The following is a 144,179-nucleotide window of genomic DNA, read 5'->3' on the forward strand; positions in this document are numbered from 1 at the left end:
GTGCCTTATGCTGGATTACAAATTCATAAAAACGTGTGCACCACAAAGTTTCTGGGAATGCAAATTGACCAAGATTTAAACTGGAATGAACACAGTGTATATCTTACTCAGAAACTTAGCTCAGCATGTTTTGCCTTAAGAATAATATCCAAGTTATGTAGCAAGGAATGTATTAGAGCGGTGTACTTTAGTTATTTCCAATCAGTTGCAAGCTATGGCATAAGTTTTTGGGCGAAAACCAGGTCAAGACTAAATGACATTTTTATTATGCAAAAAAGGGCTATTCGTATCATGACACACAGCCCACCACAAACTCACTGTAGACCCTTATTCAGACAAGTAAAGATACAGACAATACCATTGATATATATTTTTAAATGCCTGGAAATGATCAGTAAAAATAACAACGATCTCCAAACCAACTCAAGCTACCATGATCACAATACAAGGCATTGTAAAGACTTCCACATTCCCTATGTAGCAAAAAGTAGAAGTTGGAAATATGTTAGTCACTTAGGAATAAAACTTTTAAATGCACTTCCATCTCAAATTAAAGAATTGAAAGGCAAAAATAATTTCAAGCATGAAGTAAAAAAATACTTGATGGAAAAATGCTACTACAGTGTAAATGAATACCTGTCTCAGGCTGTGGATTGAAACATGTACTTATTTTTTTTTAAAATTTAAACTAATTTAATTATGTTTTCAACTTCGTAATTATGGTACTTATGAAAAATCTGTTAAATATCCGTAATAAGTTTTGTGTATAAGGCGTAGTTCATGATCTATAATTGTTTATCACGAGCACATACTTTTGTTTTTATGTAATAAGTTCTTGTACACTACTTATGTACTATGTGCATGTAATTTGTTTTGCTGTTTGTATATCTTTGTCCATTTATTATGTGTATGTGTTATTATGTGTTACCTGTAATCAAATGACAAATCCTATATCACATGTGTGATCTATTGGATGCTAAATAAATAAATAAATAAAATTAAGATATCTGGAGGTACTCGTAGAAATCTGGGTTGGCATTCAAAGTTAATGCAGTGTTAATGCCATATCTAAGATGCTACAGAAAAGTCTACAGAAAAAGTTATTCATGCAGCAAAAAAACTGAACAATGTCTTATCAGAAAAGGCAGCAGTAAAACCAAATCAGTTTGGAAGGTCATAAACCATAATATTGGTAAATCAAAAATGACAAACAGTAATCTTATAATAAAAAAGGGAGGAAAAGTTGTTGAAGACCCTCTATGTGTTGCCAATATGTTCAATGACAGGTTCCCACAAATGAAAAACCAATGTTTTTGTACCCTGTTATGTGTTCAGAAGTAAGAAATGCACTTGATAAGCTGAAAAATGAAATATCCTGTACATGTGATGGTATTCCTGATAAGGTCATAAAACATAGAGCAAACAAAATAATAATTGAACTAGTTGATTTTATTAATACATCATTTAAAATGGTGAATTCCCTTTTGCACTTAAAAAAATCAATAATAAAGGCACTTTATAAAAAAGACTGTCAATATACCATACAAAATTATAGACCATTGTCACAACTATCAGGTTTTGCTGAAGTAATTGAGAGGATTATGTATGAGAGACTGTTGAGTTTCCTAAACAAATGCAAAATTCTAACCAATGCACAGAATGGGTTCAGGAAAAACAGGTCTACAGAAACAGGTGTATATCACTTCTTGGAACAGGTTTTAACTGTAATGTATAATGAGGACTTAAACTGTGGAATATTTATGGATCTACCCAAGGCATTTTACCTCATCAGCCATGATATTTTGCTAGAGAAACTGTATTGCTATGGACTATGTGGAAAAGCACACAGTTTGTTTCAATTGTATATGTGCAATAGATATCAATGTGTTGAAATAATACATAATGGCACAATATATTACTCAACATATCTGAAACCAACTGTGTTTTACAGCAGGGTCCTAGGCCCCCTGCTCTTCCTAGTTTTTATTAATGATTTTTCTGAGCATCTAACAACAGCAGAATCCGTACTTTTTGCAGACGATATGAGCCTTTTTATTGAGTTAGTGAAGCTGACCTACAAGAAAAATTAACTTCAATAGTGTATGAGGCAGCTGAATGGTTCAAGGACAATTACTTAATTATAAATGACAAAAACCACTTGGATGAATTTTAGACACATAAAAAACAAAGTAAAAAATAACATAAGAGTAAAGATTGGGAAATGTCTGATAGAACAAACTGACAAACTACTTTTACAAAATGTTTAGGTGTATGACTGGACAATAACTTGAGATGGGGAAAACATGTTGATCTATCGAATACAAAACTTAGTAAATACTGTTATATATTAAGAAAACGTAAAGAAAACTGCAATTTTGAAACAGTACTATGTGTCTACTACTCCTACATACATAGTAATCTAAGCTATGGTATTATATTTTGGGGGGAATACAGGTTTCACAAAAAGTTGTTTCAAGCTCCAAAAGAGAGCTAATCGTATTCTGAAGGGTGTTGCCTGTAGAGATCCATGTAGAGGACTCTTTAAGGAGTTGAAAATTTTGACCCTCCCTAGTTTATTAATCTATGAATCAGTATGTTTCATGAACTCAGAACAGGACTTCTCTTTTCTGAACAATGATTTCCATAGAAACATATATTCAAAGGCCCTGTTCCAAAATAGTGTGATATATCTACCCAAAAGAAATAAAAAGCATACAAAAATTACATATATTTAAAAAAAGAATTAAAGAAGCTACTATTAGGTCAAAGTTTCTATAATGTTGATGAATTTCTTTACTATCTAAACCGATAGTGCTAATCTTTTGGTTTTTCTACATAAACCTTCCTTTTTCCAACTTTCATGTAAAAAGAATACAACATATGTAAAGAGTATGTAAGAAAATGTTATTTCCTTTAATGGATTTTTTTTATAAATGTTGTAAATTTTTTCCATCTTGCATGTAAAAAGAAGACAAAATATGTAAAGTGTAATTAAGAAAATGTCAAAGTGTAATTAAGAAAATTTCCCTTAATTGTAAAAAAATATAAATCTCTCTCTCTCTCTCTCTCTCTCTCTCTCTCTCTCTCTCTCTCTCTCTCTCTCTCTCTCTCTCCCTCTCCCCCCCACTCCCCCCCCCTCTCCTTTTAAGGGAGAGGGTAAGGAGTCATTCCAGTCCCAGGAATGGAAAGACTTACCTTAGGGGAAAAAATTGCAGGTTTACACTCGCGTGCACACACACACACACACACACACACACACACACACACACACACACACACACACACACACACATTTTTTTCGATGCCTCCTTGGATTTAAGGTATGCCTGCCGCCCTTCCTCTCTACTATCACCGGGAGTCCGCTTCCATCAACTGCTACGTTCACTTTCCTTCCACTTTCCCAAAACTTTCTTGACAACTTGGGGTGCAGCACCACTTTGGCTCCGGCCCCTGACCTGCCCGCTCCGTGACCTTTGCCAGTTTCCCACAGATGGTACCCCTTCTCTTGTTATCGTCGGGCATTTGCTGCTCTATTCTCACAAATGAAGGATACCACATTTATTTACACCGATGACTCAAAAACATCATTTGGTGTTTGGAGTGGCTATATTGTTGGTGACACTCCTAATCGATTTCGGCTCCCCGACCAGTGTTCGGGTTTTACTGCGGAGCTTAACGCTGTTCTCCAGGCTGTCCAATACATCCGTCACCATCAGCGGATGCAGTATGTTATATGCTCCGATTCGCTCAGCTCTCTCCTCAGTCTCCTAGCTCTCTGCCCTGTCCACCCTCTGGCCCACCGGATTTAGGACTGCCTCCACTTGGGGAGCGTCTCCGTGGCGTTCCTTCTGGATGCCAGGACATGTTGGTATCTGTGGGAATGAGGCGGCCGATATAGCGGCCAGGGCTGCAGTCTCTCTTCTTCAGTCTGCTGTTCGCATGGTTCCCTTTGCTGATCTACAGAGTGTTTTATGTCGTCGTGTTGCTCTTTTATAGCACGCACATTGGTCGACACTTCCCAGTAATAAATTGCGGGACGTGAAATCTCTTGCCTGTGCTTGGCCCTCTTCCTCCCGAACTCGGGAGGAGGTAATTTTAACAAGACTCCGGGTAGGGCACTGTCTTTTTAGCCATCGACATCTTTTAAGTGGCGATCCTCCCCCGCTTAGTACCCACTGCTCTCAACTGTGGACAGTGACACACCTTTTACTTGAGTGTCCCTATTTTACTCCGTTACGGGCCCGTCTGCAGCTGTCGCCTGATATATCTTCCATTTTAGCAGATGACACGCGCTCAGCCGATCGCGCTCTCGAGTTTATTAGTGTCAATGAGATGACGTCAGTCATTTGAAGCTCTTTTTGGGGACAAACAACCCCCCTTTTATAGTGTTTTTTAAGCTTTCCTTCTGTTTTCAGTTTCCCCACTTTCTCCATTGCTGGTGGTTTCCAGTTTGCTATCTTTAACCTTTTCCTAAGTCACAGACCGGGCGCTAATGACCGTAGGAGTTTTTCGCCCGAAAACCATTCAAAAAACTGATCTTGTAGCTCAGGAAAAAGTAAGTAATGAACAGACGCAGGACAACCAGGAGATCCGGGAAAAACCCGGGAATTTTTTCATCCAGGAGAAAACTGGGGAAATCCGGGAATTTTTTAGAATTCCGGGAATTTTTCATTGTTTTATTTTTTAGTTAAATTTTTGTGATTTTGACAGGTAAGAACCGTTACTCTAACAAAGGATATTACTGTATCCCGTGTGGTGTAACGACGTCTTAGGTTTTCGTTTGATATATGTATGACCATGTGCAGACTTCGTCACCTACGTCAGTTACAACCCACTTCAAAAATGATTTATATTCTTTTTAAATTGTCATAGAATGGTTCTTGAACGAAACTGTAAAACATCAGTTGAGTCGTGTGCAGAGAATTACATCACTTGGGCCAATTGGTTTTTTCGTAAATTTTCCGATTTTAAATTTCGTTTGTTTCTCCTCAGAAAATTATATCGACACACGTTATCTTGATCTAATCGATATCAGAATCACACATTAAATAAACTTTTTAGATTCAAAGTTTCGGCCAACGCTGTCTGAATCAATAATCTTGTCAAATATATTATTAACCCGTTCACATAACTCTTCATAAATAAATCTTCAAGACACGTGTTTCAACTTTAGTAGCATACACTATTTTATTAGCTTCCTACACATACAGATGTGAACTTGAGCGTTGAGACAGTGACTAACATTTCAATAAGACTAAGATCTATTTGATGTCATTGTTGTACAAAAAGAGTATAAAAATTCATTTTCAATTTTTTAGAAACACGACGCAACAACTCGGTTCCAGGATCTTCTGTTGCTCCTTGGCTGTCGACCCGCGACGTATAGCGGCCAGCAATTTCCTCTCTGGTCGCGGCAACGAAGATGCTGTCCCCGTTCGTTGCGCCGATCTCTCCGTACATGAAACACATAAAAAAAAATACAAAACTTTTAGATAATTCACATCTTATTACAAATAATAAGAAAACACATAAACAAAACTAAATTAAACTTATAGTCACCTGCAAACTGGGCTGACTTTGGTGGATGGGTGACGTTTAATTTCGTCCCACTACATACCCCACCCACAAGCTCAGTTTGTCAGGTTTTAACCGAAATTAAAACTGTTCAATATACAATATTTAACTGTTAATACATTTTCCTCACATTTTACGTAACCTAGAGTCCTTGCTCTTAGATAGATTTAATCCTTTTAATACGATATTGTTGTGACTATTTGTCATTTACTCTTAATTGTGCTATTATGGTAATTCGTAACCGAATATAGGGAGATTGCTCCTCTTCAGTTAATAGTTGCTAATAAATACTAATTTAGTACGTTCTTTAACGTTGTACATTAGGACAGAGCGTTCAAATTGTGATAGATTAGTTCCAGTTTCATTTATTTACTAGAGTTATTCTTTTCAAGAATGTATATTACTAATAAGTTTCTCACAATAACTAATAGTACTATTTACTTTACGTCATCCTCTTCCCTAATGCCTTATTTATGCGTGAGGTCAAGAAGAAATCATGCAAAACTTTCTTTAGAATCTCGGCACGGCTTTCTTTACCTTCGGACACCTTGTTGGGTAATGGCCATTTATTTAGGAGAAACAAGCGAGAGAGCCCCGTTTGGTGTGTTCTATATTAACACTATTACAAACCTCTATTAAAGGCACTCTGCTATGTTCTCGTGAGCCATATAGCTCTGGACGCCCATGGTCCCTAAAACTATTAACCATCCCCTTTGGTTCCTACTATCCGAGTAAATTTAAAATATGCAAAAATTCCTTTTGACCTAAGAGCAAAATTTCTTCCATATAAATCCCCCTTTGGGTTATCTTTCTCTTTTTGAAGTACCAGTAGATTATTGTAGAACACTTGTTTAAGCTTTCTGTTCTATTCTTTAAAATAATACGTAACTATCACGAAAACTTCACATGAATAAACTATGAACGCTCTTCCGTATGTAACATATACTAAATATTAACTTATTTAGGAATGAAGAGTTTCATTTGATCAACACTATATAATCCTTTAATTACACCTGATGAAGGTTCCATAAGAAGTAATGCTTTGGGATGTACAATCTTATGTACAACATATGGACCTTCAAAGATAAAGAAGAATTTTCTACATTCCTTATCGATCTTAGAGCTTTTAGGATGAGATCGTACTAACACAAGATCTCCTACCTGAAATGAGGGTTCTACAGCCTGTTGATTATAACTTTTAATTCTCCGTTCGGCATTTTTTACAATCTGTTCGCAAACTTTTTCGTCTGGGATACATTGTTGTATCTCATTTACTGGTGGCCAAGGTAAAGCAGCTAGTAAAGGCTCACCTATAATTCGTTTGCCTAAAATTTCTATAGGTGATAATCCCGTCGTTAGGTGAGGCAATTCATTTAATATCTTTTCGAATTCAGGCATTAGTTTGGCCCACCGAGTATGTTTATGCGCACAATAAGTTCTACATAATCGTCCTAATTCTTTCATGACTCTTTCTACTAAATTACTTTGAGGGTGATATTTCGAAATTAAGATATGTTTGATTCCATATTGTCTTATCATGTCTTGAAATCTTTGACTAATAAAGGCACTACCGTTGTCAGACATAAGTCGTTTAGGAATGCCCCAGTTAACAAAGTAATTTCGGGTGAGGCAGCGTATAACACTTGCTGTATTCGCTCGTTTCAAAGTATACAGTTTCACATGTTTGGACCAACATTCCATTTCAACAAACACATATGTTAATCCTCCTGAACTCCGAGGCAGAGGGCCGAAAAAATCTAATGACAGTAGATCCCACAAACCTCGAGGAATTACAGCATATAATTTATAACGCTTGGATTTGTTATTAACTTTAACCTTTTGACAGGTTTCACAAGCCCTAATAATACTTCTCACAATACGTGACATATTTTTGAAATAATAATACTTCATTAGATGTTTAATACATTTATGAATTCCGAAATGCCCGTAACCTTCATGAATATAAGTAATTAACTCGTCCACAACAGTTTCCGGAATGCAGATTTTCCATCTCTGGTGTTCCCTCTGTGCTTTCCAATACAACAAGTCGTTAAAATATAACCACACACCCCGGGTGTTAACTGTTTCGTCCCCATTATTAAGGTTTTGTATAATTCGTAGAATAACATTTTTCTTTCCTTTATGTAATACGGTAACCTACTACTTAGGACTCGTATTAGATGACTTTCAATAATTGGTTCTTCAATTAATTGAGCACGATTTAAATTCCATTCAAAATAATTCCTATAACCTCTCCACCGTTTAGAATATGGAGGAGGGGCTAACAACTTTAAAGTTAAGTGTTGTTGTTTTCGTCTTGACCAATAATTTTGTTTAAACTGCTTAACAAAATCATCCCAATCCCTGAATTCATTTCTATGCAGTACTGCCCATTCCGCAGCTTCTGCTTCTAAATGTCCTATTACACATTGAATGCGTTTTTCATTACTCCATTTAGAAGATAATGATGTTTCAAAAGCTTTTATAAAGATTATAGGATGAAGTTCGCCTCCTGGTTTGAATACAGGAAATCGACTTGCTACATTTGAATTTGTCGTTATGTCATCCAGACATTCTGCGAGAGAAATAGTCGGATTTTGTTTAGCTGGCAGAGACGGAGTTGCATCGGATTGGCTTGCCGTGACTGCCTTATTCATATTGTTGCCATCCGTGCTAGCAAATTCGATGCGACTGTTGTCTCTGATTATGTTATTACCTCTGCTACCTGAAATGTTCTCGTTATTATCTAATTCCGATAACCGTTTCGTAATTTCCTGTATCCGCATTTCTGTATTGGATACGCGATTAGCTAATATCGATTCTTCACTGTGTTCACGATGTGAACGCTCTGTACCTTCGTCAATATTATTATCTTTGGCAGTCTCAAGATTACTGCATATCTCAGTAATTAAAAATTTCATGTTTTCGATTTCGGTATGGTCCTTTTCTACTTGATGAGTTAATGTTTCTAATTCTACATTATCTATTGAAGAAATCTCTACAGGTTTGGTAGAGACCTCTTTAATAGATTTCAATAATTCTCTGCGAACAGTTTCTGTTTGCATAGAAAATTCATCTCGTAACATATCGTTATTTTTCTGTATTTCATTTACAACTAAGATATTGACACTATCTAGTCTCTCGGATAAGTCAGTAATATCGTGTCGCATGCGAGCTTTTTCCTCGCGCGATTCCTGGATATGTTCTTCTAACCTTTTACAATTATCAGCAATCTTATTACTAAGTCCTACTAATTTTTCCTGCATTTCAACTTTAGAAGACTCTATTTTATCACTTAATTCTCGACTGGTTTCATTAAGATATTCCTGCAACCTGTCTGTTGATTTTATTAGCTCCCCTTTAAGTCTAGCAGTAGATTCCTCGTTAGACTGTTTTAATCTAGCCATAGATTCTTCGTTAGACTGTTTTAGTTCCTGTTTCAATCTAGCAGTAGATTCCTCGTTAGCCTGTTTTAATTCCTCTTTTAATCTAGCAGTAGATTCTTCGTTAGACTGTTTCAATTTAGCGATCGCCCTAAAAAGGGATCTCATGCTCCTATCGGACATAGATTGCTCTTCGTCTGACATTTCACTTCCCGACATTATTGTAAAATATTAACTATTTACACACGCAGACTTGGAATCAACAATCCTATAAAAGCACACTTCCTATATACAACACTCCACTTCCAACTTGAAACAAACTCACCGGACACTAATATTGTAATTTGTAGTTCTCGATGACCAGTGTGCTGCTATGGACTGCAGATGTAACAGCCGTCGATGCAGCCGCTGAGATGCTGCGACCCCGCTTCCGCAACCGGCAGGACGCTGAGTCGAACACCGGAAACATCGCTGGCTGCAACCACGCCCGGCACCGCCGTAGACAGGCGAAGCCCTCAGCAACACCTCTAATACCAGCCGGAGGAACGCCCCGCAGCTGACGTACTGGGCCTATTAGTTTAGGGAGAAAAAAGGTTGTCGGGGTTTTGCAGCGTTCAGCTGCTGCCCAACAGACGCGCCTTCTCGTGGAACAACTGCGTGACCGTACTGCTTGGCTGCACTCCGTCAGATGCCCACACCCGCGAAGTCGCCGCTGGCTGGTGAAGGCTCCACGAAAACTCGCGTTGACTTCCGAAGGACTCTTGATGTTTTGTTTCGTACCTGTGTGCCTTAGTTGCACACAAGTCCTGTTTCTAAGGTCGCCACAGTGTGGTGTAACGACGTCTTAGGTTTTCGTTTGATATATGTATGACCATGTGCAGACTTCGTCACCTACGTCAGTTACAACCCACTTCAAAAATGATTTATATTCTTTTTAAATTGTCATAGAATGGTTCTTGAACGAAACTGTAAAACATCAGTTGAGTCGTGTGCAGAGAATTACATCACTTGGGCCAATTGGTTTTTTCGTAAATTTTCCGATTTTAAATTTCGTTTGTTTCTCCTCAGAAAATTATATCGACACACGTTATCTTGATCTAATCGATATCAGAATCACACATTAAATAAACTTTTTAGATTCAAAGTTTCGGCCAACGCTGTCTGAATCAATAATCTTGTCAAATATATTATTAACCCGTTCACATAACTCTTCATAAATAAATCTTCAAGACACGTGTTTCAACTTTAGTAGCATACACTATTTTATTAGCTTCCTACACATACAGATGTGAACTTGAGCGTTGACAGACAGTGACTAACATTTCAATAAGACTAAGATCTATTTGATGTCATTGTTGTACAAAAAGAGTATAAAAATTCATTTTTAATTTTTTAGAAACACGACGCAACAACTCGGTTCCAGGATCTTCTGTTGCTCCTTGGCTGTCGACCCGCGACGTATAGCGGCCAGCAATTTCCTCTCTGGTCGCGGCAACGAAGATGCTGTCCCCGTTCGTTGCGCCGATCTCTCCGTACATGAAACACATAAAAAAAAATACAAAACTTTTAGATAATTCACATCTTATTACAAATAATAAGAAAACACATAAACAAAACTAAATTAAACTTATAGTCACCTGCAAACTGGGCTGACTTTGGTGGATGGGTGACGTTTAATTTCGTCCCACTACACCCGCTATTGCAGAATAATACTTCAACAATAAAACATAAACGAGAGAAAGAAAGGAAAATAACTTAAATTGTCAAGAAAATGCGTCATATACAACATCGACACACAGTCCTCATGCAAGCGTCTGCCAACACCAAAATGTGTCAAACGCTATGGAGCTTCGAAACAAATTGCCACTGATGAGCGTGAAGTCGGAACTGTTTACATTGGATTCGTGTTAGCAGTTACGAGCAGGCTCATGCGCAGTTGAGTCGCGTTTGAGTAGTAGATTCTCCCGCTTCTGGCTACAGGAATGAGGTTGTTGGCTGTGCAAGCAGTCGCAACAAGCGGCTAGATGCTACCGGGAAAAGGGGACGTCACATTCATATTCTTGAGGGAAAAAAAACTTGGTTCATAAAGTGCCCTGCATCCAGCGCATGTTGATCCATCGATCATTCATATGATTTTGAAACGCATCCCTGTTGGTTTTTTAACATTTTTGAACTCATTTTAAGTTGATTTCTGAATGAATTATGGAAGAATGAGACGATTCCAAATTTATATAAGAATTTCGTAATGCTACTTTTCGATCTCGTGCTGGAGAACTGGTGCGTATGAATGAAATGTGAAACTGTTTCCTAACATAAAGCTTTTTGCCTGTAGTAGGCCTAATAGCGATTTGATATTGGTACTTCGTGAATTATATTCTGTCGTGTTATAAAAATGACAATTTGTGCCGAAACAGTCTCGCTTATTTGGTGTGTGATACAAAATTGCTGCAATATTAGAAAGGCCTATTTTGTTTTATCTAGCAGACAGTGACAAAATAGACGTGATCAGATCGAGAAACCACACCAGTCTTGGGTGTTATTCGTATTAACAGCTTTTTCAGTATTAGATAACGAAATTCCGATTTTTCATGTAGCAAAATGTTTGCCGATCTTTGATGAGGTGGTGGATTCTTTCCCAGAAAGGAAAGCACGCCATGTAAAGCTGTAGCAATATCAGAGAGAAAAAAATTCTAGGAGCTCAGGATTGAAGAAATGTGTACTTTCTTGCTTGTCTCGTGTCTATATTGGTTTTATGTATCCTATATTTAATTTTATGTCACACAAAACTGCAAGTTATTAGCTAATAGGCAAATTTTCTTGTTCTCCCGATTACAAATAATAGCACCCGCTGTTAATGACGAGATATTAAAAAAAAAAAAAAAAAAAAAAAAAAAAAAAAAAAAAAAAAAAAAAAAAAAAAAGAAAGAGTGGCAGGCTGTCAAACCGGCCGACTGGGAGCGGGAGAGGCACAACAGGACATTTCAATTTCCACTGTTCCCCAATGTCCTGAATATAGTTTGATGGCATCGTTTACAAAATATACACGTTTCAATTCCACAGAGCGAATTATTGTGACGTGCGATAGAAGAATGCTGTATGAAGAGGTGTGGAACTGCACTTTGGCACACTTAAGACCAAATAACATGCCTTGCATTTTCTCGAAAACATGTTTTATGTTTCAGACTTTTCAGAAATATATGCGCTACAAGATGCACATATTTTTGAAAATTCGATTTTTTTTAGCATTGACCCGGTTCGCAAATATCGTAGATCCGGGGCTGATGCGCAGAGCAGCCTGAGTTATAGTGGGTAGTCTCCACGTGACCTGTGTTTACGTTCGGTGATTTTGCTGTTTCCCCTTCGTTTACTCTCACGCCAAATTAAAACAAAACGGATATCTGTGGCCGGGAGTTATCAAGTGAATTAAAATACATTCATATTATTACGGAAGGCTAAAATACGTTATTTGTTTCAGGTTTTATCATGTTTTCACCTTTCTGGCAGTGAAGCATTAATCGCCTTGCAGAACAATGAAGTTATTTTTGTCTGTTTGCTAAAGAAATTTGGCTTTTACTAACCTTTTCCGCAGAGGCAGTCAATGTATTTTAAACGAAATGTTTAATTCCACTGTACTGTTCGCTGCATTTCAAGTGCACGTTTTCATCTTCAAGCACATATGGCATTATGCCATAATAAAGAACCAAAAATCATATATTACAGTACTGGTGCTCCAAGAAAATTTACACACCGAAAATCACACTGAAAAGCTTAATATCAGGTCGAATTTGTACACATGAATGTGCACTTTAAGTTGCAGTTTAAATGTGGACATTTTAGTATGGTTCACGAAATTCTGATGTTCATGGAGTATCCTGTGATGTCTTGCTGCTTTTACGACATACTGTAAGATCTTTTAATGTTTTACTTGTATGTATATACGGGCTACCTACGTCATGGTAGCTGCGCAAGCAGGGTGTCGCCTGTTACCTGGCGCTCTCTGGTAACTGCTGAAACGAACCTATTTCTAACAGGTCGCGGAAAAATGTTGCGAATGCTGGTTTGAAAAGCGTTACTTTCAAAGTAAATAACCTTTTACGTAAGTTGAACTGTGCGCGAGAATGTATCATGAATTTCTTAAATCACAGAGCGTTTGACTCACATTTAAAAATCAACTCTTTCATGGCGAGCCATTTAGATGAATTCCGAACCCTTAAGTCCAGACATTTATGTCATTATTATAAATTTTACTATCACATTTGTGTGATATATCTTAAAGTGTAACACGCACAAAAACATTATATGCAAAATATTAGCTTCTCTTGCAGCTTATTAACCTTAGAGACGAATATTATACATGAAAGCTTTGCTTTTCTTGTAGCAACACTGTGTATATTAATTTAAACTATTGACTTGTGTGTTACCGCTACGTAACAATGATGTTGCTGTTGGCAGACTACACCACGCATCCTATGCTCTGAATATTCGCTGTCATCGGCTGATGAGATGACGTGACAGGAGCTATGACTGGCTTAAGAAAGCGCATCGCAATTTCGATTTCAATGATTCGGAAAGTAACATGCGGTTTTTGGTGGAATTCCAATGTATACTTTCGTAATACGAAAATACTCAGCGTACATGTCTAAAGTGCCGGGAAATTCTACGCCCATGTCTAAAACCATAACCATTCAAAGGATTGATAAGTTTTGCAGTTGCGAGGGAAAATATACTGTCACTTAAGACGGAAAAAGTGTTTTCAACCGGGAGAAAGTGTATTTTTAACCGGGAAATCTGGGAATTTTTTTCCTTGTCCGCGTATACACCTCGTATGCGCCGTAATTCAGTATCTCCACGTTCTTTGCCATGAAATTTCATCAGTTCCTTAAAGTTACGTTTAAAGCTGATATTAACCAAACGATCGAGCGTACACTGGGCAATGTTGGAAGATATTCCAGCGGCAAATCTTTCCACCACCAGAACACATCTGATAGGTTTTTTTCAAAACCAGCCCTTACAGTAATTTCCACCAATATAGAAGTTTTTATATTGTTTGTAAATTGCCGAATATGGACACGAGTAAATGAATAAAAAAGCTGGTATTCTGGGATCTTTTGAGAAAACAGAGCCATCATCTCGATGCCCTAGTGTACATGAAGGCAATAATAGATGAAGTAAAATTTAAGACTGAACTTAAAATTTATTACCTTTTAAGCAAAACTTTGTATGACGTAGATGAGTACTTTGATTGTGTGTAAATTTATTGCCAAAAATTTTAATTTGTATGTCTAAACTTGTACTTTTAAAAAATGCCTTGAAAGTGATATTCTATTATTATGTCTGTAGTACTTGTACTAGTGTGATAACTTTGTTGTGACAATTCCTACATCATGTAAATGATATACAGGAAGATAATAAAATGAAATAAAAAAATGAAAATGAAATGTTCTGTCTCACAAAAAATATAATGATTTGCTAAGAAAATAACAACTTTTTTTCGGTTTCGTTTTGATCTTTTTATTGTGCAGGCTTTCAAAAAATGCCATGGAAAATCTTTTCAGCACAGTCTGAGCAAATAATAAAGTTCCAAATTCCCTGCATCACTAAATAATTAAACTTTGCAGAAAACATACAGAAAAAACACTAGTAACTTCAGCTAAAATTCTTGTAACACATGTATAGCTTTGTCTTACTCCTAGTGTGTGACATCACCGGAGCTTCAGCAAATAACAGAGCATTTTCGATCGTGTGACCAAGTCTTGAAACTACACATTTTATGAGCATGACTGAAATTGTATTTGAATGTTGTAATCATTCAAAATAACAATGAAAATCATTTTTTTAACAAAGGAAAATTACATAATTAAGGTGATGTATCATAGGGGGTACAAAGTTGGCCATGAAAGTTCTCTCACGTGTTATGAAGAAGAAAGGCGCATTGGCAAATACTAGTGACTGATTACACTGTTTTATTGAACACGTGTGATGATCATTAATTAAAAACCATTTAAATCTAGCACTTATAACACTTACCGCTTATCTGAGTGAAAGGTAAATATATTGTGCAGAAAATTACATTACTGGCTATGCCCATGCGCACAAACATATTTACATCTGACTGTCTCTGAAAAGTAGCACCTGTAGTATTCATGGCCATGAAGAATTATACACATTTATGCATTGGTACTTCAGTTTCACAGTTAAATCTATCTCTAGCCATCAATGTAAACAAGTCTGCAACCAAGTTGGCATCCCCGGATCTTCGGTGCATTCTGTTCTGAGTGGAAACATTTGATCGTTTTGGCATTATTATTTTTAGCTACATTTTATTATCGTCTGTCAGCACTGCTACCGTCATTCCAATATTTGAATTTTATTGAGGACAATAAGTAGATTTTAGTTTAGCTTTCCATCCATTTTAATGTTTTAAGTTTGTTTATGGAACAAAGTGTCAAAACACTCAATGGCACAGTAACAGAAGAAATCGGATGACTGGATGAAAAGTGAACCCCAAATAAATGCAATGTAATATATCATATCTAAAAAGATACTTCATATTCTGAGACTACAATGAAGAAATTCAAAGGAATTTAATGGCCGGTGACAAATATTCCTTTGTAATATTAGTAATTTTCGCCTCATAAACATTAATATACGCTCAATAGTAAACGCCTGATGGCCTAAAGTTATCGGACAATTGTAAAGTAAAAGAAATGAACCATCGCATAGCAGCGACAGAGTCTATTATTCTTTATCTTTGCTGTTCTTGCGCGTTGCCTGTATCGATTAATGGTATAAAAAGAATTCTGTTGTTTCAAGACAAATGAGACTTTTGGCGCCTCACCTTTTACTGTTTGTATCCCATGAAAGGCGGACGAGGACTTTATAGTATAATAAAATAATGGAATAGATGATGATAAAATGTGTGGCTTTTTAAAATGTATTGAATTAATGAGATTAATTTTCGGCGTGAATGACAAGCACAATAAGCTGAGCTATGCCTGGAAATAAGTCCGTATTAGTTCATATTATTTTGCAGGGCGGAGTAGTTTCTTTCTCCGCTGTAGATTTGTGCTTACCATTCTTTATAATACTACGTTTGGTCGCCGCGTTTACCTTTGAAGTCTTGACCGTGTTCCTATTAAGCTTATCGGATCTTCGTAATTTTCCAAAGTACACAGGTGGGCTTCAGTTATTGTAATTATTGTACTATTTGAAATAACAACTCACACGACCTTTCTGTTAATAAAACAATACTGTATTTTTCTAAACGGTGCACATATGAAATCCACACTCCTCACTTATTCATAGCGACCCCAAAATGGCGGTCTACAATTACTCGCTAAAAAATTGATGTGCTTCTCACTCTTTCACTAGCTGAGCGCGAATCCCTCCTTCCTCCTACCGGTACCAGAAAAAATCCTCTGTTTATTAACAACTGAAAGTCAAAAAATACATGACGGTAGGCATAGGCTCTATGATGGGCTACCGCTTCATCTTGTCTCTTTGCCTTTAAGGAAGACGAAAACATAAAGGAAATGCAAAAGGTTTATCACAACTTGCTGCGTTCCGCAACTGTATTTTATATTTTATGTGAAAATATTGAGTGAATTTTTTTTTCAATCAGAAAACATGTAGTTTCTTGTAACTGATTACGAACAGACAGCATCAAGAGGACATTTTGACTGTTATGTATAAAGTATTTAACCACAATGGTCACGTATTGTAATTTAATATGAAAAGGTACGTAGCATTAAAAAAAGTGTGTTACAGATAAGTGTGCTTATTTTAGTAAATTAACCTTGATGATTTCCATCTCCTCATTCACTCAATTGATAATTATTTTGTGTCCATAAATCTTCTGGTCCCTTAGTGTTGTTCCGGATATGACTACATCGTGACTATAAAAATGCACAGAAATGATAATGTTTCTCTTATTCAGGTATATAATGCTCAACGTACGTTATTATAATAGCGTAATCAATCCCTGATTCTGTTGCCAAGTGGCCCACCAAAATATCCACTTTTTCCACAATTTAAAGAAAAAAAATAACAATTCTTTTTCTTTTTGCCCCCCAAGAGCAACACTACACCTTGCAAAAGATTAAAAAAAAACAGCTGTAGATTATCAGCATGTAGTTATATTTACATGTGTAATGGGAATGTAAAATGACATTCCACATCATTTCAATTAATTGTGTAAATGACCAAATGACCCACAGAACATGAAACTAACTATATCCAATACGGCCACAGAGATCAGTTTCATGGATTGGCCAGTCAGCTATTAAAACCAGTCAGTTGTCCCATCAGTACTAGAAGAACCACTACTAGGTGGTGAGTTCAAGAAGTCATCTGTCAAACATACTCGAGGTTCAACATGGAGTGCCACAGGGATCTAAATTTGGACCACTTCTTTTCCTTGTACACATAAATGACTTACCAGGAAATACAGATGTAAAGACATATATGTATATGCAGATGATACAACTTTTCTATCTGTAAACCATGTACTCGATAACCTTGTAAAGAGACATGAAATTGGCAAAAGAAAATGCAACATCATGGTTTAATCCAAATAGCCTACTATTTAATGAGGAAAAGACTCAGAATATGTGGTTCAGTCTATTAAAGACTACAAAAATAGAAAAACAAAAGTCAAAGTTTTTAGCTATCATACTTGACAACAGTCTAACATGGAACTCTCATGTTTATCACATTAGTGGTTAGGTTGTCAAGAGTTATATATTTGTTGAAGAGACTGATGTGTTGTGTGTCACTTGAGTACATAAGGACAGCATACTTTGCTTTTTTCAGTCTGTTTTAAGGTATGGGTTAATACCCTGGAGAAACAGCAGAAAAATAAATGAAATTATGGTGATCCAGAAGAAGGCAATCAGAGTAATGGCTAAGGTAGATAATAGAACACATTGTAAACCATTGTTCAATAAACATAGAATTTTAACAATTATTAATTTATGTATTCTTGACAGCATTAACTACATACTTGCTGAACTACCTAATTTAAGTGTAACAAATCAAAGGCATGACTACTAACAAGAACCTGTACTACTCTGCTGTTGCCACAAAATAGATTAACTAAAACTAACAATAGTCATAAGTATACGGCAATTAAAATATATAACAAACTGTCTAAAAATGCGTCAATTAAGCCTAACAAATTATTTCAAGAAAATGTACATAACTTCTTGTTAACTAATCCATTCTATTCATTAGAAGAATTTTTAGAAATGCCCAATATCAACTTAAATATGTAAAAATTTATTTTGTAAAATTAATAGGGTAAGTGAATTGACAAAGTATATTGCATGTAATAATGCTGAATGACCAATAAAGAATCTGAATCTGAACTAGAAGAATGCAACTTCGTGTTCTATTTTTGCCATGCTGACAGCTCCAACCAAACCCAAACTTGATATATCAGATTCTCCACTTGCAATTTTCTGACCTACAAAACAAAAATTTTTGCCATGTAGGAGTAATTTGTCATCCCTTCATATTACAGGTTAAAATGGATCATCAGGCAAAAGTAACAATAAAATAATAATGAATTAATTTATCATTTTTTGGTATATTTATTTAATCAAAACTCATATATACATATCAAAAGGAGATTTATATGAATATATGATATTTTAGGTTTGTAGCAAAAGTACATAGGCCATGCGACAATGGAAATCACTCATCTTCAACCAATCCTGCATCTGCTTCTGCCTCATCATCTTCATCAAATTCTGCATCCTCCTCTACTGTTGCCTCTTGGTACTGCTGATACTCGCTGATGAGGTCATTCATATTTGATTCAGCCTCTGAAAACTCCATCTCATCCATTCCTTCACCTGTGTACCAGTGGAGGAAAGCCTTCCGTTTGAACATAGTTGAAAACTGCTCTCCCACACGTTTGAAAAGTTCCTGAATGGCAGTAGAATTTCCAATAAATGTTGCAGACATTTTTAGTCCCCGAGGTGGTATATCACAAACTGCAGTTTTAACATTGTTAGGGATCCACTCGGCAAAATAGCTGCTATTCTTATTCTGAATGTTCAACATTTGCTCATCCACCTGAAACATAAATGATATGAATGAGTTACTATGCATTGCTTGTCCTAAGTACTATGAATTTGTTCTCAACAACTGGAAGAGTACTCAAAATATCATCACATCCCTCTGAACTTATTATCAACATCCCCAGAATCCAAAGAAACCAAAACACTTTGTTAACTGATTCACCAAGAGACTTAATCACAGAAAAGTTTGTCCTTTCCAAAGGCTTCACGTTCAGCTCCAAACAAATTTTTAAATGTGTTGGATGTGTCCACAATTTACCAAGACAGATGAAGATCTAGCATGGAACATTTCCTCTTCCAGTTCATACCTCCACCCACCAATGACTGCCTTCCACCCAACCACTCCCTGTTGCCTTTCAGGAATTCCTTACCACCAACCTGGCCTTACCTTCCCTCCCTACGTTCCTTCGTAATACCCCACATCTGTAAGCAGAGAAAACCATTACCATCCCCATTCTTGAAACAGTCGTTTATTAAAACATCCTTCCTGCAAATAAATGCTCATCAATGAATCACAGTGGGTACTGACAAAACCTCTGCCATCTGTCTGACTACAACCTATAAGCCTGGCCACAGTGATACCATCTCAGAAGCCAACACAACTTCCACTTTCTATGCAAATGTCTAGGCTCTTCCCAGAATCTACCCCACCTAATTCATCTCCCTCCTCACTTCAGCCACCACCATCATACATAACCTCTTTTTAACCACCATAGCTGCCCCATTGTACTTTGTTAATGTGTCCCTTAGAAAGAATTGCTGCTCTCATTAAACCAATACCTCCACAAAACCATTTCCTGCAGCTTAACTTCCTGTATCTTGGATGTGAGCCACTTTCATCATCACCTCTCTACCATCCACACCCCATATACACATGATTCGTTACTTTTCATAGTTGACGCCACGCAATGTGGCAGACCAAGAGACACTATATTGAAGTGACTGATACCACATATAGTAAATCACCTGATCCATTCTCTTTTGTTTAGATATATGCAATTCATGTTATTTGTTACTTCATTTATGTTAACTACTTGTTGAAATATCATCATTAATTGCAAATATATCGTGTTAGGTACACAAGAACTAGTTGATAGCTATGTAAACGCTACTGTATTTACTAAATCATGCCTAACTTGTGATGAAGCCATACTTGCCACTCAAAAGTAAATAATGCTGTAACGTAAATGTTAGCAAAGCTAAAAGTCCAGTAATTATTTCATCAATTAAGAAGTAAAATGTGAGTATTGTTAAAGTCATTAATATTTTAAGTTTCAGTTGTAAATATAATATGTTCTATTATTATGAGTAATCAGTTTTGTCTCCCACTGTACTCGACTTATGTACACCCACTCCCTGTTCTGTTATTATCCCCTTCCTTTCTAATCCAACACCTGTAGTTCCTTAGTTTGAAATGTAATAACAATACTGCCATGTCTGGATGTTAACTGTTGTATATAAGGTAACTATGTAACCATTTTTGACTGTTAAAATTTATTTTCTTAATTAATATTGTTGTGCTCATAGTTCAACAGTTTTATATGACAGGACAGGCACAATATTTCTCTAACTAAAAAGAAAAATTTAGTCTTCACCAATGAAAGGGAAAGTAACCAGAAAATCAACAACAAACCTTGAAATTTCGTGTATTTTTGGTACAAATTTCAAACTCATGGTTATCCATTGTCTGAAGAATACATCTAACAGAGAAGCTGTCAAAAAGTATGGTTTGGATTAATTTAATGTGTAACATTGGACAGAATTAGAGAACAAGCTGCAAACTGCTGTTGAACAAGTAAATCCTACAGAAGGACAAAAGCTGGGAAATGACCTGAGTTTGAAGTTAAGGTTCTATTCTTCATACATGCTAAAAGAAAGATGAAATAGCTATCTCCTGATAAATAATCCAGTTAAAGACCTTGAAAACTGTGAAAACCTTACACATTCCAGAAACAGGATTCCATGGGAGTATTGTTAGTTTTATGTTCCATGGATAATTTGACTAATCATAAAGATGTGCAACAAGTTGTTTTATATTCATATTATACAATCATATGTAAAGATGGCTGCATTTAAAAGCTCATAAACTGGTGTTGCAGATTAACACATAGAAGTAAACTCTCTATCCAATTAAATACTTCACTAACATAGAGATTGTCAAAAGGCTTTACCAAAAAACTGATCAACTTCCAGGGGCACAAAATCTAAATGTGGAAGCATTCTTATCACTTTTACCAGTCAGGAAACACTGAAAAGACATTACCGTTAATCCTCATACTCTGATCAGCTGTTGTCCCACTCTCCATCTGAGACTGAAGATAGATGTTGCCCAGGGTTAGTGATTCACTGCCAGGAAACTGGCTGGATGATAAAAGAGTTAATGATGGGCTAGCTAGTTACTGTTTGGAATCACAGACCTAGTGAACTGCTCACTAAGAGAGTTATGCAAGTGTTAGATGCGTTTAAAATTCACCACAAACTGAAGTAAAGAATACAGTTACTGTACTAAAGACAGACCTAGGCATTATAATTGTATATATGACTTCAAAACTGCAGGTATTTGAAGTTGTCGTAACCAAACCATTTAAACCTTCACCAAAAAATTTATTCCAACTGGCTTTTAGGAGATCATGCTGTCACTCCATCTGACACGATTAAAAAGCCAAGAGTCAGCTTTGTATGTGAGTGGATTCTCTCTCTGTGGTGCACATCACCAGGTTCAGTCATCAAAGGGTTCAAGAAGTGATGCATGTCCAACTTCTTGGTTGGTAATGAGGCTGACATACTTTGGGAAAAGAATGACAAAATTACTGGCAGTGATGAAATAAATACAAATAACATTAATAGTGACATCAATAAAGACTGTGATTAGAAGTGCGATTTATCTACATAATAACATTAAAAAATGTGATTCTGAGTATTCGTATTGTGAACAGTTAATAAATGGGTAATGTGGAAAATTTTCCTCCACTGAGTTTCTCATTTTACCTCCTTCAAATTTAGAGTGCAGATTATATTCGAATGCAGCTTACTTTGCTGGCTCCAAGGGGGAACATTTTCTGAAAGCTTAGCAGTAATTTCAATCCGTAATGGAGAATGCATCAAATGTAGATCAGCGAGAAAATTCTGGAGTGCTGTAGTTCATCAGTGAAAGTGGCATGGTAAAACAAACTTGAGTTTATTTAGATCTGTGTGAATTTGGAACAATTGAGGTACTGAACCATGTGGTGAGCCATTACCTTCACCCCTCACATGATTTATTACCCACTAGTTTCAGTAATGAGATAATTATACAAGACAAAATACATAGATAAAAGCTAAACAAAAATCTGAATTGATTCCTTCTCAGGGAATATTTCAATTAAGTTATGCCCATAATTGCATTAAGATCACTTTGTCTTCTGCCATAAATTAAGCATGTTTTATGAAAGATTAGCATTTCATTTTCTTGTTCTGGAATACTGCATAACACCTAAGGACATTTTTGCAAATGCTAGGAAGACTTAAGTAAATGTACATTTTCTATTGATCGAGACCATCAAACAAAAAACTATCAAAACTTAATACAGAATGATGAATAATCCAAGCCAAAATAACAAAAAATCCAGGATTGAATAACAATTATATACAAAGGCCTGAGCCTTAGTACCCAGGGACACTGGCCATGTGTGTGTGAGTTGTTGTGTGAATGTGTATGAGTTTTCTACTTCTGAAGGAGAGTTTTGAAAGTAGAAATATTCCTAGTATTCTTCTTAATTGTACCTGTCTGCAACTCAACACCTTCTCTATGTGGTGAGCAGCAATCTGTCCTTAGCTATTGTTGTTTTCCAAGTTAGTAACATTTATCCAATGTCTTTAGTTGGTAATTCGTATAAGTACAGAATTAGCCTAAATGATTCATCGGGTTTCAAAGTACTGTTTGTCTACAAGTATACAATGTGCAAAGATGGGTGATACATGAAAACATATATACAGTTGCCAAGTTTCTGATGCATACTACAAATGTTCACTGTGTGTGTGTGCGCCCTTATTTGTCTGGTGCACTTCCAGACGGTTATCCAGCTCTACCGATACATTTACTAGATTGTTTTCATCAATGTGCAGGGAGACAGGTGGGTGCATGTGAGTGAGTGTGTGTGTTAACACTTGTTGGGAGACAGGCTATTATCCATCAGCAGCAGTGATGCATTCCTGCAGTTCTCACAGTGAGCATTGGTAGTGGGGGAGTACATAAATTTTGTCCTTAAAGTAAACACATATGAAGAAATCACATCGCATGTGGTATGGCAACATTCCTGCTGTTTTCTGTGGAATGCTCAATTCACGGCTTGCACAAACAGTCCGTTTTTGTGAACTGCACACAAAGCTCTTTCTCACACACTCCACTGTTTTCTCTAAGACACTTCGGTCCCCTGTGCTTTTACCTTTACGTGGACAGCCAGTATCACAAAACTGGCGAAACCAACGCGAAATGGTCTGGTGGCCAGGTGCAGCATATGAAAGCACGCTGAACACTCATAAGCAACAAACTCTTCACATATTCTAACACACACAAACTCTTCTCCTGCATTGCCGCCATCCTGTACAAGGCCATCACAGGCCTGGCATCTAGTGTACGCGTGAGCCATGAGCCAAGCTTTTTAAAACTGGTGAGCATCTCTATCTTTATGTGTATCACCTGTCTTTGTGTGTTGTACACTGTCAATACACAGTGCTTTGAACCCAATGAATCATTTAAGCTAAATCTGTATATGATACTACAACTATACAGATTTTGTAATGGGGAGTATAAGTGTCAAAAGTGGGATCAGAGAAAATTCTGATGTGTTATCAGTGAAAGTGACAATCTACAAAAACTTAGCTTATTCATTTTAAATCCATCTATAGTTGTCTGCAAAGGGGGGTGGGGGGCAAGAGCGGCACTTGCAACCACCTACCCCAGTGGAATCTGGTGTGCAAAGTTTTTATTATGTTAACAGAATCTTTCGTTGGTACTTGGTAGAACAACATTATAATAAATGAAAAGCACCAGTTTGCTTTTGATCCACAATATTACTTTTATTGTGTAACTGGTTTTTGGCTTACACGACCATCCTCAGACATTTACCGAGTATTGTTACCAAAGAAGTTACAATATTTGCAGACAACATTGGAAGATAAGTAATACGTTTAGATGGAAGCTGAAACATATAGTAATATCTTTGACAGTGTGGTGGTACTGCAGTCAAGAAGAAAAAAATTGAAGTAAATAAATACACTACTGGCCATTAAAATTGCTACCAAGAAGAAATGCAGGTGATAAACTGGTATTCATTGGACAAATATATTATACTACAACTGACATGTAATTACATTTTCTCGCAATTTGGGTGCATTGATCCTGAGAAACCAGTACCCAGAACAATCACCTCTGGCCGTAAAACGGCCTTGATACGCCTGGGCACTGAGTCAAACTGAGCTTGGATGGCGTGTACAGGTACAGATGCCCATGCATCTTCAACAAGACACCACAGTTCATCAAGAGTAGTGACTGGCGCATTGTGATGAGTCAGTTGTTTGGCCACCATTGACCAGACGTTTTCAATTGGTGAGAGATCTGGAGAATGTGCTGGCCAGGGCAGCAGTCAAACATTTTCTGTATCCATAAAGGCCCGTGCAGGACCTGCAACATGCAGGTGTGCATTACCCTGCTGAAATGTAGGGTTTCACAGGGATCGAATGAAGGGTAGAGCCACGGGTCACAACACATCTGAAATATAACATCCACTGTTCATAGTGCTGTCAATGATAACAAGAGGTGACCGATACGTGTAACCAATGGCACCCCGTATCATCACGCCAGGTGATAAGCCAGTATGGCGATGATGAATACACGCTTCCAATGTGAGTTCACTGCGATGTCACCAAACACAGATGCGACCATCATGATGCCGTAAACAGAACCTGGATTCATCCGAAAAAATGACATTTTGCCATTCGTGCACCCAGGTTCGTCGTTGAGTACACCATCGCAGGCACTCCTGTCTGTGATGCAGCGTCAAAGGTAACTGCAGCCACGGTCTCCGAGCTTATAGTCCATGCTGCTGCAAACGTCGTTGAACTGTTCGTGCAGATAGTTGTTGTCTTGCAAACGTCCCCATCTGTTGACTCAGGGATCAGGACACGGCTGCACGATCCGTTACAGCCATGCGGATAAGATGTCTGTCATCTCGGCTGCTAGTGATACGAGGCCATTGGGATCCAGCACGGCGTTCCGTATTACCCTCCTGAACCCACCGATTCCATATTCTGCTAACAGTCATTGGATCTCGACCAATGCGAGCAGCAATGTCACAATATGATAAACCGCAGTCGCGATAGGCTACAATCCGACATTTATCAAAGTCGGAAATGTGACGGTACGCATTTCTCCTCCTTACACGAGGCATCACAACAACTTTTCACCAGGCAACGCCGGTCAACTGCTGTTTGTGTATGAGAAATCGGTTGGAAACTTTCCTCATGTTAGCACATTGTAGGTGTCGCCATCAGTGCCAACCTTGTGTGAATGCTCTGAAAAGCTAATCATTTTGCATATCACAGCATCTTTTTCCTGTTGGTTAAATTTCGTGTCTGTAGCATGTCATCTTTGTGGTGTAGCAATTTTAATGGCCAGTAGTATAAAAATGGAGTAGACGGGAAAAACTTTAACACAAAATAGGAACAATATGCCTACATAACAGTTTCTATTAATAAACAAAACTAATAAAATAAAATCAGTAATTGACAAGGCTACAGCAGGATATGTAAAAAGCTGAGGAGGTATAAAACGCTGAGTGTGATACACAAACCAATTAAAAGAAGAAACAATTACCAGTGTAACTACAGAATACATAAGGAACTTAAGCAATATCAGTAAGATAAGCAGAAATAAATAAATGCAGGCATTTTAAGGAACAGACAGTAAATGCAATCTTTGAGAGTGTGGTGGTACTGAACTTTAACATTAACATTGTATTCTAAATTGTGGCTATGTAACAGTTTGCATTAAATAAAAGAACCAAGTAAAATATAAACAATATTTGATGAGACAACTACAAGAGGTGTTAAACATGGACAGTAATACGAGTACCAGTTAAAAGAAAGCCTTAATAATTGAAACTACAGTCTATATGGAATACATAGACAACTTCAATAAAACAAAATAACTTAATGAATACAGGAAAATCGAAATACGTAGGAACAAACAGTGTGAGAAGTAACAAACAACAGAGATGATTACATGAAGTTTAAGAGAGGGGGGTGTTTTTATTCATTATACCACTCTAATATACACTCCTGGAAATGGAAAAAAGAACACATTGACACCGGTGTGTCAGACCCACCATACTTGCTCCGGACACTGCGAGAGGGCTGTACAAGCAATGATCACACGCACGGCACAGCGGACACACCAGGAACCGCGGTGTTGGCCATCGAATGGCGCTAGCTGCGCAGCATTTGTGCACCGCCGCCGTCAGTGTCAGCCAGTTTGCCGTGGCATACGGAGCTCCATCGCAGTCTTTAACACTGGTACCATGCCGCGACAGCGTGGACGTGAACCGTATGTGCAGTTGACGGACTTTGAGCGAGGGCGTATAGTGGGCATGCAGGAGGCCGGGTGGACGTACCGCCGAATTGCTCAACCCGTGGGGCGTGAGGCCTCCACAGTACATCGATGTTGTCGCCAGTGGTCGGCGGAAGGTGCACGTGCCCGTCGACCTGGGACCGGACCGCACCGACGCACGGATGCACGCCAAGACCGTAGGATCCTACGCAGTGCCGTAGGGGACCGCACCGCCACTTCCCAGCAAATTAGGGACACTGTTGCTCCTGGGGTATCGGCGAGGACCATTCGCAACCGTCTCCATGAAGCTGGGCTACGGTCCCGCACACCGTTAGGCCGTCTTCCGCTTACGCCCCAACATCGTGCAGCCCGCCTCCAGTGGTGTCGCGACAGGCGTGAATGGAGGGATGAATGGAGACGTGTCGTCTTCAGCAATGAGAGTCGCTTCTGCCTTGGTGTCAATGATGGTCGTATGCGTGTTTGGCGCCGTGCAGGTGAGCGCCACAATCAGGACTGCATACGACCGAGGCACACAGGGCCAACACCCGGCATCATGGTGTTGGGAGCGATCTCCTACACTGGCCGTACACCACTGGTGATCGTCGAGGGGACACTGAATAGTGCACGGTACATCCAAACCGTCATCGAACCCATCGTTCTACCATTCCTAAACCGCCAAGGGAACTTGCTGTTCCAACAGGACAATGCACGTCCGCATGTATCCCGTGCCACCCAACGTGCTCTAGAAGGTGTAAGTCAACTACCCTGGCCAGCAAGATCTCCAGATCTGTCCCCCATTGAGCATGTTTGGGACTAGATGAAGCGTCGTCTCACGCTGTCTGCACGTCCAGCACGAACGCTGGTCCAACTGAGGCGCCAGGTGGAAATGGCATGGCAAGCCGTTCCACAGGACTACATCCAGCATCTCTACGATCGTCTCCATGGGAGAATAGCAGCCTGCATTGCTGCGAAAGGTGGATATACACTGTACTAGTGCCGACATTGTGCATGCTCTGTTGCCTGTGTCTATGTGCCTGTGGTTCTGTCAGTGTGATCATGTGATGTATCTGACCCTAGGAATGTGTCAATAAAGTTTCCCCTTCCTGGGACAATGAATTCACGGTGTTCTTATTTCAGTTTCCAGGAGTGTACTTCTGAAAGTGATTTCCTGTGAATCCACCACACCTCTCATTCAGCCAACTGAAGGCATTTTGTGGCCTGTGGTATTATATGACATCTTGCAATGACCAACTGCTTTATATAAAATATGGCAATTTTAGAATTTTACCTCCTCCCTCCCCCAGATTTTTGCAGATGCTTATTAATCCACCTGAAGTTGGAATGACTCAGATACTGAAAAATGTTCAAAGGAAAACTGTCCAATTTGAAAAGTTTCTTTGACCTCTAGAAAAGCTTTATAGTAATGCTTAATAAATTACAGTAGAAGATACCTTGAGGATGGCATCATACATCAGGAGAAGGAATATTTTTAACATTCTGATGACCCGTCTTCACAGAAGATCAGACAAATTAGGGGACACATGGCTACTGTTACTGCTGCTCTTTGGATTGGGGCACATAACACTGTCATTGGTGTCCAAAAGTTAATAAATAGAACTAAATTAGAAATTAATAACTAATATTATTATACCAAAGAATAGTTATTCCAAAACAAGGAAATGTTGAAAACTATAAAGTTTATAAGAAAGTAAGCAGTATTATAGAAAATTTGAAAAAGATACATAAACAAAAGCCACAATAAATTCCAAAAACTTTAAATATGAGCAACAGGTTGGTTGAAAGTAGATTGATGACAAAGCTCAGAGTTTGTGCCAAACAATTTGTGTAAAAGTTTAGCAGTCAAGCAAATATTAACTACACAAATGACATACTGCAGATCACCACATAAAATGAAGAGAAATTTCCTCGAGAACTCTCTCCAAAATATGATGCATCGGAAAGAGGTACACCACAACTAGGTAGCAGATTTTACCAGTCATAGTTTGTTAGTTCTCACTTCCAGCAAGTCCTTCTCCCAGAGACAGAATTCTGTGCCCCGACAGCAAGGTTATAGCATGGGGGAGGGCATTTAGATGTTGCAACAGTAGGAAGTGTGCAGACAACTTTGGCTGCTACTCCTGCAGTTTTCTTGTCCCAAATCCCCACATGCTTTAGTACCCATCAGAGTATCTTCTCCTTCACTAGGAAATGTTAAGTGAAGGAACATGTCCTGGATGGACTGGATTGGCTGTTATGCCTGTTACATGCAGTGTGCAGCTTGGTGTGCACTCAGGCAATCAGAGCGCGTGAAGAATTTCATGGTCTTGACACACCTCACCTATTCCAGTGGTGTCAAGATAGCATGTACCTCCATATCATGAAAACTGAATTTGTTTGGCAAGTGGATCTTGAGGACACTATCAAGATGAACCACAAAGCAGCCACTTATTGGAAGACAGGCTATTATCCATCAATGTCTGTCACAGCAGCAGAGACACATTCCTGCAGTTCTCACAGTGAGCATTGGCAGCATAAATTTTGTCCTTAAAGTAACACATGTGAAGAAATCATGTCACATGTGGTATGGTAACATTCCACACTGTTTTCTGTGGAATGCTCAATTCACGGCTTGCACAAACATTATAAGTAGCATATATTTGTGATGCTCATATCCAGAGCCTGTTCAACTTCTAGGATGGTTCTTGGTTCCATTCCTGGTTCACTCTATGCATTGTATCATTAGAACTTTTTTTCAGATAGCTGCCAAATGGCTTTGTCATTTTTTATGACTGGAGAATGCTATTTCCATGTGTCAGTACTTGTTCATACAAAATATGAATGACAATTATAACAAAAATCTATGCACCAGTCACAGTTTGAGGAGTTGCCCCAGGGTGAACAGTGGGGGCTCACCTGCCTCAGAATGGAGGCTGACTGTAGGGCTGGTCCTCTATGCAACTTTGGCCTGTCTTACACTTGCATCATGGCTAGTGGTTCACTTGAAAGGGGAGGCAGTCTAAGCTCAATTGCAACTACAGAAACACCACAAAAATTACTGTCAGATGAAATGGAACCTGTGAGTGATATTTCTTTATCTGTAGTACACAGCCAAAACCATTACATAAAGTCACTACACAATGCACTGACATTCCTTACACAACACTAAATTATCATTTTTATTTACGAGTAAACAGATACTGATAGTAAAATATCATTATGTTTGTATTCAATTATAAAAGCATACAATGAAAAGTTGTTTCAGACTGTAAATTGAAAGACTAAAAAATGTGTTAAAAGTATTTTTATAGTTTTGAAAAGTTGTATATAATAATTATTTACTTTTTCTCATAAATATTTGTTATGTAAATTATCAAATGTTAATTACACACGAATTTGTCTTTGCTTGTATTGGTCAATGTTAAACTGCATCTTTGGACAGCGGTATACATCACTGATCTTGGTCCATTTTTGTACATTTTAAACAGTCCTAATGACTTTTTGTGAAATGTTGGTTGTTGGTTGCCAACGCGCATAGTTTTATAGAAAAAGTTTTGTATTTACACATTTATGTGTGATGAAGTGTTCTTTTAACCATAGTAATAGGTAATAGAAATCAGGAAGACAAAAGGCTGTGGTGACCTCAAAAGTTGACACATTGTTTGTGAACAAATATGATTCACTGTGTGATATCTTTACTTTTTCAGTTTATTGTTTTGTTGTGTTAAGTGTGGAACTCTGTGTTATGTGTTGTAAAGTCTAATTACAAAGTGAGAAAAATGTGCGATGAGCAGACTACTCTTGAATCATTCAGAGTATAGTCACACCATACCAAGCACACAAAATCCTGTATTGGTGAACCCGTAAGTGAGCACAACACTAATTTGGAACATGCAGCAGTGTCGCATGAATGACTCCAACAACGACTGCTGCAGGAAACAACTACAAGCAGATGCAACCACCATCAAATGGTGAGCAAACTGAGGAAAATTCAAGTCTCAGTTGTTCCACGATGTCTGATGTCAATGTGGCTGCAGTCGTATCAGACCTAGTGAGCTATGGTCTGCAAATTCCACAGACCCTTAAAAGTGGCTCTACTGTGCAGTGGGAGCCATTGGAATGAATCATTGCCACTAGTGCCACTAGGGTTAAGAACACTGGTTAAAGATGAACTGCACTGCCCCGCACCACAACTGCTGTATGAGGAACAACTGTCACTTCACGCCGAGCCCATCTCTACTAAGCCATGGAATCTTCAAACTACAGAGCGCACAACAGAGTTCAATCAGCAACTACAAAGAAGTATTACACAATTACATTCCATGCTACTGAAGAATAATGCAGATAAAACAGTCTTTAGACAACATTGCAAGCCTGACTGAGTGATGACAGTGTAAGCGCAGAGTAGGGAATCAGTGATCATAAGGCCATTGCAGCATCCCTGAATATGGAAGTAAATAGGAATACAAAAGGGAGGAAGGTTTATCTGTTTAGCAAGAGTAATAAAAGACAGATTTCAGACTACCTAACAGATCAAAACGAAAATTTCTGTTCCGACACTGACAATGTTGAGTGTTTATAGAAAAAGTGCAAGGCAATCATAAAATGCATTTTAGACAGGTACGAGCCGAATCAAACTGTGAGGGATGGGAAAAACCCAACGTGGTTCAACAACAAAGTTAGGAAACTACTGCGAAAGCAAAGAGAGCTTCACTGCAAGTTTAAACGCAGTCAAAACCTCTCAGACAAACAGAAGCTAAATGATGTCAAAGTTAGCGTAAGGAGGGCTATGCGTGAAGCGTTCAGTGAATTTGAAAGTAAAATTCTATGTACCAACTTGACAGAAAATCCTAGGAAGTTCTGGTCTTATGTTAAATCAGTTAAGTGGCTCGAAACAGCATATCCAGACACTCCGGGATGATGATGGCACTGAAACAGAGGATAACACGCGTAAAGCTGAAATACTAAACACATTTTTCCAAAGCTGTTTCACAGAGGAAGACCGCACTCCAGTTCCTTCTCTAAATCCTCGCATGAACGAAAAAATGGCTGACATCGAAATAAGTGTCCATGGTATAGAAAATCAACTGAAATCACTCAACAGAGGAAAGCCCACTGGACGTGATGGGATACCAATTTGATTCTACACAGAGTACGTGAAAGAACTTGCCCCCTTCTAACAGCCGTGTACCGCAAGTCTCTAGAGGAACGGAAGGTTCCAAATGATTGGAAAAGAGCACAGGTAGTCCCAGTCTTCAAGAAGGATCGTCGAGCAGATGTGCAAAACTATAGACCTATATCTCTGACGTCGATCTGTTGTAGAATTTTAGAACATGTTTTTTGCTCGTGTGTCATGTCGTTTCTGGAAACCCAGAATCTACTCTGTAGGAATCAACATGAATTCCGGAAACGGCGATCATGTGAGACCCAACTCACTTTATTTGATCATGAGACCCAGAAAATATTAGATACTGGCTCCCAGGTAGATGCTATTTTCCTTGACTTCCGGAAGGCGTTCGATACAGTTCCGCACTGTCGCCTGATAAACAAAGTAAGAGCCTACGGAATATCAGACCAGCTGTGTGGCTGGATTGAAGAGCTTTTAGCAAACAGAACACAGCATGTTGTTCTCAATGGAGAGACGTCTACAGACATTAAAAGTAACCTCTGGCGTGCCACAGGGGAGTGTTATGGGACCACTGCTTTTCACAATATATATAAATGACCTAGTAGATAGTGTCGGAAGTTCCATGCGGCTTTTCGCGGATGATGCTGTAGTATACAGAGAAGTTGCAACATTAGAAAATTGTAGTGAAATGCAGGAAGATCTGCAGCGGATAGGCACTTGGTGCAGGGAGTGGCAACTGACCCTTAACATAGACAAATGTAATGTATTGCGAGTACATAGAAAAGAGGATCCTTTATTGTGTGATTATATGATAGCAGAACAAACACTGGTAGCAGTTACTTTTGCAAAATATCTGGGAGTATGCGTGCGGAATTATTTGAAGTGGAATGATCATATAAAATTATTTGTTGGTAAGGCGGGTACCAGTTTGAGATTCATTGGGAGAGTCCTTAGAAAATGTAGTCCATCAACAAAGGAGGTGGCTTACAAAACACTCGTATTGCTCATCAGTGTGGGATCCGTACCAGATCGGGTTGACGGAGGAGATAGAGAAGATCCAAAGAAGAGCAGCGCGTTTCATCACAGGGTTATTTGGTAAGCGTGATAGCGTTACGGAAATGTTTAGCAAACTCAAGTGGCAGACTCTGCAAGAGAGGCGCTCTGCATCGCGGTGTAGCTTCCTGTCCAGGTTTCGAGAGGGTGCGTTTCTGGATGAGATATTTAATATATTGCTTCCTCCTACTTACACCTCCCGAGGAAATCATGAATGTAAAATTAGAGAGATTTGAGCGCGCACGGAGGCTTTCTGGCAGTCATTCTTCCCGCAAACCATACGCGACTGGAACAGGAAAGGGAGGTAATGACAGTGGCACGTAAAGTGCCCTCCGCCACACACCGTTTGGTGGCTTGCAGAGTATAAATGTAGATGTAGATGTATAGACTCCCTCAAGGACACTGTACACCAAACTCTCCAATGTTCTCTCGAGAGTTACACGCACCTTCAAAACAGAATAGAACAGCAAAGAGACAGCATCAATTGAAGGCCTCAAACTGGCACACATAGAGGAGTCAAATACGGTTCAGCTACCCACAGTCACAGTGTCAATGTCCACCAGCATGGAGAGTACACATCATTCTCCCTCTTACACACTATCAGACTGCGAACAAGAGGAAGATGGTTTGGCCACTCCACTGAACTGGTGGAGGCTGCAGACAAAATCACAACCGTCACCAGTGGTGGTCACACAAGCTGAACAAATGGTAAAACACCGGTTCCCTTGCAACCCTAGTGCTTCTGGGTTAAAAAAGAAAGCAGAGGGGGGGTTCTGGTGTTGACATCTCAACAATCAAAACATTGGTTGTGGACAGTGAAATCTGATTCAGTGAGTGATATCTTTAGTTTTCAGTTCTTTGTCTTATTGTGCTAAACACAGAATTCTGGGTCACATGTTGTAAAGTGTAAATTCAAAGTGCAATAAATGTGTGATTTTCAAAGTACTCTTGAATTGTTCAGTGAAGAGTAACACCATACCAAGCAAACAAAATCGTATAAGGCTTCGTTAGAAAGTTAATGCATAAACAAGCAGAAACAAGAATTATCTTCACAGACAGTGTGCCAATAAAAAAGAACTTCCAGAAAACTATAATGAAAAGACAAGATAAGAAACTAATACTTTATCAAGTATTTTTATATTGCCACATAATAATTTGCCACTCCTTTCTGTCTTATCTTAGGCAGACCACACCAATGCTCGTCACTGAGGTTTGCTGAATAATTTTAATCACTGATTTCATCATATCACAAATGTCAAAAGAGGCTAGACTGACCACAGAGAATGCAAGGGCTTCATCTTGTGTCGAACAGGTAACCTATTGCCAGCATGTTCAGAAACATGACAGAACAGGTACTTATCTATATGAAGAGTAGCCTTTTTTAGGTTAAAAAAGATTGCAGCACAAGCAGCATGAAGTACTAGTGCCATTTTTGAAGGGATCATATAAACAAGAAAGTGATAGTGCATTTGAAGGTGTTATGGAACCTCAAAATGCAAAAAAATGGATATTTTGTTTTTCATATTATTAAAATGAAACCTGAATAGAGGGTCCAACACATTTCCTTAAGGCATACCTGAAGTTAGCTCTACACCTGATTAAGGTGATGGTCATTAGAACAGACCAACTTATAATCTTAGACTGCATGCTTAGCTCAAGTTGTGTCACCTCTAATTTTAATTGCTTGTACATTAATTTATCTTTTGTACTCGTAAGAGAATAACTCCGTGGAAATGTGGAAATTACTTTGTAATTCCACTGTCATGTACTAATACTAGTTATTATTTTGTGCTTGAATAATGTAGTGGTCAACAGTAAAAAGATTCTTATTTCAGAAGAAAATTTCCTCGTGGAAGAACCCCTTTATAAAGCAAAATGAGTACTGACAGGTGTGCAGATCCTAAAATCAAACTGACATGATGTTTCAGCATTTCACCTGACTGCCATCTTCAAATATTAAGCTGGAACACTGAGACTATGCCCACAACATGTGTATGCCAGCTGCTGTCAGTGCTGCTCTTCTATAAAGAACACATGCAGTGCCATTGTTGCTGAATGTTAGAATAAGTGACATCGCAACAAGACAGTTGTCACAAAAATCTGCTGCCCACTGCATCATACGCTTTGTGAAGGAATTCAAGGCCATAATGGGTTCAACACCTTGCTTGATGGGAACCCATTGTCTCATTTATGAGATTATCTGATAATCGGTCTCTCTCACCTTCCTAAGGACACTGTTTCAAAACCGAGATGTATCAGCAACTATCTGTGAGCCACTGCCCTTCATTTAGATGTTTCTCATCTGTGGCAGATTTATCCAGTTATTGAAGTCTTGTGTGTTGACTATGCTCTATACAGAATCTAGGCTTTCATGACCAGATGACATTGCTGCTGGTAAAATTTTCAGGGTATAAGGCCATGGTCCATAAAACTCTTATGTTCCTAATGTTTTGTACAGGACTGTGTTGAACATCTTCAGAGCATTGTTCTTTTGTTGAGTCAGCATGACTCAATGGAGGAGCAACACCTCTGAAGATGTAGAGCACAGTACTGGATGAAATGTTAGGAACAGAAGAGTTTTGTGGACCAAGACCTTGTATCCCAAAAGGTTTACTAGCAGCTATGTTCTACACATCCATACTGAACCACATGCTGTCCGTTTCATGAAATTTTGCCATAGGAACAAGGAATTTATACACACTGGCTTCCTTAGTTATAAATAATCCTTGAACAAGGTCAGGGAAACCTCTAAGCTTAGCTGGCATATGGAAAAATGCCCTGATGTTTAACTTTTAAAAATCCTCTCAACTTTGATGGACATGCCTCCAGTATAATGGAGCCAAATACAGCCAAGTTCTGGTGATAATCCAACCCCCAAGACACATTAAATCTGCTTATTAGAGAGACCATTTTACTTGACCACAGATTTCAGGTGTTCAATTTCTTTTGCCAAGTCGTCAAGATTTGGAGATAGCATATGCTCTTTGTGTCACAAACCTACACACACTGACCAGAATCTACATCCTATGAGTTTTAATCCACTACATCGGTGCAGTGAGCTTGCATGTCCATTTTGCTACTGGACAGCACTGACAGCTTCTGGTGCAAGTGCCATGGACATTCTGTGGCATGGATAGGGGCAACGGTTCTGGCATTTCAGTAGTTGAGTTTAGCATCTGAAGATGTGACCAGATGGAATGCTGAAATACATCAACTTGATTTTACGATCTGGCTACAAACCTGACAGGCATACCATTGGGGTTTCTTTTATGATAAACATGTGTTTCTGGTAATACAATAAGCTATAACTAAATTAACTGACGCTACCTTGAAATTTAAGAAAGAAAATAATTTTCTGGTTAATAGGCAACTATTGTGTGCTGTGTAAATTAAGTAACAAAAAGCTGTATACAATGACCAATACACAGATTCTTAAATGGGAAAGTCTGTAGTCTCAAAGGTAGTCATACAGGAAACATCACTGCAATTTGTCAAATTACTGTTCATGGTCATTATAGTTTTGGGATAACTTATCAGATCTCAATTTACAGAGAATACAGAGATAAACTTGTTCTTAGTCTTACACTAGGCGAGGTGTCATTTGGCATTTTCCAGTGTTATGTGTGGCTTATGAGCAGCAGCTCAACCATTTAATCCAAGCTTTCTCACCTCCCACCTATCTGTCATAGCACTTGCAGTGGATCCTGATGCAGTTTGTAATTCCTGTGTGATGGTCTGGATAGATGTCTGCCTATTACACATTACAGCCCTCTTCAACCGTCGGTAGTCTGTCAGTCAACAGACGAGGTCGGCCTGTATGCTTTTGTGCTGTACGTGTCCCTTCACATTTCCACTTCACTATTACATCGGAAACAGTGGACCTAGGGATGTTTAGGAGTGCAAAAATCTCATGTACAGACGTGTGACACAAGTAACACCCAATCACCTGACCACGTTTGAAGTTCGTGACTACCGCGGGGCACTCCATTCTGCTCTCTCATGATGTCTAATGACTACTGAGGTGGGTGATATCGAGTACCTGGCAGTAAGTGGCAGCACAATGCAACTAATATGGAAAATGTATGTTCTTGGCGGTGTCTGAATACTTTTGATCACATAGTCTATATGTAGTCAGGAGAATTTGTAAAATTTTAACCATCGCAATTGTTGTGATAACTGCTTATTAGCTGTTCACTACTTGCAAGTGTTCCTGAGCCTATTATGGAAAACTGACAAAAAATGAAATCAGTATTCACCAAATATTACTTTTTATACAAGTGTGTCCTTTCACAAGCAGACCCTAAAATGACTTTGTTTACACAAGGAACTTCCTTCACTTATATAACAAACTACTATCTCACATAAAATGTAAGGTATCTTACCTCTTTCATGGACATGCGCCCTCTGAAGATGGCTGCCACTGTAAGATATCGTCCATGTCGAGGATCACAAGCAGTCATCATATTCTTTGCATCAAACATCTGCTGCGTGAGTTCTGGTACAGTAAGAGATCGGTATTGTTGAGACCCACGTGATGTCAATGGAGCAAAGCCAGGAATGAAGAAATGTAAGCGAGGAAATGGCACCATGTTAACAGCTAGTTTGCGAAGGTCAGCATTTAATTGTCCTGGAAACCTAGAGCCAAATGGTAATTAGTTAACAGACAAATATCTAGAAGTAATTTTGCTTATACTAACTGTAAAATATATGTACAAAAATTCTGTAAGGTTTGAAACACTAGAATAAAATTGTAATTAGTCAGCAGACAAACATCCAAAACCAGTATAGCCTACACTAGCTGTATAATAGGTTTGAAACACTAGGATAAAATTAAGTTGGTCTGAAATCTTTTATTGCCTAATATTGGAAAGAAAAAGTTATTTGATATTGTCAAATTCGTAACAGGTGATCTGTTATGTTACAATGTGCGGATAAAAAATACCAGGTCAAGATCTTCATATCAATAAAAATTCTGTGTGTATGAGCCACCAGGTATTACACATAGCCATAAGCTGTTGAGCTGAATCGCTCAAGTTTGGTGGCTGATACACACTGAATTAAGTAATAATTTTTATTGATCTGATGATGGCACACCAATGAGCTGAAATTAGTACTCGATAAAGGAATGTCAGTGGCCTTCACAATTTTTATCCACACAGTCAGGCTAAGGGAGATTGCAGGGAAGTGCCAAAATGTGTACATGACAGCAAGAGCAGTTCAGCTCAACAGATTACGACAATGTGTAATGCCCAGTAGCTCATGCACATTGAAGTACGTAATAATTTTCACTGATGTGAAGAAGGCTCATCAATGAGCTGAAACTAACAATCAATAAAGGAATTTTAGCAATCTCTACCTATGATTTTTATCCACACATTATAAAGAAAATTTATTGTGAATGTAACAAAGCAAGGAAGTACAGATGTCAAATGAATTTTACGAAGCAGGATTTTGTGAATTCAAGGTGTACTATCATAAAACTTTTGGGGTGTGAAAAGAAATTTCAATTAATTTTTTTGTTAACTCAAGAATCTTTAAGAACTGGTCTCTCTTGGGCAAAATGCATTATCACTCAGGTGTAATTGCAACATAATCTTCTTTATATCTCATCTCTCAACTCAATTTAAATGAACTGCAGATGTTAAATAGATTCAAAGAATACATAGGGTACCATTGATAAATAACAATAGTAACAATAATAATATTAAAAATAATTGGGAACTTCATCATCCAGGGTCCTAGAGGTTCTGAGGCTGCCTGTCACAAGCCAGGATAAAGAGAAGTGATGGAGGAATAACATCTCTTTAAAAAGAAAAAAAAAAGAAAGAAACCTTGGTTCAGCTGGCCCAGCTGATAGCCCCCTGCCATTGTTACAGTGAATACTTCAAAGGCAACGAATACAGAGAAGATGGACTTCTGGATGACAGAGGAGACAGACTTCTGGACGACGGAGCTGTCGAAAGAGGCAGCCTCTTACCCAAGGTTAAAATGGATTGAGGGCATGAAGGTTCCACGTGTTAGTGATGGTTTTGTTCCACGTGTTATTAGTGGTGGTTGAATCAGTGACACTCCAGGCTAACAACATGGTCTTATATCGGGAATTCAGGGATGACTCTGGGTTCCATGCTATCAACAATTTGCAGCTTCATATCATAAAATGTAAAGTTTTCACAATGGATGTTCTACCTCAGGTGGTTAAGTCTGATGAGGAAACCATCATTACATCCTGTAATAAATTGGGACCTAGGCTTCTGGGAAGTCCCAACATTTGTGGTGGGGGTGAACTATATTGAAAAACCTTCTAAGTTTAAGTTCGAGAAGAGATTTCTAGTTTGAAACATCAAATTCTTTTCTGAAAATTGAGAAACAGAAGGTATTAGAATTATTTTCACAAAATAATCATGCAGAGATTTTAGCAATGCAGGAAACAAGATTCTTAGATGAGAATGTAGTTGATACACAACATTACAGGATTTATAAAGGGAAACTAGTAGTAAGAATAATGAAAAACATGCCAGTGTTTGGAACAGCCTTTCATACAAAAAAATGTAGGTAGTATAACAGAATTTATGGTGAAATCAGAAAGAATGTCCCTGTTGACAATAAAATTCAATGATAACAGCTATACCCTTGTAAATTGCCTTGCACCTGCACCTATAAATGATGATAATGGATGAAATCCGCAGAAAGTAAATCGATTTTGGGACCTTTTGGAATCTAAAATCTCCAACATACCTAAAAACAAAGTTAAAATATTTCTCGGTGACTTCAATGTGAAAGTTGGAAACATAAAGAAAATAAGAATATTGTAGACAAATATCCAGTACATCTTAAAAACAAACAGAAATGCTGAAAGACTGATCAATACATATAAAATCTTCCAGCTGAAACTGATGTCCACACATTTTCAAAAACTACCAAGTAAATCCAAAACTTAGGAGAATTTCAACTGGATCACATAGCTATATCAAAAAGGAATATCATGGAAATTATAATGTTTATGTTGTGTTGTACTGTACGAGGTGCGGCTAGAAAAAAACCGGACTGATGCTGGAAAAAACATTTATTTACAATTATTTACAATTTCATGTTATCTCCTTCAATGTACTCTCCTCCTCGGTCTCTACACCGCTCCATACGAATTTTCCACTGTTCATAGCAATGCTGCAGATCATTTTCGGTAAGTCCATACATTACTTCCGTCGCTTTTTCTTTTACTGCTTCAACAGTCTCAAATCTAGTTCCTTTCAAAGCTGACTTGACTTTAGGGAAAAGAAAAAAGTCACAGGGGGCCAAATCAGGTGAGTAGGGTGGATGATCTAAGATGGGAATGTTGTGTTTTGCCAAAAACGTCTTCACTGACAACGCACTGTGGGCATTGTCTTGGTGAAGCATCCATGACTTTTTTTCTCCACAAATCGTTCCGTTTTCTCCGTACTCGCTCACGTAGGGTAGCCAGGACGCTAATGTAGTAATGCTGATTCACTGTTTGTCCCTCTGGTACCCAATCAATGTGCACAATCCCTTTGATGTCAAAAAAAACAATCATCATTGCCTTGAATTTCGATTTTGACATACGTGCTTTTTTTTGTCGTGGAGAACCAGGAGTTTTCCACTGCATCAATTGGCGTTTAGTTTCGGGATCGTAAGTAAAAAACCACGATTCATCGCAAGTAATAACATTTTGTAAGAAGGTGGGATCACTTTCAATGTTTTCCAGGATGTCAGAACAAATCATTCTTCGGCGTTCCTTCTGTTCAATTGTGAGACACTTTGGAACCATTTTTGAACACACTTTGTTCATGTTGAAACTTTCATGAAGAATCTGCCTAACACTTTCCTTGTCAACTCCTGTTAACTCAGACGCTGCTCTGATTGTTAAACGGCGATCTTGTCGAACAAGTTTACCGATTTTTTCAATGTTTGCATCAGTTTTTGCTGACAATGGTCTGCCAGTGCGAGTGTCATCACTAGTGTCTTCGTGGCCATCTTTAAATCGTTTAAACCACTCAAACACTTGTGTTCGCGATAAACAATCATCGCCGTACACTTGTTGTAACATTACAAATGTTTCACTTGCAGATTTTCCTAGTTTGAAACAAAATTTGATGTTAACACGCTGTTCTTTCTGTACACTCAACATTTTCCGACGCACAGACAAAACGTCAACTCCTTAAAACAGACGCCACGGGCAGACTGAGTGCAGGAGGCAGATGAAACTCGAGCAGTAGGCGGAGCGAGAGTCACGTGACAGGCCACGCGACTTTCAGCCTTATTGCATTCGTTTTATTGTTTCACCAGTACTAGTCCGGTTTTTTTCTAGCCACACCTCGTATCTTTACTGATCCGCTCAATCATTCAATATACAGATTGTACTACATGATATGGGACAAGTCAAACAGATGATGTTACACACACACACACACACACACACACACACACACACACACACACACACACACACACACATGGAGGAAAGGAACGTGTTTTGACGGGTGATAGCATTAGTGGTTCTGAACAAAAAACTTGATATGGACATATGCCCTGTCCTGGATGGTTTCTCAGATAGAACACTTTTAATGTACATTTCTGTTTATTTTCTATTTTATTCATTGTCATTGTTTACAATGTGCCACAGTAGTATACAGGAAGTTGAGATGAACATTTTGATACAGGACTCTTGCAATCTATCAAGCCGGAAAACTACCTCAAACTGGCCTACAAAAAGTACCTAAGCTACAGCACACATGCTTCCCATGAGATTTTCAATATTCTCATGATCTCTTCACACAAACTGTTAGTCCTAGACAAAAAATAAATAGGACCTTTTTTTGTAGCAAATTTAATTTAGGGTAATTGTGTACTGAGACACGTTTTTGTAATAGGGTTCAGTTTTCAAGTTATTCTAGAAAAACTTAAGTGATATTAAACCTGATCTATTTCGGAAACCATTCACAATAGTGCATATGTCAATACGAAGTTTTTTGTTCAGAGTCACTACTACTATCACACCTCAAAGCATGTACCTTTCCTCCTGACTCACATTGTCTCTCATAGTGAACATCACACTGAAGATATATTATGTACGTATTCAGAAATGGGATTTTTTATTCAAATTACTATCTCTCTAAAATTAAAATGTGATTTTTTTCCATCAAAAACAAAAGCAGAAACAAGAAAGTAATCAGTTACAATTCCACTACAGCTAATATTAGAATAGAAAAGATTGAAAAATTTAGAGACGATATTAACAAAAAAAATGTGATTGGCATGAATATCAGGTACAAATTGCTAAGGCAGCAGAGAAAACTTTGGGACTGGCCAAGAACAAAAAGAAGACCTGGAGGAATGAAGATTGTCAAGAAGCACTAGAATACAGAGCTACAAAAGAGAGAAAATGGAGATGTTACAAAAAAGAATGGCATTTAGAAGAATTCAGACAGCAAAAAAAAGAAATATCAAAAATAATCTGGAAAATCAAAAGCACCTTTGAGAAATCTTAACTTATGGAAACACAAGAAAACTGTACCAAAAATAATACTAGAAATTTTTACCAAATATTTGAACATGAATTTAAGGGTATCAGGCACAAAGGATTTGTTTCAAAAGTGAAAATTACTAAATAGGATTACATAACAAGGAAACTTGTGCAATACTGGCAAAATTTTGATAGGCTCTTAAACCATCCAGTTTCGACAGTAAAATTGATTTCTTTTTTAGCAATGTCATAAAACCTGCAGGAAGATTTCCCATGAACAGAAGAAGAAATTCATGAAGCCATCACATCCCTCAAAAATAATAAGAAGGCTACATTACAGCAGGACTATTGAGCCAAAGATTATAAATTATCTACATCTGCTATCTGAGAACATTTGGAAAACTGAAAACATACTAGAAGAGCGGAAAATAGGTTTAAGCCACCTGTTGCATCAAACTGGAGACAAGAAAATGACAACAATTACAGAACTGTGACACTTCTGCCAATATTGAGCAAGGTGGTGCAGTGGTTAGCACACTGTGGGAGGACGACGGTTCAAACCCGTGCCCCACCATTCTGATCGAGGTTTTCTAAGATTTCCCTTAATTCTTCAGAGAAATGCCGGGATGGTTCTTTCGAAGGGCATGGCCAATTTCCTTCCCCATCCTTTCCAAATCCAATGGGACTGATGGCCTCGCTGTTTTGTCCCCTCCCTCAAAGCAACCAACCAAGCAATCTGCCTGTGACAGAGAAAATATTATCAAAAATTCTCCTGAAAAGAGTAGTAAAAATTTTAGACAAACAACTGGGAGAATATCAGGGTGGTTTTTGAAAGGGAAGATCCTGCAAAGAACAGATTTTTAACTTAAAATCAATAATTTGGTTAAGAATGTAACCAGCAAACCTTTAATGGTAACATTTATTGATTTCAGGAGATCATTTGATTTGGTAGACAGAGACACAATATGTGAAATCAGAAGAGACTTTGGTGTTAAAGCAACATTAGTAAACTCAAGTTGTGAAACTCTAACAAATACCATATCTAAAGCTAAAATTTATGGGAAAAGTATCTCACCCATTTGAAATAAAAATCGGTGTTAGACAAGGGGATGGTTCATCACCTACTCTGCTTAACTGTGTTCTAGAAAAAATTGGAGCTAAAAATCACAAAACTGGACTAAACATTCTAACAAGGGAACCTCGCCATCGCACCCCCCTCAGATTTAGTTATAAGTTGGCACAGTGGATAGGCCTTGAAAAACTGAACACAGATCAAACGAGAAAACAGGAAGAAGTTGCGTGGAACTATGAAAAAAATAAGCAAAATATACAAAGTGAGTAGTCCGTGTGCAAGATAGGTAAAGTTTAATTTTTTATTTTCAGACAATTATCAAAGTTCAGGCACTCACACATAATCAACTTCTCTCTCCAAAATTCCAGGACATGTTCAGATTTGCTTGGACTTATGCAGGATCTGACGGTCTACACACGGAAAAATTTGAAAACGTTAAAAACATATGTTTTGACAGAGCACAGGGAAAACTGTGCGACTGTGAAACTGTTGCATTCATTTGTTGCAGTTTATGTGACAGACTCTTATGTTTTCATCACTTTTTTGGGAGTGATTATCACATCCACAAGAAAACCTAAATCGGGCAAGGTAGAAGAATCTTTTTACCCATTCGCCAAGTGTACAAGTTAGGTGGGTCGACAACATATTCCTGTCATGTGATGCACATGCCATCACCAGTGTCGTATAGAATATATCAGACGTGTTTTCCTGTGGAGGAATCGGTTGACCTATGACCTTGTGATCAAATGTTTTCAGTTCCCATTGGAGAGGCACGTCCTTTCTTCTACTAATTGCACGGTTTTGCTGTGCGGTCGCAAAACATAGGCACTAAACTTATTACAGTGAACAGAGACGTCAATGAACAGACAGATCATAACTTTGCGAAAATAAAAAAAGTAAACTTTTCGCTCGAGGGAAGACTTGAGCCAAGGACCTCTCGTTCCGCAGCTGCTCACGGCTCACGCTAACCACGGGACCATGGCGCTACTTAGCTCACATTATCCTTGATGTTGCCTATCTTGCGCATGGACTACTCAGTTTGTATATTTTGCTTATTTTTTTCATAGTTCCACACAACTTCTTCCTGTTTCCTCGATTGATCTGTGTTCAGTTTTTCAAGGCCTATCCACTGTGCCAACTTATAACTTAATCTGAGGGGGGTGCGATGGGGAGGTTCCCTTGTAAGTAGGAAAACATGTGGAATTAAGAAAAACTGTCTTATTTTTGCAGATGATTTTGCAAAAAATATGACAGATGCAGTTACTCAAATAAATCTTCTGGAAGAAATAGCAAAACTTTGTCTCTGAATTTCAGCTGATAAAACAAAATTCAAGACAAATAAGAAAATGCACCAAAATTCACAGAAACACAAGTAGATACAACAGAATGAGTAAGTAAATTTAAATATCTCGGGGAAATTATACAATAGAATGGACCAGAAAAAATTCTAGTAGTTGTAAGAGTTAACAAAATGGAGAGAGCATATGGTCTGACAAAGAATATTTATAATAATAAATGCATATCTAGAAAGACAAAAGGGAAACACTATACCACAGTGGTCCAGCAAGATTGTTTATGGATGTGAAAGTAACAGTGAACTATAAGCTGGACAGAATAGAGCTACTTGAAAAACATATATTAGAAAAATAGTGGGTGCAGTACAAACTACAGATGGCTGGAAAATGAGAAGAATGAGGAGATCTACGAAAACATAGAGAAAATAGCAGAAGTAATGGCTAAATTAAAATTTATATTTTTTAGAAACCTGTACCAAATCAACATAATTACAAAACAAATATTTCTGTCTTTCTGGAAGAATAAACTGACAGTAGCATGGATTACAGAAGTAAGGGAAGAACTAGAAAGAAACAACATCAAAGAGCCATAAATAGCAGACAGAAACCTTTCTAAGAATAAAATACTAAATTTAGAAGGCTTTCTATGCAAAAGAAATATGAAATCAAAAACAACATGGACAGAAAAAAGGAAAATACAACATGGAGAAAAAATAAAGGAATACTGGAAAAATAGGAAACAACAACAAGGAAAAAAGTAATTAAAGTTGTAACGTGATCCTAGTAGTTGATCAATTTGGGGGGGATTTGGCATGCACAATCAGCTAAAATAAGAATTCATAAAAGAAACTGACTTGTATTCTGTCTAGCTACAAAAATTTCAGATTTTTTTATGTGGAGCAGCTGACAGTTGTAGAAGATTCTGAATTTATCTTTTGTGTGTGTCTTTTAGAGATAGTGGCCACCGCTTTACATCCTTTTCAGTTAAAGTATAAATAAAATGTATTACCTTAATTCAGTCAAAAAGGAGATATTCAGGTATCTCAAAGTGTAACTTAAACAAGTCTGAGATCACCAAAAAACTATGAAAAAGTTCTACTTTATTAGTCCATTAGTTAAAAGATAGGGTAAATTGCAGAAATGTGACACACACAACAAGGGAAAGTAAAGGTTGGTTGGTTGGGTTAAAGATTAAAGGGACCAAACTACAAAGGTCATCGGTCCCTTGTTTCATAAAAACACAGAGCAGAGTGAAACTATCCACCAGGCAGGCGAAGCAATAAAAGAAAAAGTCCGGGGGAAGAAAAGCCCCATAGTCCATTGTAAGACAACACGGAAAACAGAGCACAGCAACAAAAACAACATAGAGAACAAAGGCAGAAGGAATTAAAACTGTACAGCAGAGGACTGTGGCTGGCTGATCACGAAAATAATAGGATGAGCCAGCCACTCTGCAACATGTTAAAACCTCCAGCCTAAAAGTTTAGGGCGGAGTCGAAGCACAACACAAAACTAATTAAAAGAGAGAGCTCAAAAGAAAGATCCTTACAGAATTCCAAGAGGTTGACGACTTAAACCAGGTTTATGTAGCACTCATCATTCCCTTCAACACTTTCCAATTCTTCTATGCCATTACTTTTCCATTGGTTTTCCGTAACCATCTGATAAAGGAACCACTAGTTCTGCAAGACGAAATTTGTATCTCTTCCCATTCTACAGTATTATCCTTTAGTAATGTTTCCCTTTTAGAAACTAGAAAACTGCTAATTTATTTCAGAGGTTAAACGTTAGAACACTGTAGAAGAACAACAACTTTGGAAAACTTGTATGAGATTGCACCAACAGAACTGCCATTGAAGTGTCAATGAATTCAAAGGTCAGTAGCAGTAATACTGTCATGGTAAAAACTATCTGTATCTAATCAAACAATGGAAAATCCAGGATGGAATGTAACAATACCAGAGAAGGAAAGTTGCTACTCACCATATAGCGGAGATGCTGAGTTGCGATAGGCACAATAAAAAGATTCACACACTCATAGCTTTCGGCCATTAGGCCTTTGTCAGCAGTAGACACACATACACATACACAGACACACACACACACACACATTCCCGCAAACGCAACTTGCTTACAAGTCTGCATTCTCAGAGAGCTGAAACTACACTGTGAGCAGCAGCACCAGTGCATGATGGGAATGGCGACAGGGTGGGGGTAAGGAGGCGGCTGGGGTGGGGAGGGGGAGGGATAGTATGGTGGAAGTTGCAGACAGTGAAGTGTTGCAGTTTAGACGGAGGGCAGGAGAGAAGGTGCGGACGGGGAAGGGGGAAGGAGTGGAAAGGAGAGAAATAAAAATAAATTAAAAGACTGGGTGTGGTGAAATGACGGCTGTGTAGTGCTGGAATGGGAACAGGGAGGGGGGCTGGATGGGTGACGACAGTGACTAACGAAGGTTGAGGCCAGGAGGGTTACGGGAATGTAGGATGTATTGCAGGGAAAGTTCCCACCTGCGCAATTCAGGAAAGCTGGTGTTGGTGGGAAGGATCCATATGGCATAGGCTGTGAAGCAGTCATTAAGATGAGGGAAATTATGTTTTTAGAGGCAAGTAAGTTGTAGGGACTATCACACATTGATGACACTGATGGGATCTAAATGTGTAACCCTCATGTGAAATTAAGGAAACTTGGATTTGAGCAAGTCAAGTAAATTACCTGCTCAAATACAAATTTCCTTGACTTTGTATGAAAGTGATACATGAGAAGACAAACTACGAGTCACTGAATGGATTTTTTCACTCCCGCAACCACCCCATTATTACAAGGATGCCGACAGTAAATTACGGTGCTGGCGGCCATTAAGCTATCCATCATGGTGACAGGCAGCCAAGGTGAACACATATGGAGGAACATGACAGACTTGCCAAATGTAAATGAGAGCTGTCTCACAGGAATCATAGTGACCAGTTTCTCGTAGCATTCTTGCCCCTGCCAGACAAATCCACAGTTCCAACTGTGGATGAGAGAGAGCACACTGATGTTGGTTCCATTATTATTTCAGAGCCAATGCTCGCACATTCTCTATGTCTTGCTCACACCTGAAAGCTAGTTGTGACCTCCACTACACGTCACAGATTTTGGCAGGATTCAAGAATGGTTACAATTTAAGCAGGCTCTGTTTTCCCATAACATTTGAAGATTTTTATGTTCTTGATGAAAGTATGGATCATTATTTCGTCGTTGACTTGGGCACAGAGGGTGGCCATCATTCTGAAGGTGATAGCCCTTCCACATATCTCTGATTCTCTTCTACAGCTCCAAGCCACAAAAATATGCCGACCAAACAACAGCTGACTTGGGTCTACTCGCCCTCTTTACTTGGACATTAACTGTTGCAAAGTCAATGAACTACTGTTAAGTGTGAACTTTTTATGATATTGCCACCTGTACACTGATTAGACGAATGGTAAACTTCACCAAGGCAATAGCAGAGATGCAGTGGCATGTGCAGGCAGACCACCTAAACCTCTGCACCCAGACTCAACAGACTTACATTACATCAACCAGATATCTGTTGAACATTTACCACTCTCTGACTATTCAACAGGTCACAATGGAAAATTTGTATTCAAACATGGAGGTGGATTGGTCAAATTTAGCAGATGAAACCCAAATTTTGCACACAACTTTTGAGGGACCTTCAAAAACCCCAACCTCAAAGCAGTTTTACTTGATGCCTCAGGCAGTGGGAGCAGGGAGGAATTAAAGCAGATATACAGAGAGACGGTTTGACACATTCAGGAGTGTATCAACCACCTGGAATCACAGTGACCATCTCAGAGAAAGGGATCTTTGTGGTCTCATTTAGTCTCATAGACTTCAAGAGGCACCTTTCAAGAAATCGCACATTAGTGACATGACGACAGTGCAACACCATTTCCCATTGGTGTTAACAGTGCTTGTCTTTGGCATGCTATCTCTCTTAAAACATGGCCTTAAAGACAGTAATGTCCACAAAATTAATACTGTTCCAGGACCTCCTGTCTTTTGTAAAGCTCAGTGTCCAACACCAGGCAAGTTATACTTTGCTTAGGCAGGAATTGAGGAACTGTTAAGACTCTGGTATTGTGCTAACATCATCAGACAATGCTATCCACCTGTTGCCGCGTGGCTCATTAAGATATATGGGGCTGCAGGGCTCTGAACTCTTGTATGATATCAAACCGATACCTCATTCCCAATATTCAAAATGTTACCCACACATTAGCTGGTGCTTCAATTTTCAGTGTGCTTGACTGTCAGAAGGCATAGTTACAGATCCCAATAGCATCAGAAGATATGTCAAAAACTGCCATTATTACACCATTCAGACAATATGCATTTCTGTTCTTGGCATTTGGGTTGAAGAATGCTGTCCAGACTTGGCAGCAATTCATCAACAGAGCCCTCAGTAAGTTCCTATTCTGCTGTATTTGTATGACATCCATATTTTCCCCTCTTTGACTGAACCGCACGAAGAGCACCTACAACTGATCTTCAAAGGACTTGAGACATTAAGATTAGTCATCAACAGGGATAAGTGAAAGTTACACAGACACCAAGTTAACTTTCTCAGCCAGTCGGTGAAGCAGGATGGTGCTCATCCCACTCAACAATATTTCATGAACAAACAGAGATTCTTAGGGATGATAACTTTTACTTTCACTGTACTCCACTGGAAGCCAAGATTCAACCCCACTGACTCATGCCTTAGCTGGTGAGAATGCTCAAAGCAAACAACCACTGCAGTCGACCAATGATACCCAAAATGCTTTTGATTCAATCATGCATTGCCTCCACCAAGTTGTTACATTGGCACACCTACTACCTTCAGCACATTTGTCTGGAAAGGTGGACACCAGCGAAACTACCGTCAGTGCAATCTTACAACAAATGTTAGGCAACCAACAACAGCTCCTTTGATTCCCTTGGCATTTCTGTTATCGAAACTACATCGAGCAATTCACAATGGCGCTGAAAATGTAGCTTCTGACTGTCTCTCACATCAGCACGCTGAGTACCACCATACACTTTGATGCAATGGCTTTAGGTATATAAGGATAATCAACAGGTAACAGAATGGCAGCATCACCAACATGATGTTGGACCAAGTACAGACTCCTGGTGCAGACATGCACCTGTGTTGCAGTATCTCATGATATAAGATATGTCCTCTAGCCCTCCACCAAGTTTGTGTGTTCCACCAAGAAATCCGACAGCAGGAAATGGACATGAACATGCATCAGTTGCCAGTGCAGCAAGGTCGGCTGCCACTCTTTCTTGGAGCATGACAATTTGCAATACATAAAGAAAGGTTACAGCACATCCACCTAGACCTCGTGGGACCTCTACCAGAATTGAACAGCTATCATTGTATAACATCAGCCTTAGACAGAGTAACCACTGGTTAGAGGCAGTTCCACTGATGAGTATGACAGCCAGCACCACTGTGCTGACATTCCTACAGATGTGGATCACATGTTTTGGCTGCTCACATCAATTTCCATGAAGTAAGGATGCCAATTTGAGGCACACCTGTTTACTAAGCTATGCAGATTATGTGGTGTTCAACGATTTAGAACGATGACATACAACCCACAAAGTAATGCCCTTGTTGAATTTTGGCACCACACTCGTAAGGCAGTACATATTTGCCATTCTGACCCGTAGATGGAAGCACTCTCTCAAGTTCTGCTTGATATATGAACAGCATACAAAGAGAATTTACAGTCATCCTTGGCAGAAGTTTTGTATGATAAATGTCTCGCTCTTCCTACAGATTTCATGGCTCCAGTTCCACCTCTGGCCAACATACCGAGTTGCCAGCACCAGTTGGATGGGTAAAACAACATATTGCCTATGTCCATATACCTCCATTTCAGACTCACGGTATGGCATGCCCAAAGGGCATTGAAGGATTTTGAGCACATTATAATTTGAAACGACACTATCCAGGCAGCTCTGCAACCGCCTTATTCTGCACCACAAGGGTCCTATGAGAAGCCCTCCACTATTTCCATCCAATGTTTGAAACCGGTGTGGGAGCTACATGATCCAGAGATAGGTGAGGAACTTCCAATCCTTCAATAATACCCCCGCCAACGTCAGGCACACCGTAAGATGTGCCTCAGCACTGCTGTTCTCTTGATAGGTGATTCATCACCACACTCCCCTACTGTATGATCTCTACTTCTACATCTTAGCCTGTAAACCACTGTGAGGTCCATGACAGAGGGTACATCCCATTGTAGCAGCTATTAGGGTTTCTTCCTGTTCCATTCATGTATGGAGCAGGGGAAGAATGATTGTTTCAGTGCCTCTGTGCATGCAGTAATTATTCTAATCTTACCTTCATGAGCCCTATGTGAGCGATACATAGGGGGTTGTAGCATATTCTTAGAGTAATCATTTAAAGCCGATTCTTGAAATTTTGTTAATAGACTTTCTCAGGATAGTTTATGTCTATCTTCAAGGGTCTTCCAGTTCAGTTCCTTCAGTATCCCTGTGAGACTCTCCCATGGATTAAACAAGCCAGTGACTATCCATCATGCTGCCTGTCTTTATATGTTTGTTATCCTCTGTTGGTACTATCCAGTATGAGTCCCATACTTTTGAGCAAACGTCTAGAACCAGTTGCACGAGTGATTTTTAAGCAATCTCCTACCAATAAACTGAAGTCTGCCACCTGCTTTACCCACAGCTGAACCCAAGTGAACATTCCATTTCATGTCTCCACAGTGTGCTACATCCACATATCTACAGGGTGGTCCATCTGAGGTTTCGGATGAGATTATCTCGAAAATTGTACATCGGGTAAAAATAGTGGGTAAGACAAGTCCGTAAGCTCAAAGGGGGACATCAAATGATACTACACGTGACCTCCAGACCTGCCCTCTTGGGAGGGGTGAGGGGCAACTTTTAAATCTTAAATGGAAACACCCATTTTTTATTGCAGATTCAGATTCTCCATAAAAAAAGTAATCAAGTTTTGTCTGAAACATTTCTTAAACCATTGACAGATGACACTGAAATCAAGAAAAAGTAAAATTGGGGAAGAACTCTGATTTATTTAGAATTATCTGAGAAAGATGCATCAGATCGATAAACAATGTGCACCAGATCTTTCGTTATGCCAAATTAAGCTATTTTTGTATAGAATGTACTGTATCCTACTTTTACCATTACCCAGGAACAACGACATGGATGTAGTAGAATGATGTTCCTGTGGGATGCTTCATTAGTGAGTCCCCTTGCCTCTCACATGCTGGGGAGCTTCATTAGTGAGTCCCCTTGCCCCTCACGTGCTGGGGTGCTTCATTAGTGAGAGTCCCCTTGCCCCTCACATGTTGGGGTGCTTCATTAGTGTGAGTCCCCTTGCCCCTCACATGTTGTGGTGCTTCATTAGTGTGAGTCCCCTTGTCTCTCACAATTTGGGGTGCTTAATTAATGAAATTAGCCATGAAGAAATTGTTCAAAATTATCCCCATTTGCTTCAATGCATAAAGTCAATTGTCTGTGAAAGTTGTCCACAGTTTTGAGCAGCACATCCCGTGGTATGGCTGCACACGCTCTTTGAATGTGTTGCTCCATATTGTTTCAGATTGTGGGCTGTCTGTCATAAACAATATTTTTTAAATAACTCCACAAGAAAAATCAGGAGATGTTAGGGGTCTGGTGATCGTGGAGGCCACTGAATTGGTCCGCCGCGTCCTATCCACCAACCAGGGTACCGTAAATTTAAAATGTTCCGCACGTTTTTAGCATAATGGGGAGCCGCTCCATCCTGCTGGAACCACCTTCATTGCCTAGTTTCTAAATAAATCTCTTCCATTACCTCCAGCAAAGAGAAGTTGTAAATAATTGGTCAAAAAAATATGGTCATATCAAGCAACTGTTTAAAATTCCACACCAGACCATTAACGACCATTTGTGTTGATTGGCAGTGGCTCTGTGCCAGTGTGAATTGACAGCGACCAATAATGAAGATCATGACGATTTAACTCGCCATTGTTTTTGAATGTGGCTTCATCGGTGAACATAATGTATCTAAAAAAATCATTGTCACCTCTTATCATTTCCAAGGCCCAATGGCAGAAATGCACACGTATTTGCATATCTTTCGGAGTTAATGCCTGTGTCAGTGCGATATGATACGCATGACATTTATATGCCTTCGAAATCCTCAAAACAGTTAATTTCGGTATTCCAGTTTCTCTCTGAATCACACAACTACTCATTTTGGGATCCAGTTGAACACAGACAAGAACAGTAAGGGTACGAGCATCATTTTCATTGTATTCGTAATGACAAGGTGGATGGTGCATGTATCCATTTTGAGCTGGTTGAGTGCAATTTCAAATAATGTTTTTGCTTGGATGTCGTCTGTTTGGGAAACAATCTGCATACAATTGCACAGCTGCAGCGTAATTGTTATGGCATTCACCTAAAATTAACATCATATCAACAGTCTCTGTAGGAGGATAGTGAGCCACCTTTCGCTAAAGAATAATTTACTTTTGTCAGTTGATGTTTATGGTTCACAATCTGAAAGTAAAGTGATATCTGATCGCATTGCACCGACCTTTATACTGAGCCATAGTTCACAGTTTGGCCACAGTAGCGCCACAGTCAGGTCAGTAATGCAATTGTGAAGAGTTCCCTAATGAGATTTTAATACCATTCCAGCCTCCCTCTATCAAAAACTGTGGCAGGTAGAATACATTTTGTAAAAAAAAAAATAGCTTAATTTGGTGTAATGAAAGAATTGGTGCACATTTTGTATCAATTTGATGTGTTCTTCTCGGATCATTCTAAATAAATTGGAGTGCTTTCTCGATTTCAGCGCCATCTGTCAATGGTATAAAAAATGTTTCAGACAAAACTTGATTACTTTTTATGGAGAATCCGAAACTGCAATAAAAAAAAAAAAAATGGGGGTTTCCATTTAGGATTTAAAAGCTGCTCCCGACCACACCCAAGGGAGCAGGGGCTGAGGGGTCACGTGTAGTATCATTTGATGTCCCCTGTTGAGCTTACAAACTTGTCTTACCCACTATTTTTACCCGATGTATAGTTTTCGAGATAATCTCATCCAACACTTCAGAAGGACACCCTGTATATGAGAAGGCCAATTCCAACAGTGACTCTTTTGATATTATACTCATAGGATACTACATTTTTTCGTTTTGTCGAGTGGAAAATATTACATTTCTGAACACTTAAACCAAGTTGCCAATCTCTGCACCACTTTTCAATCTTATCAAGATCTGACTCAATACTTATGTAGCTTCTTTCAGATAGTGCTTCATTATCCCTGTCAGATTCTATGCTGAATTTGCTGCTGAGTTAGCCCCTCTTCTAATTATAATCTATTGTAGATGGCTTGGACAAAAACTGTGCCCAGTTCTTGGCAAAAATCAAGACAGTCAAGTAGACGTTGTATTTCTGATTTCCGAAAATCATTTGACTCAGTACCACACATATGCTTATTGTCAAAAGTACGATTCTGTGGTGTATCAAGTGAAATTTGTGACTAGACTAAGAAACATTTGGTTGGTTGGATGTGGCATGTTATCTTGAATGGACAGTCATTGTCAGATGTAGAAGTAACTTTGGGTGTGCCCCATGGAAGTGTGTTGGGACCCTTGCTGTTCATGTTGTCATGTAGACAATATTAATAGTAAAATTAGGCTTTTTGCGGATGATGCAGTTATCTGTAATGAAAGAAGTACTATCTGAAAGACACTGCATAAATATTCAACCAGATATTGATAAGATTTAAAAGTTGTGCAGAGATTGGCAACTTGGTTTAAGTGTTCAGAAATGTAATATTTTCTACTCACAAAACAGAAAAATTTAGTACCCTGTAACTACAATATCGAAGAGTCACTGTTGGAATTGTCCTTCTCATATAGACACGTGGATGTAACACTTTGTGGGGATGTGAAATGGAATGATCACATAGGTTCCATTGTGGATAAAGCACGTGGCAGACTTTGGTTATTGGTAGAATACTAGGGAAGAGCAATCAATCTATGAAGGAGATTGCTTAAAAATCACTCGTGCAACTGGTTCTATACGTTTGCTCAAGTGCGTGGTACTCATGACGGATAGTACCAACAGAGGATATTAAACGTATAGAGAAGGGCAACACGAGTGGTCACAGGTTTAATTCATGAGAGAGTGTCACAGAGATACTGAAGGAACTGAACTGGGAGACCCTTGAAGATAGAGGTAAACATCCTGAGAAGCCTATTAACAAAATTTCAAGAACTGGCTTTGAATGATTACTCTAAGAATGTGCTACAACCCCCTATGTATTGCTCACATAGGGCTTGTGAAGATAAGATTAGAGTAACTGCTGCACGCACAGAGGCACTGAAACAATCATTTTAACAATGTCAGCTGTGTCTCAACATCATTGACACTAATACTTACTTCATTCATCTTTTCAGTGGGATGAGGATTAAATTGGGGCAATTCTCCTGTGTTTTCCTTTGTAACAGAAGATTTGAAAACAGAGTTAAGCATTTCAGCTTTTGCTTTGCTACCCTCAATTTCAGTACCTGTTTTATTCAACAAGGACTAAACATTAACTTTGGTGCCACTAACAGTCTTTACATATGACCAGAATTTCTTTGGTGACTCTGAAAGATCACTTGACAATATTCTGCTATGGTAGCCATTGAAGGCCTCATGCATTTCTCTCTTGACAGTCAAATGCATTTCATTCGGCATATCTCTACCTATAGCCCTACATTTCGTTTTACACGTATTATGCAGTAATCTGTTTCTCTAGATTACAACCACTGCTCTCAAAGTGGCCGGGTTCTGCAGGCCACACGCTACATGAATGGGTCCCTCAGGAATTGATTCGATTGACAGGCAATGTAGAAACATTCCAGCTGTTCTTGTTTGGTGTCCAGCTACATCTGCAGGGTTGGCATGGTATACTGGCCAGTTGATCAGTACCACCACATCCACATTATTTTACAGGCTAGTGGCGCTCTGCACTTGGCAGGGAGGGGGGGGGGGGGGAGGGGGCTCTAGAGCTACTGTCTTAAGTCTCTACTTTGCTACTTTGTAGTTGGCATATGCAAATGTGTTTATTTTGGTGTCAAGTACTGAGGTTAATATAGTGGTATAATTTCATTCAGTAATCCGTGAGTGTCATTTGTATATCCATTTGCGAAAATGGTTTATTCCACATACCTGTTGGGAGTTTCAAATGGTTTCGCTTCATTTTCTAGGAACAAAATGCCTCACTATTGAAAATGTCAATGAAACTCTTACGGACATCTGGTCAAAGAGTAAACCAAGAACTATACAAGCTTGTGAGTGAAATTTATGCAGCTGTGGAAATTTTATCAGATTGTGAAAATTATTTAATTATTATACTTCCAAAGAAAGGAAGAATGGATAGATATATGGATATGAAAATTATTTTACAAACAGTCTTGCAATGCCTGCATCAAAAAAATTCAGAAGAGTATTTTATCAAAGAATTGGAGGCAAAAATTGAAAGTAGATTAGAGGATAATTAGTTAACTTTAGAATAGGCAGCGCACCTGAGAATCAGTTTTACCAATGTGATAAATAATAGAGGGCAGATTTAATATAAATGTTTTCCATGTTTAGACTGTGTGCTGTCAACTACAGAGACAAAAGAACATTGCACATTATTTATTCGAAGCAGAGTGTAGTGTTCTAAGGTTGATATGTGGAGTGCTCAATATGAAACTTGAGCAATTTTGCTTTCTTGTAAGCAGAACGGATAAAGTAAGATGCAACAAAGGCAAAGACTGCAGAAGACAAAAGAAGCAGCAGAAGACAAAAAGAAACAACTTCTAACACCAAGAAATGTAAACCTTGAGACCAGGAAAAGATGAATGGGAAGCTACGTTTGGAAAATAACACTATTTGGGTGTTCAATGTAGACAATGAGGAAGACAGAAATTGAACAATTGGAAGCCCTAGTAATGTGATGTTACAGGATACTGTTCATAATATATAGACTGATTGAGTAGGATTGTTAACTGAGTAATGAATGAAGAATCCTGTGATATGACAACTAGACAGAATGAATCGAAAAGAGAGAATGGTGGGAGCATACATTAAGAGATGGATTGTTGCTGAAAAATGAGTTTGAGGGGATTGTGAAAGTGAAATAATCACAGGGAAGGTCTGTATATGAATAAATGAGACAGATAACTGATGGTACTGAATGCAGTAGTTCTGATAATATGATTTTACACTGGTAGGTGACACAAATAGTGAAATACATGAAAGTCAAACTGACATTAAAAAAAAAAAAAAATACAGGAGGAAAAATGGAAGACAGCATCACATCTGTTGAAACATCAATGGGTACAGAACAAATATTAAATTTACTTTTTTGCTTGCAAAAATATTCAAGCTTCAGAGAGGGGTCAGTCTTCTTCTTGTTATAATCTGAGTAGCCAATTAGCTGCCTTTATTCTTATATAAGCATTACTTTTATTTTCATATTTGTAAAAGATGCATTCTAAAGTCCAGTAATTCAACTGGTACCTAAATCACAATGTATTACAAAAATTAGTGAAGGCATACATGAAGAAAATCTGAGATGCATCATGTAGCATCTAACACACCACGCTGAACCCAATTTCACTCTGTTGCTGTGTCAAAGCGAAATGCAAATGTAAAACAATGTGGAGTCATGCACATTGATAAATTTGTATCTTTGGTTACAGCATTAATGACTAGGATCACTCATACCATACAACCATTTCATTGTTATATTATCTAAATGCAATAATGGCAGCACATGGCAACATGGGCAGTATATGTGTAGAGTATGGTAAGATGAAAGATGAAGAAACCAAACTTCCGCAAAAAAGGTGATCTTGGCTTTTCCTAAAACAATTATTTTTTTATAATGTAAGTCAACTTGATTAGGTAGTAAAGAAATCACAAACTTCACATCAATGGTATGTTCAGAAGAATGTATTATTGTGCTACGTATCAAGAATTGTAGCCTCTTTTTATATATATGCAATGAATCATAATGAATAAAGCAGTGTTATTATTATTGTGAGTAGGTTAATTAGGTAATAGAGTCGTTCATGCTTTTTTGTGGTACAATAAACTCAGTTATTAATATCAATTGTGTAATTTCAAAACATTCATTACCTTTGTTTAATATTGGAGCAACAGGGTGATTTAGTGCAATAAGATGATATGTTTCACTGCCAGACACAGATGGAAGAAATGCTGGTGATGCACTATTACCCTCTATTAACAACCGTCCTTATAATTACCCACAACCAAGGTTGATGTAAGCTAATTTCAGGTCAGTATAAAAAACTAAAATGGTGGTGTCACAGTATGTCTTGACGTTAGAAAAAGTGGCATAAAAATATTAAAAAATCTAAACCCCCAGGTGTTCACAGAAAGATGATTACCCCAGCAAAAGCCTTCTTACAAAATTTCAGGAGACCAGTTTCAGTGAAAAATGAGGAAAATGTACTGCAGCTACCATACATACATCATCCAGAGAGATCATCAAGTTAAAATTGGATTTATAATATTTTCCTGAGAATTACACTGAAGAGCTAAATAAACTTGTACACCTGCCTTATACCATGTAGGGCACCCACAAACATGCAGAAGTGTGCAATGATGTTACATGGACTCGACTAATGTGTGAAGCAATGCTAGAGGGAAATGACTCCATGAATCCTGCAGGGCTGTCCATAAATCTGTAAGGGTATGAGGGGTGGAGACCTCTTCTCAACAGCATGTTGCAAGGTATCCCATATATGCTCAATAATGTTCATGTCTGGTAAGTTTAGTGTCCAACCAAAGTGTTTAAACTAAGAAGAGTGTTTCTGGAGCCACTCTGTAGCAATACTGGACATGTGGGGTGTCGCATTGTACTGCTGAAATTGCCCAAGTCCATCGGAATGCACAATGAGCATGAGTGGATGCAGGTGATCAGACAGGATGCTTACGTATGTGTCACCTGTCAGAGTCATATCTAGACGCATCAGGGGTCTCATATCACTCCAACTCCGCACGCCCCACACCATTACAGAACCTGTACCTGCTTGAACAGTCCCCCCTGCTGACATGCAGGGTCCATGGATTCATGAGGTTGTCTCCAAACACGTACATGTCTGTCTGCTGAACACAATTTGAAGCAAGACTCGTCCGATCAGGCAACATGTTTTCAATCAGCAGCAAGCCAATGTCAGTGTTGACGGGCCCAGGTGATATATACTGTGTCGTGCAGTCATCAAGGGTACATGAAGGGGCCTGGCTCTGAAAGCCCATATCGATGACATTTCATTGAATTGTTCACATGCTGACACTTGCTGATAGCTCAGCACTGAAATCTGCAGCAATTTGTGAAGAGTTGCACTTCTGTCACATTGAATGATTCTCTTCCGTCATCATTGGCCCCATTCTTGCAGGATCTTTTTCCAGCTGCAGCCATGTCAGTGATTTGATGTTTTACTGGATTCCTGGTATTCATGGTACACTTGTGAAATGGTCATACAGGAAAATCCCCACTTCATTGCTACCTCGGAGACGCTGTGTCCCATTACTTGTGCGCTGACTATAACACCATGTTCAAATTCACTTAAATCTTGATAACCTGTCGTTGTAGCAGCAGTAAACAATCTTCCAACTGTGCCAGACACTTTCCATCTTACTTAGGTGTTGCTGACCACAGTGCCATTTTCTGTCTGTTAACATATCTCTGTATTTGAACATGCATGCCTATACCAGTTTCTTTGGTGCTTCAGTATATATAAGCCGTCATGCTTCCCTTGTTTAGCTGTGAATGGAACAAAAAAAAAACATGTACAGAAAAGTATTTCAGTTACTGACTGATTTCAGAATATACAGCACTGAGCTGAAGAGTGAAGCCAGGTGTTAGGTAAAAGCTGAATGATGTTATCATGTACAATATAACATGTACAGGGCTACATTTCTCAATACTAATGCCATCATTCTATAGCAATAATCAATGTTTGGAGTTCATTCACTTGTCTTGGCTATTATTCCACATAGGCCACCCCAAGATTTCTTCTTAGAAAGGTAGGTGGTCATCCCAAAGATAACATTGAAAGGTAGGTGTTCATCCTTTAGATAACATTGGAGTTTTTCTATGTCATTGATTGTATTAGACTTAACTGGTTCCTTTCCTGATAGACAAGCTAGTTTCTCTATCACTGTCAATTTATCACCTTGGAGGCCCATACAGGGTGACTGATCATTGTAGAAGCGGTAATACAACATTTTTTGTGTCATCAGACTGTGAAAAAGTGTTAATAGAAAATGTCACCTACACTTGTCTTGAAGTACTTCGAGTTTCTTCAGAAGTTCTAGTCTTTGCGTGGTGCATTGCCACCATGACTTGATGTCTGGCATTTCAGTAGCAGCAACCTCTCTAACAAGAAATTTATCTTTTTCAAAATTATAAGAACCACCACGGTGACATCATATAAAGTAAGCAATCTGTTGTGTTTCCTTAATTTCCTTTTTACAATGTCCTGTCACAAGGTAAAAAGCTGTATTCTCTCACTAGATATTAATGTAGAAATTTATTGACTTTCCCAGAATTGGTTAGGTAAAACAGAAATCTGCTGAGAATATGACTGAGAAGAAACGAAGTTCAGTGTATTCGCATGGTATACTCTTGGCAACACTCACTGTATTACAAATAATTGGTAAGCACTATTGGCACCCTAAAATGCAATATATGTTTAACAGCATGCATAACAAAGTTAATGTACAGCAGTCAAAACAACTGCAGCATATTGTTTCCTAGTGAACACTAATGTTAATGCTACCTAGGAGTGTGAGTAGAAAATGCTAAATAATATGCAACAGCATCAGTGCTGCTTTCTAAGCTTTATTTATAAAGGGACATGAGTAACAACTCAAGCCTCTTTACTTTTAAAACGGGATGAGTCATCAACTGATGCCTCTATAAAAATAATATTGTTCTCCATAATCCTATAGGATGCACACTAACTGACACACAGATACCTCTTTAATGTCAGTTTGTGCAGTTACAAATGTAGTATCCGAAGCAATACTAAGCTCAAAATCACCAAATCATGGACTAAAGCTCTTTTAAAAATATTCAATTCATTTATACACACAATGGAAAATCCAGGCTCAAATAACAATATCATGAACTGTCTAGAGTGCTACTCACCATATAGAAGAGAAGTAAGTCACGGACAGGCACAACAAAGAGACTGCTATACATTTAAGCTTTGTGCCAGAAGGTCTTCTTCTAAAGTAGGAAACAGACATTCAAACAAGCGCAATTCACACACACATGACCAGTGTCTCTGACTACAGAGGTCAGGACTCGGTGGCCAGGGACAGTGGTGTGCTTTTGTGAATATGTTTGTGTTTTCTACTTTAGAACAGGGCCTTTTGGCCAAAAGCTTAAATGTATAGCAGTCTTTCTGTTGTGCCTGCCTGCAACTCAATGTCTCCTGTATATGGTAAGCAGCAATCTGTCCCTTTCATAATATTATCTAATCATTTGTTCTTCACATGTAGTGATATTTTCAGTATTATGAAAAGGAAAGTTGCTACTCACCATGTAGCAGAGATGCTGAGTCGCAGATAGGCACAACTAATATTGTTACATTCCATCCTGGATTTTCCATTGTAGTGATATTTTCTTTATCTGTAATTGGCTCATAAGTGTTCTGGCATTATCAAACCATCAGAGTGTAGCTGTGGATCTTCCCCAAAGAATACAGGTCTTTTCATGAGTATCTGTGAACTTGTGGAATTCTCACATCTGAGAACTACTGGAGAGTCAGCATTTCGTTGGCTGTGATTCTTCCAGCATTACATTGCATATCGGTTGCTGATAGTATACTCAAAACTTTTTTCACAGCATGAGTGTACCCACAAACCAAGTCAGTGGGCATTCATGTTATTTTTCTTTTAGGGGTAGAGGAAATGAAGCACAATTTTTTATAAAATAAAACTTGAAACTATTTAAGAACTCTTTCATAATCACAAAATGAACAACTGCTACCACTTTATAATAGAAATCTACTACCTAAAACATATTTAACTGAGAGAGTACTATAGTTTCTCTGCACCAAAATGACAACAGTCTGTCCAACATCCACAATCCTCAAGTTTATCCTGATACGTTAAGTGAGACACGCTAGATGCTATCCAGTTTTCTTTTCGCTTTGTCTGCAAATAAAATCTTAAACATGGCTTGCAACTTCAGCAATCGTGTGACAGTGAAGTTCGGGAGGATGAAAAAATCAGCCAACCAGTTGCAAATAAACCTTTATTGGAGTTCTTGACATTGGACCTTATTACATTAGATGCTGATTAAGTCCATTGAATAAAGACAAACAGCTCTTGTCATATTCGACAACCATCTTAAGAACACAAATAACTATAAACCGTGAATAAGACTGCAACACTATTGTATTATATGTGTGCAGATGGAAGTATAGGGGCCACTAAGTCATGGGTTGTGATTATGTGTCCTCAAGATGAATGACAAATATGACATGACCCATTTGGGTTTATTCAGAATACTTAATCAGCAACTGATGAACAAGGTCCATTATATCTTCTGAAGCAGACAATATTAAAATTGTTGAAACCTAGATCAAGCATTCCAATAAACTTTTATTTACAGCTTATTGGCTGAGTTTTTCAACCTCTCCAAATGAGCTTATTTTATTTTGTGACATTTGAAGAATCTTACAAAAGTAATTGCAGGTGAAGAACAGTGTCAATGGGAAATACTAAACTGCATGAGAATTGACAGGGATGGGACCAGCTGGTCAGTCACAGCAGGTGTATTAAATTATGCTTATCTGCAGTGTGGTGCTCAGTCCTGTCCTACAAGGGTTTCTGTAGATGTCTCTGGTTCATCCTTAGGGTCTGAGCAGATGGTGTTCGGGGAAGGAGCATCAGATGCTCCTCTGAATGCCCGGAGCTTTGGCAATTTGTGCCATTTATGCATTACTTAGGATGACGGGCAAGCCAACATCCTGTGTATCAGTATATGATTGTTTCCAATCCAGTGGCAGATCCAAATCTGCAAGTTCATTCTTTTTGTGCTTGGGTCCTGTGAAGAGGTGAGGTAACCTGCCAGTGCTGGTTGTAACTGAATCCCTTAAGTTGGCCACAACAGTATTTATTATGGTTGTATTTCAGGTATAATCGAAAAAAATTAGTTCACAAAAAAGCAGTACTGTTAGACCTTGTGATGTACATCCTCAGAGGCTGTTCCAGTATATAGGTTAATATTTTATAAATACATACCTCAAGCATGTAGTAACACCAGACATTGCAGCAGATACTAAATGGTTTAAATCTCCATATGTTGGCGTCGTCAGTTTTAATGTACGGAAACAGATGTCGTAGAGGGCTTCATTATCTATACAGTATGTCTCGTCTGAATTCTCGACCAGCTGGTGAACTGAGAGAGTAGCATTGTAAGGTTCCACAACCGTGTCAGACACCTGCAGAGCAATAACAATGAACCTCATTAGTTGTAACAATGAATGACACTTGGACTCCTGTAAGGTACAAGTAGTAGTAGTAGTATAGTAGTAGCTTACAAGGATATAGGACATGTCAAAGTGTTTACAAGATTACACCAATTTAAAATAAGCTAATTTGTATACACATACATTTACAGTCTTCTAGCTGGACACACTCACACTCATTAGATTTACTCCTGGTATACAATACTTTTTTTTACAAATAACTTATTAAATAATGTAATGCCACACTGTTCACTCATATCTCACTATCAGTCTCTGCACACACTATACACACATCATTTTGTAACACTTCACTGAAGTGTTCAAATGTTTTAGAATGTAAAATAAATAACAAAAATTTACTGTCTTGGAACTATTATTGCAATATAATTATGCTGAGCAGGTCAGCAAAGCGGTTTACTATTATTCATGAAGAGAGGTTAAATTTTCGGTCCACCATTTTAAAATAATTTTTTAGCATATAAGTGGCTGCGCTAGAATGACGACATGCTTCACACAAAAACAGTCACAGATGTTTCCTCTTCCATTGTTGTCCAAGTCTCAAATACTGTCCGTTTTGACTAGACAATAAACTCAACTTTTACATAGACACTCAGGAAGTCAACATAATGCATGGTGGATGGTACTTTAACACTATTAGTCCACTTCCAAATGAATACATGATTAACACACGATCAGCATACTCCCTATCTCTCTGGCGTGCTTCTCGCTGAGATTTGATTTGATTTGATTTTGTGTTCCATAGGTCCAACTGTGTTGGGTTCACAAGGACGTGGAATGACTCAGTTTTATACAAATATGTGATAATCTTATAGCACATATAGACATTTGAGTACATAATTATATAAAAATTTATACAGTAAATTCTTTGAGCAGCAATACAGAAAAAAGACAATACATATTTTCTTAGAATCATTAAAGCACTATGGGAAAAGAGATAGAGTACACACAGATACAGAGCTCAAGTTAAATAACATTCTTAGTGGCATTATGTCAACATGTATTATATAATATTAAAATTTTACAGTTTATTAATTCATCTAGACTGTACAAAGCTTTTTCTAGCAGAAATATTTTTAGTGCTTTCTTAAACTTACGCTTGCTATGAATCTCTGTCTTTATATCAGGAGGAACAGCAATGAAGAGTTCTGTTCCAGTGTAGTGGACACCATTTTGCGCCAAGCTCAAATTTCTATGCTCGCTGTATATGTCATTCTTCCTCCTTGTGTTATGCTCATGATAATTACTGTTTGGTTGAAATATCTCTATATTTTTACACACAAAACACATGAGAGGGAAAATATATTGGCATGTAGTTGTGTATATTTTAAGTCTTCGAAAGCTATTTCTACACGAGTCTCTTGGGCGCAATCCACATATAACTCTTAAAGCTCGCTTCTGAGCAATGAACATTAAGCTCACTTCTGAGCAATGAACACTTTTCTTGCTAATGGCTCATTACCCCAAAAAATAATGCCGTAGTCAACGAGTGAGTGAAAATAGCCATAGTATGCCACTTTTGCAGTGTTAGGTTCAACATGTGTAGTGATAACCCATAAAGCATACAAAGCAGAGCTAAGCCTCTTGCAGACATCTATAATATGAGGGTCACGCCAAAAGAAATGCACACTACTTTTTTTTTAAATCCATCTTTTATTCTACATGTTTGAAAGTCTTACAGTGTGTAGATACATCCTTTAGGAACAATATTTTCATTTCTCCACATAATTTCCATCCCTCTCAACTGCTTTACGCCATCTTGGAACCAGCGCCTGTATACTCGCACGGTAAAATTCTGGACCAACCTTTGGAGCCACTGTTTGGCAGAGTGCACAAGGGGGTCATCATCTTCAAACCTTGTTCCACGAAGAGAGTCTTTCAGTTTCCCAAAGAGATGATAGTCACATGGAGCTAGGTCAGGACTGTAAGGCAGGTGTTTCAGTGTTGTCCATCCAAGTTTTGTGATCGCTTCCATGGTTTTTTGACTGACATGTGGCCGTGCCCGAACATTGTCATGCAATAGCAAAACATCCTGCTTTTGCCGATGTGGTTGAGCATGACTCAGTCGAGCTTGAAGTTTCTTTAGTGTCGTCACATATGCATCAGAATTGATTGTGGTTCCAGTTGGCATGATGTCCACAAGCAAGAGTTCTTCGGAATCGAAAAACACCGTAGCCACAACTTTTCCTACAGAAGGTGTGGTTTTGAATTTTTTTTTTCTTGGGTGAATTTGCATGATGCCACTCCACTGATTGCCTCTTCATCTCTTGCCTCTTCGTCTCTGGTGAAAAATGATGGAGCCATGTTTCATCACCTGTCACAATTCTTCCAAGAAATTCATCTCCACCATTCTCGTACTGTTCCAAAAGTTCGCTGCATACCGTTTTTCTTGTTTCTTTGTGAGCCTCTGTCAACATCCTTTTTTAACGCCAACACTTCCAGCATTCTGCAAACACTTCCTTCCCCTATCCCAACGTAGCGTGATAATCTGTTCAATGTGATGCGTCTGTCAGCAGTCACCAATTCATTAACTCTCTGCACTTTGTCTGGAGTGTGTGCAGTACGAGGCCTGCCGCTGCAAGGACAATCCTCTCAATACTGCCGTGTCCGCTTTCTTTACGCAACCTGCTTGCCCACCGACTAACTGTACTGCGATCAACAGCAGCATCTCCATACACCTTTTTCAACCTCTTGTGGATGTTTCCCACTGTCTCGTTTTCACAGCACAGGAATTCTATGACAGCACGTTGCTTCTGACGAACGTCAAGTGTAGCAGCCATCTTGAAGACATGCTGTGACAGCACCACTCATGGGAACAAGTTGAACTAAGTTTGAAAACAAGCGGGAAGGATGTATCTACACACTGTAAAACTTTCACACATGCAGAATGAAAACTGTATTTTTACAAAAATAGTGTGCATTTCTTTTGGAGTGTCCCTCGAATGTTAAGACCAGTTTATGTTCTTGTCAATGTGCACTGCAAGAAACTTTGCTGTTTCCATTCTTTCTATTGGCTGATTACCACATGTCACACTTATCTCTCTCTCTCTTTTTCTTTTTTTGTTCAGAACTAAATAAAGCTGGTCATACTGGAATTTAATGAGAGACCATTCACCTTGAACCAATTAACCACATCTGAGAGTACATGATTAATGGATTCCTCAAGATTATTATCTGTTCTACTGCTCTTAAAAGTTGTGGTATCATCAGCAAATAAAGTAAATTTATATGACAGGCTTGTACATGATGGTAGATCATTTATAAAAATCACGAATAATAGTGGCCCAAGAAATGAGCTCTGAGGCACTCCACATGTAATGGAACTCGATTCAGAATGTGAGGAAAACATCACATACTCCATCTGAGCTATTCAAGGCTACTTTTTGTTTTCTGTCTTGGTGATACAACTGAAGCCAATTGCCTGCAACAGCACTTATTCCTACTAATTTTGCTTTTTGCAAGAGAATGTGGTGATCAACACAGTCAAACACTTTAGACAAATCACAGAAGACACCAAGTGCTAGCATTTTTCAGTAAGGTTTTCTAGGACTTCATTTGCAAGTGCATAGACTGCACCTTCTGTTGAACGGCCCTTTTGAAAGCCAAACTGGCTCTTGCTGAGAACTTTATTCTTCATGAGATGATCAGTAATTCTTACATGTATTAGCTTTTCTAGAATGTTAGAGAAAGCTGTCACCAAAGAGATAGGTCGCTAGTTAGTTCAGTTTATCACCCTTTTTGTACAGGGGCTTCACAATGGCATACTTAAGTCTACTGGGAACAACACCTTTCTGAAGGGAAGCATTGAAAATATGACAGAGAATGTCCATTATCCACACACAAGAATATTTCAATAAATTACTAGAAATATTATCAACCCCTGCAGAGTTCTTACTTTTTAGAGACATGATGATTTTTTTGAATTTCATCTACAGTGACAGGATTAAGGTACACTTCTGAAATTGTGTTTGAAGATACAGCTCGACAAAGCTGACCACATTCGAAGTCCGTCAGGTCTGTGGAGCGCCCCATTCTGCTCTCTCACCATGTCAATGACTACTGAGATCCCTGATATGGAGTATCTGTGCAGCAGGTGGCAGCACAATGCACCTAATATGAAAAACATATGTTTTTGGAGGTGTCCGGATACTTTTGATCACATAGTGTACATTTGTTAAATTTATGACTTAATTTTTGATTTTTAAATATATACTGTCACTTTTCAGAAGTGTTTTGGCGCAGGACTGAATACACCAAGGATCAAGCAACTCCAGTTATCGCTTCCAGCGTATCTACAGTGATGGCTGGAGAGAGATAGGCTTAATTATGAAATTGAAGTACGAATGTGTGAATGTCGGTAGTACATCTTCTTGCTTGTTAAATGGTATACCTGCTAATTTTCAGTTATAAAATGTAAACAGTTTTGTGTGCTTGGGTATGATTTCAAATGGCTCCAAGCACTATGGGACTTAACATCTAAGGTCATGAGTCCCCTAGACTTAGAACTACTTAAACCTAAGGACATCACACACATCCATGCCCAAGGCAGGATTCGAACCTGCGACAGCAGCAGCAGCGCGGTTCTGGACTGAAGCGCCTAGAACCGCTCGGCCACAGCGGCCAGCGGGTATGATTTGTACATACTTAGCTGGTAACGTAATTTCTCACTCGCTGCATTAGCTTCCACAAGAATACATAGCTGAATAAGTGTTTAAGGGTTAAATTCAAATGATTTTTAATTAACAGACCCCATCGTCTCTGTTACGGCGTATCGACAAGCGACGGCACGAAGACGAGAACGCAAGAGCAGAGAAGGCTGTGAGATGACGTCAGCCAATAGCCTGCTACCTAGGACGGCACCACAACAGGAGTGGCCCCTATCCGAAGAAAATATAAGCGCCGCTCCTGCCAGCCTCGGCCGCACAGTACTAGAAGTACTATACTGACACTAGCAGAGAGGCCTGATGAGGAGTGATACTTTTTTGTAATAAAAACTTATGTGATTTGCTTGAATTGTTGTATAGCCATCTAAGAAGGCAGCAAGTATCCTTATGGCATCCAATAGGAGGCGAGTGGGCAGGACCCCACAGTACCCTTTCAACAAAACGAAATGTAAATAGTTTCTAAAATTTGGCAATGTTCCCTTCTTTTTTCATGCAGGTGACTTTATGCTCAACTTTGACCTTGAACGACACATCAGCTTGATTAGTTACATCATAGCGAGTAGAAAAGACATTGCTCACATATCCATCGAAAGGCCTCCTCAATGTTCTTATGCAGGTGGAAAATATAGTCGCGGTAAAACTTCGTGAGGACAGCATTAAACAAATTCGGAAGGAGTTGAAGTCTTCAAAAACTCCCAAGACTGCCCGGAAACTATCCAAACTAGCTAACAACTGATGTCTACTGAGGTAATTTAATTCAATCCATCTAATTTTCACATGATTACATGCACGTTATGAATGAATAAGTTCGTTTGCAGCGTTTGGCGTAATAACATGTATTTCCGTGGGTCACACTGACGTGTCGCGGCGGAACCTGTGAACTAGCGGAGACGACAAACTTTTTCTTCTACTCACTATGGTTACATATTAATTGAATGTGGAGCAAATTAATATGCAGCATTATATTAATCAGTTTTAACAAACGAAAACGATAATTAGTCTAATCAGTACATAATAATTAAATGAATATGTAAGATGCTTATTTCAACTTTGGCGTTCGCCCTAAGATATCTTCACCCATGCCTAGGTTAGATAAACCCTCTTGGGATATGTGTACCCCGTTTCCTTACCACTGCTTTAGCTCACTTAATTAAAGCACTACAGACTGATTTCACTCACTCAGAAGAATAAAGGGATGGATAGCTAGAAACACTAAAGAGTGAAAGCCATGACTTCGAATGAGGCAGAACAGTAGATCGAGGGGAAATAGGTCTGTCTTATCCACGACCTAAGGTCCAAGCTGAGAGGGGCGTTAGAGGCTCCATAATTGGAAGGTGTCTATACTGAACGTGTAGCAGTAACGACCGCTGACAGGGGCGTCCAGTTGCAAGATTTGTATACAGTGCGTATCAATTAGTAGCGAAAACTGACGGGGTTTCGATTTGTTAAAGGTACATGGTTGCTGCACTTGAGAAACCATTGGGCAGCGGGTGGTCAGCCTCGCAACCATCACTCCTAAATTCGATTTTCATAAACCGAGTTTCAGGTATCGCTAGTGGTTGGTCATGCACCTTGATTCTGAAGTGCGGCCTGAATTCATCTTCCACAGTCTGTTATTCCCTCCCATGTAAACGCTATACCGTTTTTGAAACGTCCTTGCTTTAAGAAAATGTTGGGTAATCTCGACGGAATGACTTTGAGCAACCAAGGAGAAGAAATACAGTAAAACTTGCTCAAATCGGCACGTGTATAATTCGGAGATCCGCTTAAATCGTACAAGAGCCGGCCGCGGTGGTCTAGCGGTTCTGGCGCTGCAGTCCGGAACCGCGGGACTGCTACGGTCGCAGGTTCGAATCCTGCCTCGGGCATGGGTGTGTGTGATGTCCTTAGGTTAGTTAGGTTTAAGTCGTTCTAAGTTCTAGGGGACTTATGACCTAAGATGTTGAGTCCCATAGTGCTCAGAGTCATTTGAACGTACAAGTATTTCAGTCCCGATGCATTCAGTGCACTTTTGTATGCTGACTTTTTGCATAAAGCAGGACGCGGAAACGGAAATCAAATCTTACAACATACTTAATAATTCATTGTATAATGCGGAAAAGAGCCTATGCAGTACTACTGTATTACAACTCATTAGTTATTCACGACTCTACAAGGACGTTACTTTTAATACATCTGTTAAGCCGCGCAAAACCAGGAAAAGAGGTCCAGCGCAGCGCTGCGTTGCTGGTGTGGACCTAAAACCTAAAACCGCGCCGCTCTGTGCAACAACGAATAAGTTACGCTCAGTGTCAGTACAGTGCATCAGTTCGGTTCGTTCGTCAGCGCCCTATTTGTTGGCTTTCTCGTTTTCCTCATTATTGACGCATCTCGTTTTCCTCATTATTGGAACATTGTTGCGTCTCTACCAACAATCTTCTGCAACGTGCGCAGTGAAAAAGGTGGTATTGTTCCGTTAAACAATGGTTTTACCTTGCAATGTCATTATTTTCTGCCAGTTTCAGTTGACTAGCACTTTAACCTTTAACTGGGGAGGTGAGCATTCATAACGTAACTAGGGACGTGGGGTGTTCACAGCACCCTACATAAATACGATACTGAGGTTTCGATTTTTTTCTTAAATGGTTTATTATACAATAAACATTGTATTTAGTCTTTTATTAATTCATTTAAGTACAGTTTTAATCACTAAGGTACACGAATAATTATCCGTAACTGATAAATCAATAACCTGTGTGAAATGGTTTCAAAAGTTCGTATACATACTGTTTTTCAAATTAATCAAACAAGAAAAGCTTCAACCATTTTAAAATTATAGAGAGGTATTAACAGACAAAGCAACAGACATATTTATATAACTTAAAACAATCATTCATGTCAAAAGCCCACAGAAAAATCACATTTCAACACTGAACATTTACTGCAATGTTTTTCATATGATTTAAAAACAAAAATTGGTTACAGTTGCAACAGAAGAACTTGATTTTTGTCAGCATTTCTTGGACTAACTGTGCATCTTCCTAACGTGCGTTTATTACTTTGAACTGCTGGAATAAACTCTTCTGTATTTGAGATCTTAGCTGCCTTCAGCCGGATGGATCTTGGTACAACCCAGTTTTAAGCTCTTTTTAAAACCTGAGGATGCACAAGCTCCTGCCCCACCTGTGTTAATTTTTGCCTTCTTTTCGCAGCAAAACTGGGGATGTTGCTCTTCATTATAACTTGAGCATTAATGCAAGCAATATCTACCATCCGAAAGAACACCGCTAATGGCCATCGTTTTGTGGTTCTTGCTATGGTGTATTTGCACACAACTTGTGACACAGTGTGAACTCGACCTTCTGTAAGGTTGTAGAAGGTAATGATCTCAGGTTTCTCTCTGTCACGTCAATACTCTTGGAATTTCGATGCATTGTTGACAGCAGTATAACATTTTTATCTTTTTTAGGAACATATGAAAGGCAAGTGATGTCCCCTCTGTAAGCAAAAATTGTATTTGCAGTTTCTCTCCCTTTTATGACAGTCAATTCAGTAGGAGGCTGAGGCTTCTTTTTGCTCATTGTGCCAACAAGTGTTAGCCGCTTTTTCAGTAATTCTTCAGCGAGCAAGATAGTAGTGTACCAGTTATCTGTTGTTATATTTCGTCCAGCTCCTTGAAGCCCCTCAGTAAGCCTCAAAACGACGTCTTTACCTGAATTAGTAACTTGGGAAGGCCCTTCAGACTGTTTTCCCCCATACACTTCCATCTGAGATGGATACCAAGTCCTTGCATCACATAATGTCTGCATTTTTATTCCGTATTTAGCTGGTACGAAATTACACCAAAAGGGACATTTACCTCTAAAGGGAACCTGTTGTTCATCAAGTGTGGCATAAGGCTGTATGCATTTCTGCTGTTTTCGTTGAACAAGGTGAATACTTCCCGTACTGCAGCCATTTTATCCAGTTCCTTACATTGCCCTCTATCATGAATATTATCAAATCCCAAACACCTCATAAGGAACAAAAATCTGTCCAGTGACATATAGTGTGAAATATTTCTACTCCTAGTCCCTGTGAAGAAAACAGATCTTGTAAATTCATTTTAGCTGCTCTATAAGAATCAGCAATTATAAATAGCCCAATGAAAGATCGAATTTCTATTACATCTGTTTTCCGGCATCTATTTTTGTTCTTGAAGAAGGCCTCAATGCGATCAATATAAAGGTTGGTGCACTCTTCTATCGAGAAAATTATTTGCTCATTTGTGAACACATAAAGCAGTCTTTCAGTTTTAGCAATTAGTTTGGTACCAGGAAGCTGAGTTACTATATTTTGCTTCCTTGTTCTAATACTATTAGGATTAGATGTAGTCATCCATTTAGTTACTTTATCCTTACCAAGCACAAACCTCTCAGGTGTTGTTGGAAAGGAGGAAGCCAGATCTTCACTAGCATCATCAGATTGATCACTTGTAGTTGCATGATCGCTTTCTCCGCACTGTTCTTCTTCATTATCATCCGAATCTTCAAACTCTGGAATCTCACAGTCTTCATCTTCATTAAAAACTTCCTCCTTCTAAGACGTCTCTGCTTCTCATATCACATCATGATGTACACTACTCAACAATGGAAGTCGCACTACTAGGTAGGTGGCGTGTTATGAGCACCCTAGCGCTGGCCGCTGTGGCCGAGCGGTTCTAGGCGCTTCAGTCCGGAACCGCGCGACCGCTACGGTCGCAGGTTCGAATCCTGCCTCGGGCATGGCTGTGTGTGATGTCCTTAGGTTAGTTAGGTTTAAGCAGTTGTAAGTCTAGGGGACTGATGACCTCAGATATTAAGTCCCATAGTGCTCAGAGCCATTTGAACCATCCTGGCGTTTTAAAACTTGTTGTGTACAGTACTGCGTACTTTTAAAAACACGAACAATGGTTTCGCAACAATGTGCATACCTTGGAACAAAGGTAAAAAGGCGCTCAACAGTGTGACCAACATGTTTCACTAAATACCAATAAACTTTTACACCTGGGAAGCTGTGAACACCCCACATCCCCAGTTAAAGGTTGAGATGCTGTAACATGATGTGGAACGAACGGTATCTGTCGTCAACACTAACGAAACGATTAATGTAATCGAGGCGAGTGAGAAAGATAAACTCTCCGTTTGCGAAATTATGTTGCGTTCCAAATGCGGTAAAACACAAATTAATGAAACTATAAGAAACAAGAATAAGATTATATTGGCGTTTCCGACCTCAGCGCTGTATTTGAATACGCATGCCTATACCAGTTTCTTTGGCGCTTCGAAATTAGGATTCTCTGAAAGATATTTTGCTAATGTCTGACGGTGGAAATTGTATTTCACGCTCCTCAACAATTTGCTTAGGAAGCACTGGTCCAGAGTGCGATGACCTGAGTTATATCTTGTACTCCTATTTCGATTTACAGGTAGTAAACATAAAAATTCCCCTTGTGTTCATGGCACGTTTTACATTTAATAACCATTACCGTTGCAGTTACATAATCCCAGTTCTCCTGATAAGTATACTTAAAATGCCGAGCCTGTCTGTCGCAAAGTGTTCTAAAACATTCCTGTCACTTGGGGGCAGTCGAATTAGTTGTTCGATTTTTGAGACAGTTATGGGAGAATGCCTTCAGCAATGTTGCATGAGACTGTGTTATGTTGTTGGGAAATGTGCAAATACCCCTGGAAAAAAACTATGTAAACCCAAGTAACATTCAATTATTAGCACATGACCATGGTATTTCACTGCTAACAAACTTATGTAGCGTAGTCGCAATATTTAACTACCATTGCAACAATCTGGTTGCTCATATGAACACTTAATTACTAACCTGCGTCCTATTTCAACAAGGTAGCCTGAGTCTGTTTCTAACTCACCAGACTTAATAGTTCTATTGAAAAATAATGGAACTTTTTACCCAAGCTTCGACCAGACTCCAGAACACCTTCATTTTTCACTGTAATTTTAATACATTCATAAAACAAGATACTGTACAGCACAAGCCTTCTCTAAATTATAACCACTGCAATAAGTGCCTCGTAATTCTGCACAAGCCGTCTCCAAATTATCATCACACGCAAGCTACATTAGTGCTACTACTGACACTTACGAAATGCGGAAATTTATTACTGTACATAAATATGCACATAATGACTTTGACTTTTGAATTATAGAAGTCTTATTCTGCTTCGTATTCTTGATTTTGTCCAGTATTCCCGTGGTTGTTGCCATGTTAATCCTTTCTCCCTCGTGATAGTCTTACAAGTTCTAATGTGTTTCCTCGGAAGCACCGACTTGTAACAGCAACAGAAACTTAAGAAGATGCTTAGGTTCTGTTCTTTCCAGAGCCCACCTTTAACTTCATGTTTTATTGTAAATAAAATTGTGGAGTACGTCCAATAAAAGTACTGCTGACTAGTTGGTTTTAATTGTCCCAGTCATCAGTGAAATTACACTGGTGTGCAAAATTTAAGAACGAAAGTAACTTTCGCTAAGTAACGTTGTTTAATGAAATCTGGACCAAGAAAATACGCTATGAGGCGTATGTAAAGGGCACTTTCCTCCTAAGACAATAATTATACTTGAGTCGCCGCTATGCTGAACGTGCCCTTATATGGCGAGAAGTGCGAACACTTAATGCACCCAGTAGCACTGTTAAACACGATCGTTTTGGTAGTTGCAAGATCCCTCGCTTCTAAACTGATACTGTTATTACTCAGCTTAGCCGCGAGCAGATTCTTCATTGGCGCACTGGATGTCTGTCAGTTGAAGCTAATTATCTGAAATTGCTGTCGATCAACTTTGGGGTATCTAGTTACTCGAAATTAACATTCAGAATGCCGTGTTATCACTTTTATTCCTATTAGATCAATAATGAAACACTCGTGTCACAAACTACTCGTAACGGAGAGCATGGCTACCGTCGAACAATACAGGGAGAGCTCTTAACGCCGACTGCCGACTTCGGCGCGCAGTCCGTATCTCTTACTAGTTCCGTCACAGTTCGTGGATTTCCGATCAAGTTCGTACTTACTAAGATATGCATTTGTTAATGAACGGGTGTGAATTTTAACGAGGCAAAATTATGATAAATAGTTTTAAACATCCAGAGGCTCCTCCTTGTATTCATGTTGTCATAAATGACTTTAATTATTAAATATAAATAAACAAAATCGGTGACTTTGGCGCCAAGATGGCGGTACTTCCCGTCATGTATATTTCCGAGGCTGACGCTTGTTCCTACGGTCCAGCGCCGAGCCCCACCCCACTAAACGCGACATACGGTCGCTTCGTCACCTAGCCAGCCAGCGTGGGAAATGCTCTCCGATTCATGGCCGGCTACGGACTACCGCACTTCGTAACTATCGTGAATAAATCAATAAGAGACAGTAATTTATTAAAACTGGTAAAATTGTCTTCCTCACGTAAGAGGCACATTACATAGTCCAGATGTTATGGCATGGGAGAGGCATAATGTTGCATGGGCATACTGACCAAATCTTTGAACACGGTGCAGTCATCAGTCAATATTGTTATCACATTGCACTCCTTCCCCATTCCAGGGGTGCATACGGCCCTGATTTGACTTTTATTGATGACAATGTGTGACCGCATCGAAGAGCGCAGGTGGAGGAACTGTTGGAACTAGAGGATATTCGGTGAATGGACTGGTCTGACCGTTCCCCCGATTTTAATTCCATCGAGCATCCATGGGATGCGGTAGAGACATATTGCTGCACGTCCACAGTCACTAACGACCATTCTGCAGTTGACCGCGCTGGTGGAGGAATGGCACGCCATACCACAAGAACTCCTTACCAACCTTGTGCCAGCATGGGTGCACGTTGCAGACCACGCACACGCACTGCTGTCCGTGGTGATCGCACACGCATTAAGAACCATGTACCGCCTTTTGCAATGACTGGGGGACCATCATTAATTGCGGTGACTTAGTGCTGTTATTGTCTTTGAATACGAGGGGCGTTTAAAAAGTCCGTGCAAAGTCCGAGAGATGGCACCACCGGCGCGTATCGAGGTCATGTTTAGTTAGCAGCATCTTTTGAAAGAACGCACACCAAGTTTCAGTCATATTGGTCTATTTCTTTGTGTTCGGCGTTCGTGTGAATCAAGGAGGTCGAGTGATTGTCAAAAAATGGACGAAAAAGGATTTCGTGTGGTGATTAAACATTACTTTATGAAAGGCAAAATGCCTCAGGACACTAAATAGAAGTGATGAAAATTACGGTGGCTCTGCACCTTCGATTAGAACAGTTTTTAGTAGTTTCAAAATTTTCGGAGTGGCCATATGGGCACAAGTGAAGCTGAACCTCGTGGATGCCCTGTGGAGGTTACGACTCCAGAAATGACTGATAAAATCCATGATATGGTGATGGATGACAGAAGAGTTAAAGTGCGTGACATTGCTAGTGCTGTGGGCACCTGGAATGAACGGGTACATAATATTTTGCGTAAACATTTGGACATGAGAAAGCTGTCCGCAAGGTGGGTTCCGCGATTGCTCACGCTTGACCAAAAACGGAATGGTGTGAAGTGTTGCAAGGATTATTTGCTGCCGTTCAGGAAGAATCCGCAGGATTCAAGAAGAATCGTCACTGTGGATGAAACATGGACACATTACTATACTCCTGAGACCAAACAACAAGGTTAGACACTGCACGCGCGTTCGGGAGGACGACGGTTCAATCCCGCGTCCGGCCATCCTGATTTAGGTTTTTCGTGATTTCCCTAAATCACTCCAGGCAAATGCTGGGATGGTTCCTCTGAAAGGGCACGGCTGACTTCCTTCCCCATCCTTCCCTAATCCGATGAGACCGATGACCACACTGTCTGATCTCCTTCCCCAAAACAACCAGCCAACCAAACAACAATCTAAACAATGGGTTACCAAGGGAGAATCTGCACTGAAAAAGGCAAAGACCATTCCTTCACCCAGAAAGGTTATAGCGACTGTCTTTTGGGATTCGCAAGGGATAATCCTCATCGACTATCTGGGAAAAGAATAAAACTATTACAGGTGCATATTAATCATCCTTATTGGACCGTTTGAAAACCGAGCTGCAAGAAAAACGCCGGTTATTGGACCGCAAAAACTTCCTTTTCCACCACGACAATGCACCAGCACACACCTCAGCAGTTTTGGTCGCAAAATTAATGGAACTAGGATTCCAACTCGTTTCACATCCCCCCTATTCCCCAGACTTTGTTCCCCAATTTGAAGAAATGGCTGGCGGGACAAAGAATTTAATCAAACGAGGAGGTGATTGCAGTAGCTAATAGCTATTTAGCAGACTTGGACAATTCCTATTATTCGGAAGGGATCAACAAATTAGAACAGCGTTGGACGAAGTATATAAGTCTAAAAGGAGACTATGTCGAAAAATAAAAACGGTTTGCCCCAAACACGTAATTAGTGGTTATTTTTGCACGGACTTTTCAAACGCCACTCATAAAAGTGTCATCTGTAGCCGCGATTAGTGGCTGCGTGGTTTGAGGTGCCTCAGGACACTAAATAGAAGTGATGAAAATTACGGTGGCTCTGCACCTTCGATTAGAACAGTTTTTAGTAGTTTCAAAATTTTCGGAGTGGCCATATGGGCACAAGTGAAGCTGAACCTCGTGGATGCCCTGTGGAGGTTACGACTCCAGAAATGACTGATAAAATCCATGATATGGTGATGGATGACAGAAGAGTTAAAGTGCGTGACATTGCTAGTGCTGTGGGCACCTGGAATGAACGGGTACATAATATTTTGCGTAAACATTTGGACATGAGAAAGCTGTCCGCAAGGTGGGTTCCGCGATTGCTCACGCTTGACCAAAAACGGAATGGTGTGAAGTGTTGCAAGGATTATTTGCTGCCGTTCAGGAAGAATCCGCAGGATTCAAGAAGAATCGTCACTGTGGATGAAACATGGACACATTACTATACTCCTGAGACCAAACAACAAGGTTAGACACTGCACGCGCGTTCGGGAGGACGACGGTTCAATCCCGCGTCCGGCCATCCTGATTTAGGTTTTTCGTGATTTCCCTAAATCACTCCAGGAAAATGCTGGGATGGTTCCTCTGAAAGGGCACGGCTGACTTCCTTCCCCATCCTTCCCTAATCCGATGAGACCGATGACCACACTGTCTGATCTCCTTCCCCAAAACAACCAGCCAACCAAACAACAATCTAAACAATGGGTTACCAAGGGAGAATCTGCACTGAAAAAGGCAAAGACCATTCCTTCACCCAGAAAGGTTATAGCGACTGTCTTTTGGGATTCGCAAGGGATAATCCTCATCGACTATCTGGGAAAAGAATAAAACTATTACAGGTGCATATTAATCATCCTTATTGGACCGTTTGAAAACCGAGCTGCAAGAAAAACGCCGGTTATTGGACCGCAAAAACTTCCTTTTCCACCACGACAATGCACCAGCACACACCTCAGCAGTTTTGGTCGCAAAATTAATGGAACTAGGATTCCAACTCGTTTCACATCCCCCCTATTCCCCAGACTTTGTTCCCCAATTTGAAGAAATGGCTGGCGGGACAAAGAATTTAATCAAACGAGGAGGTGATTGCAGTAGCTAATAGCTATTTAGCAGACTTGGACAATTCCTATTATTCGGAAGGGATCAACAAATTAGAACAGCGTTGGACGAAGTATATAAGTCTAAAAGGAGACTATGTCGAAAAATAAAAACGGTTTGCCCCAAACACGTAATTAGTGGTTATTTTTGCACGGACTTTTCAAACGCCACTCATAAAAGTGTCATCTGTAGCCGCGATTAGTGGCTGCGTGGTTTGAGGTGCCTCAGGACACTAAATAGAAGTGATGAAAATTACGGTGGCTCTGCACCTTCGATTAGAACAGTTTTTAGTAGTTTCAAAATTTTCGGAGTGGCCATATGGGCACAAGTGAAGCTGAACCTCGTGGATGCCCTGTGGAGGTTACGACTCCAGAAATGACTGATAAAATCCATGATATGGTGATGGATGACAGAAGAGTTAAAGTGCGTGACATTGCTAGTGCTGTGGGCACCTGGAATGAACGGGTACATAATATTTTGCGTAAACATTTGGACATGAGAAAGCTGTCCGCAAGGTGGGTTCCGCGATTGCTCACGCTTGACCAAAAACGGAATGGTGTGAAGTGTTGCAAGGATTATTTGCTGCCGTTCAGGAAGAATCCGCAGGATTCAAGAAGAATCGTCACTGTGGATGAAACATGGACACATTACTATACTCCTGAGACCAAACAACAAGGTTAGACACTGCACGCGCGTTCGGGAGGACGACGGTTCAATCCCGCGTCCGGCCATCCTGATTTAGGTTTTTCGTGATTTCCCTAAATCACTCCAGGCAAATGCTGGGATGGTTCCTCTGAAAGGGCACGGCTGACTTCCTTCCCCATCCTTCCCTAATCCGATGAGACCGATGACCACACTGTCTGATCTCCTTCCCCAAAACAACCAGCCAACCAAACAACAATCTAAACAATGGGTTACCAAGGGAGAATCTGCACTGAAAAAGGCAAAGACCATTCCTTCACCCAGAAAGGTTATAGCGACTGTCTTTTGGGATTCGCAAGGGATAATCCTCATCGACTATCTGGGAAAAGAATAAAACTATTACAGGTGCATATTAATCATCCTTATTGGACCGTTTGAAAACCGAGCTGCAAGAAAAACGCCGGTTATTGGACCGCAAAAACTTCCTTTTCCACCACGACAATGCACCAGCACACACCTCAGCAGTTTTGGTCGCAAAATTAATGGAACTAGGATTCCAACTCGTTTCACATCCCCCCTATTCCCCAGACTTTGTTCCCCAATTTGAAGAAATGGCTGGCGGGACAAAGAATTTAATCAAACGAGGAGGTGATTGCAGTAGCTAATAGCTATTTAGCAGACTTGGACAATTCCTATTATTCGGAAGGGATCAACAAATTAGAACAGCGTTGGACGAAGTATATAAGTCTAAAAGGAGACTATGTCGAAAAATAAAAACGGTTTGCCCCAAACACGTAATTAGTGGTTATTTTTGCACGGACTTTTCAAACGCCACTCATAAAAGTGTCATCTGTAGCCGCGATTAGTGGCTGCGTGGTTTGAGGTGCCTCAGGACACTAAATAGAAGTGATGAAAATTACGGTGGCTCTGCACCTTCGATTAGAACAGTTTTTAGTAGTTTCAAAATTTTCGGAGTGGCCATATGGGCACAAGTGAAGCTGAACCTCGTGGATGCCCTGTGGAGGTTACGACTCCAGAAATGACTGATAAAATCCATGATATGGTGATGGATGACAGAAGAGTTAAAGTGCGTGACATTGCTAGTGCTGTGGGCACCTGGAATGAACGGGTACATAATATTTTGCGTAAACATTTGGACATGAGAAAGCTGTCCGCAAGGTGGGTTCCGCGATTGCTCACGCTTGACCAAAAACGGAATGGTGTGAAGTGTTGCAAGGATTATTTGCTGCCGTTCAGGAAGAATCCGCAGGATTCAAGAAGAATCGTCACTGTGGATGAAACATGGACACATTACTATACTCCTGAGACCAAACAACAAGGTTAGACACTGCACGCGCGTTCGGGAGGACGACGGTTCAATCCCGCGTCCGGCCATCCTGATTTAGGTTTTTCGTGATTTCCCTAAATCACTCCAGGCAAATGCTGGGATGGTTCCTCTGAAAGGGCACGGCTGACTTCCTTCCCCATCCTTCCCTAATCCGATGAGACCGATGACCACACTGTCTGATCTCCTTCCCCAAAACAACCAGCCAACCAAACAACAATCTAAACAATGGGTTACCAAGGGAGAATCTGCACTGAAAAAGGCAAAGACCATTCCTTCACCCAGAAAGGTTATAGCGACTGTCTTTTGGGATTCGCAAGGGATAATCCTCATCGACTATCTGGGAAAAGAATAAAACTATTACAGGTGCATATTAATCATCCTTATTGGACCGTTTGAAAACCGAGCTGCAAGAAAAACGCCGGTTATTGGACCGCAAAAACTTCCTTTTCCACCACGACAATGCACCAGCACACACCTCAGCAGTTTTGGTCGCAAAATTAATGGAACTAGGATTCCAACTCGTTTCACATCCCCCCTATTCCCCAGACTTTGTTCCCCAATTTGAAGAAATGGCTGGCGGGACAAAGAATTTAATCAAACGAGGAGGTGATTGCAGTAGCTAATAGCTATTTAGCAGACTTGGACAATTCCTATTATTCGGAAGGGATCAACAAATTAGAACAGCGTTGGACGAAGTATATAAGTCTAAAAGGAGACTATGTCGAAAAATAAAAACGGTTTGCCCCAAACACGTAATTAGTGGTTATTTTTGCACGGACTTTTCAAACGCCACTCATAAAAGTGTCATCTGTAGCCGCGATTAGTGGCTGCGTGGTTTGAGGTGCCACGTCACGGATTGCGCGGTCCCTCCCGCCGGAGGTTCGAATCCTCCCTTGGGCATGGATGTGTGTGTGTGTGTGTTGTTCTTAGCGCAAGTTAGTTTAAATAGTGTGTAAGTCTACTAACAACTGCCCAGTTGTTGCCCGCGCCGCTCTGTCCGAACACGAAGTTGTCCGGACGGAAGAGCTGACCGAAGGGGCCAGATCGTACTGAGTCCCTTAGGAATTCACACACATTTGAACATTATTTTTTTGCATCTCTATTTGTCTCCTCGCGTATTTCTGTCAATTACCTTCCATCAGTTACCTTCTGTAACATACTGTAGCAATTTTTTCTATGTATGGCCTGAGTTTCATCGAAGTAAGTTACATACATGTTTTGCACACCAGTGCAGATTCAAGCTATAGTTGAGGAGAAGCACAGGCGTTAAAAAATTAAAAAAAATTGGAAGTTATCATTACGATGCAGTCTGAAATAAAGTTTTGTGCATCATAGTTGTGAATACTTTGTACTTGACGGTTATAACTGACATCTCTGCTAATGTACCAACACTAGCCTCTTCACAATAGAATGACAAGACCTCATCGGCTTCATTGTGAGCAAGTCAAGCAATCTCGTGCTGTCCCTGCAGCTCTTGAGCTGACGGTTGTGATCCATAGCTTGATGATTAGTCCTAGATTAGATTGAACGCATCATTCCTTCTTTATATGTTTGTTGCAAGGTTGATTAACACTAGCCTCTTCATATTACAGGTGTCACTAAGGTAATGGTGAAGCTGCAATCAACACGAAGGTTGGTTTTAACACCACAGTGATTCACTAGGGTTGCTTCTATTAGACGTGGTATTCTCGTTGCCTTCCTCTAATCTTTGAGCTGACTTACCCATTTAGTTGTATGAGGACCTACAATTTAACGCGGATTCCGAACTACGGTTAAGTTGGCATTTTCCACATCAACAAACGCTGCCAGAAGTGAAAAGTTGCAGATTAAAGTCCTTGGACTGACTAGGGTATTACCGAAGACCTCTGGATCAGTAGTCTGGAACTTTAAAAGAGCCACCGACTGACATGTGCTGTTAAGTAGTGAAAAATGCTACCGTCTAAACAGAAACCTTCGGTGAGGGTGGGGTGTAGGGTTGGTTGGGGATTTTTCCGACAGTTTGGGCCGCCGTGAATGTAGAGCTTAACTTAGGAGCTTACCTTAGGCGATGGCACGACGCTGAAGGTGTTCATAATGCGGTCGGGGTACTCCTCCCTGATCTTGGCAATGAGCAGCGTCCCCATGCCGGAGCCGGTGCCGCCGCCCAGAGAGTGGGTCAGCTGGAAGCCCTGGAGGCAGTCGCAGTTCTCCGCCTCCTTCCTGACCACGTCCAGCACGGACTCGAGCAACTCGGCGCCTTCTGTGTAGTGACCCTTTGCCCAGTTGTTGCCCGCGCCGCTCTGTCCGAACACGAAGTTGTCCGGACGGAAGAGCTGACCGAAGGGGCCAGATCGTACTGAGTCCATCGTTCCAGGTTCCAAGTCCACAAGAATGGCACGTGGCACGTACTTTCCTCCTGCGGAAAAAAGAGGCAAAAATAATGTATACTGAAAAAGTAGATTCTCTTGGTAAGTATACTATACTTATGGATATATACTATACATATACTACTTTTGGTAAAAGTAGTATATCCAGGGTGTATACACGGACAAGGAAAACAAATTTCCGGATTTTTCTCGGATTTCCCGGTTAAAAACACACTTTCTCCCAGGTGAAAATACACTTTTTCTCTGCTAAGTGATAGTATACTTTTCCTCAAAACTGTAAAACTTATCAATCCTTTGAATGGTAATGGTTTTATACACTGGCGTAGAATTTCTCAGCTGTTTAGAACACGAAGCTCAGAAAAAAGGCCATGTATACTGCATATTTTCGTATTACGAAAGTATAAATTCGAATTCCACCAAACACCACATGTTACTTTCCGAAGCATTGAAATCGAGATTGCGATGGGCTTTTGTAAGCCAGTCATAGCTCATATCATGTGATTTCGACAGCCGATACAGCGGATATTCAGAGCTTAAGACACGTGTTGTAGTCAGCTAATAGCATTAGCGCTGATAAGTGGTGCATACACACAAATAGGAAAAGTTACTGGTGTAAATTAATATAGGTGGTCTCGACGATTAATGAGCTGCAAGAGAAGCTAAACTTTCACGTATAATGTTGTTTTTTTTTTTTTTTTCGCGTGTTACACTTTAAGTTACATCACACAAATGTGCCAGTAAAATTTTTTAATACCGACATAAATGTCTGATCTTCTGGGCTAGAATTTTTTTCTAAATGGTTGTCCTCAAATAGTTGATTTTTCAATGAGAGTCAAACGCTCTGTGATTTAAGAAATTCATCGTACATTCTCGCACTTAGTTCATCTTGCGTGAAAGGAAATTTACTTTGAAAGTAACGCTTTTCAATCAATCATTCGCAATATTTTCCCGCGACCTGTTAGAAAGAGGTTCGTTTCAGCAGTTGCCAGAGAGCGCCAGATAACAGGCGTCACCGCGCTTGCGCAGCTACGATGACGCAGGAAGCCCGTATGTTCGTACGTGTAAAACATTAAAAGATCATACATTGTGTCATAAAAGAAACAAGACATCAGAGGAATTTCTTGAACCATACTAAAATGCATAATTTGGCTTAAAGTGCACATTCGCATGTCCAGATTCGGTTGTAAATTTTCTTGGCGTACAAGTACTGTATTATCTCATTTTTGGTTCTTTATTATGGCATAATGCCATACGTACTAGAAGATGAAAGCATGCTCTTTTGAAATGCAGTGAACAGTTGAAACTAGCCAATAGTGTGGAATTAAACACTTCGTTTCAAATAAATTGACTGCCTTAGCGGAAAGGTTAATAAAGCCGTATTTCTTTAGCAAGCCGACAAAAATAGCTTCATTGCTCAGCAAGGCGATTAATGCTCGACTGAAATTGCTGCCCGGGGCAGAAACCCCAGTTTGCTTCCAGTGAATACGGCAGTTTGTGCGCGCCAGTAAAATTTTTCCGGGTAGCATCTTGCTGCCTGCTTATACAGCTAACAGCCACACTTTTGTGGCCAGAAGCGGGATATGCTACATGCGCGACTCAACTACGGATGCGCATGGGCCCGCTCGCAACTGCTCACACGAATCTAATGTAAACAGTTGTGACGACATGCTCATCGGAGGCAATTTGTTGTTATGAAGCATAAGCATAGTCTTCCTAAAGCCTTTGACACATTTTGCTACTGGCAAACACTTGTATGAGCACTCTGTTTTGTTGCGTACATGTCGCATTTCCTTCGAACTTAGGTTTTATTTTAGTTTTTTCTCACGTTCATGTTTTATTGCTGCAGTATTATTCTGCAGTAGCGGGATGCAGTAATATCCTTTTTTAGAGTATTATTTCTTACCAGTAAAAATTACAAAAATTTAACTGAAAACTAAAACAAAAAAATACCCCAGAATTCTAAAATATTCCCGTGTTTTTCCCGTTTTTCTCCCGGATGAAAAAATTCCCGGGTTTTTCCCGGATCTCCCGGTTGTCCCGGGTCGTATACACCCTGATATCTGTAACGAGCTAAAATTATATTTCGTTCAGACTAGATAATCATTAGCCAACTACGTAAAGAGAAAGTTTACTAAATATTCACAAAGGTTGACATTACATTTTAAGTCGAAATTTCCTCTTGGCTTAATAATGCTTTGGCAAGCGATAAACTAAAACGCCCTGCCGCCGACGAGGTCATTAGAGAGGAAGTAAAGGATGAGGAAGGAACTCAGTCGTGTCCTTTCAAAAGGAATTGGGGTGTAGAAGGATTTCCGATACGAGTTGTTGGCTTTGGTGAGTGCCGTAAATCCATGGTGTCACGTCACCGTTTGGTGTATATCTTCACAGTTTGTTGAGTGTTACAAAGCCAGCGAACGTGAAAGACAAAAAGGAAAAAAAAAACTGGTTGTGGTGACACTGATAAGTAGCTTAGCCCGACCTCTAGGTACCAGTTTGGTTGTGATAATTAAAAAACCTGGTTGTGGTGACAGCCTGGTCTGAAGTTTCGCCCGAGGTCTATATTAGGTTGCAAGGTAACAATTTGATTGTGAGTTGGCGAACCCAAGGAAATCGATACTAAGAAAATCTGGTTTTGGTGACAGACTAACCTGTAGCTTAGCACGTTTGAGGAGGAAAAACAGACGACTCATATCGAACTTTCCTCTATATCCAGGAATTAACCTACTTTTGTCTTGATTACTTTAGGTGAACTAGAGGAGGTCTAAATTTGTTCAAATCAAATGGTTCAAATGGCTCTGAGCACTATGTGACTTAACTTCTGAGGTCATCAGCCTCCTAGAACTTAGAACTAATTAAACCGAACTAACCTAAGGACGCCACACTCATCCATGCCCGAGGCAGGATTCGAACCTGCGACCGTAGCGGGCGCGCGGTTCCAGACTGTAGCTCCTAGAACCGCTCGGCCACCCCGGCCGGCTCCTAAATTTGTTCTGCGATGCGAGTTTAGCGGGCTTGCAGCTGCATTATATAGCAAACTTACAGAACAGCGCAACTGTTAAATCGTCTATTATATAAATTAAGGGCAATAAATTAATCCTTAATGATAGTGTCGTGCATGTTGAAACAAAATACAGAAAAATGTTTTCCATATAAAAGCTGTTCGGGTTTTGAGATTCGCATGTGTTTATGGTTCAAATGGCTCTGAGCACTATGGGACTTTACAGCGGAGGTCATCAGTGCCCTAGAACTTAGAACTACTTAAACCTAACGAACCTAAGGACGTCACACACATCCATGCCCGAGGCAGGATTCGAACCTGCGACCGTAGCGGTCGCGCGGTTCCAGACTGAAGCGCCTAGAACCGCTCGGCTACTTCGGCCGGCATGTGTTTATGCTTCATAATATTTCTCTGGCTTCAGAGGCCAAAACTGTCAAATGCAATAGCTTCGGAGACATTATAAGTTCTAAACAAGACGCTGTGTGCTATTTTAATAAAGCACTATAACCAAAGACATATTCAACGAAGGGCTGAAGACGGAAGCTGCCCCCTCCCCCTAAAAAGAGAAAAAGTTCACAGATCAAACTCGCTTCCTGCCCTGTCGAACAACCTGACCTATGAATTCTGTACAACTTGAAAACCAAGGCATATAATGGATGCTGAATTGCCATATCCTGAGCCATCTCTCGTGAAATTATATACTTACTACATCACAAATGAAAAATAAGATTGTCCATACACACTATTCATGCCCCAAAAGAATCTGGAGCTAACAAACAATGGAATAAGCACACTTTCAATAATAAAATTTCTAAAGTTCAAGTTTTTGGTGAAATATCAAAATGCTTCGAAATTAGGCCTAAAGCAGGCGTGAGCCAGGGAATGGACTATCTCGATTTTCATTCAATTGCGTTTTGGAGAAAGTAAAACGAGTGGAGAAAAAGAACAGAAGAAGAGGGAATAAATAAAGTGAAACTTGGAAGAAATTGTTTGGGAACCTTCAAACTGACTGCTTAATTTTCGCTCATGGTTTAGCAATCTTAGAAGAGAACCTACCATAAGCAATGAAAGTGATAAACATACTCCAAGTAGCAGAAAAAAGTAGCAGGAACAGCTAGATCACAAATTTCGTTTGACAAAATTGTATACATGACCAACGGATTAAAGCTGCACCAACGTATGTGGAATCATAATATGCAGACGAATAATCTGGACAAAGCAGCTACCATAAATAGAGACATAAAAGTCTGAAATTTCATTTCACTTAACAAAGAATATGTACAACAGATATTGCTCGTCTACTAAAACAAAACTGAGGAACTACAATGTGATGATTGAAAACGGGTGTCCCTAAGTCTCCGAATGCCTTACCATGAACAAAGCCTACATATGGAGAAGAAATAGAAAAGAATAATTTGAAAATGTTTGGGTCCAAAGTACGAAAATGGGATTTGACAACTGAGAAGCAGCAACGGAGTGTATGAAAAACTGGGAATAGATACTCTGACAAGGTGGAGGATTACATTTCACGGTCACTGAAAAAGAATGGATAACAAGCGACTGACAAAAAAATCCAAATTCTTTCACAAAATCCGAATTTCATGGTTTATAGAAATTAAGAAAGATATACAGGAGTTGGGAATAACAGACAGACTAAGAAATAGAAAACAAACATGAATTCAGGGAGAAGAAACAAAAAAAAATCAAGGGTTTCCAGAAGAAGAAACAAAAGAATAGAAGAAAGACTGGGCAGAAGAAAGAACAACAGAGAACAAGAGTGACAGAAACATTGGCATGCCAAAAAGAGGAAAAGAATATGGTGTCATAACTCAGTTGCTTCACATCGTCCTGAGTTAGACAAATTCGAATAATAATAACAATGATGATGATGATAATCGTCCATGAATATACATTACTTAAGTGCTGTTTAGATGCAAATCTAGATTTGGCGGGGGGGGGGGGGGGGATAATTGATACACCCACTCGTTCCTCAAGAATGTGGTTTTGGAAGGATTCACCAGTTTCTTGTGGTGAGAAAATCGCTGTCCACGCATATTTTCTTTGTCATAAGAAACAAAAAGTAGTCGTTACGCCATATATCAGGTAATGTGATGCTATTCACAATATACATAAATGACCTTGTGGATGACATCGGAAGTTCACTGACGCTTTTTGCAGATGATGCTGTGGTGTATCGACAGGTTGTAACAATGGAAATTGTACTGAAATGCAGGAGGATCTGCAGCGAATTGGCGCATGGTGCAGGGATTGGCAATTCAAGCTCAATGTAGGCAAGTGTAATGTGCTGCGAATACATAGAAAGATAGATCCCTTATCATTTAGCTACAAAATAGCAGGTCAGCAACTGGAAGCAGTTAATTCCACAAATTATCTGGGAGTACGTATTAGGAGTGATTTAAAGTGGAATGATCATATAAAGTTGATCGTCGGTAAAGCAGGTGCCAGACTGAGATTAACTGGAAGAATCCTAAGGAAATGCAATCCGAAAACAAAGGAAGTAGGTTACAGTACGCTTGTTCGCCCACTGCTTGAATACTGCTCAGCAGTGTGGGATCCGTACCAGATAGGGTTGATAGAAGAGATAGAGAAGATCCAACGGAGAGCAGCGCGCTTCGTTACAGGATCATTTAGTAATCGCGAAAGCGTTACGGAGATGATAGATAAACTCCAGTGGAAGACTGCAGGAGAGACGCCCAGTAGCTCGGTACGGGCTTTTGTTAAAGTTTCGAGAACACACCTTCACCGAAGAGTCAAGCAGTATATTGCTCCCTCCTACGTATATCTCGCGAAGAGACCATGAGGATAAAATCAGAGATTAGAGCCCGCACAGAAGCATACCGACAATCCTTCTTTCCACGAACAATACGAGACTGGAATAGAAGGGAGAACCGATAGGGGTACTCAAGGTACCCTCCGCCACACACCGTCAGGTGGCTTGCGGAGTATGGATGTAGATGTAGATGTTTTCCGATGCTGTTTCTAATTTCGTAGATGAATGGGGAAAAACATATTGTACACCATTGAGTACTAACTGTTCTACGTTATAATACAATGGTCGCGACACGTCTAGCGCAACCAAATAAATAAGCGGTCATTTCCAAACACCAAAACAGTTGATTGCTGCTTAGTTTCCTGCTTGCAAGAATATATGCAAGTTTTCTCTCCTGAAACGGTATTTTTTTCCAAACAGCGAAATGTTCATGCAGAATCGAATGTGCTGGAATCTTCGATATCCGTATGAATGTCCCAACGACCTTGTTTAGTAGATATTAACGAAATTCATTGCTGAAGTAAACACGACGAAATTCTGCAAACCAATTATAAACTATTTCTTAAGTTGGCTAATAATCAAAGGTTTAACGAAGCGATTCGGAAGCATTGTCATCCAGCGGTAACTTTTTAGAGAAATTCCAGTAACTGTGTATTTGAACACTTACGCTACACAGGCTCCTCGGCCAATATTTTGGGCTGCCATTGTTTTAATAATACTGAATGACAAATTTTACAACTTCAATAGCATAGCATCACAATAGCACCATCTACTGCTGTGCTTGAGCACGACTCGAACGGGTCCAGAAGCGTACGTCACAGCTTGAGAAATCTCGGGTTGTAATCGATCTTTCGGTGGCCTCACGACTTAGTGACATCTGTTGGTATATCTCCACGATGGGACTTGTCACTGTATTTTATTCTTGTGATTGCAATTTCAGGTAGTATAATGTGGTGTATTTCGTTTATTAGCCATTTAATTCTTGATTAAATTTCTTTGTTGTTTCATATTAAATGTTACCATCACTTCTTCAAGCTGATTAAAAGCTAAACATATGAGCCTACTTGGCAAAACATGAGAGTCTCTAATAATCGAATGAAATATTGCACTGAGTCCGCATCCAAGCAATATTTTTTTTAAGGACAACGTTTTTGCCACTGATTGTTGGCGTAACTTAAAAACCAGCCTAAGCGTTTGTATATCGTCCGTAATACCGCCTAAGAATTCTTTTTGCAGATTTGATGACCAAACGCAACAGGATTTAATGCTAATTCCTCCTGTGTATCGTTGTTCAGCCCTAGTGCTTCTGTTGGTCTTTTGTAAAAACTTGGTGACTATTAGACTCCCCACCAGCACAGTCTTCGCCGGAAGACTGTATGCCGTTCCGAAATGTTGCGGATACACTGTGAACTGACGCAAAAAGAAACTCAAGATTTCTGCTAAGAAAAAACAAAAAATCTCTCGCCCATTCGTTGACCATACATGCTGTTTCCTTTCAGTTAAATACTGAGGAGGTTTGCACATGAAGGTCTCCGGATCTTGTACCTTGAAGAGTTTGAAATACATTTTGGGGAAACTTTATGCGGAAAAGTTACTTTTATAGCAAAATTCCACCTGAAGTGCGCCAATTTAACTTTAGGAAATGGCATTAGCGTTGGAGAGAAACTGCCCAGTGGTAGGCACAAAAAACAGGTCACTTTTGCAGCCAGCTTGCTTCAGTTGCTGCAAAACCTATTTCATATGCTAGAAACTGCGATGGGTAATAAACAGCACTGTCACCGTTGTGCTCCATAAATAGGATCAATTGTTCTTAGCTAATATGCTTGAGAATTTTACAAAAAATGGTTCAAATGGCTCTGAGCACTAGGGGACTTAACATCTATGGTCATCAGTCCCCTAGAACTTAGAACTACTTAAACCTAACTAACCTAAGGACAGCACACAACACCCAGTCATCACGAGGCAGAGAAAATCCCTGACCCCGCCGGGAATCGAACCCGGGAACCCGGGCGCGGGAAGCGAGAACGCTACCGCACGACCACGAGCTGCGGACAAGAATTTTTCAAATATCTTCTCAAGGTAATATCTATACAGTGCAGTCGATCGATTAAGAAATGAGACACTAAAAGGAGTATGTGAGTATCGCTATTTGAACAGCAAACTGACTGACGGTGGCCGAAGTAGAGAAGATGTGAAACGCAGACTGGCAGTAGGCAGTAGCAGGGAAAGCATTTCTGAAAGAAAAAAATTCTTAGCATCGGATATAAACTGAAAGGTCAGGAGGTCTTTTTCGAAGGTAAACGGCGTCAAATGGACGCAGACTGCAGTAGCTATGCAGAGATCAGAGGGCCTTAGTAGGATAGATTAGCATGGAGAGCTGCATCAAAGTAGTCTTCGGACTGAAGACCACATCACAACTGAAACACATTTTAAGTTAGAATGCATTGCAAACTAATTTTACATTGTGAGAGATACAGAGCTTATTCAGCTTTCCCCCGTCGGTCTACATTGGCAGAAAATATATAAGATATGTAAATCATTGTTTGGGCGCTCGACGCCCTAATTCTAAGGCAACACTAGCGGGAACACTTAAAGTTGTTAGGCTGACTGCTGTTAATTTTAGTGATCTGACATAGCTGGGTGTAACACTGTACGAACATTTGTGTAATGATTGTCTTATATTACTTCCTCCGCACTCTACTCTCTATTATACGCAGGTTGGAACTTAAATAGTGGCAACACTGCTGTGGAGACACTATGCAACGGAATCTACTATTGTCGCTTACAGCACACGTTGTTGACATACCTACCTTACCTCCGAGCAAATGGACTCGCCCGTGCCATGTCACCGGCGTGCGCACAATCGAGGGAAACAGTCACTTGTGAACGAGCGGTTTAAGGAAACGGTACCACTAAGTTTTCGAAACAGGTACAACGGAGTTGGATCAAGATTGAATGTGCCAGAGGTCGTACAGCACGTCAGTGTCAGACCGTCAATGCACAGTATTAATGTTCGTTTTTGGAGCATCACCTGCGACCAGCTTTGCGAAGAAGCGGCGACACTTTCTGCGCAACCCACCCATCATTTTGCACGACAAAGCGCGGGCGCATACAGCGCAAGCTGTGGCTGCTGTGTTCGGTCGATGGGACTGGGAATTACTGTACCATCCACCATGCTCCCCGGACTAAGTCCTTGTGACTTTGATTTGCCCGTGGCACCCGCTTCAGAACTGTTCCAGAGATTCGACAGGCAGTAGACCGCTCCATTCGCACCATCAACAGAACAGGCTCTGCTAATGGTATACTACGCCTTCCACCTCGCTGGACGGGTTCTACACAACGCTGGTGACTACTTTGAAGGACACTAACAAGTGCAAACATGTAACTCTTTCGTATAGGTTGTGAATAAATAGTTGCCACTATTTAAGTTCCAACCGTCGTAAATCAAGAAAAAGTTAACATGTGATACAGATGCCTCGCTATTTAAGACGGTGGCATTTGAAGTTCCGTATCCCAGGTATGGATTCATGTTAAGACCATGGCCATTTTGTCGAATGATTTATCGAGCTATTTCGGGCACTTTCTTCTTTCTGAGAAGGGGGACATAAAATTTAAATCAGTATACCTTTCGAAGAATGTCCCTTGTTTTAAAAATACATAACTGAATGGTTTGCCTGAGCTGCATTGCTAAAGTGCTGCGCAGCTTTTGAAATTCCATTACTTGTTAGCTTGTTGAATTTTAAAGGCCTTTTGAGAGTTTTGGAACATTCGGAAGCTTTTTCGTGCGTATATTGCGAAAAATATCGCCTCCATCCTCTCTGAATTATCACCAACCGAACTGCTTTCGTTTTCGTAGATTCATAGTCCGATGAAATGAAATGAAATGTCGTGTGATTAGGGCCTCCCGTCGGGTAGACCGTTCGCCTGGTCCAGGACTTTCGAGTTGACGCCACTTCGGCGACCTGCGCGTCGATGGGGATGAAATGATGATGATTAGGACAACACAACACCCACCCAGTCCCTGAGCGGAGAAAATCTCCGACCCAGCCGGGAATCGAACCCGGGCCCTTAGGATTGACAGTCTGTCACATAGTCCGATTAGGGCTACTCAGTGAATTTAAACAGTATCTGAACTTTTATTATTTGCAATAAATGGAAAACAGGGAACTGTGATAAGTAATCCATTTAAATTAACAGTAAGAGCTCGGAGACATTAATATCGGTTTTTACAACTTGCAAAAGCAACCCAATCTGGAACAACCAGTTACACGACTATCATACGATGACTCTGACGTTGGCAAATAGTAGCAGGCGACACTGGAACTATTTCAATGTTGTCATGAGACTTACGACTATCAAAAAATTATGTTTGCTTGTGACGCCACTCTTGCTTACTGATCAGACAACCACAATCGTACGGATCAGCAATGCCGCAGTGAAACTTCCTGCCTTGTAAAAACAGCCAACAACTGACTAGCAGTATGATGTATATGGTGACTAGCAAAGATAACGCCACTGGCAAATTTCTGAACAGTAGAAGCATTTTTCTGGTGTATGCTAAATAACTTAAAAAGGGACGTAGTAAAACAATTTTTGATTAATGCACAGTCAGCTTTACTTTAGCCACCATCGGTAAAATTTAATAATTTGGTAAGACAGGACTGTACCTCCGACGTAAATGAGTCTATGAAATACGGACCACACATGCTATTCTAGAAAGAACGTGCCTCGACTCTGCGTAACATGCAGTGTGGCTGTATGTTTTCTAAATATAACTAAAAAGCAGAATATAAACGAACTTATCAATATCTACCGATTAATTTTGGAAATTTACCTGCTGCTTCATTGTAGTAGACATTTATGCGTTCCAGCTGTAAATCGGAGTCGCCGTTGTAAGTGCCGGTGGAATCTATCCCATGTTCGTCAGATATTACCTCCCAAAACTGAAACAAATCAACAAAATTACTTCTTTAATTAACGACACACTGGAGGTGTATCTTAAAGTGAGTCAGTGAAAGCCGAGTTTATTACCTTTGCACCAATCTGATTTCCGCATTGCCCGGCCTGGATATGTACAATTTCACGCATTTTTTTGGTGGTTTAGAGTTCGAAAAAAATAATAAATTTAAATGGGGGAGATGGGGTTGGGAGTAATGCACTAGAAAAATTTTGATCTGATGTGGGCCAAGTCTGACGATGATTTAACACATTAAACAATAGAAGCGCCGCAAGAGGTATTGGCGCTTGAATACAAAAGAAAATGTATTACAGGAATCTCAGCCATTCTGCCGAAACAGAGCACAGAGAGAGGTTTGATTATTCATTTTGAGGAATTTTGTACAGGTTTTTAAAATGCTAAACATATTTAACATTCAAATTAAGGGGATAACGACGGAACTATTTTATGACGTCATTAATTGCGGATAAATTCTGGTCCCAATTGTTAGAATAACGTCAAAGAATAGATATAACGCAGAATTTTCTAGGACCGTCGATAACATTAGTTAAATTTGCATACTTGCCTTTTAAAAATATTTACATCAGTGTTGACTCATTTCTTCAACATTTTTATTAAACGTTAATAGGTTATTTCTGCGTGCATATTATACTTCATACATTTTATACATGCCTGAAGTGCCGCATATAGGTGAACCGCGAGCATTACCAGGAAGCTAAGTGGATAAAATTGTTTTGGGGGCTTATCTGTTCAGTAATGGTTCTAATGCCGACTTGTTCTAACATGATAGTACATTTGATGATATGTTCATGCGAGAATAACATCTACGTTGATACACTGCTCGCGATCATTGCTATAATTTTGCTCCTCCGGAAAGAAACGTGGAATCAACAGTTGTTAGAATTTACGCCCTTCTTGCTTGTTACTCGAATGTTAAGAACGATAGGCACAAGTAATATCTGAATATGGAAAGTTTGTTTGCAAGTCACACTATTTAGCGCGTAACGGTATGCATTAAAACCGCGGATTTTACTGATAGTCCTTTTCAAACTGACAAATAAGAAACAAAATAGCACAAAGATTCCTCGTCATAACAATTTTTTTTCTATTAGCTTCATTCCCGAGATTTTTTTATTTCAGTGATATCACGTTGTTCGGATGAGAAAACAATTTCTTACGGTGCATTTAGTCAGTACGAAGAAGTGCTTTAGGGAAGAAGAGCTAGAGTTTTCACATACTTCGACGGCCTGGTCGTTAAGAGACGAAGTTCTTATTCGCTCAATAAGAAAAATAATTTCTATGGCATTTGTCGAAAGTGATTTAGAGAAAATAGGGAAGAAATTGTTTCAGAATGATTGGACGAAGGTGGAGATCTTGGCCATAACAGTAGATGCAGTTCTCAATAATAAGAAAGGACATTCTCTTAGGCAGGTTATTTTAGATATAACACCCTGCCAGCCACTGTCATTTAGGAAAGTGCAATGTTTTTCTACATGGCTTAGCGAACACAATTGTTTATTGCTTTAGGCGTTTCTCAGATAATGTAGTAACATATGTATTCCAGAATGAGATTTTCACTCTGCAGCGGAGTGTGCGCTGATATGAAACTTCCTGGCAGATTAAAACTGTGTGCCCGACCGAGACTCGAACTCGGGACCTTTGCCTTTCGCGGGCAAGTGCTCTACCAACTGAGCTACCGAAGCACGACTCACGCCCGGTACCCACAGCTTTACTTCTGCCAGTACCTCGTCTCCTACCTTCCAAACTTTACAGAAGCTCTCCTGCGAACCTTGCAGAACTAGCACTCCTGAAAGAAAGGATATTGCGGAGACATGGCTTAGCCACAGCCTGGGGGATGTTTCCAGAATGAGATTTTCACTCTGCAGCGGAGTGTGCGCTGATATGAAACTTCCTGGCAGATTAAAACTGTGTGCCCGACCGAGACTCGAACTCGGGACCTTTGCCTTTCGCGGGCAAGTGCTCTACCAACTTAGCTACCGCAGCACGACTCACGCCCGGTACCCACAGCTTTACTTCTGCCAGTACCTCGTCTCCTACCTTCCAAACTTTACAGAAGCTCTCCTGCTTCGGTAGCTCGGTTGGTAGAGCACTTGCCCGCGAAAGGCAAAGGTCCCGAGTTCGAGTCTCGGTCGGGCACACAGTTTTAATCTGCCAGGAAGTTTCAACATATGTATTGTTTGTGAGGAGGGGTGGGTGGTGGTTATGTCCAAAGAATAAAAAGAAGATCCTGGCAAAGTTGTGTAGGAAGAAATAAATGTAAGATTCAAATGGTTCTGAGCACTATGGGACTTAACATCTGTGGTCATCAGTCCCCTAGAACTTAGAATTACTTAAACCTAACTAACCTAAGGACATCACACACATCCATGCCCGAGGCAGGATTCGAACCTGCGACCGTAGCAGTCGCGCGGTTCCGGACTGAGCGCCTTAACCGCGAGACCACCGCGGCCGGCTAAATGTAAGAACTTAAAAACGTAAATAACAGAACTACAGTTGCTGTAGTATCGAGAGATTCGTGGTAATCACAGCAGTAGGATAATATTGGGATGAGGAATAGAATTACCTGACAGAAAAGAAAGACCGCCATTAGTAGCATGCATTCATAAGATTCTTACCTGGTCGCCAGGGACAATGGTTTCTCCCGCAGTGAGAGAAGGGGTGGCAACTTTTTGTGTATCTCTAAGAACAATGCTACAATAACGTTGAACGTTCTAGATCTGGACTTACGTTATGTACGTTTCACTTCTTTTCTCTTTCTTGTAACTTTGATCAAGGCAGTGTTCAAAAGTCTTTTCCAGCATGGTTTATAGTTTGAAATTTGTAGTTCTCGGAAATCAGACCAGGTCTACCAGTTTATGACACATGCATCTTTGCGATTACTAAAGCAGGAGCAGTTCGATGGTTATATGCAGGGTGTCCTACACATTTAGGGACAATCATCAACTGAATTTTTGAAGTAAGTTATTAATAATAAGAAAATATAATTGTGGCGGTACGATGTCTTGAATGTGCAATGCTGCTTTTATTTCAAAACAAGAACAACTCGTTGGCCCTTCGACGTTGGTGGTGCCACTGTGAAAAAACAATACAAAATCGTCTGTGATGTGTCTGCGGTGGAAGCCCTGTTTACACTTCACAACGCGCTATTGTAGACGGAGCATTAGCCGTTCCAGAAGCTTACAGACATGCATTTAGTGCGTGATACAGCAGGTTTTAATACGCGGAAAGCTGAACGAATCTACAGAGAGAAAGGTTTTTAAGCAGGGCTCCAATTAGAAGAAATTTATCGACTTAGGCGGAAACTTACGAGAAACTGCGTTGCTCAAATTACTGAGAGCTGTCCAGGGTTCTTTCGAGTTGTTCTCACGGTATAATTTGAGGAAACGAGATTGGACTGTGTGGGAGATTCGTCAATAAGCACTCGTAGGCGTGCCTATAAAGTGGAGCAGCAAATACACTCCATCATTAACAACAGGTACAAGCAACGGGACCGATTGATTTTGAGCCCAGAGTTCAATTCTGTCAATGGACTTCGTTGCACTGCTTGCACTGAGATTGGTTATTGTAAATTTGAACATTTACTGTGATCCTAAGTTGCTGCTATAAGGTGTAAGTTGTATATAAAAATGAAAAGCTAAATATACAGTATATTAGTTTACAACCCTCCAATATCTGTAAAGTATTGAAGCGAAAATCTGGGGGCACCATATAGAACAGTCTCTGCCCGTTCAGCTGCCGCTCTTCCCTCATAATACGTAACGGTACACAAATCGTAGTTTGCCTTGGTGTCCTAATGTGAAACACGTAAAACGTTGCAAACAAGCCTCACTTATCACAACAGTGTACATGAGCTCGTTTTAGGAACGCAATACAGCAGTGAGAACAATGAAGTTTAATGGAATTGCGATACAATTGCATGAAAGGGTCTACTTTCGAGCTGCCATTAAGTTTTTGTCATTGGTCGCAGTGTGTGCGCGAAAAACTTGGCGTTTCATACTTTTTCGTATGTAATGATGCAGTTACAAATTATAACTTTCGAAAAACATGAAGATTAAGCAAGAGAAATGTTTGGTCGAGAATGACGACAGCCTTACTCTATCTGATGAACAGTGTCTGCACACACGTCGGTGGACATTAATATGGAGTGTGCCCACCTTTCGTGTTTATGACGGTTTGAACTCTACTAGAGACACCTACTTGGACAGCTGTAGAGGGGTTTAAATGTCCCTGATGTATTTGTTACTCATGTGACTTCCAGTCACTAGTCGATATTCCAAGTCAGAGTTCCCCTGATCGCCCTATTCTCCAGTTACTGGTTCTGTACTAATAACACAGTAATCCTCGCCTGCTTTTATACTGGCGAGTCCGTCTCTCGCAACATCTTGTCGTCAATTCCGCATTATATACGGTGTCCGCATAATTTTGATCAGATAGTGTATGCTGGTAGTCGGCTACACAAGGTAAAACCCAGAATATAGAAAATCGCAGTGTTGACCATCATAGACGACTGAAAACGTACAAGGAACATAGGTGTAACGGAAACATATGTACCATAATTTATCGTGTAAAGCTGACAGACCCATGTACAACGTAAAAATAATTATTGTTGCTTCGCACATCTGATTTTTCCTTTCACGTAGTTCTGATAGTTCTGCCTGACTACCTTGGCTCCACTGCGCCATATAGTTAAAATGCGTTGTTGTTGCTCTGTACACATACCTCTCTTGGTAACACTGTACCATGATTTAGAGAGCAATAAACATAGTCATGAGGACTACTTAATTTCGGATCTATGGAACGTATAGGTATTATTATCTTTTATTTAATATGTATTGTGTTTTATTGTATCATAACATGTCCTGCGTCCTAGAGGATCTTCTCACTACGGACCTATGGAATGGTAGGTACATATGATCTGATCTAATATGGAGAATAGTATCCATTAGAGATTATTACCATCATTCATTATTGTGTTTTCTGTTAACAACTGTCACTTAATATGGTAGAACCACATTTCAAATAGTTCGGCAGAAAGCATGATGTTATTTAGTTCACAGTGAAGTACAGAGGAAAAGCGATGCGTGGAACAAAGTTCAAAATTTCTTGCTGTGCATGTTGATAGGAATTTGAACTGGGATGAATCATACTTTACATTTAAACTATTAAGGTCAGTAACTTTTGTCTTCGTTTGATTACCGATTTTGACTTTGACAGTGTCAGAAAAAAGTAGCTCAGTTTTGACATTGTGTTCATTAATACTATATCGCATTATTTTCTCAGACACTTTTACATGTACACACAAAATGTTCAATGGCTAACCTGTTCCATAAAGAGAATATGTGGTGTACATCGTCAACTATCTGTAGAGAATAATTGTTCAACAACAGCCCGACAATAAATTTACCCCGTTACGAAGACTTCCAAGTCCGTATCTAGACCGAGATTATTTGAATATAAATACAACCAGCTTATGTTGCCATAGCCGTAGCGAATATTAGTGGTTCAAATGGCTCTGAGCACTATGCGACTTAATTTCTGAGGTCATCAGTCGCCTAGAACTTAGAACTAATTAAACCAAAGTAACCTAAGGACATCACACACATCCATGTCCGAGGCAGGATTCGAACATGTGACCGTAGCGGTCGCTCGGCTCCAGAATGTAGCGCCTAGAACCGCACGGCCACTCCGGCCGGCGCAAATTTTAGTCTTGAAAATCTATTATTTTGTTTATCAGGTGATACGTTTTACACAAAATATCAGTTTTATCAGGTGATAAGTAATACACTAGACTGGCAATGGCAAGGAATACGTTTCTGAAGAAGATAAATTTGTTAACATCGAGTATAGATGAAAGTGTCAGGAAGTCGTTTTTCAAAGTATTTGTATGCAGTGTAGCCATGTATGGAAGGTGAAACGTGGACGATAAATAGTTTAGACAAGAAGAGAATAGAAGCTTTCGAAATGTGGTGCTACAGAAGAATGCTGAAGATGGGCAGATCACATAACTAATGAGGAGGTATTGAATAGAATTGGAGAGAAGAGAAATCTGTGGCACAACTTGACTAGAAGAAGGGATCGGTTGGTAGGGCATATTCTGAGGCATCAAGTGATCACCAATTTAGTATTGGAGGGTAGTGTGGAGGGTAAAAATCGTACAGGGAGACCAAGAGATGAATGCACTAAACAGATTCAGAAGTATGTAGGTTGCAATAGGTACTGGGAGATGAAGAAGCTTGCACAGGATAGAGTAGCATGGAGAGGTGCATCAAACCAGTCTCAGGACTGAAGGCCACAACAACAACAACAAGTAATACACAATGCTGTTGTTGTGATCTTCAGTCCGGAGACTGGTTTGACGCAGATCCCCACGCTCTTCAATCCTCTGTGAGCCCTTTTATCTTCAAACAATTATTGCACCCGACAACCATTTGAACCAATGTATTCATGCTTTGGTCTCCCCTTGCAAATTTATACCTCACGCATCCCCCCTCCCCCGTTACCAAACAGACAAGTTATTCGCGCCTCAGAATGAGTGCTGTCAGGCGACGTCTTCGTTTGTTCAAGTCGTGCCATCAGTTTATTTTTTCTCTCGGGTCAATTCATAATCTCCTCATTAGTTACGCGCTCAATCCATCTAATCTTCAGCATTGTTCTGTAGCACCACATTTCAAAAGCTTCTGTTCTATTCTTGTCTGAACTGCTTATTGTCGAAGTTTCACTTACCCACAAGGCTAAACTCCAGACAAATACCTTCAGAAAAAGACTTCCTCACAATTAATTTTATACCCGATGTTAACAATTCCCTCGCTTTGCCACAGCCAGTCTCCATTTTATGTCCTTCGGTCATGATCAGATATTTTGGTACCCAAGTAGCAAAACACCTCTATTACTTCTAGCACCTCATTTCCTAATCTGATTTACCGAGCGAGATGGCGCAGTTGTTGGCACACTGGACTCGCATTCGCGAGGACGACGGTTCAAACCCGCGTCCACCCATCCTGATTTATGTTTTCCGTGATTTCCCTAAATTTCTTCAGGCAAATACCGTGATGGTTCCTTTGAATGGGCACGGCCGAATTTCTTCCCCATCCTCCCCTAATCCGATGGGACCGATGGCCTAGCTGTTTGGTCCCCTCTCCCAAATCAGCCAATCACCCAAGCTAATCTACTTTCTTCGGCTTCAGTTGATTTAATTCGACCACATTCCATTACCCTTGTTTAATTTTTTGATTGATATTAATCCTGTAACCTCTTTTAAATGCACTATCCATTCCATTCAACTGCCGCGCGGGATTAGCCGAGCGGTCTAGGACGCTGCAGTCATGGACTGTGCGCCTGGTCCCAGCGAAGGTTCGAGTCCTCCCTCGGGCATGGGTGTGTGTGTTTGTCCTTAGGATAATTTACGTTAAGTAGTGTGTAAGCTTAGGGACTGATGACCCTAGCAGTTAAGTCCCATAAGATTTCACACACATTTTTGAACATTCCATTCAACTGCTTTACAATGCCATCGGCAACTTCAAAGTTTTTATTTCTTCTCCCTGAACTTTAATTCCTGCTCCAAATTTTTCTTTTGTTTCCTTTTCTGCTTGCTCAATGTGCAGATCGAATGACATCGGGAATGGACTATAATTCTGTCTCACTACCGCATAAACTCCTGATGCTGGAACGGCAACCCGATACTGATCAAAACAAGTAAGGCTTAATCTTTCTCGAATACTAATGTACTTCATTCGCTTGATTTATGACTGCTTGTATCGGTGGAAGAAAGTGAAGAAGTTTAGTGTCTAACTTCATGCTGATATAAAAGTCATAAGGGACGGAGCAAAAGCTAGGATTTGAAGAAACATCGGGCAGAGAGTAAAAGCCACGGCTTCTTTGCCGGAATTATTTCTGATCTCGCTGTGAGTACTACAGGGAAGTCGTACGGAAGTCAGATTTTATAAACGGCTGACAGGGACGTGAATAAGAGACCAATGCCTAAAATACTGTGACAACTGACTCAATTCTTATAGCACAAAAAGAATGGAACGTGACAGTATACCAATAATATTGCATAAAGAAAAAACTACGGGAGGTCATTGGGTGTATTTGATGACAGACGTGTTTATTGTTGAGCGCCCTGAAGGTACATTCAAATATTAACGCATGTTTAACTAACACTGAAATATTGGCAACAATCTTTGAGAAAGAGTGTAACTCTGTCAAGGAAGCAGCTGTGATGTGACATCAGGTCAGCAGAAGTACTGATCAAAGCTGTACCAATTTCTGCCACAAGCACCTCAACTTGTTTATTTAATTCGCTTGTTGCGAACCCAAACAGGAAAGGTTGTCACTGAGGTAGCGTTCTCACTGGTTACAGAATTTGGCGTTTAGAAATAAATATTTATGCTTCTCGCTTATGACGAAGTGCAATATGAAACGAATTTTTGTGTAACATACTTCGCTTCATTAGTGTGGGATGCAAGAGGAATTAAAAAATTAAATCGACCGTGGTTTTTATTCAAAGCACATCATTCAAACAGGTAATGAATTATGAAATGACTGTTACGAACAATAAAACACCGTTACCATTTTACAGAATCGCTCCCAATGAACACCGTTAGATTTGAGCTAGTGCAATACAGCAGTTCTTGCAATCGAAGGGTTAAGTATTTTAGTTAAAGTTAAACTGCAGTATTACTAACTACTTTGTATAGGGAGGCGTGCAGCCAGAGATAGCTTCTGTGAGGGGAATGTCATATTTTGTTACAGCCCCCCCCCCCCCCCCCAACCCCATCTAACTTTAAACGTGCCACAGACGCGTACAATAATAATATTAGCTTCGTGCTTAAGTTCGTAGCGTTTTTCCGTAAATTTAACACGACAGATACAAGTAGCAGAGACTACTGGTCAATAATACATTCTCCTTCGCTATGTACAAGTCTGACGAGGCTGAGGTAACTTTTCGATTCCGCGGCTGTTAAAATCAAGTGGTTTTGAGGTGAAGGACTCGCCGAGCCATGTTCGGAGCGCATTTTCATCCAGAAAAAAAAGTTCCTTGTAGGTTTTTCGGTAACGATCGGGAAAGGTGAAAATCTGAAGGCGCAAGTCTGTCTGGCTTTTCGAGCGGGCACTGCCGTGGAGTAGCAGCCCTTCACGGAGCTTCCTGGCCGTTGCTTTCGGACTGCGTCTGAAAGACGACACAATTGTTGACAGTAAACGTCAACAAGGTATTTACGCCTCGGAGAAGCAATTTGTAGTACGCCATATCGTCGCTGTTCCATCAGATCCATAACATTATCATTTGCGGATGCGTGCAGGTCTTTGTACGGCGAGTTGCTGCTTTGTTTGGGCTCAACTATTCCTTTCTTTTCTTTATTGTACTACAAGGAGACGATTCCTTGTCACTAGTAACGATACAGGATAAGAATGCTCGGTGTTGTCACGAGCCTACTGATAACGACCAAGCAGCTATGCACATACGGTCACCCGCTGATTTTTGTGCGGTACCCATAGATCCGATCTTTGAACCTTCCCCATAGCACGCAGCTGGCGCACGACGGTTGAATGAGCACAGTTCATCACATTAGCCAGTTCTCGAGTACAGTGACGTGGATCATTAAAGATTAACGCGTTTAAACAATCATCGTCAAACGACCAGGTCATGTGGAGGGTCATTAATGTCAAAACGAACCTCCTTAAAGCGAGAAAACCATTTTCTTGCCGTGCTCTGTCCAACGGCATTATACCTATACATGGCGCAGATGTTTCTGGCCGTTTCCGCTGCTATCACACCTCTATTGAGCTCAAACAGAAGAATATGTCGTTCTCCACTTGGACTTAAAAGAGGGGGGTGCCCAGGGCCAGCGGCACCAACGCATTACGTCGTTAAAAAAGTAGCTGTTTAATCAAGATAAACGTTGTAAAAATGTAGCTATTTAATCAAGATAAACGTTGTAAAAAGCGCAGCTGCTTAATCAGGGTAAGTGTGTTAGTACTTACGACGAATCGTCTACTGGGTACCCAGCATTTCCTGTGTACTCTGAGACTCATTTTCGTCTTAGATCGTCAGCCTGAATGTACGCGCAGTAACTAACTGATCGTAGCCAATCTGACCGCTCGAATTCGTAGCGTACTAAACTGCGCGTCATTTACGACGGCGGCCGAGTTAAGGTTCGTTCTGCGCATCTCACGTCACAAAAGACAGTCAGCCAATGAACAGAGAACGACGTTGCCAGAGCTCGACTGCAGTGCAGAGCAAGGAGGAGTGTCTTCAGTTTTAGAAACGTACAGTCATAAATAAAGTAATTGAACAAAAGCAATGTCTTGATAGCAAAACTTCTTTTATAGAAAGTCTGGGAAAAGCATTCTTCATACCAATTACTTCATATTCTATTAATTAATGAAACCAAACAAGCAATAAGCCTCCTATTTCAGGCGATAGCATGGAAAGGTGTTTGTACCATTCTCACTAACCGCTTTTTCGCAATAAAGAACAGCAGTAATTGTTTATTTCCTATTGTACTTCGACGAAACGTGAGTAATCCACAGTCATACCAACAGTGTTTGTTGGTATTTTGCGTCATATTTTAAAATCCTCCAGGAAGTCTATTGGATGACGAGCTGCGTTAGTGTAACGGCTAAAGTGTTTGGCTGCTAAGCGACCTTGTTCGGTGCTTAATATTTTCTTTATTTAAAAACAATATCGAAGTGTCTTACTTCATGAATTTTATTCGTTGGAATGTAATTTATTGAAATTTCTAGTGGCAACTAAAATCGACCATACGGAAAGTATACGCTATGGACTTTTACCTCTGCAAACTCTTCAAAATTTCGTGCAATGGTTTACTACATTTAATGCTGCACAATAACTGCGTTGAACATCGAAACAAAATTAAATCATTGATGAGGGGAAGGTATCAGTCAAGAAAATGTGTAAAAATCAAATTTTTGGACCAAATAGTTTTTGTGAAATCGAATGATAAGTGTGTCAAAGCAGTCGGAACACCATGTGTCTGCACAGGCGAGCAGTGCAGTGATGACATAACCGCGCACAGCACGGAATGCGGCGAGCACGTCTCTGTAGCAGCGAAAGGGTTAATGCGGCCGTGGTGGCTTTACTTTACTTCGTAAAATGCGCGCTCCCCCCTAAACGTAAAGTTTGCTTGGCGCGTGCAACTGGCAACGCAGCAATCTCCCGCGTCTGGGCGGGCATGCGCGAACCGCCAAGATAAAAGAATTGAACTATAATACAACGGACGTGCGAAAAAACTTGGCCGATCGTCGCACGTCTGCCCGATTCGGAACACTTCGCGCCAACTGTCTCCAGCAGTGGCTTTGTTTCCAAGTGTGAGAAACATTGGCGCTCGAGTCTTAGTTGGGCTCAGTTGTTCAGTCAGTATCTATTAAACAAGCAGTTCATTCGTGTTTACTTTTGACGTAAAAGTGTAAACTTGTCGACTTGTAAAGCTATTTTTTTCTTTACTTCTTCATGAGTTTATCGAAGAAGCGCAAACACAGTAATGATTAGCCGGCCAGGTTGGCCGAGCGCATCTAGGCGCTACAGTCTGGAACCGCGCGACCGCTACGGTCGCAGGTTCGAATCCTGCCTCGGGCATGGATGTGTGTGATGTCCTTAGGTTAGTTACGTTTAAGTAGTTCTAAGTTCTAGGGGACTGATGACCTCAGAAGTTAAGTCCCATAGTGCTCAGAGCCATTTGAACTATTTTGAACAGTGATGATTACATTAAATGCGGTTCTTTTGCTTTGCAAAACAATGGTGTCGAGCAGCCGCAATGAAGTATTGACCAACGATGCAACGAGACTCTGTCGTCTCGAACGGCATCAGCGGACTAAACACGGTGATATAAGAGGTAAGCCGATGGAGTTTTCTGCTGCAAAATGTACGGAGTTTGATAGGTATGAAGTTGAATAGTACTGGTCCATTGCTCAGTCTTCTGAAAAAGCAAATGCTAAGAAAAGTCATATTGTCGGAAAAACACTTGGCCGGCCGCCGTGACCGAGCGGTTCTAGGCGCATCAGTCCGGAACCGCGCTGCTGCTACGGTCGCAGGTTTGAATCCTGCCTCGGGAATGGATGTGCGTGATGTCCTTAGGTTAGTTAGGTTTAAGTAGTTCTAAGTTCTAGGGGACTGATGATCTCAGATGTTAAGTCCCATAGTACTTAGAGCCATTTGAACCATTTGAAAAAACACTTGTCAAACCCTGTTTGTTGAAAGCAGCTGATATTATCTTGGACCAGAAAATAAACTAAAACTTTCACAAATAACGCTTTCTGAAAACATTGTGAAATGTCGGATTGATGATATGGCCGAAGGCATAACAAATCAGGTAGTACAGGCCGCGAAAGAATCACGATTTTTCGCAGTAGAATTAGACGAGAGCACAGATGTTCAAATTGTTGTCAACTATTATTTTTCGTTCGATGCATATAAAACTAAACAATTAAAAACGAGATGCTATTTTCGACAGGCGTAACGACTACTTCAAAAGCAGTTCATATAATGACAGCGATATCTGAATTCTTTTGCAAATATTAACTGTCGTGGCAAAATCTGATCAGCGTATGCACAGTCGGCGCCCCGTCAGTGCTTGGATCTCGCCCAGGATTCGTGCAGATGGTCTGAGAAAAGAATCCCATTGTTATTTCAGTCCACTGTGTTATGCACCATCAAGCCATGGCAGCTAAGACACTTCCAAACGAACTCAACGACGTCAAAAAATTGTGTATCAAAATTGTGAATCATTTTAAAAAGACTGCGTTAAATACTCGTCTTTTTACGGCCCTTTGTGAATATTTGGGAACAGAATAAATCAAAATTGCTATTTCATAAGAAAGTACGCTGGCTCTCAAAAGCGAGATTATCTTAACTTACAGAACAAGTGATTCAGTTTTTGGAAATTCAAAACCAAACTGAATGATGTATGGAACTCTGAAAGCCAAGTGTCAATTGTGTTGGCTTATCTGTCAAATATTTTCGATTCATTGAACTCACCGAACTTGAAATTGCAAGGTGAAGATTCGAACATAATTTATCATCGGGATACCATCACGGTGTATATTGATAAGTTGCAACTTCGGAAACGTAAAATTGTAGCCTGCAGTTATTTTTGTTTTCCCAAATCATTTGGAATCCTGGAAGAAGCACACTTTATATCTTTATGGAGGTCTTTATGCAAACTCACTTTACTAGGAAAATATCAAAATGGCTCTGAGCACTATGCGACTTAACTTCTGAGATCATCAGTCGCCTAGAACTTAGAACTAATTAAACCGAACTAACCTAAGGACGTCACACTCATCCATGCCCGAGGCAGGATTCGAATCTGCGACCGTAGCGGTCGCTCGGTTCCAGACTGTAGCGCATAGAACCGTACGGCCATTCCGGCCGGGACAAAATATCAAATCAAGCAGATTGGCAACAGATACTTTTCAAGTTGACATAGGTGGGCTGTCGGAAACACTACAAGAATAAGTTTTGGAAATTAAAAGCGATTCTGCAGCCAAATATGACTTTTGAGAAAATGGATAAGTCATTATCTGAAAGTTTATCCCAGCATAACAAAGCAAGCGCTGCAACTATGCTTGCCGTTTCCAAGCCCTTGTGTGTGGGAAAGCACGTTTTCAGCTGTTGTAGCAATGAAAACGAAATACAGAAGAAAACCCAATATTATTAGCAATTTACGTTGTGCACTTTCTTCTATTCAACCAAGAACTGAAAATCTGTTCATAAATGTCCAAACTCATCAGTCACATTTTTTTGTTTGTTATTTATTAACAAATGTGTATGTAAATCGTGTATGTCTATAATAAAATATTTATATTATTATGAAGTTTATGAACTTTTTTTTGCTCATCACCCTTAGCCGCGCGAATAATTGCGACAGGTCATACATAGTTGGGTCGTCCAATATAATCCCCTTTGGAAGCACTTTGTGTGAGCTGTCTTCTTCTTCATACTGCTCGCAGTCTCAACGATCTTTCAGCAGTCGCCATTTTCCTTCTATTAATTGCGATGTATTCCAATATACTTAATTATTTTCACAATATTTGCTACAAATAAGTGCCGCATTTGGAACTGGCCATCTCTGTAATGAGTAGAGCCCTAACTTCCATGCAATGCGTGTATTGACCGTTTTAGGGAGTAAATGCATGTCGAAAAATGTTTTATTTAATATTTTGTATTTAGAAATTTATACGGAATACAAATAATTTTCCTGTTCGCAATAGAAAGGTTACAATAACTTACACAGGCATAATAGGTACTCTCTTTTCTCATGTGAAGTCGGACCAAACTTAAGATTATGTAAAATTTATGGTAATTTCGCTGAACTAATTATTCTTTTAGAACTGAAAAATTTTGGCAGTTTTTAGAGGCCTTTCTTTCATAGAATTGTATGTAAAATACAACATAACAGGCCTAAATCATTTTCTTCCCATGCTTATGTTAAGATGTTAGTCGACGAAGCAAAAGTGTTTCCTTGTTAGCCGACAAAGAAAAGTACCCGAGGGAAGTACAGTACGGAAATTTTTAGTTGTTCTTCCCGTGGCGTGTCAGAACAAGTCGGGGCATTTCGTATCGATAAACCTCTATTTTCCCATTGGCGGCATTGTCAAAATCCTACTGTTGTTGTCTGGCGTTGACAATTTAAATAATAACGAAATGATCGAGTAATTACTAGTGGCAATAATTGTATTTATATAAAATTGTCTGACACGACCTAAAATGCTCAGTAAGTTATGAAGTGTTTGTGCTACAAATTGCTTAGTGCTACAACATCTTTGAAACAGTTTCGTTTTACATCATACACGAAAGAAACACATTTGAAGATGAGTGTCCATCAGTATAATGCGCAATCTCGAATCTACATTTCTTTCGTGTCAGATTTATATCATTGCAGCTTTTTGGTACGATGCGCGCGGTCTCGCCGGTTGGCAGCTCCGAACCGGAGACACGTAAACATTCCCGCTCTCACTTCACCCCTCACCCCAGCAACAATGGTACTTTTTCGCTCTCCGCCACCTGCACCTTTAGATAAAATTCTAACTCAAATGTTCGTACTGTAACAAATATTCTACCGCTGGTTGTTGTAAGCGCAGTTTTAGTTAGCAGCTTACCTCAAAGGCGTGCGTGATGCAGAGGGAATGTTGTTTAGCCGCCGTGTTTGTGAAAGGTGGAATGTTGACTTGGCTCCACAACGGTGTTGCGAACCCACAGATACGTGCACTTCCTACGAAACTGAGTTGGCGCCCGTCGGGCAACGTTTTGGCTAAAAGCATGAGCCAAATTGAAATACATATAAAACTGAAACTGAATTTTGGTACTGCGAATTTTTATTGTTTTTTGCTTCGATGTGCAATTTTGGTCTTGTGGCATTTCATGAATACACACATGGTTAAGATATGATAATGCATGGAAGTTGGGGTACAAATGATGAGTCTTCACGAATCCATGTTACTTCCACGCGGTATTTATACAACAGTGACTTTATGTTGGCAGTGCCGGGAGAGAAGCCGGCCGCTGTGGCCGAGCGGTTCTAGGCGCTTCACTCCGGAACCGCACTGCTGCTACGGTCGCAGGTTCGAATCCTGCCTCGGGCATGGATGTGTGTGATGTCCTTAGGTTAGTTAGGTTTAAGTAGTTCTAAGTTCTAGGGGACTTATGACCTCAGATGTTAAGTCCCATAGTCCCTAGACCCATTTGAACCGAGAGAGAAATTAATAGACACGCATTTCGCCTTTCACAAGCCCCTCTCTTCGCCACGTCCTTATTACTTTTTTCTTAAATTCCCCCCCCCCCCCCCTTTCCCGAGCTTATCGGTCGCATTTTCAGGTGCTTGCTGTTACATTATTATTATTGTTTAGGGCGGCGATGTTTCCATTTCTGGCCGCAGAGAGGCGCGACAAACAGAACTTCGGGTATCCACGGTGTAGACGATCCCTCTAAAAATCCATCTAAGACATTTTATTTCGACCATTTGCATTTCATTGAGAAGGATTTTAATTATTAAGCACCAGATGGTAATGTCATAGAATAGTTTCGATGTTACCATGTTCTCCAATAGCCTAAATTTAGACTTTTAGCTCACTACTCAGGAAAGGGGAAGAATTTCTTTATCGTTGCTAGCGATTTTGTTCGTGATTTTTCGCCAAGGTTGTGGATGTTCCTGTTTTGTGGTCGTAACGTGTCATATAATACAGGCCTCTTCTTGCTGAAGTAGAGCGCAATTGTCTTCTCTGCGTTCAATTTGACTTTGTTTTTTTGCATCAATCGCTAGTAAGCCTCTTGTCTCCATCGGGCCGTGGAAACCGCCGCCTCATTCGCGAATTGAGCAATTTGCTCATATGAAGCGATGGAAATGTCGTTGACATATGGCACGCCGCCTCTGCTCCACCCATATACTTACCTTTCCGCGTCACGTGTCCACAACACCATCAGATGGTTCAGTCCCGCGGTGCCCGGTGGTTATAATATTTGGCACATCAGTGTGTAACAGCAGCAATCTCTCACAACTTTGCCAACATCAAAATTAAGACAACAGAAAATGGAACTGTACTCTCACTTCTATCAGCACTTCACTAAACGCCACGATTGTGAATTCAGGTGCACAGACTAAGACTATGCAAGCCTGTAAATAGGAGGAAGGCTGTTTCTTTCCGCCTACTCTCATGAAAATCACTCTTTCTGTTTGTTACGTCCAGCCTCGTCGACAATCTTGTAGTGTCTAGAAAGCCTGCATACTCGGTTCGGTAGACAAACAACCAAACAAGTCGTATTGGCTCAAATGGCTCTGAGCACTATGGGACTTAACATCTGTGGTCATCAGTCACTTAGAACTACTTAAACCTAACTAACCTAAGGACATCACAGACATCCATGCCCGAGGCAGGATTTGAACCTGCGACCGTAGCAGCCGGGTGGTTCCGGACTGAAGCGCCTAGAACCGCTCGGCCACCCTGGCCGGCAAACAAGTCGTATTAATGAGTTTCATTACAATAAGTAAAGATACAGTACTTGACTTTGGCAGTTACACAGATGTGTTGCAAGCAAAGGGCGACATACAAAACGATCAATCTTCCTCAGTATAGACAATCCGAAGTCTGTGCTATATAGAGAGTACAAGCGAGGTGACTAGCGTTGACGTTTTGTCAAAGTCGCTAATGTTGAAGCTGCTAATGAACTGGGCCGTCATCAGTCTGTAGCGGCGCTTATGTCGTCTTCACACAGGGGCCACTGCTGTCGCGTTGTCGTCCTGGAAGGGAGGTCGGTCAGCGTGCGATTGGCTGACTTCTTCCCACAGCCTTCTCTTCCCTGTCGTTTCCGAGTGGCGTGCCGGCACTTGACTTTACACCGTAATACTGTTAATTTTTGTCCTTGTGTGCGATCTTTCTCTCGTACCTTGCTCGACATCCTGTGGTTTGCTGTTCCAAATACGAGCACACAAACCGTGTCGGATTTGTTGCTGGAGGCAATTGAGACTAGTTGCCTTTTCGTGGATGGAATGTTTTATGCAGCTGTTCACATAGCAAGCCTATCCTCAGCAACTGTAAAGCATACTTTGTCAAACATAGTGTGTTATTTTCTAGGTTTCCTTGTTATTTTTGAGACATTCTGTTTTCATAGTGCTATTCTCCGAAAGTTAGCAGAGAAATTTAGAAATTGATACATGTAACAGTATATACACTTATACAAAAAATGGTATTTTTGGATGGGGAAGGACATTGTCAGCCCCATAACAGAGAAACCCCCTGGAAATGTGCATGTACATATATACGGTGACCAAAATTAAACTGGCCCGAATTTTGTGTCAATGTAATCTGCTTAATCCATCGATAGATCGACTGATAGATGAACAATTTTTTGGATGTTCAACACGATGGAGCAACCACACACACTTTGCCACGAGTTCATGAGGCGTTCGATGAGGACAACAGGCACAGACAATAATATCTACAGATGGCCAAAATCTCCAGGTTTCCAAGATCGCTCGATCTCTCTCCCTCTGAGTTTTAGCTGAGGATAAGGTGAAGGATAAATGTACTCAAACAATCCCCACACGCAGGAAGAGCTACAGCAGAATGTTGAAAATGCCATTGCTGCCTTCCCTAAGGCAGCTGTACGACTCTGGACTCACATTCAGTAGGACAGCATTTTAAATACCCTTTTGGCCATTCAGATTTAGGACGTGCACCGTTTCCCTAAATCTCTTAACACAAATGCCGGGATGGTTTCATTGAACAAGTCTCCAATACGGGCCTGCGCTGCGCGCTCAGCTGGCCACTTGGCCGACCGGTTCTAGGCGCTTCAGTCCGGAACCGCGCTGCTGCTACGGTCGCAGGTTCAAATCTGCTTCGGGCATGGATGTGTGTGATGTCTTTAGGTTAGTTAGGTTTACGCAGTTCTAAGTCTAGGGGACTGATGACCTCAGATGTTAAGTCTCATAGTGCTTAGAGCCATTTGAATCATTTTACGCGCCTCACTGCTAATTGAATCGGTAGTTTCAAGCATGGAATGAATCCAAACCTATTTTTTTTGGGGGGGGGGGGGGGGAACAAAAAACTTTCTCCATTCTTATTAAATTTTGTATTAATCAAACAGTTATATTGCGATTCTTTACATTAACGTCTTATCTCACTACCTCGGAAAGATCAATTCGATTGTCCAGAAGCAAGCATCACGATATTAAAAACTGAAGATTTCTTCCCTTTTTCAAACTGATCAGGAATTAGGCATTAAAACTTCTTGTTACGGCATTAGAAATAGTTATATTTCCACAAAACATTCATAATACGACATATATAGGAAATATCTATATTTCTCAGACGTTTTGAATGCATTATCTGAGAAATTTACTCTGACAATCATTACTATCGTTCACTTTCACCGTTCTGTTGGTCACATTAACACCTCCTCATAAACTGGTCTGTACTCAAATGGAATGTTTGTAACGATCTTGTATACACCCAGGATCTTCTTGTCTTACACTGGAATTTTTCCAATGTCCGCCATTTCTGTTGAAATTTGGAGCGCTTCTGTGTTGTGCTTTTGCAGCGAGAAAGTGTTTCCGCCACACCATCAATGGACTCAGATACGGTTAAATAACTTTTAGATAAGAAATTTTCTACATTGCTGTACTTGCAGATCTAAAATGACAATTATTCCTTGAACTTTGTAGCGGTTTTGTAGAACTTAGGCCACCAATTCTTTAAATCCAGGATACTTTCACTGGAGATTTGATTAACGTTGATCAGCACTGAGTCAAATCAGTGTATTGTTGCGGTGCTTAAATTCTATGTAGTCATCTAATTTTCGTTTATGCAGTTCCAAAATTGTGATCACATTGAAGAAAGGAGTGCACTCTCCATGAGAAGTACCAACATATCTTTGTAGATAGCCCAATAGCAACCAGTGCGAAGAGAAGTGGCACTAAGCTGCAGTTGCGATTCTAACCTCCGCAGGCGCCTCTGGAGAGGTGAAGCACTTTAATCTAAAGATCCATATTGTTTATTTTCACCAACAGCATGCCTACAACAAAATACCTGACATCATATTAGAAACGCCAACCTGACAAGCTTTTAAACCGTCTAGAATAACTACTAAAACTCAGGCGTCCGACATTAAACACAAAACAATACTCTGATATCATGAAAACCAAGGTTTTAATCAGCTGAAAAGTAGAAACAACCACCAGCGTTGAGGGTGAACGAACTCGAAACTAGGATTTGATTCATCCTTCACACTAACGAACATTAAGTGTTATTACACCAACATATCAGTGGTTTTTGTTCCCTTTCTATGGCTCACAATGTGCATCCATATGCAGACACACGTTTGGTGAAAATAAAAACAAAATCGACTTTTTGGTCTTGTTCCTTTCTTCAAATTACCGATTCAGTTTGCCCACACGTTGTGTCGACGTCAAAGGTGGCCTTTTCCAGCATCCTCTGTGAAGAGCAGTCTTACTATTCATAAATATTTCATGTCTGATTTATATAAACATTTTACACATTATTGCTATTTTGGGCAACCGTGTAGAATGATTTTGATCTCACGCTGTGCAGTAACAATCAGAAAACGTCTTTTAAACATATTGTGATGCTAATGTTAATTTTTGTATGTTACGCACTGCAGATGTTATTACGGTAATTGAAATTCTGCCATCGGTTACTTACATCAATTGATCCGACCGGATAGCCACGCCCTTTAGCACGCCAGTATTGCGATTCGGGGAGACGCACAACATGAAGGACATAGAGTCAGCCTCTACCAGGAACATTTCCAAATCCAATAATTAGCTTGGAGACCCCGTATAGATACGGGACGAAAGCTGCAGAAAAGAAATAAAAACATCAATTACAGCGGATTTTAGTTTTCACGTAGATTGTGTGTGGATGTTACCCTTCGTCAGTAACGACGCGCTGTAAGTATTCGTTGTCTTCCAAGTACGCAGAAAACTGTTTAGTCTTTTTTTCTGTACTTCACTTTCAACTGGATATGTTCTTTTACCTTTGATACTTGCCTTTTTGTGATGAAAGAAGCAGAGTATTACCTACTGTTATTGCAATTTCGTGTTTGTCTCAAAATAAACGTTGCAACTTCGTATCAGCGTCGAAAGAGCATTTGCTACGTGCTACATTTGAGATTACATGGCCAGCATTAGAAAGATAACCTCACGGTTGGCAACACTGCAAAGCCATTAGACGTCTAAATCTAAACGGTTCATCGTTGTATGAGCGTTAGAACATCAGTTACCACTTGCTGTATTTTAGATAAAAACTGCCATATTGCACATGATTAGACAGATAAGACCCAACGGTTGGCAACACTGGAAAGCCATTAGGTTTCGGCCTTAGCGACAGATAGCGCCACAGACTCTGTAGATGCTATCTACTCTCTGTATGCAGAATGAGACAGCTAAATGTTCAAACGTAGTTAATGCACTACAGATACGACTTAAATCGTCACGATTTCAAATTTAGAAGAGGAGATAATACTTTGAGTTATCTGTATTTCTGTAAAACATGAGTGGCACTGAGTATAGTACCACAAAAAGTAGACGAGGAAAAATCCACATTTTTTACATACAAGGGGAGTTATTTTGTACTCAATGGTGCTATTCTAAATAATACTTTTTTTTAGAAGACAGTTTTCTTGCTATACTGAGATGGCTTTTGGCTGCACTGACCATTTGTGACAAGCCACTGCTCTGTTCCACACCGTGTCTTGAAACTGGATAACTGCGAATCAGAGAAGTACTGACCAGGACATGCTGGTGTGTCAAGGTTCGATGCACAGTGCCTCTGAAAAACAAGAGTGTTTTACAACCGTGTGAGCAAGACATAATGCATAACTTGAAATTTCTCTATCTAAAGTAATTGAAGACTTCATAACAAAAACATTTTTCAGGAGAACGAAAAACACACATTACATTTTTTATGTGACCTCTTGGGAATTTCTAAAACATTTATATGACACTGTAATAACTTAGCTTTCAGTGTAGCTAGTAAGATTTTTTTCAGTTTACAGCCCTCACTATCATAGGCTTTTTGTGACAGAAAATGTAGCCGGGAATATGAATGAATGACTCGAAATGTGCAGTAATTATACTTTACAATCTTCATAATGTACTGCATTTTTACTGTCAAAAGGTTAATTTACATTAAAGATACACAGAACTGATCGAATAAACGTCCACAGGTCCTGTCCACTACCGTTGTTAGATTCAAACATATTCTAGTTTGGTCCACCTATCTTCCCACAGCGAATCAGTGATTTGAAAAAAAAAAAAAAAAAATGGCTGCCACTCGTCAAATAAAGAAAAAGCACCTTGAGGCCTTGAGCTTTGGGCAGCTTAATCTTCCGTACATTGCTGTAAATCTGACTGAAAGTTAACTCGTGTGGAAGTTTAGTGGTTCCGAACTGCAACCGTACACCAAGGTCCTGTATAACTGTCCAGCACAAAAATGTAGCTCGTGGATGCTTCAATTTTTTATACCCTTAGCCCTTTCAATTTGACATTTTCTTGCATTTGGTTTGAAGTAGTGGTCAACAGCTTTTTTCATGTTGAATATCATTGCCTGGTCTACTTTGCAGACGCGGCAAGATGTTGGATGTTTCCAAGGAGAGGTAATGACTGTGTTCCAGTCACTAGGCACTTCAGTGACTTGATTCTATTTCTTACGGGAATTAAGGAGGGATCTTGATCATCGGGCACAAATGTATGACCTCTCATGGAAAAGATTTAAGTTATTTTGGAGAAAACTTCAGGCTGTGCACTACACAGAAAATACGTATACTATACAGAAAATACATCCTGACAAAATTTTTACTCTGCGGCACATCCGTTTGAAATCAAAACTAAATTTATCTCCAGACGTTGCCTACTTTTCAAGTAATGAGACAACAAAGCGTAAAGCTATCACTTCGTTCTGCCTGCCCCCTTGACAACCCTTGCATGATATGTAAACATCATTGCTTCATCACTGACAAGGTTGTGAACACCAGGAGCATAATACCATAGGTAAGTCGCATAAAAAAATGCATTAGTTGTTAGCTGAGGTACAGGACAGTTTTGCATACAATAGTAAGCTACAACTGTCACTAACCCCTGTCGAGAATTCTGCTTGAAGCGTCTTTTTAGTTCATAAAAAACTTCCACTTTTCTTAGTGTACTTCTTTTTGAACAGTCAATCCGGATTTGTCACTGGCGTCAGCAGCGAATACCTGTTTCTCTAAAGCGTCGCAGGTAGAACAAGTGTCAGACTGAGGATTTTGTGACGGCTCCCAAACCCAAGGTCCTCGGCGGTACTTTTGGGGCAGCCAATACAAATTGTATAAAGCGTGGGTAGTGACCAGGATGTAGCTATGTCTGTTGGCCGAAAAATTATTAATGACAAGAATTGTGCCAGCTAGCGTAAACAGATAACTTATCTTTATTTCTGACGAAACGTGCACCAGCAATACAAGTCCAAGTAATATCCAAGAGTAATCCGTGTACTGAGCCTAGTCGAATACAATAGCAAACATCACACTGCAATGGCTCCGCTATAAACTCCACGAAAGGCTAGCAATAGACAATCGACAATAGACTGTCCGTCTTGGGGCCAGCGCTCCTCCTTATATGCAAAAGGCAGAGGGCGCTGCGGACCCGAGCTCAGCCATAGCGCGCCCTCTTCCGTCGGCGGTAACGCCCTGAGACGCCGACGGCCGCGACAGGAACTGTGGCCAGCGATGTCATCTACATCTACATCTACATCTATACTCCGCGAGCCACCTTACGGTGTGTGGCGGAGGGTACTTATTGTACCACTATCTGATCCCCCCTTCCCTGTTCCATTCACGAATTGTGCGTGGGAAGAACGACTGCTTGTAAGTCTCCGTATTTGCTCTAATTTCTCGGATCTTTTCGTTGTGGTCATTACGCGAGATATATGTGGGCGGTAGTAATATGTTGCCCATCTCTTCCCGGAATGTGCTCTCTCGTAATTTCGATAATAAACCTCTCCGTATTGCGTAACGCCTTTCTTGAAGTGTCCGCCACTGGAGCTTGTTCAGCATCTCCGTAACGCTCTCGCGCTGACTAAATATCCCCATGACGAATCGCGCTGCTTTTCGCTGGATCATGTCTATCTCTTCTATTAATCCAACCTGGTAAGGGTCCCATACTGATGAGCAATACTCAAGAATCGGACGAACAAGCGTTTTGTAAGCTACTTCTTTCGTCGATGAGTCACATTTTCTTAGAATTCTTCCTATGAATCTCAACCTGGCGCCTGCTTTTCCCACTATTTGTTTTATGTGATCATTCCACTTCAGATCGCTCCGGATAGTAACTCCTAAGTATTTTACGGTCGTTACCGCTTCCAATGATTTACCACCTATGGCATAATCGTACTGGAATGGATTTCTGCCCCTATGTATGCGCATTATATTACATTTATCTACGTTTAGGGAAAGCTGCCAGCTGTCGCACCATGCATTAATCCTCTGCAGGTCCTCCTGGAGTACGTACGAGTCTTCTGATGTTGCTACTTTCTTGTAGACAACCGTGTCATCTGCAAATAGCCTCACGGAGCTACCGATGTTGTCAACTAAGTCATTTATGTATATTGTAAACAATAAAGGTCCTATCACGCTTCCCTGCGGTACTCCCGAAATTACCTCTACATCTGCAGATTTTGAACCGTTAAGAATGACATGTTGTGTTCTTTCTTCTAGGAAATCCTGAATCCAATCACAAACCTGGTCCGATATTCCGTAAGCTCGTATTTTTTTCACTAAACGTAAGTGCGGAACCGTATCAAATGCCTTCCTGAAGTCCAGGAATACGGCATCAATCTGCTCGCCAGTGTCTACGGCACTGTGAATTTCTTGGGCAAATAGGGCGAGCTGAGTTTCACATGATCTCTGTTTGCGGAATCCATGTTGGTTATGATGAAGGAGATTTGTATTATCTAAGAACGTCATAATACGAGAACACAAAACATGTTCCATTATTCTACAACAGATTGACGTAAGCGAAATAGGCCTATAATTATTCGCATCTGATTTATGACCCTTCTTGAAAATGGGAACGACCTGCGCTTTCTTCCAGTCGCTAGGTACTTTACGTTCTTCCAGCGATCTACGATAAATTGCTGATAGAAAGGGGGCAAGTTCATTAGCATAATCACTGTAGAATCTTAAGGGTATCTCGTCTGGTCCGGATGCTTTTCCGCTACTAAGTGATAGCAGTTGTTTTTCAATTCCGATATCGTTTATTTCAATATTTTCCATTTTGGCGTCCGTGCGACGGCTGAAGTCAGGGACCGTGTTACGATTTTCCGCAGTGAAACAGTTTCGGAACACTGAATTCAGTATTTCTGCCTTTCTTCGGTCGTCCTCTGTTTCGGTGGCATCGTGGTCAACGAGTGACTGAATAGGGGATTTAGATCCGCTTACCGATTTTACATATGACCAAAACTTTTTAGGGTTCTTGTTTAGATTGTTTGCCAATGTTTTATGTTCGAATTCGTTGAATGCTTCTCTCATTGCTCTCTTTACGCTCTTTTTCGCTTCGTTCAGCTTTTCCTTATCAGCTATGATTCGACTACTCTTAAACCTATGATGAAGCTTTCTTTGTTTCCGTAGTACCTTTCGTACATGATTGTTATACCACGGTGGATCTTTCCCCTCGCTTTCGACCTTAGTCGGTACGAACTTATCTAAGGCGTACTGGACGATGTTTCTGAATTTTTTCCATTTTTGTTCCACATCCTCTTCCTCAGAAATGAACGTTTGATGGTGGTCACTCAGATATTCTGCGATTTGTGCCCTATCACTCTTGTTAAGCAAATATATTTTCCTTCCTTTCTTGGCATTTCTTATTACACTTGTAGTCATTGATGCAACCACTGACTTATGATCACTGATACCCTCTTCTACATTCACGGAGTCGAAAAGTTCCGGTCTATTTGTTGCTATGAGGTCTAAAACGTTAGCTTCACGAGTTGGTTCTCTAACTATCTGCTCGAAGTAATTCTCGGACAAGGCAGTCAGGATAATGTCACAAGAGTCTCTGTCCCTGGCTCCAGTTCTGTTTGTGTGACTATCCCATTCTATACCTGGTAGATTGAAGTCTCCCCCTATTACAATAGTATGATCACGAAACTTCTTCACGACGTTCTGCAGGTTCTCTCTGAGGCGCTCAACTACTACGGTTGCTGATGCAGGTGGTCTATAGAAGCATCCGACTATCATATCTGACCCACCTTTGATACTTAACTTAACCCAGATTATTTCACATTCGCATTCGCTAATAACTTCACTGGATATTATTGAATTCTTTACTGCTATAAATACTCCTCCACCATTGGCGTTTATCCTATCCTTGCGGTATATATTCCATCCTTTGTCTAGGATTTCGTTACTGTTCACTTCCGGTTTTAACCAACTTTCCGTTCCTAATACTATATGCGCACTATTTCCTTCGATAAGAGATACTAATTCAGGAACCTTGCCCTGGATACTCCTGCAGTTTACCAATATTACGTTAACTTTTCCTGTTTTTGGTCTCTGAGGACGGACGTTCTTTATCAACGATGATAATGTCCTCTCTGGTAAGCCGTCAGGTATTTTATCGTTTCGCCCAAGGGGGGGTCCCTCTAACCTAAAAAACCCCCGTGTGCACGCCACACGTACTCTGCTACCCTAGTAGCTGCTTCCGGTGTGTAGTGCACGCCTGACCTGTCTAGGGGGACCCTACAGTTCTCTGTCACGGTCAGGGCGCGCGTCCGCGAGTTGGTTTGTTGGTTGGTTGGTTGGTTGGGTCGGTGGATACAACAGAGGATATCCTAGTCATATATCCAAGATATTGAAAACTTTGCCGTAGGGTTTGCAGGGCACTTTAAACTGATATTCGTCCAGAAAAGAACATCGTACAATTTCTTCACAGTTCTCTTGGACAAATTCTTACGGAATGAGTAATAAGAAACCGTTGGTTTAAATAAAAATACACGATGTTCAACAAGCTCTTTGAGTGGCCAAGGACTTGCACGAGGTCTTTTATTGTGCTTGCCTCCCCTATCGTTTGGAGAACCTTTGTTTGAGATCAGATACTGTTGGACAGTGCATAGTCGACCTCGAGAGATTGCGTGAAAAGCCAGGAATACCTCTCCAAAAGCAGATACGTCTGTTATAGCATCAACAGTCACTCGATTTTATGATTTTAAAAAAAAAATTGTGTGCAAAAGGTGTACTGGACAGTGAACCGGTGCCATCAGCATCAGTTGCTCCGCCTTCACGCACTACTTTGCGCGACCTTTTTTCACATCATCAACAGTGATAAGACCAGCCAAAGAGGAGTGCCTTGCATTTTTTGAGTCCATTCTACAGAACTCTGAAAAAAGCTGTTGCCTTTGTTCAGCCGTTATCGTTTGAAAGCAACGTAGTCTTTTGCTTTTGCAGCCAAATGGAGTGGAGGTTAAGTAACCTACATACCTACCCATCAAGCAAAGCAGATGAGAAAATTTACTGCCGGAAATAAAGAATGCAAACAGTGCTTACGTGCAGTCATCTCCAACCCGTTTGTCGGGAACACTTTTGCCGACGTAATTCGTGTATTCCTCACCCATTAGCTTCTTTTCCTTTATTACATTTGTTATACTGCTAGAGAAGGCCGAAATGCACGCTATAAGCTCACGCAGGATGGCGTGAGGTCTGAAACAGGATACGTAATGAATGCTATAAAGAAAAGTACGTAGCTTCTGGAATACTTAACTTTAATCCATCATTTGTATACATCGTTCTTGATGAGACATGCTTCATACGATAACTATCAATTGCTATGGCGCCTTGCTAGGTCGTAGCCATTGACTTAGCTGAAGGCTATTCTAACTATCTTCTCTGCAAATAAACGAGGCTTCGTCAGTGTTGCATCGCTAGCTAAGTCGTCCGTACAACTGGGGCGAGTGCTAGTAAGTCTCTCGAGACCTGCCATGTGGTGGCGCTCGGTCTGCGATCACTGACAGTGGCGACACGCGGGTCCGACATGTACTAATGGACCGCGGCCGATTCAAAGCTACCACCTAGCAAGTGTGGTGTCTGGCGGTGACACCACAACATTTTCCTTTCTTTCCTCACGTCTGCTGCAGTCATGGACTGTGTGGCTGGTCCTGGCGGAGGTTCGAGTCTCCCTCTGGCATGGGTGTGTGTGTGTGTTTGTCCTTAGGATAATTTAGGTTAAGTAGTGTGTAAGCTTAGGGACTGATGACCTTAGCAGTTAAGTCCCATAAGATTTCACACACATTTGAACATTCCTCACGTTTCTTTTTTTTTTTTTAGGCCACTGAACACTGTCTTCGGAATTCATTACTGGCCCACAGACACAGAACCTTCACTTACCAGTGAATAGACTGAAATAATTCAAGTACTACGTGGGCGACAATGAGCACTGAGGTCGCACTGTCGCCTACTTTCACCAAAAATAGCCCTTGTCAAATGACAAAGGCTGTTTTTGTCATTTTTGAGCTGCAATAACTCGGGACAAGGGACTTTTCTGCCATATATGATTAGGACAATTCGTGACTGTCGGGGATGGCTAAAAGAATGCGCGGAAATCACGAAAATGAAAAAGAAAAGACTGGCAAGCGTTGTTTTTGTTATGAAATCTTCAACTGATCTGAAAATATTTACTCGATATCGACAATTTCACCATAACTTCATTAGCTGCATTAAATATTTTGCTTGCCGCAAGGGATTTGGTAATGTCAAAGCTGACTGAAAATTGTTTTCACCATGCGGGATTCTTTGAAGTACCACATTCTTTGACGCTTCAGAAATCGGTGAATAGTACTGAAACCGAGCCGGAATTTAATGAAATGTTTGGATAAATTTCTGCATTGTTTGACTGCCCTACAGTGTCACTGGATGAATTTTTTCTGTTGATGCCTATAGGGCCTACGGCACCGATTGTGACAGCCTAAGACATTTTGGAGATCGTTCAGAGCTCAAATGACCGCATTGATGCAGACGCCGACAACGAATTTGACAATGAAATCAACAGTTAAGTTCCTGCTCGTACTTAATCAGAATTGCAGCACAGTCTGAAAATTCTGCAAGGCTGTTTAATTCGAATGACTAAATAAATAAAACAATAGACAATTTTGAACAGTTTCGCGAAAGTTTAATAATGAAAAACAACTGCAAAAAGTACAGTTTTCTCCAAAACAATTTTCTAAGGAATATAGATTTTCAGTATGCACCTACAAGAGTAAGAAAGTTTAATAATGAAAAACAACTGCAAAAAGTACTGTTTTCTCCAAAACAATTTTATAAGGAATATAGATTTTCAGTATGCACCTACAAGAGTAAATTGGATTCACTATAAAATTTGACGAGATGAAAAATAATTTTTTTCGCGTGCATCGTTTGGGTTCAAATGGTTCAAATGGCTCTGAGCACTATGCGACTTAACTTCTGAGGTCATCAGTCGCCTAGAACTTAGAACTAATTAAACCTAACTAACCTAAGGACATCACACACATCCATGCCCGAGGCAGGATTCGAACCTGCGACCGTAGCAGTCGCTCGGTTCCAGACTGTAGCGCCTAGAACCGCACGCCACTATGGCCGGCGCATCGTTTGGGGCGGGATTCTTATCAACGAAAAATTTATTACTTTCGTCCTAGCTTCTTGTAAACATCTTTCACTGTAATGTGTAGCGAATGCGTTGCCTATTGAATTCATCTGTTTTATGTAGAAAGACGAAAGAGAGGAAAAAAGTTCTGACAGTCGGGCGGCTCTCAACATTGAACGTATTTCCAACATGAAGGAACTAGCAGTGGTCCATACAATACGCAACTGAGCTATAAAATGCTTGAACGTTAGTAAAACAAACATACCAAAGAAATTCTGAACTAACTGGCGACCATTTAAAAAAATATTTCAAAAATTTAAATTTAAACCAACTAACCCTTTCTTGTTAGTGGTTCCGAATGATTCGTCCGTATGAGGCCGCGAAAACTTCCCAAGTCTCGTAAAGCAGCACATTATTTTGCTTCCGTACTTAACGAGCTCACAATTTAGACTGGGGAGTGTGGTTGACCAGGACGCTTCCCTGCTTCTTTTGGTCGAAGTAGTCTAAAATGTTTGCTACTATTTGCACTCACCTTTGTAGGTGACAGACATCCGCCGTCTCACAGGTGTCGGAAGATTAGATGAATCCAGTGATGAATCAGTGATGGTCACTTTGCAAACCAACACAGAATAAACACCAATATACACAATAAACACAGCACCCTAACCTAAAGACTGGTTCCGCGACAGTGTCTCGTAGCTACCGTTGGCGGCTCTCGGGGACAAGCGAACATCTTCCGGCTTGCGCCGTTTTCCCTCCTACTGGCAGCTCCACTGAGAGCCTTCTTAATGTGTTGTTTAAGAGACCTATCCATGAGCGTCTAGCCGTAGCACTTCGTCACAAGGTCGTGCGATCTATCAGTAGGTCACACGTGTGTGGACAAATCGTAGATCGCAAGGATCAATCGGTGACGCTCGTAATTCTCAAGAAATTTGATGAGTGGCTTGCGATGTGTTGCAATGCAGCGGCGATTCATGTGTTTAGTCATTAATCACGGTTATACAGTTTTATTTCGTTTCGTTACCCCCACGTGGAGTAACATACCGTATGTTCAAATTGATTGTTACTAAGAGAATACAGGTCCAAGCGACGCAGGCCGCAAAGTGCGGCACTACTGAGAGATTTCTTTTATTTTTCTTCTGACTGGTTTGATGCGGCCCACCACGAATTCCTCTCCTGTCCAACCTCTTCATCTCAGAGAAGCAGCATTTGCAGCTTATGTCCTCAATTATTTGCTGTTTGCAAACCAATTTATGTCTTCCCCTACAGCTTTTGCCCCCTACAGCTCCCTCTAGTACCATGGAAACCATTCCTTCATGTCTTAACAAATGTCCTATCACCCTCTCTCTTCTTCTTATCAGTGTTTTTCACATATTGCTTTCCTCTTCGATTCTGCGCAGAACCTCCTCATTCCTTACCTTATCAGTTCACCTAATTTTCAACCCTCGTCTGTAGCACCACATCCCAAACGCTTCGATTCCCTTCTGTTACGGTTTTCCCACAGTCCATGTTTCACTACCATACAATGCTGTACTCCAGACGTACATTCTCAGAAATTTCTTCGTCAAATTAAGGCCTATGTATGATACTAGTAGATTCTCTTGACCAGGAATGCTCTTTTTGCCATTGCTAGTCTGTTTTTGATGTCCTCCGTGCTCCGTCCGTTGTTGGTTATTTTACTGCCTAGATTCAGATGGTTCAAATGGCTCTGAGCACTATGGCACTCAACATCTGAAGTCATGAGCCCTCTAGAACTTAGAACTATTTAAACCTAACTAACCTAAGGACATCACATTCATCCATGTTCGAGGCAGGATTCGAACCTGCGATCGTAGCGGTCGCGCGGTTCCAGACTGAAGCGCCCTGAACCGCTCGGCCACCTCGGTCGGTACTGCCTAGGTAGCAGAATCCCGTAACTGCATCTAGTTCGTGACTATCAATCCTGATGTTAAGTTTCTCGCTGTTCTCATATCTGCTACTTCTCATTACTTCTTCGGTTTACTCTCCATCCACATTCTGTACTCATGAAATTGTTCTTTTTATTCAGCAGATCATGTCTTCTTCACTTTCACTCAGGATAACAACGTCATCAGTGAATCATATCATTGATATCCTTTCACCTTGAATTTTAATTACACTCCTAAACCTTTCTTTTATTTCCATCATTGCTTCCTCGATGTACAGATTGAAGAGTAGGGGCGAAAGGCTACAGCCTTGTCTTACACCCTTTTTAATCCGAGCGCTTCTTTCTTGGTCGTCCACTCTTATTATTCCCTTTTGGCTCTTGTACGTAATCTATATTATCCGTCTCTCCCTATAGCTTACCCCCATTTTTCCAGGATTTCGAACATCTTGATCCATTTTACATTGTCGAATGCTTTTTCCAGGTTGACAAATCTTACGAACGTGTCTTGATTTTTCTTTAGTCTTGCTTCCATTATCAACCGCTACGTCAGAATTGTCTCTCTTGTGCCTTTACCTTTTCTGGATCCAAACTGATCATCATCTAGCGCATTCTCAATTTTCTTTTCCATTCTTCTGCATATTATTCTTGTCAGCAACTTGGATGCATGAGCTGTTAAGCTGATTCTGCGATAATTCTCGCTCTTGTCAGCTCTCGCAGTCTTCGGAACTGCGTGGGTGATATTTCCGAAAGTCAGATGTTATGTCACCAGACTCATACTTTCTACACACAAACGTGAATAGTCGTTTTGTTGCCACTTCCTCCAATGATTTTAGAAATTCTGATGGAATGTTATCTATCCCTTCTGCCTTATTTGATCTTAACTCCTCTAAAGCTCTTTTAAATTCTGGTTCTAATACTGGATCCCCTATCTCTTTTAAATCGACTACTGTTTCTTCTTCTATTACATCAGACAAATCTTCCCCTCCTAGAGGCTTTAAATGTATTCTTTCCACCTATCCGGTCTCTCCTCTGCATTTAGCAGTGGAATTCCCGTTGCACTCTTAATGTCACCGAAAGTTGTTTTCGCTTTCCTGTATGCTGAGTCTGTCCTTCCGACAATCATCCCTCTTTCGATTTCTTAACATTTTTCGTACAACCATTTCGTCTTAGCTTCTCTGTTCTTCCTATTTATTTTATTCCTCAGCGACTTGTACAGGGAAACGCAGAATAACGGGAATTTTTGAAATGAGTAGTGGCAGCCATGGGCAGGCGGCAGCACAGCGAGTTAGTGACAGTTAGCGAGTAAACAGACCGCCATGTCAACAAACATGGATCATCGGGACGGGCAACAGCGTGCGTTAGCCATAAAAATGTTTTATAAAAACCATGATAGTGTGGTCCCGGCGCAGAGGGAGTTTCGACGTTTTTATAATTTAGGACGTCACGATGCCGTTCCGTCGAAACACGCGATAAAATGTTGGACTAATAATTCTGAAGAGACTGGATCCGCCCTCAAGAAGAAATCGACGGAACGACAAGTGAGCGTTGTCCAGCGAACATTGATGTTGTACGTGAGTTTGTCTTACGGAGCCCACAGAGTTCAATTCGTAAGCAAGCAGCAGTGGTCGGAATGTAAGCAACAGAGGTCGGAATGTCCCGGGAGAGTGTTCGCAGAATTCTTCATCTTGATTTAAAATTTCATCCGTACAAGCTACAGATGGTGCAACAATTGAAGGACAACGATTACCGGTTACGATTAGGATTCTGTCAACAAATGATAACAAAAATAACAATGATGATGAATTTCTAAAGAAGTTGTGGATGCCAGATGAGGCACATTGTCATCTCACATGTTATGTGAATAAACAGGACTACCGTTACTTGGCAAACACAAACCCTAATGACGTTCATGAGCGCCTTTTACACGCTAGTAAAGTGACAGTATGGTGTGGCGTTTCATCACATGGGATCATCGGGCCGTATTTTTTCGCAAATGAACAGGAAAACACAATAACTGTCAATGCCGATCGTTACGTGGAGATGTTGCGAACTTTCGTTTCACCTGCATTGAACAACTTTCCATACGTTCAAGAAGCCTGCATTCAACAGGACGGAGCGACATCACACACAGCACCGCAGTCAATTGCAAGTGCGAGAATTGTTTGGCAACCGTGTGACCTCACGATTCGGTAACGTTCCCTGGCCCCCTAGATGGCCAAATTTATCCGTTTGTCATTTTTTCTTGTGGGTGCTGCCTCAAGAGCAAAGTCTACACGATTCGACCAAGAACCCTTTAAGTTAAAACAGAGAATTCGGGATGCAATTCACAGTGTCCCATGTCCCAGCTGAGATGTTGCCGCGGCCAGTGAGGAATCTCAACATCAGATTTCACGAATGTATTCGTACAGGAGGACGCCATCTAAAAGACGTAATTTTAAAAAAATAATAAATGCCACCAGTGTTTCGTAAATGGCAAAGTTGTAAGGTTTCAATTACTATGAATGCAATTTCTTTCCTTCATCACTTCTAGTTTTATTAGATTGTGGAAATGTTCCCGTTTTTCTGTGTCAACCTGTATTTCTGTATCCCTGAGTTTCCTGGAACATTTTTGTACTTCCTCCTTTCATCGGTCAACTGAAGTATTTCTTCTGTTACCCATGGTTTCTTCACAGTCACCTTCTCTGTACCTATGTTTTTCTCTCCAACTTCTGTGATGCCCATTTTTAGAGATGTCTATTCAACTGTACTGCCTACGAGCTATTCCTTATTGCTGTACCTTAGAGAACTTCAAGCGTATCTCGTCACTCGTCATTCCTTACTACTTCCGTATCCCACTTCTTTGTGTATTGATTCTTCCTGACTAATGTCTTAAACTTCAGCCTACTCTTCATCACTACTATATTATGATCTGACGATGAATGTATATCTGCTCATGGGTACGCCTTACAATCCAGTATCTGATTTCGGGTTCTCTGTCTGAGGATGATGTAATCTATCTGAGATCTTCTCGTTTCACCCGACCATTTCCAAGTATACCTCCTCCCCTTGTGATTCTTGAACATATTCCCTATTACTGGCTGAAATTTATTGCAGAACTTAATAAGGCTTTCTCTTCTCTCATTCCTTGTCCCAAGCCCATATTCTCCAGTAACCTTTTCTTCTACTCCTTCCCCTACAACTGCATTCCAGTCTCCCATGACTATTAGATTTTCGTCTCCCTTTACGTACTGCATTACCCTTTCAATATCCTTATATACTTTCTCTATCTCTTCATCTTCACCTTGCGACGTCGGCATATATCTGAACTATCGTTGTCGGTGTTGGTTTGCTGTCGATTCTGATAACAACAACTCTACCTTCACAGTAACACACTTTCTGCCCTACCTTCCTATTAATAACGAGTCCTGCTACCGTTTACCATTTCCTGCTGCTGTTGATATTACCCGATACTCATCTGACCAGAAATCCTTGTCTTCTTTCCATTTCACTTCACTGACCCCTACTATATCTAGATTGAGCCTTTACATGTCCCATTTCAGATCTTCTAGCTTTCCTGCCAAGTTCAAGCTTCTGACTTTGCACGCCCCAACTCGTAGAACGTTATGCTTTCGTTGATTATTCAGTCTTTTTCTCGTGGTCACCTCCCCATTGGCAGTCCCCTCCTGGAGATCCAATGGAGTGATCATCATGACACTTTTTCAATTACAGGCCACATGTTCTGTGGTGTATTTTTAATGCAGTGGTTTGCATTGCCTTCTGCATTCTCATGTCGTTCACCACTGCTGATTCTCCCGCCTTTAGGGCAGTTTCCGACCCTCTTGAGTGCCCTGAACCTCTGTCCGCTTACTCCGCCCTCTTGACAAGGCCGATGGCAGAATGAGGCTGACTACTTATGTCGGAAGTCTTCGGCCGCCTATGCTGATTCTTAATCAGAATTTAAGCAGTGGCGGGATTCGGACCCGAGACCGAGTGTAACAGTCATATTCATTAGAAGTAGGGTTATATTATGTAACTGTGTATCTGTAATTACGAAGTGTGTATTCTTTGTTGATTAAGGTCATTGTTTTGTGACAGGAGCCGGCCGAAGTGGCCGTGCGGTTAAAGGCGCTGCAGTCTGGAACCGCAAGACCGCTACGGTCGCAGGTTCGAATCCTGCCTCGGGCATGGATGTTTGTGATGTCCTTAGGTTAGTTAGGTTTAACTAGTTCTAAGTTCTAGGGGACTAATGACCTCAGCAGTTGAGTCCCATAGTGCTCAGAGCCATTTGAACCATTTGACAGGAAATTTAAAGTATTGTAATGTATATATGGAAAAAGCTAAATGATGTTTAAAATAATGAAATTTTATAATATGTGTATATTAAGAAGAAAAACATTGTATATATGGGAAGCTAATTCATGCGTAGGGCACTTGTACTGTAACATGTAGGGAAGTCCCTCCGCAACGGACGTGGATTGGCGCGATGTAAAAGGTGGTTTTGGCGGTCGAACTGGGCGGCTCCTTGGTGTGAACGGTACGCAGTCAGTGGCCAGCCGTAGCACGGTACACATCGACGGTGCCAAGGGAGGCAATTGGAAACCGTTCTGCAAGGAATTTTGCCTCGGATGAGGTTTGGCTGTTGCATGGTACTCTCGGTAATAAGGAATGTCTCTAACACGTTAAAAATCCGTGGCCGGTGTTTACAACTATATCTTCAATCATGGTCATGAACCTATGCAGGGTCCTCTCCTAACTAGTGATTCATTCATGTTTGCCAAATGTGCAAGAACTAGCAAAAGTTAAAGTGTGTTAGAATGTTGCTAAAGCGCTCTCAGTTTATTGCAAAGTATCTTTTTGCAAAAATCCGGTGCAAGAATGTGTAAATGTTACTGTCTAAAATACCTGCTTCACGGGTGATGAAAATGACATATAAGTTAAGCTTATTTGAAACATAATTTAGCCTTGATTACTATCATGAACGATTTTTTGAAGTTAATTGAGCTCAGTGTTGAATAATTTGACTTGAAAAGTAAAAATATAAACTATTCCAAATGAAATTAAGAGTTAATTTTGTTTGAATTGGTCTTTGCTACTGAAGTAATCTAAGAGCTTGACTAGTGACACCCTACTAGTTTATGGATCCCCATCATATTCTTCACATATTAAAAAGATAAGGGGACTATTATTCCTATTAAAGAAATCTGATATATTTCTGTAAATGGGAGTATAAACAGTGTGATTGTGGTATTTTAATTGTGGTATTTATATGCCAGTTAAATCAGAGACCCCTCCTGGCAACTTTTAGTTCTGCACTTCAGGCTGGAACATTTCAGTACCGATCCGAGTAACAACATTTGATTGTAGTCCTTATTAGTATGAGTTTGGTACGAGTTTGCTTTCTGTGATTATTAGTATGTGCATTATTGGCAACTACTGCTACCCACCGTTGAGAGTTCTCTGTGTCCGTTTGTATCCTGTGTGCTATTCAAAGGGAATATTAATGAAAGTAACTTCAATAACTGATATGAAATTTTCTTAAACTTATATTTCCAAATTAATGTGCCGAATTAGGTTGTCGACCGTTCGTTTTTTCATTCACATATGCGATTTACCACTTTCATTAAACCCAAAAGTTAGACCCTGTTTAGTTTTTCTGTTAACTGCAGTATATTCAAACTTACAGTCCGATACCTTTATGTCGGCTAGTGTGGCCGAGCGGTTCTAGGCGCTTCAGTCTGGAACCGCGCGACCGCTACGTCGCAGGTTCGAATCCTGCCTCGGGCATGGATGTGTGTGATGTCCTTAGGTTAGTTAGGTTTAAGTAGTTCTAAGTTCTAGGGGACTGATGACCTCAGATGTTAAGTCCCATAGTGCTAAGAGCCATTTGAACCATTTGATACCTTTGTCACGTTAGACACACACGCGATCAAAATTTCATAATCCTCTCAGAGGGTAACATTAGCTTGAGTAACAACAGCCTAGTGTTATATGTCGCTTTTCGCGTCACAGGACTTGAGGTTTGGCTGTTACGGAAGAGTGACGTATAACGAAGCTAGTGTTATACGAGGACATTTTGTTTACTAATCAAAGACGTTACCCCTAGACCACGGCGGTATAAGGTGAGATATAAGACCATATCACAATTCGTAGCGGCCCCTTGTGGTACTAAGGTGAGAGAGCTACCAAGTGCAAGATTCGTTTATGTTTCACATTCAGTAATCAAAACTGACACAGGTGGAAAGGAGGTGTGGGGTAGGGCGGCAAGTGATACGCCGCTTATGTGGAGAAACGTTCTAGAACGGGTTGTCGACATGGAAAGACCCACCGTAGTTAGAGAGTTGCTACGAAACGCCGCTGAATTCGTGTCTGTTGGAACTACGACACTAGCAGCAGAAATTGTTGTACGCTAGTTCTCACTGAAAAATCGGCGTTGATACCGACAACAATTAATAAAACTATGAAAACGTTTAGTGAGGAACTTATCACAGTTAATTTGGTGGAAAAGAGAATTACGATACCTGAACCCTTTCAGGAAGTATCTTCGGTTAACATTATGTAGCTCATACATGAATCTTTGGTATATAACAAAGCCTCATTACGAAATGAATGAATATATGGACCTATATAGCTTTCGCTGATCACTGTGTCTCGAATAATAACGGAAAGATCAGTCAAATAACTTAAATGAAAAATGATAAGGAACATTTAAGTGGCAGCAATGCCAAGGATAAGGGCCAAAACAATCACCAACCAAAATCATCCATTACCGTCATTAATGAAATTATCGAAAGAAAATACATGATTACGTTGCGCTTTGCAACAAACAAAGGCGTACAGCTGTATACAGTACCGAAACTACGTAAAACAAATGGGTGCAATTCGGTGGTGAGAGAATAACGCGTAAAAGTCGGATTATCCTCATTTAGATCTTTCGTTGTCTTTAAAGGAGTAGCGAGGCTGATCAGGGCACCTACCAGAGCCTTAACAATATCCTCGATATTTCTTAGCGCTTTGTCTGTAATACCCTTCCTAATTCTAAGACCTCTCACACTGAAAAATACGGGGGCGTTTAGTGTTGAAAGCTGAAACCCATTTTACGTAATGTCTCCGTGGAGAGTTTCTCCTTTCTAACGTTCTTGTTTATATAGTTGCTTTTCTGAGATCCATCTGCTCCTGAAAATTATTATCCGGTTCTACGTGAAGGTGAAGTGCTCACATACACTCCTGGAAATTGAAATAAGAACACCGTGAATTCATTGTCCCAGGAAGGGGAAACTTTATTGACACATTCCTGGGGTCAGATACATCACATGATCACACTGACAGAACCACAGGCACATAGACACAGGCAACAGAGCATGCACAATGTCGGCACTAGTACAGTGTATATCCACCTTTCGCAGCAATGCAGGCTGCTATTCTCCCATGGAGACGATCGTAGAGATGCTGGATGTAGTCCTGTGGAACGGCTTGCCATGCCATTTCCACCTGGCGCCTCAGTTGGACCAGCGTTCGTGCTGGACGTGCAGACTGCGTGAGACGACGCTTCATCCGGTCCCAAACATGCTCAATGGGGGACAGATCCGGAGATCTTGCTGGCCAGGGTAGTTGACTTACACCTTCTAGAGCACGTTGGGTGGCACGGGATACATGCGGACGTGCATTGTCCTGTTGGAACAGCAAGTTCCCTTGCCGGTCTAGGAATGGTAGAACGATGGGTTCGATGACGGTTTGGATGTACCGTGCACTATTCAGTGTCCCCTCGACGATCACCAGTGGTGTACGGCCAGTGTAGGAGATCGCTCCCCACACCATGATGCCGGGTGTTACCCTGTGTGCCTCGGTCGTATGCAGTCCTGATTGTGGCGCTCACCTGCACGGCGCCAAACACGCATACGACCATCATTGGCACCAAGGCAGAAGCGACTCTCATCGCTGAAGACGACACGTCTCCATTCGTCCCTCCATTCACGCCTGTCGCGACACCACTGGAGGTGGGCTGCACGATGTTGGGGCGTGAGCGGAAGACGGCCTAACGGTGTGCGGGACCGTAGCCCAGCTTCATGGAGACGCTTGCGAATGGTCCTCGCCGATACCCCAGGAGCAACAGTGTCCCTAATTTGCTGGGAAGTGGTTTTGCGGTCCCCTACGGCACTGCGTAGGATCCTACGGTCTTGGCGTGCATCCGTGCGTCGCTGCGGTCCGGTCCCAGGTCGACGGGCACGTGCACCTTCCGCCGACCACTGGCGACAACATCGATGTACTGTGGAGACCTCACGCCCCACGTGTTGAGCAATTCGGCGGTACGTCCACCCGGCCTCCCGCATGCCCACTATACGCCCTCGCTCAAAGTCCGTCAACTGCACATACGGTTCACGTCCACGCTGTCGCGGCATGCTACCAGTGTTAAAGACTGCGATGGAGCTCCGTATGCCACGGCAAACTGGCTGACACTGACGGCGGCGGTGCACAAATGCTGCGCAGCTAGCGCCATTCGACGGCCAACACCGCGGTTCCTGGTGTGTCCGCTGTGCCGTGCGTGTGATCATTGCTTGTACAGCCCTCTCGCAGTGTCCGGAGCAAGTATTGTGGGTCTGACACACCGGTGTCAATGTGTTCTTTTTTCCATTTCCAGGAGTGTATATAGATGGGGAACTATAATCTTAGCCTATCGGGCGGAGATCTCTTGATTGAAAGACCAGATTGCAAATGTGTCCAGCCCGTAAATTTCGTAGAATTGACCAAACAGCCGTGACGAACAATCGTTTTGTAACCTTTCAGTTCCTACTTCTAAGAGAGGCTCAGATAACATACGCTGCTTCGATGCTTTCGATGCGCAATAATGGAAGGGGATTTTCTCTAGGTGTTTTCATCTGTCAAGGAAAAGAGCGGTCGTGGCATGCAATGTGCTTCGACTGTGCTTCGAAAACTCATATTAAATTCCAATCCCGCGTTTGATGCTGCTGGATGAACCTGGTCAACTAAAACGCGGTCCATAGTATTTTCCAACTTTTTTTTCACTGCGGCCATAAGCCACGATGAAAATTAAGCGGAAGTTCCAGACCTCACAGTTGGAAGAAGACAATGTGGACTGTGCGCTTCCGCTGGTGTTCTGCATATGTAAAAGCGTTTTCTGTGACAGAACAGTGTAAAATGGGCTCATTGGAGGATGTTTCTTGTTTCCAGTTGTCAATAACTGAGATTCAGTGCTCTGCTTTTTCCACTAATCGGGTCTGCAAGAGATCTGGCAATAGCAGCCGGTCCATGAACGATTCACGTACACAGGTCCCGTCACGCAGTTTTCGTTGATGCTATGTGACGAAGAATGATGTCGCTCGTACGCTGTCCAGCGACAGCTCGCATATCTTGTCTAACCTGAGGTTCCTGACACTCCACTTTTGGAATTGAGCAAGATCCGTACACTCGATTCGTGTTCAAGAGTAGCGGCGTTGAAATTCTCGTCTGGCCAACCAGAATTACATTTTCGTCATTGCTCAAAATTGCTTAGGCGAATGCCGAAATGATTTCTTTGAAAATACAGCGGAAATTTTCCGTCTCCGTTATTGTCCAGTCCAATCTGAAATCGAGCATTCTCTTTAATGACTTTTACGTTTACAGGACGTTCGGCATTGTCTTCCATCCTCCGCCCTTCCACACCTATACTCTGTAAAACACCGTGAGGTGCACGACAAGGCGTGCGTCCCATTGTGCCAGTTATTTGGGTTTCTTCCTTTTTCATTGACGTATGGAGCGCGGGAAGAATGATTGTTTGAATGCCTCTGTGCGGGCAGTAATTATTCTAATTTTATTCTCACAATCCTTATGTGAGCGACACGAAGGAGATTGTAGAATATTCCTAGAGTCACTATTTAAAGTCGGGTCTTGAAATTTTGTTAGCAGACTTTTTCGCGATAGTTTACGTGTGTGTTGAAGAGTCTTCAGTTCAGTTCCGTCAGTATCGCCGTGACACTCTTCCACAGATTAAACAAACCTGTAACTATTCGTGCTGCCCTTCTCTGTATAAGTTCAATATCCCCTGTTGGTTCTATCTGGTACGGATCCCACATACTTGAGCAATATAATAGAACCGGCCGCACGAGTGATTTGTAAACAGTCTTCATTGTAGACTGATTGCATTTCCCATTGTTCCAATAAACAGAAGTCTACCACCTGCTTTACTCACGACTGGGGTGTCATCATTCCATTTCATATCCCTAGAAAGTGTTACATCCACGTATTTGTTGAGTTGACCGATTCCAACGGTGGCTCATTGATATTATAGCGACAGGATACTATGTTTTTCGTTTTCTGAAGTGCACTATTTTACACGTCTGAACATTTAAGGCAAACTGCCAAACTTTGCACCACTTTTAAATCGTATCAAGATCTGACTGAATATTTATGCAGCTTCTTTCAGATAGTACTTCATTGTAGACAACTGGATTAATACTGTCTGCAAGGCCATTAATATACAACATGAACAGCAAGGATTCCAACACACTTCCCTGGGGCACACCCGAAGTTACTTCTACATCTAACGATGTCTCTCCATCCAAGATAACATGCTATGTACTCACCAAAAAGTCCTCAATCTAGTCACAAATTTCAATTGATTCCCCATATGATCAATGTTCTGACGATAAGCGTAGATGTGGTACTCGGTCAGATGCTTTACGGAAATCAAGAAATACTGCATCTACCTGACTGCCTTGATCCAAAACTTTTAGTCTGTCACGCGAGAAAAGTGCGAATTTGGTTTCACATGATCGATTTTTTTCGGAATGCACGCTGGTTGGCATGGAGGAGGTCATTCTGTTCAAGATACCTCATTGCGTTTGAGCTCAGAATACGTTCTAAAATTCTACAACAAATCGATGTCAAGGATACTGGACGGTAGTTGTGGGTCACTTCTACTACTCTTCTCATAGACGGGCGTAACCAGCGCTTTTTTCCAAGAACTAGGCATGGTTTCTTGTTCAAGAGATCTACGATGGCAGCCGCTCTGTGCTCTCTGCTACATCGACGTCTTTTGTTTAATTGGTACCAAACCGATTAACGAGGGGACCTTCTGGGAGGTGCATCGAGTTATGAGCTCCCACTTCGCCTGCTAGTAGTGTGGGTAGGCACCTATCACACCCTAAAATTGTAGGTGCCAATGCGGCCACGGTTTTCGAAATATTGCCTGTTAAAGTTTGGGCAGCTCTTTGTATACAGAAAAAATTTCTCTATTGTGGCAAGTGAGCGAGTAGTCTAGTGACAGTGACGAACTTTACTGTCTGGTTTAGGCCTTGATTTCTTCTAAAATGTCAAGGAACCTGTAATTAATTTTAGTTTGTTTTATTACTTTTAAATGTTAGTTGAAAATTATGTACTACTGTGGAATGTAATGACCAATTAAGTTAAAAAAAAGTGACAAGCGAGCTAGACTCCCGTCCAGGCGACCCTGGTTCTAGAGCCGTCTATGGTACTTTTGTTTCCTTTTTTTCAAATGCCTTTTTTAATTTATAATTAATCATAACAAAAAGTAGTATTCCATAACGTCAGTGCAGTGGTTTTTCCTGCGGACTTGAGAAAATACAGATGCGATTGCGACGAAAATGAATGTGCATTCGTACAATGTTCGTGGTGTCGAAAGTACAAATGTTTTGATTGTTTTTATAAAAAGTATCATCCGTTGGAATGTACTCTTCAAAACATAGGAAATATCGATTAACTTTCTATTAAATGAAACATATTTTAATATCTCATTCGTTGGTTTTTTTTAATATTCCCTACCTCAACGGAACAATATTAAAAATACAACGAAAACAAATTGAACAATAATAAAATATTTCAAGTAATTACATTACGGTTAATTTCCTGTTAAAATAAAAAACGCAAAAAATTGAAATGTAACATTCAGTTTGTAATTTCGATTTATAGAGGCTTGTAATTCTTTTTAATCAATTCCTTGCGGAATGTTCATGATTAATTATAAATTAAAACAGGCATTTGAAAAAGAAGGAAACAAAAGTACCATGGACGGGACTCGAACCAGGGTCGCCTGGACGGGAGTCTAGCTCGCTTGTCAACTTTTTTAAAAATTTTATTGGTCATAACATTCCACAGTAGTACATAATTTTCAACTAACATTTAAAATGAATAAAACAAACTAAAATTAATTACAGGTTCCTTGACATTTTAGGAGAAATCAAGGCCTAAACCAGATAGTAAAGTTGGTCACTGTCATTCGGCTACTCGCTCACTTGCCACAATAGAGAAATTTTTTCTGTATACAAAGAGCTGCCCAAACTTTAACAGGCAATATTTCAAAAACGAGGCCACATTGGCACCTGAAATTTTAAGGTGTGATAGGTGCCTACCCACACTATTAGCAGGCGAAGTGGGAGCTCATAACTCGATGCACCTTCCAGAAGGTCCCCTCGTAAGACGTAATTCCTATCGGCAGCCAGACATCTATTCCGAGAAGATTAAAATTCTTCTGCGTGTTGTCCTACGTCATTGTATAAAATATGTTAGTTTTAACTTAAAACCAATGTATTGCCCCGAGCAAGGCCGTTGTAATATGGTCGAAATGTTGGTTTTAAGTTTATAATTAAAATATTTTATACGATGACGCGGTACACTACCCAGAAGAATTTCAATCATCATGACATGGGCCGCGGAAGCCTACGTAGTTATATCTATTCCGAGAACTATCTACTTCTAGAATTAATATTTACTTTACGTGTCTGGGTTACGCAACGTGCAGCGATCATTTGTCGCTTCCAGTAACCTCGTCATTTGCTATCAGCATGTCCTACTTTGTGCAGGTTTCCCTCATCTTTGAAAACATCAGCAGATGCTGGGAAATATACAGTTTTCCACAGGAGCTTATTGAATATCGTCCTTCAGGAAGTATTTCTGAAGGGTCTAGAATTACCTTGCATTTAGCGACTCCAGTTTGAAACAAATTCAGAATACAATCATGGGGTATTCACCCTCTACTCTCCTTCATTTAAAAGTCTTTCAGCTTCTCAATTTCTCTCAAGAAATTTTGTCCTGGCATGAGCAGCGGCCGGCCGGTGTGGCCGAGCGGTTCTAGGCGCTTCAGTCTGGAACCGCGCGACACGCTACGGTCGCAGGTTCGAATCCTGCCTTGGGCATGGATGTGTGTGATGTCCTTAGGTTAGTTGGGTTTAAGTGGTTCTAAGTTCTAGGGGACTGATGACTTCAGATATTAAGTCCCATAGTGCTCAGAGCCATTTGAACCATTACTTTCTTTACTTTTCTTTCAACAGAAACTAATGTCGGTATATTGGTGTGATGCAGTGAAGCATAATACGACGATATTTCTGGAAGAAGTTCTTGGTCACTCCAAGACATTCTCAGCGTTACGTTTACGTCAAGATTAAGTCTTTGGCAGTGTACCACACTGGTGGTATCGTGAATGATGCTGAGTTTTCGTTGTGGGTTAACAATGCTTGTCGCATCAGTATTCGAACCAGCAGCGAATTACTGACTTGTTGCAGCATATCTCAATGGCCGACAAAACATGTAGAATACCACTGCCGCTTCTCTCCTTTTTTAAGATACTGGCAGACTGTTGTGACAGTATATTTACAATAGCTGTCACCAGACTAAGAACTGTTGCACCATGGAATGCTTCACTTTGTGGATTATATCAGAACTGCGCAGTAGAAAGATTCATCCACGTACACATCTGTCTGATGAAGGGGCGGTAAGTCACAGCGATTCTGCAATTCAAACGAAACTGCCAGACAAACCATATTTTTCTGTAGAATGAAGACATTCAGGGGTTGAAAAAAAAATGTGAAAATACCTCGCGAAGTGCGTGCGTGAACATAAATGCAGATTTGAGCCAAGCCTGCTGGCTGTGCTGTTGCATTTGACAACGAACGGCACTTGTCCAATTTTCTCAGTACGACGCGTCAGTCAAGGTCAGAACAGTGTTCCGTACTGTTATGACTGAATTATTTTACATGATTTTGAACGTGAGCTAATTGTTCGTGATCGTATGATGGAGGCCGAAGTATCTGGTGCCTCAAGAGGCACCATATCAAAGGTATTGTGGAGAAAACGTTAAGTCGCAACGCAGACGAAAGTTTGTGTTGGTTGATCGAGCCAGACTGTAACTGAAGAGAAATGCAACAAAAAATAGAGAAAGGCAGCTGTAAAAGCCACAGTAGAACTGAACATCGCATTCTCGAACTCTGTAAGCACCAAATCAATACGAAGGGGGCTCCACAAACAGGGAATTGCAGGGCCAACTGGAATTCCAGGACCATGCCCGGAACAAGAAACGTGGAGTATGGAGCAAAGAAGGAAAGTAAGTCATTTGGTCGGATGAGTCTTGTTTCACCCCTGTTTCCTGCTTCTGGCCGAGTTTATGTCACAAGAACGACATATGGCGGCGGACCGGTGATAATTTGGTCATCCGTAACATGGTTTTCCATGAGCGCCGTAGTTACTCTGCAAGGTTGCATTACTGAAAAGCATTATGTGACCATTCTGGGCTGGCCTCTGTGACCGAGCGGTTCTAGGCGCTTCAGTCCGGAATCGCTTTTGCTGCGGTCGCAGGTTCGAATCCTGCCTGGGGCGTGGATGTGTGTGATGTCCTTAGGTTAGTTCGGTTCAAGTAGTTCTAAGTCTAGGGGACTAATGACCTCAGATGTTAAGTCCCATAGTGCTTAGATCCATTTGAACCATTTTGACCCTTCTGGCTGGTCAGGTCCACCTCGTGGTGCAATGTTTCTTCCCCAGTGGTGATGTTGCGTTCCTACGGGACAGGGCCCCTGTTCACATTGTCCAGGGTTGGTTTTTTTAGTACGAGAGTGAATGTCGCTTTTCCCCTGGCCACCAGAACCACCAGATCTCGACGTTATTAAACCATTGTTGTCTACTCTGGGTAGAAGGGCGCATGATCACTAGCCATCTCTACCATCATTACCGGTACTTGCTACTATTTTGCAGGAAGGATGGTATAAGATTCTCTTCAAAATTATACAGGACCTGTATCTATCCATTTCAAGACGACAGGGATCTATTCTGAGTGCCAACTGTCTTCCTACGTCGTACGACAATGCGCTGTGTTGTGTCTTTTTGTATCTCCACATTATTGTCTGGCCTCTGTACGAGCCTAAGCGTCCTGAGAAAACGTGACCCTAGTTAGTGTACAAATCTTCTTTCCGTATATGACGACTACTGTAGACAAATAAGAATTCTTTCTTTCTGCAGGCGAAGAAGACGCCAAATTGATCCATTCAGATCTCAGTGTCGCAAGTTGACAGAAAAGTGGTGGTTTACTACTGCCCACCCTTTTGCCGAATTTCCTCATGTAATCCTTTTTACTATACTCTTTCGTAGCTTAGCCAGCAGTGAAACCACGCAAAGAACTACGACATTACAGTGCCTGCGTTATTCTGAAATACGATGCCATGTTCCTTCGGCACTGCTGCGATTACAACCGTGATTAAATACAATAAACGCATTCGCATCTGCGAGTATGGACATCCATCAGCTGTGTAATTGGACGACGGCAGTGAAAATTCGTGCCGCACCGGGACTCGAACCCGGATTTCCCGCGAGCTGTCACCTTACCATTTTTTCTTTTCTTTCTTTTTTTGGTTTTTTATTTTTATCTTCATTTTTGTAACCACTTTTTTAATGCCACTTTTTTCCTCAAAAGAAATAATTTGGCCAAAAAGTTGAAGTAAACTCTTTTTAAGTCCAAGAGCAATTTGAAAAAAAGAGAGGTTTTGTTTGTTTCGTGGCAAAAATGATTACTACATTTTTTCTACCTCTTGTTTACGGAAACGGAGCATTAAATTAAAAAAAAATGCATCGCCCGGGAATCGACCATTAGGCTACGCCCATCTTCCATTTGACGTCAACTGTGTGTCTGCAACCTGCGCTCGTACATTTTTTACGTGTATTCCCGTACAGAGTAGACATTTTAATTGTAAGTCGCTTGTCCGGTGTCGGTGGAGAATTACGATTATACGGTGCCTATGTTGTGCATACGTACGATGCAATTAAAATGTGTTCCCTGTTCGGGAATATACATAATGAATGCACGATTACTGGTTGTAGACACATGGTTGACGACATATGGAAGTTTGGGCCTGGCCGTGGGGCGTGCTGGGGTAAACTAATGGTAAGACGACCACTCGCGGTAATCGTGAAATCTGGGTTCGAGTCCCGATCCGGCACGAATTTTCATTGTCGTCATTTCATTATACAGCTGATGGCTGTCCGTAATCGCAACTGCGAATACATTTCATGTATGTAAAGAACTCGTTCAAGTTTAGTACGTGTTGCGTGGACATCCGGCTCGCATTGCTAACATTGCCGTATTGGAGCAGCGGCTTTGCTTTCCGACCGCCCTCATTACGGCAGTGATTGATGAGCAGAGTGGGGGCGCGTAATTGCGATCCACCCGCCGTAACCGGTTCTGGCCCATATCGGGCCGGCCTGGGAACTCCCCTGCCGAGACGTGGGTGTGTCCGCGACCTGTTACTGCGCGTCTGCCGCGATACTGTACCCAGCTGCAGCCCACTAACCGCTTCCTGGTTTCCAGTTTCGTCCGGAAGGCTGCGTGGGCGTGGCCTCTGATAACCTGACGCTCGGTTGACGCAATGTGTGTCAGACTTCTCGGTAAACCCGTCAAAGTGTGTCGGGAATTGCGGTGATTTTCCTGATATTGAGTGGCCACCTTAAGTGAGGTGTTATTTCTTCACATCAACTAGTTTGGAGAGTAAGCACTTTACGAATCTTTCACTCAGTGGTTAGAACCAGTAACCAAGACTCGTCTTCCTTGAGCAAGTGTCAATTCTACTTACATAACGAATGCAAACCAATTTTGCTGTTCTGCAAACGTTATAGTATTATAGTGTTTACTAACTGCGGCCTGAAAAAGCCGGCCGGAGTGGCCATGCGGTTCTAGGCGCTACAGTCTGCCTCGGGCATGGGTGCGTGTGATGTCCTTCGGTTAGTTAGGTTTAATTAGTTCTAAGTTCTAGGCGATTGATGACCTCAGAAGTTAAGTCGCATAGTGCTCAGAGCCATTTTTTTGTGGCCTGAAAAAATGTTTCATTGAATCAAAAAGTTTGCTCTAACATTCAGTAGGCATATTAGAAAGTTGTTACAAAAGAAAACAGTACTTTATTACAAATTTAAGCGAAGTCAAAGTATGGTTGTCAAACAGAAGATGATCGTAGCAAAAATGAACCGAAGGGATGCGATGAGAGAAGAGTTCAGAGAATTCAGTGAATTTTGCCATCAGCACTGACAAAAAATTCGATGCATTGGTCGTATGTAAAGTCAGTAAGCGTTAGACGCTGTAATATGGATGTAATACCAAACTTTTTTTTTGCCAGTTACTTTTATTATAACTTTGATGTACTTGGTTTATTCTCTAAATCTTTAGATGCTAGATGTTAATTAGAAATGTAATATGTATTGTATCTTGCATTAATTATTCTGTATTACGAAGTAATTATTCTGGGTTAATGCCGTTAGGGAAAGTTAGGAAGAACAATATCTTTGGTAGAGAGCAAGAACTTGTGCGTGGGCGCTGTCTATGGACGCGTGTGTGACGTCAGAGCAGAGCGCGCGGAACACCTATTTTAATACTTGGTTGTGAGACGTGAGAGTGAACACACGCAAGTGGCGTGTACTGTAGAAAGCTGGGCCTATGTGAGCCGGAATTGTTATTAGCGATGCACCAAGAGTATGACACATATAAAAATGGAAATGTCGTGTGGCTAGGGCCTCCCGTCGGGTAGACCTTTCGCCTGGTGCAGGTCTTTTGATTTGACGCCACTTCGGCGACCTGCGCGTCGATGGGGATGAAATGATGATGATGATTAGGACAACACAACACCCAGTCCCTGAGCGGAGAAAATTTCCAACCCAGCCGGGAATCGAACCCGGGCCCTTAGAATTGACAGTCTGTCACGCTGACCACTCAGCTACCGGGGCGGACATGACACATATGGGCAGATGTAAGAGGCTCCAATAACGTCAAGAGCCTGTCCTGTAATTAGTCATTGCTGATGGTGTGCCAGCATTATTACGTCGAGCAACAGGGGCATTGTCGACGACGCCGAAGACGACGGCTTAACGTCTGAAACGAAATGTGAGATCGTTTCAGTTTCGTTCACGTTTTAAACTTTGTGAGGCATTACCCGGTGACATAAGTTGAGTGACTTTAACTGATTAATAAATAAAATGTAAAAACTGTGGGTACCTGATCTTGTCATTATCATCACTCAATGTCACCAACTTAGGACTCAGTTCCTTTCCAGTTATTGAACATGCGAGAGCCGTAGTTTAAAGCTAAAAGAATATTAATAAAGGATTATCATTGCCATTGTTGTTTGCTTGCTCGAAAGATAACTGAAAATAATTACAGTAATAAAAACGTCTCAATAAGTTAACTGTGTTGCTCAATTACATTCAGAGGCAAGCTTATACTTTTTAATTAAATGAAGACAAAATAAACTAAAGGAACTTTAAGTAAGTTCGGCAATCTCAAATCTAAGAAAAGAATTCTTAAGGTTTTTATAAATTCCTTCCCTGTGTGTGTTTTATTGATCTTGTTATGTGGCGGCTAGGTTCGTACGTCGGCTTCGCCAAAGAAAGGCAACACTTGCTTATTCAAGCCAGTAAATTTTCATAGTAATTATAATCCATTGAAAGTACGTGGCCTGCATTATCCAGAAATCTAGTGAATGTAAGTAAACCTTGATCTGAGGCTGCATAAATCATTGTCGTAACAAAAGAGCTGCCTCTGATCAGCCGTTTACAGTAATGAGTTTAAATATCTTTTCCAAATTAACATATCTGAGCATTGAGAGTATAAGACAATTGCTTTCTTTGTTCATTATTATTTCGTAACTTGTTGTGTTGTCAGAAACGTATGTCGACCTCTGGCTTCCACACGTACAGTCTAACAGTTACGTTTCATTGCTGTCCGGAAAAAAAAAAAAAAAAAAAAAAATTGCATCACCTCGGTTCCGAGAGTTCCGGAACCTGTACAGAAAATTGGAATAGAGATCAACATAAACATCATTTCCGCCGTTTTTATTGCTTATGAAAACCACACCTTGCATGTTGTACCACCATACAGCGAGACGTTCAAAGGTGGTGGTCCAGATGGCTGTACACTCCGTTACCTCTAATACCCAGTAGCACGTCCTCCTGCACTGATGCATGCCTGTATTCGTCGTGACATACTATCCGCAAATTCATCAAGGCACTGTTGGTCCAGATTGTCCCACTCCTCAACAGCGATTCGGCGTAGATCCCTCAGAGTGGTTAGTGGGTCACGTCGTCCATAAACAGCCCTTTTCAGTTCAGCCCAGGCATGGTCGATAGGGTTCATGTCTGGAGAACATGCTGGCCACTCTAGTCGAGATATGTTATCCGCCAGCTGCTGTGGCCGTGCGATTCTAGGTGCTTCAGTCCGGAACCACGCTGCTGCTACGGTAGCAGGTTCGAATCCTGCCTCGGGCATGGATGTGTGTGATGTCCTTAGATTCATTG

At 40.6% G+C, this 144,179-nt stretch overlaps 1 protein-coding gene across 1 annotated transcript; it reads right to left on the reverse strand.

The window, feature by feature from the left end:
- Positions 1-18,650: 18,650 nt before the first annotated feature.
- LOC124799135 (tubulin beta chain-like) lies at positions 18,651-93,742 on the reverse strand. Its single transcript, XM_047262672.1, has 7 exons — positions 93,686-93,742; positions 93,489-93,597; positions 89,869-89,871; positions 82,539-82,894; positions 62,999-63,198; positions 37,185-37,437; positions 18,651-19,034 (listed from the first exon to the last, which is right to left on the reverse strand). The coding sequence occupies exons 1-7, from the start codon at positions 93,740-93,742 to the stop codon at positions 18,651-18,653; spliced, it is 1,362 nt and encodes a 453-aa protein (XP_047118628.1).
- Positions 93,743-144,179: the final 50,437 nt, after the last annotated feature.

The sequence above is a fragment of the Schistocerca piceifrons genome, chromosome 5, assembly GCF_021461385.2.
Source record: "Schistocerca piceifrons isolate TAMUIC-IGC-003096 chromosome 5, iqSchPice1.1, whole genome shotgun sequence".
Classification (NCBI taxonomy): domain Eukaryota; kingdom Metazoa; phylum Arthropoda; class Insecta; order Orthoptera; family Acrididae; genus Schistocerca; species Schistocerca piceifrons.

What these genes read in the sequence shown, in the direction of transcription:
- LOC124799135 (XM_047262672.1), bottom strand. Translation starts at nt 93,742, where the DNA reads ATGCGTGAAATTGTACATATCCAGGCCGGGCAATGCGGAAATCAGATT. An exon ending in GAAATCAGATTGGTGCAAAG is followed by an intron (nt 93,598 to 93,685) that starts GTAATAAACTCG and finishes GATTTGTTTCAG; the next exon opens with TTTTGGGAGGTAATATCTGA. An exon ending in GGTGTTACTACATGCTTGAG is followed by an intron (nt 37,438 to 62,998) that starts GTATGTATTTAT and finishes ATTTGGCTCTAG; the next exon opens with GTTTCCAGGACAATTAAATG.